We start from the raw sequence: 115,431 nt of genomic DNA on the forward strand, positions 1-115,431 counted from the left end.
GGGTAGGTGTGCTAATTGATGTGCCATCTCTCCATCTCCATCTGCATCTCCATCGTCATTGCCAGAGACAGGAACGGTAACAGGAAGAGTGAAGAAAGACGGGTATGGGCAGGGGTTGGGGAAGGGGCAGGGGAAGGGGCTGGGGTAGGGGAAGGGGAGCTTGGCGCACGTCATCGTCATCGGACAGAGCTCCTCGACGCGTGGGCTTATCGCGCCCAAAGTTCGGGGCGTCATAAAGTTGCACGTTGTCAAGAGGCAGAGACAGAGACCCCTCGGGACCGACACCGTGCGCTCCCTGCTCTATCTTTCTGTGCTGCGTGCTGGGGGTCGGGGGGCTGGGGCTGGGGCTGGGGCTGGGGCTGGGGCTGGGGCTGAGCATGTTAATGCATCAATCTGCAGACGAAGACGAAAAGCGTGGACAAAGGCAAAGAGCGACTGAAGAACTATTTGATTTATGTAGATGGCCTGTAAATGAAGTTGAATGGAAGCTGAGGAATGTCGGATGTGTACACGACAGTTCCAGATATCCGTGGCACTCTCGCTCGCAGGGATCTGAAGGTTTCCCCCTTTTGGATGGTAAACTACTCCCTTGATTCGATGGAAGCGAGTGAGCCGGGGGTTGCCCCCTAGTATATATCACCTATAATTATTAAACACTCTTTCATTGGCATGGTATTGGCTAGAAACCATAAATTCTCGTTCAAAGTCTGTTGCCATTCACAGATGTCATGAGTCGCTCTTTCCATAACAAAGAGGAGATCGGAAGAAAAATTGATTTGAACAATGCGCACACGAGATCCATAACCATAACCATAGCCATAACCAGACTCGTATAAAATATCAGAGATACATGAGCAAACAACATACAATATTTATTTTTGTACACACATCTACGGATACACGTATCCGATGAGCACAAAAGACTGAAGCGAATGGCGGATAACGAATGTCGAATAATGAGATTCGAAAATAAATAATTTAGCACTTATCTTTAAGCAAAATGTTAACTTAATTAGATAATTACTTTAACGTCATTTTAAACAAAAACAAATGCGCTGTCGTCGCACTCCGCCGAATGCCCGAATGCCTAAGAGATTCCAGATCCGAAATCGAATCAAAGCATTATTGAACAATGGGCCAGCGGGCGGATTGTGTGGAGAGATGAAACGAAAATCGAATCGAATCGAATCGAACTCGGACTCGGACTCGAATCGCTCTGAAAACAAAACGTGTCGCCATCATCGGCCACGGCATCGTCATCATCATCATCATCATCATCATCGTCGTCGCATCGTTCTCCAAAACTTAATTAATGCACAATCTTTTATATTGTTGGAAATTGACTTAAATTATTTATTAGCGAATAAAATTAAAAACTTAACGCCATAAAAGTGTTAAAACCACTTAGCAAGCCATTTGCCAAAGCAAAACCCCTTCGTCTTCATCGGCTCCATCGCCTCCCCGGGCCAACGAGCCACTGCCCCCAGGCCGCAGCCACAATACGGAGCATCCCCGAGTCGAGAGTTGAGAGTCGATAGTCGAGGGCAAAATCATTTATATGCGTACAGCCTTTGTCAGAAATCGCTTCATTTGACAAAAAATAAAACCAAAATATATAATACACAGTGCGTTTCATAGCCGTAAAAATCCGCCTTAAAATGTATTTATAAATTTTAGAAGTATTTTTAAAAATATCCAATTATTCCTAGAATTCCATACGAGTTTATTACCTAATTATTCGTGGATGCATGTGTCGCAATAATCGATTTATTTTACTAATTTATTAAAGACGAAGACTTCTAGAGATTCATCAGTTCTCCTAGAATACTATTTTTTTTTTATATATATAATTTTAATATTGGACAGAATTTTTGGCACAGCTCAGTTGAAAGATTATTCTGAATTAATTTCCTATAGACATACAGCAGCGAAACACACTGTACTCGTATTGCCGTCAATACGTTTGACTTTGGAGGAAAGTCTTCGATTTGAACTGCGAGTCGGTTGTGATTTAATAAATTAACCCCACAGACCCGGCACATCGCTTTTGGGCCCCGTCAGCGGCGTCTGCGAGTTGGCTCCGATCTTGGGCCACTCGATTGCTTCACCTTTAACGTTTTGCGTTTTGCGTTTTGATTTTGTCATTTTTCTTGTTGATATAAATATGCCTGCGATTAGCATAAAAAAGCAGTTAACAATTTGTACAACATTTATCTAGTTTTTCATTTAACTCTATTCACTCCCCTCCCCTCCCCACCCATCCTCTCTGTTCGCCTTTGGCGTGTCTCTAGCTTTTAAGTGGTCTTTTGTATAATGTGTAGGATATGAATGGCAGACCATATACGAGTATGTATGCTTTTGTCTTAGGCCTTTGGTGGGGGGGGACTGTGCCTCGGGTTCATTCATGCTTTGCGGGCAGAAGAATGAGTGCTGCTGGTGGCAGTCATAAACATTCAATATTAAGACCTTTTTTGATCGGACCGATTCCATTTGCCCTAAACTGGCGATGGGAACTCGTCTTAAAGGTGCATGGAATTCTTCGTTATACTACTGAAAACGTAAGTGAGTCAAAGATATATATCCATAATGGTTATTTACATATTGTGGATCTAACGACGAACAGAAGATCTTCTATGTGAGTAGCTTAATTTTAACATGAGTTTATTGTTTATTTATTTCGAAAATATATCGTTTTCTCTCTGGTACATAGCTCGAGTTCCGATTAATATTTCTAAAAAATATATATAAATAATAAAAAATATCAAATCATTTATAATATATACAGAATAGCTATAGGAATTAAGCATGAATGAAACTACATACTATATCAACTCAAGCTCTGCTCAAAGAATGGGACTACATTTGACAACATTAAAGACCAAACTTTAATAAAATATGAAAGAATTTCTAGCTTCAAGGGCCGTAGATTTGATATAAGTAGTGCCTCTTTTCAAGTGGTTCACCCGAAAGGCCGATCGGTCCTTTGTACTTATAAACGTGGTATAGTAAACCGATTTTGATTAGTTTTTGGTGAGTTATGTATACAATTTAATATCCAGCGATATGTTGAATTACCTCGTGAAACCACAATTTGTTTGACCTTTTTTTCGACGGACTGTTCTTAGGAGAATTTACTATTAGAACTATTAGGTTCCAGTAGAATTAATTGAAGAAAACATGGCCTCATTTGAGGCATTCAAGTGCTCTATTGATCGTTCTTGCTTCGAATAAATTTACAGAAAATGTCCCTATCAAATGGAAAATGAAAATGCTAATATTCATTATAAATTGTTATCAAGTCATTGTAATCAAATATCGGGATTGGTCTGGAGTGTAGAGCAATTCATTTGGTAATTCGAAACGCTTACAAAGTTACAGCAGCAGCTACCCCAGACCTCAGGAGGCAGAGCCCAAAGCCCAGAGCCCAGACCCCAGAGTCGTCCGCGGTGGGAATTCAGTGAAATGTTGAATTGAAAATGAAATGTACATCAAAATAATAATCAAAAGTAATTTGCAACAGCAACAACAAGCAGCCATGGGCGACAGGCGGCGGCACTTGAACCAGGAGAGGCATTAGAGCCGCATCCTTCAGCCGGGCCGGGACGGGCCGCATCCCGCCGGGGTCCGGATGGCCGTATTACGGGTTTGGTCACATACCGTATGCTACACGACGACGGGGTGCTTTCCCCTGCCACGACGGCCACGACGGCCATGGCTGGCATGCCTGCTATTGCTCCTTGGGTCCCCTTCACCTTCCACTTGGTTTACCGCGCACATCAACACCCTCGGCTAATTGATGACAAATTATTATGAGCTGCGGCCTCGCACCCAAAGCCAATTTTGATGAATGGAAATGGAAATGGAAATCGACAGTGAGACAGCGCAATGGAAATGGATGTGGAAATGGATGTTGAAATGGAAATGAAAATGAAAATGGGAATGAAAACTCTGTACAGCAGGAGGCAGGGGCCGTATGCCAACTGACGGCTGACAACTGTCAAATTAGCAAATGAGCAAACGAGCAGCCAAACACAAAGGAAATTAAGGCCAGAAATTACAATTTTGCATACAGGACGAAACAGCAGCGGCAGCAGCACGAGCCAAGGACGAGCTCAAACAATGCCCAGCGGGGGTTGATAGTTCTATTTGTGGATTACCTTATGGCCTCATAAATGGGATTGAAGTGTTTCCCTAATGAGACTTTGAATTTAGACGAATTTGATTCGATTACATTCAGTTCAAGCTTTCACAAAACCATTTACAGACCTGCAGCAGGATCTAAGCCCTTCTCTCGAGGACTCTCTAATTTAGTACAAAAATCGACAGGTGAAAGTGTGGATGCATTTGATTCTCATCGGTGCACAGGCTTCTTTTCCTGCTAGGTCCATTCTTTTACCACTCGCTGAGCAACCCTCGCCAGCCCATCCCCCACCCTCCATCCCCCGCCGTACCTTTCGCCTTTGGCCTTGCGTGTTCAGGCCCGGGCCCAGGCATTCATCGCCTGCCTGCTGTTGCCTTTTTTTTTGTTGTTTGGGCCTTGGCACAATTGTAATTGTAAATTGGCTCAAGTCGAGTCGCAGTCAATGTTGATGTCGTCTCCGGGTAATTGGATACCAATGTGGCAACTGTTTGCTTTCCTTAGCCCACTGCTGGCCTTTGTTTCCAGCCGAAAATGCATTTGCGCCCAGCGTGAGGTCCATTCAGGACTCCGGACTCCGGACTCTGGTCTGGCCTGCACTGAGTGACTGACTTGATGGACATGCCGGGGGCAGTTCTGTTCAGAAACTAGCACGAACAATTTACATAGCCGCGGGCACAGTTTAGTCACACTTCAGTTGTCCCCATCCCCCCTGGACCCGGATTCTGGACCAAAAGCCACACCCAGACCCGTAGCCATTCCGCTACGAGTGTGCACCACGTGCCGGTGCCGCACTCTCGTCAAAGGCAAACAAAAGCTTGACTTTTGGCGCCTTGAACCCAATCCTGGGGACCACACACGGTCAACAAAAGCTAACGGCACTTGGCCTCCCGACCAGGCCGACCAAAAAAAAAACGCCAGAAAGTATCGCCTTACTGCGATACACGAGTCCGAGTATATCGTATCGTATCGCATCGCATCGCAGCGCATCGTATCGTTCTCTCACTCATCGCATCATCAGCAAACATCATCTTTGGTCGGTCGGCTGTGAGAACCTTTTGACATTGGCGTGTGCCCTGCGAAGGCTGCGAAGTGAAGCCCTTGGCCACCCTGTAGGTGGGATATATAAGGCATGAAATGGTTGAGTAAAGCGTTCGACAGAGATATGAGTACAGAGTAGAGGTGTAATCTATATGCATCCCCCTATAGATGCTCGATAACTACAAATAGGTTTATGTTCTGCGTAGGACAGTGATCGGGCATGTAAGCACATAAAAAGAGTTCCCAAAATATATATATTATCAATAGATTCTGTTCCATATATAAATACGTATGTCTCACAGGGATTCCAAGTGGAATTTCAGTCTTCTTTGAGAAGAAAGACGGTATGACCGGAAAAATGCTTGGGTCTATGTTTTTTTATTTATTTGGTGTACTTAAGAAACAAGTCACCAAATTATTATAATCTTATATATACCTTTAAATTGATTTTATATGATAAAAATATTCTTAATCGTCAGTCAGATTTTTCTAAATTTCTATCAGTAATCCCAACAGGACATCTATGGTACCTATATGTCTTTTATACTATCCCTTCGTGTCCCTATCGCTATCCCTAGTACGATTATCGTTTTTCCAGGGTAACAGCGCAGTCGAGCACGAATGGGTGCGGGTAGATTTCATGCCCCGTCTGATTGCCTTTTGCAGTTTGCACAGTTAGAATTGATTGAAAAACCGAAAACCGAAAACCGCAAATGCAATTGCAGAGCGAATTGCAAATCGAACGCATGCAAATTGGGCCGACTGTCCGCGGTGCCGCTTCGGAGGCAGGTTCAAAACCAGTAGCCGCCACCGCCGCCGAACGATGCCACCGATGCTCATGCCACAGCGGGGCCAGTAAGACCAGTTACGGTGCAGTGCAGTGTACAGTGCAGTGCCGTGCGGCAATTTGGCAGCGTTTAACTGGCGGCGACGACCGACAAATCGATTTTTCTGATCCCTGGCGCCACAAGGCCCATTTACAATAATTTAAAGGCAGCCGTCAGATGGGATCCGCTGGGCGAGAGCACGCCGAACAAAGGGGCTGGTGGGGTGGACTGGGTATTGATATAACCTTGTGTCCAGCATCAAAAGTATCCCCTTTGACCCGCTTGGCACACACATAAATTTCCTGTATGTCAACTTCCTGTACTTGGGCCTGGACCCATCCTCCTTCCGGCAAAGTCTAATTCGATAAACACACGCATTTAAGCGCACAAATTTATTGGTATCGGAAGCTCCAAACTCTCCCATTAGACCCCATTAGCCACCCCGACAGCGTGCCCGTTCCCGTTCCACATTCCATATTACACATTTCGAATTCCGTTCAATTCCATTCGATTCCGTTCGGAGCAGTGCGGCGCTTTGTGCGCAACAAATTGCCTGTGTAATGAAGCAGCATCTCTCATCCCGACTGCTCCTGATCCTTGCAGTCCCCCGCAATCGCCTGAATCCTGTGACAAATTAGCCTCACAAAGAAGTCGATAGCAGCATAAAAAAAGCCAAGTCAATGGCTGCGGACCCTGAGCAGAAAGTTGTCAATTAGCTGGAAAAGATTGCGACAACAATTCGGAAGGGAAAGCCCCAGGAACGAGAGAGGGCAAAGGCAATGTGGGTGCGGGATGTGGGTGTGGGGTGATGTGGGACGACGGCGAACGCATTGCAATTGCTTCCGGTGTGAAAGCACTTTGTCAGCTCGGATGCACAAAAGAAGCCACTGGCTCGGCAAACTTGGAGGGGAAACGTGGCCAAGGAATTACTTACGCGTACAATAGACGCAATCATTCAAACGAGTGATAAAAAAACGATGGCAATTGTCTGTCTAGCCCATGGGGATGATGGCGAAAGACAAAAAAGGAGGAGTTCTGAAATACAGAAATGCTGAGATTCTACCATAAATAGTCAATGCGTAACTTTGGGTTATATTTGGCTAAAACTTGGGACATTCCCATACGATGTTCATTTTCTGGATATTTCTAAAGTTCGATTTTCACACATAAATTTCCCCTAAAGCCATTTAATATGGATTTCTCATATTTTAAAATTGTACAGTCACAAAAATTCTTCTTCCATTATTTTTTAAGTAGAATTTTTTAGAATTCTTTAAAAAAAAACAATTTATTTCGAACAATTTTCCAAGAAAAAAAGTACAAAGTACAGTTTACAAGTTCTATTAATTAGGCTTTACAATTATTTACTTGGAGGACTGCCGGGCGACCGACTGAGGGCTGAGCCCCGGCACTCCTTTAGGAATCTAAGGAGATCAGAACTGAAGAGGTGTATCGCATGGTATAACGATATTATACCATTGGGATAGCTTGTTGCCTTATAAGAAACCGATCTTAGGGCAGTTGATAATAATTATCATTAGGGATTCGGTTGTCTGTTAAATTCTAAATGACACAATTTCTTTCGACATAAATACCAATATAAATATAATAATATTGCCATAAATTGTGCTTGCATAACACCCACATTTGACCCCAATTTAGCCGTCTTTTCAGCCCCCTTTGTTTGGGGGAATCAGGTTGGGTCGGGTCCGCTGTGAGGGTGGTTCGGGGGGGTAGCACCCCCACTGACACTTTGTTTGCCCAATCATCTGTGAGATGAAAACAATAATATGCAAATTTGAAGCTTAACCGCCGTACCACCGCACCATTACACCATCTCCCACAACCCACAACCCACGACCCACAGACCACGGCCCACAACCCACAACCCACACCTAAGCTGCCCGTTGGGCCCGTCCATTGTGGCTGCGTTCTCAGTGAAAACTTTCGCACGGTCGGACGATTTGACGGGCCACTCATAAATTTATAAGTACTCCACTCCTCTCACTCGAGGCACTCATAAAAATTTCAAATCGATGCGAAAAAAAAGAACAAAATTGTAGATACTCGTCGTATATCGAGAAAGAATAACTGAAACCGAAGAAAAACCGCACCGAATAATCAATTTGTTACAGAGGCGTTATGCAGACGACGTCGTCGACGTCGTCGATGACTCCCAGGAAACTCTACGCACAAATCGCGGAACCCTCCGACACTTGACTTGGATGACGACGCAGGCACTTCACGCAGAGTCCCAAAGTCGACATTGATTCGGATTTGGATTTGGATGAGGCTGAGGATGAGGAAACGGTCCTGGGTTCGGTATTGTAGGGGTTGTGCGGCTGCGGCCCGCCACTCGAAGGCAACGCAAATTGAATTCGCTTAGCCGCAACCCCATAAATTAGAACATTAACATTGGCAACGGCCCAGGCCCAGGCCCAGACCCAGGCCCAGTGACTGTGGCAGAGAGGGAAGGCAGAATGCAAAAATTGAAATTGTCATAAAAGTAGCGAAAATGGCAAGCGGCATGTAAACAGGCAAAACAAACAGCAACGGGGTAGGTACTCGTAGCACTACGAGCTAGAGATGGGAGCGTGATGGGAACCCATCACTCACGGCTGATCCGATCGGAGAAGTCAAAAGTTTGCCCCGAAAACAACAGACAAAGAGGCTTTGCTCTGGTACTGTGATAGTAACGAGTTGTGCGTGTGAGTCGGTGGTTGGTTTCCTTAAAAGAAAATTGTCACACAATACAAAGCCTCACTCATTAGTTCCATGAATATCTACATGTATCAGTACAGGCTACAAAAGAACCCCTACCAGATGGGCAAGGGAGGATGGGGTTCTTAAACAGAGTGAGAAGAGGGAGATTCCTGGCTTTCCTTGTCCTTGGCCAAATCATGGTGACTCTTCCCACTATACGTGCCCGTTACACGTTCATTCCTTGGCAGTGATCACGTTCCCATCGCCAGGGCGATGTCGCCCTTCATCGACAGGGCAGAGGGTTGTTCTGGGCGAGGAGTCAATTAAAAGCGTTTCGGCGTCCGGCACTCGAACGGAAAGCGAGCGGCGTCTTGGGTCTGGAGTGGCCCGAGTCTTTCCGACTCTCTCTCGAGCTTCTCTCACTTGGCTCTCGGCACTTGGCTGTCGGCTCTTGGCAAATGTTAACAATTTCTAAGTGAGCAGTTTAATGGACCACAGACGCTTCCCAGGCCAAAAATGCAACAGTTTTTCGAGTTTCGAGTGCCCCTATCGAGTTCCCCTTGGGCTGTTTCCCTTTGTGGCTGGTTGCTTGGCTGCTCGGCGGCCTGCTCGTGTGTCAGCTCGCATTAGACTCAGGCTCGGGCTTGGACTCGGGGAAAGTCCTTCAGCCCGAGAGAACAGTTGGAAAACAAAGGCCAGCTCGCTCATTCTCTTTTGGATTGCTCTTTTTTCTTTGCTTTATTATTACTACACACAATAGACGTCTTAAGACTAGGCACAAAAAAAGTTTTAAAAAATTATTGTTTGGAAAAAAAAAATTTTTCTTTTTTTTTTTCTTTTTGTTGCTGCTGCTGCTGCTGCCGCTGCGCTGTTGTTGGTCTGCTTCGTATGTACAAAAATCATTTACAAAAATTTACAACATTTTCACTAGTCTAAGTTAATTTAAGTATACAATATATATGTATGTAAAAAAAAAGTATTCTGTTTTCTCTTCACAATTACTGGGGCTGTTCCAAAAGACAGACGAAATCGGCAGATCGGGAAATCGGTTAATACTGAAAACTCTTCAATCGATTTCTGTTTGGAGTCAAAGAATCGACAGTTTTTATATCCTTGAATTTCAAGCAAATACCAACAAAAATCGACAAAGATACTCCCATTCCTCTCTGGATTCCTCTGTAGATATATTTTTTAGTATTTTATGAACATTTTAACACTCCATTGAAACAAATTTAAAGACCATCTCGTTCCGAACCAAAAAAAAAAGAAAACAAAACATTCCGTAACATTTCGAAGGTCTTACTATAGATATCCCCCATGATGTTTAGACAGTTTGTGAGATCCAGCTTAGAGAGGAGCCCTTGGCTAGCTCATCAGACCTCCAGGGCCAGTTCTTCGTCGTCCTCGTCGTTCTCGTCGTGCTCCCGCTCCTGCTCGGCGCCGCTCCTGTGCCTGTGCTCCTCGTCGGCGGGAAGGGGAGAGCATCTAAGCAGCTTGAGGGGGGCTCCCCCCGGGAGATCCTCGACCTCGTTCAGCCGCTCCCGCTCCCGGTCGCGGCGGGGCGGACTGCCCGGATTGAGGGGCGGACTGGGCGTGAGCAGGCGCTGGCGACTGCTGCTGCTGCCCCGCTCGCAGTCCGCCTCGCTGTTGGCGCTCTGGCTGGTGGCCGGCGAGCGGTCGCGCGGCGGTATCAGCTGCTGCGGCGCCGGCTGAACGGTGGCCGCTGCTGCCGCGGCGGCCGCGTAGTAGCCGCTCAGCATGGGAGCAGCGCCGGGGGGCGGCGGGGGCATCCCGGGCAGCGACATGCCCGGCGGCATACTGGTGGGGTACATGCGGTAGGAGGCGGGCATTGTGGGCTTCTGCAGGGCGGCGGCGGCTGCCGCCTGGCGGTAGTAGATATCGATGGCCGAGGGGGGGGCGCCGTGCGGGGACTGGGCGGCAGCGGCCGCCGCATATGGCCAGGCACTCAGATAGGGCGTGGCGCCTCCGTACAGCCGCTGGAAGGCCGCGTAGTTGCCAGCCTCCGCCAGCAGTTCCAGGCCCACGGCCGTCTGGCGCTTCCACTTGGTTCTGCAAAGAGAAGAGAACGATGAAAATGGCGATAAAGAAGAGTGGACAGAAAAAGAGAGGAGGCAAGCAAAGAGCAAGATGGAGAGGCAAGTCCTCTCCATTAATCATCATGGCCGGAGTACTGCCGAGTCACGGCTCGGAGCACGGAGTCCCGCTCGCATCTCCCGGCGGGGCGCCCGGGCCGCTCGGTCCTCCCCGACTGTTTATATTTCGCACTTAATTGTTTTGTCATTAATCTTGTGCCAGCCCACCAAAATGGTCCAACAAAAAATAATATCCAAAACTCTAAACCCAAAACGGAAAACGGAAAGCCGAGCCCTAATTGACAGCGTCCCGCCCCGCCCCGCGGCAGAGCTGTTTTCCTTATTTTTCTTCTCTTTTTTTGCAAATCCTTTAATTGTTCAAAGGCGCCAGGGCCCTTGACTGCAACTGAAACTAGAATTAGAACCAGGTCGAGAGCCAGGGCCTTCTTTACACTTTTTGCGCATTCATCGCCCAAAGAAAGGAGCGGGAGAGGGAGAGAGCAGCTGTGAAGTGTTCTATCCGGAAAGGGACAGAAGGAGGAGCAGCAGAGGATGTGTTGACTTTGGGATTAGGTAATGGGAAGACGTTTGTTTTCCTTAACACCATGCAAAATCACAAAAAATATTAGAAATCTCCCTAAAGCTGTGGTACAGCCAGATCTAAACCTTCTTCAACACTTTTCAACGAATGAGAATATATTCTTTTGGTGGAACCTCTGAAGAAACCTCCCAGACAGCAGCACTCACATCCGGTTGCGTTTGGCTCCGTCAGGTGCTGTTTGGCTGCTCTCCATCTACGTCTAAGTATTGCACTAGCCCCTTACCCCCCACCCCCCCCCCCCCCACGCAGATGTTGTTGTTGTTCATTGAAATAGTGACAAGTCATTGGGCAATAATTAAAACCGAAAATAAAATGCCAAAGCAGACAGAACGTTCGGGTAATAAGGCAGGCCAGCAGCCACTGAGAATCGAAAGACTTGGGCAACAAACTTGCACTGAGAGAAAAACGGCAAACGACGGTCGAGAATCGACACTATATCGATGATGGCAAAAAAGTAAACAACTCATTTAATAAACAGCCGACGAGATTTAACGACTTGCAGCGCAAAATGCAGCAAATTAAGTAATCAGCATAAAAACACTCCGCACAAAATGGATACCCGACTACTTGAAAACGGGAGGATGGGTATGGGGAAGATGAAGATGGGGATGCCGGCTGGATGGGCAGGGGGCTAGGGGTGGACAGACGCCATTAAAATGATTTTTATTGGAAAAGTGCGCGAAGAAATGGGCGCAACCCATTAAAGGCGCTGATTAGCGACCAGTCGGCCTGAGTGCCGCACTGGCGGCAATCAAGCGGCCGGACAAAGCCTCAAAGGGAGGCCGCTTCTACAGAGACAGACATAGAGAGAGAGAGGGGGAGAGAGAGAGAGAGACCCACCTGCGATTCTGATACCAGGTTTTCACCTGGCAGTCGCTAAGCTCCAGTTTGTTGGCCAGCTCCATGCGGTCCTGGACGCTGAGGTATTTCTGCCGCTCGAAGGACTTCTCCAGCGTCTGCAGCTGGTGGTCTGTGAAGGCGGTGCGTGCCTTGCGCTGCTTCTTGCTCAGACTGAGGCTCAGGTGGGACGAGGAGTCGCCGTTGGCGGAGCTGCCGTTCTTCAGGCTGTCCTCCCCATCATCGTCTTTGCCACCTAAATGGGTAAAGGAATAATTATTAATAGGTAATGTCTTGGATTAGCTCTGAATGTTCCAAAAACAAAAGATATATACATCATTTGTGGGATCTATGGGCGCAACGTACCCTGCAATTGGTATCTTTTTCCCTCCTGCTTCCCCCACCCTGATCCCATACTAGTACAAAAAATAGCCCACTCTCGGATCGGACATCTCGGATCCACATATTTGCAATTTTCTGCAACATTTAAGCGCTTTTGAGTTCCTTTTATGACCAACTCACATGCAACAAGAGCAACTGCCACTGGCACTGGCACTGCCACTGCCACGCTGCCACAGACCATGTTCGGATGTGGCAACATTGTTGTTGCCGCTCCGGCTGTTCGAATGCCTTTTGCTAATTTGCAATTAAACAGTTTATGAGCACAAATTACAACAACAACAACAACAACAGCCACAGACAATTATCAGCATTACTTTGATGGATGGGATAGTGTACAGTGAACACTGGCGCTGGCAACAGGGGTACATACCCAGGGGGTAGACTCCTGCTGGAGGCTCCTTCAACGGAGCGGAAGCCTTGCTAAGGGGATGGCTTGATCTACCGAATAAGTCCTCTTTATGGCATGGATCTCCAAAGGGTAGGTGTATTCCCATCCAGACATTTCTCTCAGTGTACGTTTTGGAGTTAGTTCAACTTGAAAATCTGTTGAAATCTTTTATACTTTGTTGAATGTTTCTCTAATAACCTCTCTCCGACACACCCCATCTCTGCTCCAGTGGATACTCTGTACTTATCCATCCCCCCCATCCCATGGCATGTCTCTCCTCTCCCTCTCTCCCCCTCTCTCTCTCTCTCTCTCTGTCTCTATCTATCTGTATCTCTTGCTGTGTTTGGAGTACTCCTCCATTAACGTCCATTCTCAGGTCTTGGAGAAAAGTCGGAGCTGCAAAGCATTTCCGCAATTTCTGTTCCACACTTTGCTGTTGAATGTGGTACTCATATGTTGATAGATAGCGCTTGTGGTGCTCCCTCTACCGGGTGCCTCTCCCCCCCCTTTCGTCGTTCGCATTTGTAATTAAGTGCTTGTGGCTAAACTGTATTAAACATGCTTAAGTGTGCAGCGACGACTTCCTTTTGCGCTATCTGCGCTCTCACTGTCTGCCGCTTCGCTCTCCTTTCGCCCTGGCCTGTGCAATTTTTTATTTTATTTATGCTTGCATTTTAATTGCGCAACATCAGCAGCAGCAGCAGCAGCAACAACTATGAGAAGCGGCAAAAGAGCGTGTAGGAGAGCCGCAGAGAGGGGGGGAGAGGGGGAGAGAAACACAGTTGCAATTGGCCTTTTTGCATTTTAATTAAAGGCGATGCACCCTCGTGCTGGCCCTGGCCCTGCCTCTGGCTCCACCGCCTTGGCAGAACTATCGCTCTGCCTTTTGCCTCTCTGCCGTTTTCCTTTCTTTGTTGTTTCGTGGCTAAACGTTTATCAACATTTTGATAATGTTGGCGTTTAGTGCACTGAACAGAGTTGGACAGAGACAGAGGGGGTGAGAGAGGGAGAGGCAGCGTCAGAGCTAACCTTATATAACGGTTGCTTGGCTCTCGTGTTGGCTGCATTATAATTTATAACCATAATTTATAGTTATAATGTTGTTATAATGCAGTTGGGTCTATGATTTAACATTTCCTTTCCAGCGCACAGAAAACCCAACGAAAATTGAATGCCCTGCCGCAGAGAGAAGGCCGCATGGGTCTATAAATGAAGTCTGCCCAGATCGAGAAGAGAGTTTCTTAAAACGATAATTATACAAGCCCAGATGTGAAGAACAATTTGTATATATTCAATGAATCTATTAAATACTTGTTACTCAAACAGAATAGTCGAAGATAGGATGGAAATAGGATGGAATAGGTTAGGATGGCCCCTCGAAAAGGTTCTTCCATCTCCCGCCTGCAACAGAGACCATTTTCCTAGGGTATCCAACACCCACTGAGGACAGGGCGATGCAAGTCTTTGTATCCCAAGGGAAGAATGCGAGGCAAAAACAAAAGACTTGGGCAACGAACTTGGTTCGTACGTGGCGCACGTGAGCATTTATTTATTAATTTTCTGTTGCTTTCCATTATGTGAATTAAGTGGATTTGCTTTTGTCTTTATCTTTATCTCGGTCTGCTGCTTCTTCTTGTCCGCCTTCAGGGGCTTGGAAGCCAAACAAAGAGTGGCATTCTTGAAATGCCTACAAATTCGGCCATACGAGTATACTCGCATGAAAGATGATTCCCCAAAATATCAATTTCAATTTGAAATCAATTTTTCCCTTTTTTTGCTGTTGCTGATCCTTGGCACTTGATGGTGGGGCACGGAGGCATTGAGGCGGTAAAAGAAATGTGATTCAAGTGATTTCGCCTGCCCCTCGCCTGTCCGCCTGTTGGCCAGATCGATCAGTGAACAGTTCAGTGGGCAGCCGAGGGAACGGGAAAGGGAACGGGCACCAGCTTTTGGGTCAATTTCAAACGCGGCTATAAGCCAGTGACAACGATCCTTTTGGGCCATACAGAAGACTGAGAACGAGAGCCCGAAGAGCCGAAAGAGCCAGCAGAACAACAGCAACAACTGTCGCTCGCACGCGTCTCAAGTGACACGCGAGTGTTGTGTGGAGAGCTCTGATACCCCCAGACTCAAACACAGGCCCAGAGACACACTCGTACCCTCTCTCCCCCTCTCTCTCTCTCTGGTGGGCTTCGATTAAGCCGTTAAAAGCTGCGTTTTGGTTTTGTTTTTGAACGTAGGAAAACAAAGGCATGATGTGGATGAGTATCCCATTTATAAGACACCCTCTTAGGCACAAGAAGAACGAACAAAACCCTAGAATTGGCACATCGAAAAAGTTTGTAGATTCCTCTAGTATTCGAGATTTTGTTGTAAAATGAATAATCGGAACTTCCGATTCGAACACTCAATATTTCTTCTTGAACTTTAATCATTAGTCCCTAAGTTTTCCGTAATGCTTTATTCCGGATGTTCGAAACTCATGGGGTATTAAAAGGTTGGGGCTTTCTTTCATATTTTGTTCCAAAGTCGAAGTCGCTCCGCGTGGGCCCTCCACCTCTGTGAGAAAGAGACAGAATCAGAGCCTAACCTAACTGTCAATGGGAGTGTGTGTATGTGTGTGTGTGCGTGTGTGTGTGTGTGTGTGGGTTGTGCTGTTGTCGTCCCGCCAGCAGATTAAAGTTAATTTTTATTTCTCGATTTTTATTTGTATTTATTCGAGGGATTTTCGTTTGTTTTCTTATTTTCTTTTTCGTTTGGCTTGTGTCTCAAATCAAAGCAATTTCGTTTTCGGAAAAATTGACAGCGGGATGTCAAAACAGAAGGGGGTCGGTCCGGTCCGGTCGGGTCGTTGGTCTGCGTTGCAGGTCTTGATTAACCCGCCGATTCTTTGATTTAAGCTGCGCTTTCTGGCTATAATTTAATTTGTTAATTGATTTTGGCACAAGTCAAACAGACACACACGCAGACCGCAACACAACTGTGAAAATTGTCCATGAAATTGCAGCAAATTATTGAGTATGAAAGCACAGATGGAAGAGATACTGAAACAAATCAAGGAACTAGATACAACTTAACCTACATACCTACTGCATACAAGACAATTACTATATATTAAGCCAAAGAAGCACTTAATTGAACTCGAGGTTTCGAGGGTTTTCCTCTGATAAAATTGGTTATTCTTTTGGGAAAAGATGTGCAAGTACTTTTGAGCAAAACTACGGATAAGGGGATGCTGAAAATATAGAGGCCTGAAGACAAGGCCTCTCAAGTCGACTATCATTAGAAAGAAAGACCATCTGTTCATATAGATATGTGTGTCGGCATTATCTCAACATTCGAGGTCTACACAAACATATTTTAGGGCATACTTCTTAAAGACTTGCTTAGTTCCTTTCAGAAACATTCACGCCTTGAGAATATCTCAATATATTTTATGTAGGATCTACAAAATGTCTCCGTTCATAGCCCCAACAGACTCTCTCTCTCTATCTCTTGGCAGTGAGTATTCTGAATTATATAGCCCCACAGAATCAATGGAAAAAAAAATCAATTGCAAACGCACGATTACGACTATTTAATAGTAATTTGTCATAATTTGCATAACGTTTAAAAGCACTTAACAAGTAAACAAATAAAAGCGAGAATACTAAATAAAAACAAAACCGAAACTAGCAACAAAATCAATTAAATTTTTGCATGCAATGGGGAAAAATCAGGGGAGGAGAAGAGGGTATTGCCGTTGACAGTTTTGACTGGGAAATTATACGGGTATATACGAAACGAAAAGTGTGCACTTTGTTAATCTGTTCGAGAGACCTGGCCGGCCGTCGACTCGCGGGCCACAGACACCTGCTTGTGCCTCTGCCCCAGCCACAGCCCCTGCCCCAGCCCCTGGCCCAGCCTCAGCTCTATATTTATATCTATCCCCCCCTCTAGCCCCTGCACTCCACTTCTCGGCTGCCACTTGACTGGGCTGAGCGAGAGGCTTCCACTATCGGGCCAACATTTTCCCATTTCGATTCAGGCCCGGAGCTGCTGCCGCCGCTAACCGCATGCCACACAGTTCACAGTGGTTTCTGTGGCAGTTGTTGTTGTTGCAGTTATCTTACTTATTAGCCAACAACAGCCAGAACTGTTAGCGGCTTCACGCTGCACTCAATAGTAGGTCTCAGGCACTTGAAAATGCATCCACACACACAAAATCTCGACTGGATGGCATGAATTGTTTTCGAAAAACATTGGGAACCTATTGGGTACTTTCCTAATCATCTACCATTGTTGGATATGATCAATGGCAGGTAGATGGCTAAAACATCATTGCTGTTGAGGACATTTTCTCTCAAAAGATTCCCTTGGGAGATATGAATAATTTTCTTTTTCTTGAACATTAAAACTTAGGAGATCTGAAGTTCTGAATTCCCCATTCATTTATTACGTACGATCCATCGCTAAATATTCAATTTCAATTAGTGATTGGTCACCTACTTTTTGCTTTTGATTCCTAAACAAGTTCCTAGTTTTCCTAGTTTCTAAAAATGTGCATAATCCCTGCATAATTTCACAATTCCAATGCTATGATATTTTTTTGTTATCCTCACATCATCGTATCCTATTCAAATATGTACAACACCAGCATTTACTGCTGACCAAATATTGTATATAGGATATTTTTCGAATATTTCCTCAATATCCCCTACTTATTCCTATTCCGTCCCTCAATCCGGTTCGGTTCGGTTTCCCAGTTCGATTTCTTTGATTAAGAATATAGTAATTATATTAAATGTATGGGTAAACTTCACTTGAACTCTATAAATATACAAAATATTAACCAAGTAAATGAATCCACTTTATAGATCTGAAATATGTAATCTTTTCTAATCTATAATTACTAAAAATTGCACGGACTGCAAATAAATAAATCCTTTCCTTCCTCAGAACTCTATCAGAAGTATATCTACAGCTAAATTCTCTATCGCCACAGATGTATCTCTATTGACCTGTATCCCTATTGTCTTGGATTATGAATTCCGATTTCGATTTCGATACCGATCCCGATTCCGATTCTCACTTACCACAATCGTCGCTGTCGCTGTCGTCGATGGTGCTGGCCTGGTCGCCGCTGATGCTGCTTCCCGCTCCTCCAAGCATCATTCCGCTTCCACTCCCATTATTATTATTATTATTATTGTTGTTGTTGTTGCTGTTAGAACTATTGTTGTTGTTGTTGTTATTGTTGTTGGAGCTGCTGTTGTTATTGTTGTTGTTTCCAATTTGTTGCAACATCAACGGGGACCGTGATCGCTCGTCGTGATGGGGATGAGCCGCATGGTGGAGATGCTGATTGTGATGAGGCTCCAGATGGACTCCCGCTCCCACTGCCACTCCATGCCGGTGCAGGGCCTCCAGTCGTTCCCGCTCTAGCTGCTGCTGGAGATGGTGCGGATGCGGATGTTGCTGCTGCTGCTGTTGCTGCTGCTGCTGTTGCTGTTGCTGCTGTTGGAGCACGGCGTAGTGGGAGGGCGGAAAGTGGGCCAGCAGATGGGGCGCCATCTGATGGTGGTAGCCCAGTGCGGGATTCGCCGGCGGGGAGTGGCGCTCCCTGAAGTGTTCTCGCTCCCGCTCCCTCTCCCGCTCCCGTTCCCTTTCCCGCTCGAAGCGCAGGAGCTGCTGCTGTTGCACGATGTACTGCTGGAGGGCGGCTTGCTGATGCTGTTGCTGCTGCTGCTGGTGATGATGATGGGCGGCCACCGCTGCAGCAGCCTGCTCTCGCTCCCGGTCCCGGTCCCGCTCCCGCTCCCTCTCCCTGCCGTAGCAATCGGTGTCGTGCCCCGAGGAGGCCGCTGCCATCGCAGCTGCCGCCGCCGCCGCTGCAGCAGCCGCGGCAGCCGCACTCCCAGCCAGAATGTCCGTGATCATGAAGCGGGAGCGCGTCGCCTGCGTGGTGGTGGTGCTGGTGGCATTGGGGCTAGTGGTGGCAATGGCCACGGCGCCACCTCCGGGCGGTGAATCGCGCGGCATGCCGCCGCCGACGGCAATGGCCGGACTGGGTGCTGTGCCAACGGGAGCTGCCGTTGCTGCGGACATTTCCGGTGGCATTGTGGTCATGTGTGTGTCTGCTCGCCCTGCTCCCTGTTCCCTGCTGCCTGCTGCCTGCTCTCCCCGCGCGCGCACACACTGCTCACTTTGTGGGGCACAACAACAAAAAAATACTATATATCACACGCGCGTTTTCTTTCGAGTCAACTTTCAATGATTGTTGGGGCACCAAACTGGGCTTTCGTCTCTGCCACTCGATTACTGTTAATACCGCGAGTGTGTAATTTACTGTTACTGTTGTTGCTGGTGCTGCCTGTGGTGGTGCTGCTGCCACTTCTGAAGTCGTAACTTGTCGTCTGCCTTGTCTGCTTGTCTGCCGCGAACCAGAGCCGGTGTGGACAACCGCTCGCCTGTGGATTTCGACCGAAACTGAAGCACGGACCCGGCTCAGTCACTCCACCAGGCCCGGCCCGGCCCGGACCGGTGGCAGCAGCAGCAGCTGGCTTTCGGCGGCCGGCAGAAACCAGTTGTTGAGCCAGCCTCGGCCGCTCAGCCGCTCGGCCGCTCGCTCGCTCGAGCCACTCAGAGGTGCGCGGCCACCTGTCGTCGTCCCGCTCGCACTTGAGCACTCGAGCACTCGACCACTTGAGCTCTTGAGCACTGGGCCTGGCCAAGCGGGCCAGCTCTTATCGTGGTGAGTTCCGCTGACAGTGCTCTCTGCTCTCTGCTCTCGTTCTCTCTCGCCGACGGTTGTGTGTGGCTGGCTGGGCGCTCTCCTTCCTTCTGTGTCTATTGCCCGCATTTATTGGTCGTAATTGGCGGCAATTGACATTCATTAGGCTTCAATCAGCAGCAGCGTAGTTGTGTCTCTGTCGCCTGTGTCTGTCTCTCTGTCGCTCCATCTTTGTGTCTCTTTCGTGGTGAGTTTTCGCCTGGCAATGGCCGCGGACCACGGACCACGGACCACGGAGCAGATATAACGGTTACTTTTATGGCTACAGGGCGAACGGCGTTTGTTCTCGATCCTAGGACTGGCGCTGGTGGTAATTATCCGCAAAATTATTAATTTATTTTTTAAAAATTATTCTGTCTACTTTCAGAGTTTAACTTTTTGATAATATTTTAATTTGAAATTTGTTTGGTTTTATAAAAGTTTTTTCATGATTTCTTCTCTGTAAAATCCACTTTAGATTGCAGCTGAATACAAAAATAAAAAAGTTCTTTCAGTGTAAAAGTAATTCAGGGGCTGTTTCCCTACAACATCCCCATCTGATGTACAGCTATCGATGGCTTGATCCTCAATCTTCAGCAAATGCATTCTGCCGCCATCCATAAACTTTTTATAGCAGCTGCGTGAACTCAACACTTTTATGGCTGGCGGGGGAACCGTCGCTCTTCTCTAGCTGCTGTTGTTGTTGCTGTCTCTGACGGACAGACAGACAGCAAGATGGATGGATGGATGGATGGATGGGATATGGGATGCTGTCAACCCTATTTCTCCAGGCCACGCCCCCTGAAACTGGTTCACTGTCATGACACACACACACACACACGCACACGCGAAGAGAGAGAGACATGCACACAATCAGAAAGAGATACACGGGACATGGTGGCAGAGCATAAATATATCTGACTCGCTCTTGCCCAAGGCATTGTCTTGCCAAAATCGCCTGCTATTTGGTCTCTCTCTCCCTGTCTCCCTGTCTCTCTCTCTCTCTCTGTCTTTCTAATTGTGGTTGTTGGTGTTTGTCTTTTGTTATTTTAGCGCTTGTTAACACTTTTTGTTTGGCATTTAAACAGTAAATTGGCAGCAGTTAAATGATGCCCGCTCTTCTCGCCCGCTCTCTTTCTATCCCCAGGCCCAGGCTGTCTCCCTCTAAGTGTGATAGTGTGTGTGTGTGTGTGTGTACTGCCTTCCTGCTACTTCTGCTCCTTCGTCCTATGTTGTATCGATGTCAATTTGCTGCCTAATGTGCAAGTGAATGACTCTCAGGCCTGGCAACTAGTTTATGGCTGCTCTGCTGCCCGGGCCAAGTGGTTCGAGGGGGAGGGGGAGGGGGGAGGGGGGGAGGCCAGCCCCTGGCGCCTGGAGGCGGGTGCCTCGACCGCTGCCGCTGCTGCATGTTGCTGCTCTTAAAAATGGCTTCATTACAAAGACAATGACAGCAATTGTCTGAAATTATTTGTTGCTGCTCAAGTCCTGCCTCCCCCTACTCCTCCCCCTCCCCCTCCCTAGTGGTGGCAAGTTCCTGTTTCAATGGCCATCGAAAATAGTTCCTGGAATGATCCGCTAACAATCTATCTACAGCTTTTATGAGCTGGCTAACAATGTGGGAATCGATCAAGGGGGGACGTGACGCAAAGCGGAAGGGTATTCATAAGGAAAAATGTCCCCCTTCATCAGTTCATGTGGAGTGGGATGATCTCTCAGCATTTCAATATCAAGGAGGTGGTAAAAATATTCGCCAAAACGTCCACCATGCCAAAAAAAAAATATATAATTATTAAAAATAAATAAAAACCAATTTCTATAACATAACACTGTCCCGATTTTATTTTTAAATTTATTAAAGGCTAACTTATTAAATCAATGAATTATTTAATCAATCTTAATCAATTTAATCAATCTTATGAAGTGTAATTATTTAATAACATTAATATAATAATAATTATAATAATTGCATTAAATCTGATGTGAAAATCTTTCCAAATCGGCAAGAGTTTTTCTTATAGTAATTATTTTCTCCCATAATAAAAATGATTCTTGATAAATGGTATTCCACAGAGTTTATCCAAGATATCAAACCATATAAAAAATAAATCCAAATAGCCAGAGAAAATCCCCCCGGGGATGGATAATGGAATTACTTGGAATATTGGCACTCAATATTTAATTTGTTCGTATAAACAATTTTATATATATGTATAGTCCTCAATCGATTCACAGAGTTTTTCTTTAATTTTGTTCGGCGAATTTTAATTATTATTTTATCATAAGGCCAGAATGGAAGACATGCATTATTTAAAATTAATATTTATGATGTGAAGGCCGTTCATTAAGTCATAGAATACACATTCAATTATCATTTTTAGATCATATTAAGATCACAATTTTGAGTGCACCTTGCTTATGATATGACAGATGGAACATAAGAGGAAAAAGATCAATCGAAACTCCTTAAATATAAGTATTCCATGAATAAATGGGAGAAACTATGGTTTCCAATGATTTGCAAATTGTATTTTCCTTTTACTTAAGCAAATACGAGTACCTTAGAGGTTTTTAATCTATTTTTGCGATCGATTGATGTTCCAAAAAATTCAAAATAATTTCCTAGTTATTTCAGAAATATTCCATCTTTCCTACACATGTAGTTATGAATGTTTCTGTGGGCTAAAAACACCGCCGGCTTTAGTACATCATTAATTAGATTCCCATAAAAATGTGACAACAATTTGTCTTGCAAGCTCCCGCCTTCCCTCCCGCCTTCCCTCCTTCCTTCCTGCCTTCCAACTGCCAGCTAATGAGGCAGCTTGACTTTCGCCCCTTGGACACGAATTTTCCAGCTGGGGCCGCCATTTTGTTGAAGCGATACCTCCAGTAACTAACGGCACTGGCTGCTCACCCAATGCAGCCCCCCATCCCCAAGGCAAAGCGAGAGATATTACACAGCACAGTGAAAATAAGTTAATTAAAGATGAGATGGAAGCGAGAGAGGAAAAAGAATTGCTATTGAAACGAAACTAAAATGCTCTTATAGGGGAGGAAAATCCATTCATTAAAGACTCAATCCATCTTGAATCGGACGTATTATGATATATGGACTCGTATGTGGTTTATGGAGCAAAATTTCAAAGTGAGACTCGGCTTAAAGACAACAAAGAATGATAGATTAGATAGATAGAGACTCATTTAATCAACTTATAGGAAAATAATATCGCAGATATCTATCTAAAACATCCCCACCATGGAACCGCTTGGGACTTGAACGAAAACAGGAATAAAATCAAAGTCTGGGTGTACTTCAAAGATTTCCATGCTGAAAGAGTAACCAAAAACCCATATATAGGAATCATGGGAATCATGGGAGTACCACATTTTGAAGGCAATTACTCAAGTGAAAGCATAGTTCGGTTGGAACAGACAGCTACGATAGATCAAGAGACCCATTAAACCCATTCGTATTTCGTAGAGTGTATTTCACCTTTCTCGCCACTCGACGGCCCGTTCATCAGCCACACGAAATTATTTAAAAAGACATTAAAAATGACAAATACACAGTTGGCTGGAGCTGTGGCTGGGGGGGGGGGGGGAGCTGGAGGGGGGTAGCTGGAGGGGGAGAGCTGGAGGGGGGGAGCTGGAGGGGTAGCTGGAGCGGTAAGGTGCGAGTGTTTTTCCCAAGCAATGAATGGCTTTGGGAGCAGCAACTTGCGACCTGGGACCTGCGACTCTCATTAAAAGTGGCTACAAAATGACCAACTGACCATTAATGTGGCACTCTCTACCCCCTACCCACACCGCCACCCCCGACCCCCGTCCACCTTTGTGAGGTCTCAGCACCCTCGAATGGGAGCTGCGTGTAAATTTCAGAGTGACGCCCTGGAAAGTAATTTTAATTAGCCATTGCCACTCGCCAAAACAGACAATCGTGCCACCAGCCACCACCAACCAACCAACCACCCACTGGCCTCGACGGGGATGAGTGGGTGGGTGGGTGGGTGGGTGGGTGGATGGGTGTCACAGTGTGGTGGGAGGCGAGCAAACAACCCCCTGGGGATGAGCTTAAGTGCCTGAGGATGAGAGTCTCTCGCTCTTTCCCTCTCCGTCCGACCTATCTCCCTGTGTGCGTATCCTGTGTTTGGCTTTTTGAAGGTGTCGTAATTGCACTCAGCTCACTTGATTCTCGATAAAAGCGGAACACAGGGAATTCAGATTCAGATTCGGATTCCGAATGCAAACAAATTAAAAAGCACTTAACGATGGAACGAGGGGAGTCGCCAGAACAGAGGCAGGAGGCAAGGGCATAGCCTGAGGAAAAGGAACGGATGGAGCAGGAGGAGGAGTAGGAAAGGCACAGCCAAGATCTTCCCTGGACTGGACTCCTTCTAGGCGCCATTCCTTGCCACTGTCTGTGTGAGATCATTTAGCAGTGGCAGTGGCAGTGGCAGGGGCAGGCGCGGTGGAGCACCCTGTTGGATCGTCGGATCGTCGGATCAGCGGATCAGTCGTAAATTCTCAAATCTGACCCTGGCGTGTGGCGTCAGTCAAAGCGGATTCAAATTGCCCAAAAGAGTTTAACATCCTGTTGGCGGCTCTCGGCTCTCGGCTCTTGGCTCTTGGCTCTCCTCTACCTGGATTTCCTCGGTCTTAATTGAGGTTTAACACAACATTTACCGCTTTTCGCTAATCGCCTTGAAGCTGCCGACTGCCGACTGTCGATGCACACTGGTTCGAAGGCAATACAAATTCAAGCTCCAGTCTCTGTTTTCGATCACAAAAGGACAACCAGACTTCAGCGAAAGGTGTCGGAAGGCATTTCAGAGACTGATCGGACAAGTACTCAGATATATTCTGGGCTAAAGACTCGAATATATCTGAAGAGACACCCAATAAACGGTTGATCCTTGATACCTATCTTTCAGATGGATAGGAAACCGCTCCAGCCTCCTGCAATTCCTTCAATAATTGTAGACTTTTGCGCCAGTGTGCCCCCAATCGGGGTGTGGCCCTCAGGTATGGAATGAGGCATGGGGCATGGGGCATGGGACCTCTCTAGTAGGTACAGACTACGGACGTCCCCTTTTCATTCATAAAAATTGTGTCTGCTTGCGGGGCCTTGTTTTGTTTTTATTTTGATTATGCGGCTTAATAACAACACGTCATGTCATTTCATTTCATTTCATTTCGGGGCCTGCCCGGCCCCCTCCTCCAGATATGGCCGGAGACCGCGGCCCTGATGATTCCACCGATCTCGGATCTCCGATCTCTGATCTCATTGAGAAATGATTCTCGACGTTTGTTCATCACGCAATGTCGCGTCCGCGCTTAAGACACGGACAAAAAAAAACAAAAGAGAACCCACTCGCGGCCCTTTTCATCAGTCATCCTTCGAATTTGTTTGCGGCATTTATATTTAATAATATTGACGATTGACCATAATATCGACCCTCGTTAGGTGCCCCACAAACACATACATACATGTGTGGATATTTTTTAAGAACTGCCTGGAACATAAATTAGGGAAATATTCGAGCGGGAGAGGAGTCCCGGGGATCGTATTGGGATACTTGTTGATACTGGTCTCTTTGAGACGATATTTTTGAGAAGAGATGAGAAGTTTTGATGGAAACCTTACCTACTGAATGGCATTCATAAACATTCAATTCAATGTTGAAATAGTTCATCAATAATTTCCTTGTTGTTGTCTGAAAATATTGGGATTTTAGGATATTTTTGGGATTTAATTTAAACTAAATCAATTAAAAATAACTTTGAGTCTAAGGAAAGTGAATATACATACATGTATTTATGGTGAACCTATCTTAAATATAATATTTATGGAAAGGATATTCTTATCATCAAAATTGTATTCAAATTTCAAGCCCTCGAATCCATCTTTCCATATCCTGGCTATACATAAATATTTCAAAAGAAGCTATTGGCTTTCAGGGAATACTTCCAGCAGATTTGATAGTTTACAAATAATCAAAAGAATTTTAATTGCTAAATATTAATTTCAAAATATTTTAAAAAAATGTTTGAAAACAAGAAAATCAACAATTCAACAATGATGGAGGGACTACACAGAGGAACTACCCCCCGAACCGGATTCCCCTCCGCGGATTCCCCTCTATGCTAATCCTCTTCCGATTTTTGAACTGATTTTCACTGATCTTCTCCTGGCGGCTGGCGGCTGGCGGCTGGCTGCTGGCTGGTTTTGGAATGGCTTTGGTCCGCTCCAGTTTGATTTGAAAATCGAAGGGCCCCCGACCCCAGCAGCAGACCCCAGAGATGGTTAAACCCGTGCTCCGAATGATATATGCTCACATCGAGGCGATTAGGCGTTATCGCCTGTTATATATCATGATGACCGGCCGAACAAAGGCCGCCCAGGCCCGTGACAAAATCGTACAAAAAGAGCCCACAAATAAAATCAAAATCAGAGATCAAGGGCGGAGGAGAGGATAGAGGAGAGACAAAAAACAAAAGCAACAAAAACCGAAACCGAAACAGAAACAGAAAAGTTTTCACCGCATTTCTTATCAGGCGAGGGTGGGGTGGGGGTAAGTTTTATGTTAATTTCTATAGACTATATGCATAAAAGAAGAAGAAAAAAACAAAACCGAACCGAACTGAACTGAAACGAAAATCGAGACACAAATCGAAAGGCAAACGAAAGACCAGCGAAGAGTGAGACTGAAAATCAAATTAAATCAGTTTAAATATGGCATAAAATAAGAGTACAAAATCATGTTTGTTTAAAAGGCCAACACACACACACACACACACGCACACAGAGACAGAGACAGAGAGAGTGGGATAGAGTTAGTATCTAAAATCGAATTTATCTGCCGCACAATTTGTGAAATTAATTTACTCGCCTCTCGAATCGAGCTCCACTTTAGTGCTTGTCAAACTGTGCTAATTATGAGTACCCCTACTACTCCGCAATAGTATTGATATTTTTTTTTGATTGTCAGTTTTTGCAGATAAGTTAAAAGTCCTGGCTGGCTGGCTGCCAGAGAGCACTGCCGTGCATAAATCGCAGCTCTATCAAAATCTTATCGCCAAAACACATCAAAAGTCAAAAGTTTTCCTCTCAACAACCCACAACAACAACAACAACAACAACAACAGAGCAGCCAACAACCACAAACAATCGAGAATCGCCATTTGGCGTTGACAATATTTTTCATGCTAAGAGACTTTTAAGCTGTCAACGCGCGGCGCTCATAAAAATCGACCACCAACTGGGACGGACCAGACGGCCGGACCGACCGCCGGGCGGTGCACCGCGACCAGCGACTAGTGGACCAGTCCATGGACCCATGGACCAGCCAGGGCTCAGACAAACAGAATCGAATCCCATCGAATCGAATCGAATCGAGACTCCGACAGACAGACACTTTGGAGGCCTCTCGCCGTGGAGCTTGCATTTTTAGGTTGCCCAACAGCGTCAAACTGTCTGGCAATTGTTTTATGCATTTAATGGGCTCCGCGATGTGGCAGGAGAAGGGGCACACCGATATATTGCCGAGTGGCAGGGGCCGTGCTGTGGGGTGGGATCAGTCCGAATGGAATGCGGCAGGGAGGGGGACTTGGCCTAAAGGCGGCGTAGCTGTATGCCACATTGTTATAGACATCATTTTTCAACATATTGTACCCGTCCGTCCAATCAACGCAAAACTCAAGACAATTCGTGGCTCAAAACCAAATTGAAAACTTGAAAACTGTTTTCAAAGTTCAAAATTATATACTAGGGTGCTCAATATCGGCGTTACGACTAACCAAATTTTTTTTTTATTTTTTGGCACATCTTTTATATGAACGTATGTGAAGTTTTATATCAATCTGTCAATTAATTCTTTTTTAAAAAATCATTTAGTTCAAAGAACTTTTTTACAATGTTTAAAATCAAATATCGTGCAGTGATTGATTATTTTTTTTTGAAGGTTTAAAAGCAAAGGAAATTTCTGAACGCATATTAAAATTAAATAAGGACTCTTCGCCTTCAATTAATTTAATTAAACTAATTTAAACGTGGTCGTACGAGCCTTGAGGACGATCCACAACAACAGATTTTATAGAAAAAATATATGATATCGTATTGGAAAATCTTCGAGTAACAAAAAGAGATTTAGTAGAAGCTCTAGACATGCCAATAAATGTATATTTTTCAAGTCTATATCCTGTTATAGTGGTCCGACTTATTAATAATTTTTCTGCGTTTTATTCGAATTCGCCAGATCCGAAGTCTGCGAATGTCCCCGCGGTTTCTTTTGCTTTTTTGCAGCTAAACTCCTCCTATTTGTGAGCGTTTTATTTATAAACATTCTGTCTTTATACAGCTAAATGACAGATCCTTGCTCTGTTGAGTAAATCCTGCAAAGTGCGGACTTCAGGACTATCTGCTTTGAAGACTCCATGAGTCAGTCGTAGCAACAGATTTCTGCAAACTCTAATTTGAATAATATATTTTTTTGAATATATCTATTAATTCCTCACTTCAAACGGGAATGATCCTAAGAGAAAATATTATGCTCTATCTGCTCCTGTTCGGCCCCAGCTTTTTAGGCGTGTCCCAAAGGAAGTCGACAATGTTTTCATCTTTATTTGAGCTTCCAATTGACACGCCCACCCAGCTCACTCCATCGCCCGTCGCCCACCCCAAAAGCGAAATGATAAAATCTGGCGGGGAGAGAAAAACAAATGAAACGAAATGAAATGAAACAAGAGAAGAAAAGCCAAGTTTTGGGGACCGAAGTGTTAGATATACTTGCAGCTTCATATATATACTATATATGTACCACTCATATATATATATACTATGTACTATACCCATGTTCCGGTGCGAATTGACATCTGATCTGCGTGCTCCGGTGATCGCCTCCCACTTTTTGGCTATCGATAAGTGTTTCATTTCCAAATTGTTTTCCGATATTTCACTTGATGAAAACAATCTACGTTTTTCTTTTGGAAATTCCAATATTTTAGACACAAATTCCTTCGTTTTGAAACTGATAAATTCGTGAATTAAGGAACAGACGCCAGACGATCTGTAATACCCATGATATCGATATTTGATCTGTCAACGGGCACTCGCTGATTTTTTGTTATTATCTTTTATTTGGTTGAAGTACAATGTGAGGTGTGATTAATAATAAATGTATTAAATATATTCACATTTACGCAAATGAACTGCCAATTATTTAAATATAAACTTAAAGCATTAGCAAATATTCTTATATTTGTTTCCGCCCAGTAAAAATATGTATTTATAAGCGATGTGCAATTTATTTCAACCGATTCTAAATCGTAAGTATCTTTGCGTTTTGCGAAAACCGGAGCTTGTACTAATAGATTTCGGTACACACGTATATCTGCGTTGCGCAGAGCCTTTTGGAAGGGTATAATGAAATGAAATGAACAAACAAATTGGCGTCGTTGGCGCCCTGTTCATGTAACAACTTGACATCAGCACGTGCCTCTCCCTCCCCCGCCCCCTGGCCATGTCCCATCTCGTTTCCCCCTCTGGAGTGTGCGTGTGTGTGAAAAAGACTGTTGACAATTGGCAATGGCTGCTTGTAATTCCCAATCTATGAATATAAAATAGGCTTGGTGCCCATCCAGGACCCAGGACCCATTCACGAGGCTGGAGGGTACGGAGGGGGATGGGGATGGGTGCTAGTGGCACCAGAGTTGTTTGGCAATCAAATCATAATCTGAATTTTAGAACAACAACAACAACGGGCCATGCGATGCGATGCTGGATGGGAACGAGACAGTGGCAGGCCCAGGCCCAGGCCCAGTCCCAGTCCCAGAGTTGGTGAGAGTGAGAGAGAAAATGCAATTTTACAATGTTACATGGAACGAGAAAACGCTCTATTTGCCGAGGCGGAGGTGCGAGCGAGACCTAGCATATGGGAGTGTGCGAAGGAGACACAGATGCAGCGCAGGACTTGTGCTTTGACGCCTTTTTGATTTGATTGTCCGTGACATGACAGTGGAAAGGGGCGCCACCCGACAACCCCCCCCTCCCCCCTCCCACACACACCCACCCCACTCCTCCCCCGGCCCCCGTCGCTCTGCTCATCAGATTCGTTGCATGTGCGCCATTTGTAATTCAAGTCAAAAGGCAGTCCTCGACGGATTATAATTTTCTTTTCCGTTTCAATGCATTTCATTTCCGTCCCAACGCACGAACGACCCCTGATCCCGTCTCTACATCATACATGAGTGCTCATTCATGTACAGTTGCGCCCAAAAGAATAGTATTCGAATTCGGTATGGCAGCAACAAATCGGCCCCAAAAGAAATCAAGTTGAAGTTTTCCTAGATTTCCAATCCTTTGCATGCCAAGGTCTTGTTTTCAGACTTGAGTTCGCCGCAAAATCATAAACTAATCATCAAAATTGACGAAAAGAATGTCGAAGGTATGCATTTTTCTGGTAAATCCACCCCATTCTATATTGTTGCGGTATTACGAGGAGACTTTCAGCCTACGAGCGTCTGTTCGGGATGGTCAAAGGACGCTTCTCGCTGAAAGAAAAGTAGTGGCTACTACATAGGCATGTAAGTCAAGACGTTGAAAAGGATTATACAATTATTGAGAGTCAATATTGCCATGTCTTCATACTTTTGTAGCTCATGGACTTACTTGAGAATCAAAATCGGAAATAAAGTTGCATTCTTGGGTGTGCCTCGCAGCCTATCAAAAGCCTAATTGATAGGTATCGATTTATTGATCGAAGCGGGGTCCTGGGGTCCTGGGTGCCTGGGGAATGGTCGTCAAACCCTGACTTCGGTGCAATGGAGTTAGCCTTCTTCCAGACTAATCCATCAGGCCATTAATCAAAAATATATTCAAATTGTTGTGGCATTTATTCAACTATTTTTGTTGTATATTGTAAGAGCTACATCGTTACAAAAATCCATTTTGGTAGTTTGTTTCTGAATCCTACCCTGCCCTCTTGGACATTTTTTAATGGGTGCTAGAGGTAATGAGCTCGAATCAAAGAAACACAAGCATACGATGCACTTCATAAAAGCCAATAAGATACAACTTTTTGCTGGAGGGTAGGACACCCAGTGGGTGTAGGACAGACCGCGATCTCTCTCAAATTTGACCGCACTTTTGTCATGAGAGATGGGAAAAACATAGAGAGAAAGAGGGGGGCTGCGTTTTTGCCAGGGATCGCAGGGATAGCAGCCTTCTGCAAGGTCACTGCATATCAACGTCCAGCAAAAAAAGGGGGAATTCTCTCCAGCTTATGAGCTATTCGATTCGAGGAGGATTCAGCCGCAGACCATGTGGCATCAAGATTGGCTTCCTGTTCCCCAAATTCGCCGACCTATCAAGACAATGCTTGGGAATGGCGGAACGGAGGATGGACTAGCCTAGGCCGATTACCAGAAGGACAAGATAAGGAAAAGAGCAAGTAGAATCGCATCCCATAGAATCGTAAGCCGACTTCCTGTAGATAGACCAATGCAATTATCTGAATATCAAGGACTCAACGGCATGAATACGGCGGAGATACGTGCAACTTTCAACAGAGCAGAGCCCTGATTTATACCCTTGATACGTATATTATATACAGGTAGATACATACATATAAAGATGGTTAATCAGGTCTGAAGACTGTCTTTCCATCCATCCGTCGGTCCGTCTGTTTGCCTGTTTCTAATCGATCGACGAGGATCAGATCATTGGGGTTCCTCACCTGAGAGTTATCTTGAGGCCAGTTTTCCTGAAATTTTCAAATGATCCAAGCCCAGCTTCACCTCCGATACAATTTGTTGGTGCTCTTTGTTATAAGGGTAAGGGTCTTATCAGAACATAAGCTGTCCGGGCCTGTAGGGGGATGAAGACCAATCTTACTTCCCACCCAACGAAGGGTGGTGTCCTTGAAAGACAGTTTATAGACGCAGGCAGCACCTCTGATCTCATCTGGGGTCCGGGGCATTTCTGGGACTTGAATTGATTCATTTGAATCGCTTATTAATGGCAATGATTTGTTTGTCCAGTGCATCTTTTTCTGGCTATGTTGAACTTTTGGCGTACTTTACCGAAGACAATTGACTGGGGGGTTGGCCAGGTGGATAATGGGTGGACTTTGGACAACATTCGTCGAGGACTGAAGGCCTAAAAGGTCTCTCAGAAGGTCCGATTATTCTGGATCGAGCATCACTGGCACTGCTAATATTTTGGCCCACACTGTAGGAACGCAGGTGTGTGTGTGTTCTGTTTGTTTCTTCTGCAGTTTTGACTCAATTACAGTTTTCATGCAACGGATTCCGGCAAGACGGCGCGCCGCCTGCAGCCAAGTGCAAAGTACAAAGTGCACGCATAAATAATGGCACTCGCAATCGGATTGCATGATTTGATGAACATACCAAAGCTAAGCATATGCTTTTCATAGTTGGAGCAAATTCGTCTGAATTCAATTTAAATAAGATAGATTTCCTGCTGAGCGGCAACTTTTGAAAACAAATCCGCTTCGCTGTGAATGGTCATAGTTCCAGTGCTGCCGTATCACCCAACAAAGACGGAGTGTGCTGCCAGACAACTGGGCTGCCACACCGGTGGAAAAAGATGAAGAAATGAGGACGGCTACAGGGCTGCCATATCTCCAGAGCAAATTCAAATAAAATTATTACGAGTTTTGTTTTCCCCCGTTATATTCCCGCAAAATAAAATCAACGACACTCTCTTTGTTCTTTTTTGCTTTTTCTTAGGCTTAATAAAACACTTAAACACTTATATGTCTAATTTTGTTACAGGGTACAAGTTCTTGAATGCGGGAAGAGCAACAAAAAATTTGAAAATAAACTAGAAAAAAAGAAAGTATTTATGCATTATACAATTTCGCGCTATTACACACATTCTCCGCTTCAACTTAAAACAATTTCACTTTATCTTCATGGATAAAAGCCGATCCTAGACGTCTGGCACCAAAATACAAAAAAATAAAAAGTATATAGATAGGAGAAAAGTAAACTACATATGAACTCAACAACTTTGCTTATACATACATACACGTAGGTATGTGGAGTTGGAGAGGATTTGTTGGATCTGTCTGGTCTGTGGTGTGTGTATATGGAGGTAGGTTCCCGCGAGGTAGGAGGGGAAACTGCTACATGGTTACATACACCTAATGGCTGCGGCTACATAATCGCATATGTATTTATGGGGAGCGGGTGTAGGGGAGGGGAGGGGGCTGCTTAAAAAAGTTAGATCTTCTTGTGAACAAAATTTGTTCAACAAATCCACTACTTGAGAACAATATTATGCTAGTCGAAAAGTATAGGCTTGCTGGATAATATAGGATAGGGGACAGACCTAAATCTTATAATAGAAGTCGCTCAATTTGAAACATCTGAAATGCCTGTGTCTGCCTTCACGAGGGGGGATACCCGCGCTTGGGTTGGATTTTGTTGTGGGAGGAGTTACTCCAATATGTATATGTATCCGATCCTCCCTCTGAGCCCGGGGGGAAGTACTCTGCTCTTTCTAAATTATTTTGTCTGTTGTTTCGTTTTTCTGAAAACTTCTTATGAAAATAATGCTGGAGCTGCTGAGGTTGCAGCTGCGGCTGCGGCTGCGGCTGCGGACGATTCACGCTGCTCAGTGTGTGTGCGCCGTTATCACGATGTTGATTTGCGGATAGACCTCCGGCTTGGCCTCCGACGTGATCAGCTGCACCATGCGCTGCTGCAGTTCGTCCTGGCTGGCCTGCGTCCCCGGCGGTATCATCCAAATGGCATCTATATGTGTGTGTGTGTGTGTGTGTGTGTTATTGGGGAAAGGGGGGGGAAAATAATCAATTAGAAATTTGTGCAACAATGGTGGGAATGCAACAAGTCTCAACGCCCCGGGGCAACCGGGTGTTCGGGCTGCCACGTCGCTCACCGCCGAAATACCAGCCATTTGGTGTGCAGAGGCGCCACATGATCGGCGGCTGTGTGGGCATCAGATCAGCCAGTATATCACAAGTTTCCCCCGGTCGCAGGGATGGTATATTGATGCGCTGCGTCTGGATGGGCGACGTCAGATAGCAGTTGTTGGGCCACCGCTCGGTGCCGTCGTTCTGCAGCTGGAACGCCTGCTGCTGGGCATTCACATGCTGCCCCTGGACGATCTTCATCGATGGCAGCGACTGCAGGCTGCAAAAGTCCAAGTAGCAGCCGACGGCTGTTTGCAGACTCCTTTGGGAATCAGGAAAATGAGTTCAGACCTATGTAACTGTATGACGGTTGCCTTACCAATTGCTCATCTCCAGATAAAAGCGCGCCGACTCCCGATTCATCTGGTTGTTCATGAGGCTCTGGAACTGACTAATCAGATCCTCATGGTCTGTGGTGCCCATGCAGCTGAACTGCTGCAGCAGCAGTGAGTCGATGTCAAAGTCGTTCGTGGGCAGGCCCTTCTGCTGGTGCGGCGCCGCTGGCGACGATGCCGGGAGTGAGGCTGGCGCTGACGAGGAGACAACAACGCTGCCCGTTGTACCGGGCGGCGCCGGCAGCGGTATGGCGATGCTGTTCGTCTCCATCATGGGATTTGTGGTGGTTGTTGTGTTCGTCGTCAGGCCAAAGAACGGCTCGCACTGCATCTGTTGTTGTTGCTGCTGGAGATTCAGCTGCAACTGCAGCTGTTGCTGTTGCTGGTGCTGGTGTTGGTGCGGATGCTGGTGCTGGTCCTGGCTCTCTGTGGCATTCTGGGACTCGTAGTTCTCCTCCACATCCATTGCGACAGCGGCGACTGCAGCGGCGTCGGCGGCGTTCACTCTGCTGGTTTCTGCTTCTGCTTCCGCTGCGCCTGTGTGGGTGCGGGGACTTGTTATTGCGGAAAGGCGAGCTCTGCTCCGAGTTTCGTGGGCTGGCGGGGCAGGTCTTTTGTTGCGGCGTACACTGTAGGAAATGTTGAAATGAAAATGCGTTTCAGCGCTTTGCTTTGTTGTTGTTTCACCAATCACATATACACACACATGCCAACACTGGACACACACACACGCACGCACACACACGAGCACACGCACACTAACACTTGCAGGCACGGCCCGGGTACAGGTACACCCACACACGGGCGGCAGGCAAGCACTCACGGAAGCGACCTACCTATGGATGAAGCAGTGTCCTCCGGCGGATTGGTAGCAGACGGACGTGACCTTAACGAAAAGGCAAATATGCTGGTGCGGACGATCTAATGCAATGATCTCGGGAATAAGCTAGAGCTGGGAAAAAATCGATTCAAACATCGATACAATTGATTCTTTGGTTTTTGGTGTAAACATCGGCTCTCTTTTGAGGAATCGATGTTTTTTGTGACCACTTGGACAAAAATTTGTATCACAACTTCCCACAGTGACGTGCCTCTTTCAAGGCAAATAATGTTAATAAATTGTTAATTTCAGGCAGGGACCAGTGACCATGGATCTCAATAGCAAAAAATTATGTTGCTTTCGATTTAATCGATTGAGTAGATTTTTTCTTAAATATCAATATATCGGCAAATAAAAACAAAAAATTTGTTGTTACTTTAAGACTTTAAGAACGGCAGATACGACACGCTGCAACGATGCCGAGCAGGCTGGTGGATCAAATATTTTAGGACCTTTTTGTACCATACTAGTATGTTTCGCGCAGTGTAGAGCAGTAAGTACATCGAACCAATATTATCGCAAGAACATAAAATATCGTCCATACGGGTATATCGATGTAGTATCGAAATACCAACGAAATCCGTGTCCGAGGGGGAGCTCTCCCAGCAAATTCTGATGGGATGTTTTCGATTTTGTTGTAACTGTGGGGCTAGTGACTCATCGATATATCGATAGCACTGCTTCGCGCACAGCGGAGCCCCCACAGACACAAACAATTCACTCAAACGCCGAGAGCGGATCGTGTACTGCGCTGCCCAAGCCCCACCAATTGTTAAGTATTGTTAACAAAAGTGTGTTGTGTACCCCGCACAGTAGCCGGCAAACGCAGAAAGCAGTGAAAAATATACAAATCCAGCCTCAGAAATAAATGATTCCCGGTAGTTGCTTGTAGATTCATTCTACAATCGATTTTTTTATACATTTTTTTTGTTATTTGGGAAAACAGTTACTGAAGTGCAAATATCAGGAACAACAACAATTACGAAAATTGTCTGCATGAGTGTGTGTGTGTGTGCTAAAGAGAGAGAGAGAGAGGGCATTTAGCGAAAATAACTTAAAGTGTAATTATAAAAAAGCAGAAGGTGCATCGTAGCGTGTGTAAGAGATTTAACAACACAATAATTAATAAAGAAAAAAACGTCGCCGACGCCACCCAAAAGAAAGTGTCGCCGCAGTCGCGTCGCTGCTACCACTCCAATATACACGCACACAGGCGCTTGCACAGACGTACACGTACGTAGCCGTAAAGAAGAAAAAGGAGCGCGGCAAAACAAGATTGTAAAGAGTGCGAGAGGGAGAAGGAGAAACGAACAAAACGCCGACAGGCGACAAAGTGAAATTAACAATAAACGCATAATTTATTTAAAATAACAACCAATCAAACAATCAGTAGAAATAATTAAGAAAGCGCGTCTATCGGCCAGCGAAGCATCCAAAGCAGCAACAAAATGGCAACATTAAATAAATTCACCAAAACCCTCTCCATTGATGAAAAGACAGAGATCAAAGAGAAATTTACAGAGGTAAGTGTAACGGTAAATCAATAAGAACTGTTCGTTCGACCGCTCAGTGCGTTTTGGGGGTGGCCCCTTCATCAATGTGGGAGGTGGGGCAATGGCTATTACCATTAAATGCCAATTGCATGACTCACACAAGCACACACACAGACACACACATATGCGGAGCTACAGAAGCGACAAACAAGAATATGTGGAAGAAGTGGTAAAGGCAGAAGAAGCTGCCGTTAACCCGGTGCATGTGGGCGTCGTCGCCGGCGAACAGCGAACGCCAGCGCAGTGGATACCATACCCCCGCCGCCGCAGCGGCTGCGACTTCAGAGCTGGCCTTGGAAAGCAACCCCCCATGAAGAGAAGAAAAGAGATGAGACGCATCACACACACACACACACACACACAGATGGGAGGTAACGGGGCATGTGGTGCTGCTGCTGCTGCTGCTGTGTGTACATATGTGGGGGTTGAGAGGAAGCAGCAGAGTAAATATCTCTCTTTCTCTTTGTCTCAAATTACGAATAGAATATGCAAATTTATAAAAGTTGCACTCATCTTACGCATAAAATCCTCTCTGGGTAGTCGGCAGTCGCTGCAACTGCCAACAAACGCATGCGCTCTCTCTGTCAACGCACAAGTTCAATGTCGCTGTTGCTGTCACTGTCGCTGTCGACTGCGCTGCCCGTGCGCCCATCCCACATCCCACTCATCCACTGTGACGCTATGACTAACAACAAACAAACACGCAACGGTAATGGCCCAACTGGACTGTCTTTCACTTGAGGAGTATTTCAAGGGAATTTCGGGAGAATATTATTTGAATACGAGTATTATTCATTTATTTCCATAGTATGACAACATTAAAACGGCACGTAAAAGAGCTGGCTGCCAGCGGTGCTGTTTCTGCTGCTGCCGATGGTGGCTGTAAGAGGCAGGACGGAGCTAGGGAGGGGGGGCCAGCTCTGAAAACCAGTTTCTGCTTAAAATAAAAATCTCAAGCCCCGCACACACACAAACACACAGAGAGACACACATGCAAAGCCACTTGGAGAGCGTGAAAAACTACGTCTCAGCCCTGGCAACGCCAACGTCGCACAGTGGGTGCTGATGGGGTGGATGGGGGTGAGAGCTATCAACCACAGCTAGAAAACAACCCGAACACCAGGCCTCCGAAAATCCCAAAAACCAGGGCGAGTTTTCATACAAAATATTGAATTCCCGAAGAAAAGACTTACCTTTTGGGGCGAACTTCAAATAAGAAAATCACAGCAGAAAAAATTTACATTTAAAAATACGTTTTGATTTCAATTTTGAAATATTACAGTTGACTAGCTTCGATCTTGTGATAAAAAGCCAAATAATAATACAAATGTCACTTCCGAAAAATCTTGAATGTATCCAATCGAATCGGCCCACTGTGCGATCGCTTACGGGTACCTTGGTTCAAGGGGCACACCAGCAGTCAAGCTGGCAGCAGTTTCTGTTCAATTATTATGCACAAATTTAATAGTTTGCAATTGTTTCTGTTCTTTGTTCCAACCCCACCCCCTCTGACCACAGTTTGGATGCATGTGACCGGGCAGTAATATTATTTTACAGCTTTTGCTTAGCTCGTGATTCTTGGCTGTTCCAACAAAACGAAACACGCCCACGCTGCACTTGCCCGGGGGGCTGGGCCGCGCTGCCAGCACAGTGCCCGCCATTCAGTCGAGTTGATCGCTCGATTGCAAGAGTCTGTGCCAGCAAGTTGGCAGCTCCTTCTGCACGCGCGACCCGTTAATCAGAAGCACAATGCGGGGGCATTGTATGCGTTATGGGGCCAACGAGTGTGCGTGGCCAGCGAAACGATTAATACTCGCCACTCAAGAATCGTAAAATGAAAACAGGATAAAGAGAAACACACACACACAGGCACACACACACACGCGCCAGAGCATTGTCTGATACGGGGGCGAGGTCAGTGCGGGGGCAGCGCTGCACTGATTGACACTTGAGAGCTCGGAATCTGTTTTCGTTTCGTTTCGTTTCGTTCTTCGGAGAGAAGCGAGGAGGCGCGCGCGCCTAACGATGACTAATGCAAAGAGGAGGGAGTGGCGGCGGCGGGAGAGCAGCAGATAAATCCAGTTCCGCATTCAATTGCTGTGTAACGGTTCTTGGCTTTATTGTTTTCTTGCTCTCGAGTGTGCATGTGTGTGTGTGTGTGTGTTTTGATATCCTAAATGAAGGTTGTGCGAGTAGTCGGAGGAAAGCCACCCACCCCCCCTCCCCTCCTGCATATATACTTGTACACTTTTCGTGTCAGATCTGTTAATCCTGCTTTGCCATCGAAGGCAAGCAGTGCATCGCTATTTGGGCAGGATTAGCACATACACACCCACACACAGGGATGTATGCGCTATGTGTGGGTGTTGTATGTCCAAAAACAGTGAGAACAATGTTGCCACACTCCACAGCAACACACCCACTCACAAAGCACTGCTTTTGTTGTTTTGTGGCTCCGTCTTCGTCTTCGTCTTTGGCTTTTTTTGCGTGGGAGTGTCAGTGTTAATTGCCGCAAAGCCGCGCATGTTGAGTGGCAGTGGCAGTGGCAGTGCCCCAATGGGGATGAGATATGCAATGTGTTTTTATGGGGTTTATCGGGGCTGAATAATGCTCTTTGTGGAGTGTTGTGTTGCATGTTGTTCCCGCTCTCGCTCTCTCACTCCCTACCGGCGGCACATAATTCATTTGGCTGCGCGTTTATTAGGTCTGTCGGTTGTTGTTGTTTCTCCGATCTTACTGTTCCCATTCACACACACACAAACACACACACACGACAGCACTCTGTTGCTGCAGCTTGGCTTTTATCAACATTGCGGATACTGCCTCCTCACTCAAGTGCATTTTGAGTGGTGCCCCCGAGGGGTAAGGCGGGGGCGGGGGCTACTTAGGCACTTAAGCATACTTTTCATTTCCATACGGCTGTTTCCCCTGTCCGCTTTTAATTTCTTTGTCATTTGGATGCACATGCCAAAGATTTTTGAATACACTGTCACTCAAAAGTCGTCGTGCCACACCACTCCACACTGGCATGTATGTACAGTGGGTCGTGATGTACAGTGGACACTGGACACTGGACAGTGGACAGTGGAGGATGATATCATTTCTTCATAGAAAGACAGTCACGTAAATGATACGTGTTTGAAGATTCTTTCAATAACAAAAAAGAAAAATACAAAAAACACTGCCATTATTTATTGTACGAAGCAATCCCATATCGATCCATTTAATCGATTGAGATCCTGGAATTTTCTAGTTCGTTCGTTCCAGTGTGCACCTTGGGGGTGGGGTGGGGGGCACTAGTGAAAGTGCCCCCATAATGCGTTGATTGCGTTGCATGTGCGGCGGATCGGTTGCAGCTGCATCCTTTCTTTCCCCCTTTCTCTCTCTCTCTCTCTCTCTCTCTCTTGCCACCGTCTGTCCTTATGCAAAAGTCGTTTGGTCTTTTTGTCGAAGCTTTTTATTTCCCTCTGCCTTTTGTGTTTTGTGTTTTGCTTTTGCTGCTTTTTTTCTTCTTTCTTTTTTTTCAGCTGCTTTTGCGTGCAGAGTTGCTTGAACTCTGGCCAGCGCTTTACCTTTTTGGGGGCACCTTGGAGTGGCGTGGAGCGGAGTGTCTGCGCCCCTGCCGCCCCTGTACACCCTTCCAAGAGGGTATTTCTTTTATTTCCGATCCTCTGCGGTATGGAAACCCCTAGATATCGGATCTCTCTCTCGATCTATCTATTAGTGGAGCACAGCTAAAGCTAAAGGGTATCCAAGAGGCCACACCCCGAAGTTTGATCTCTTTTCGGGCTTCACTTGACTCGAGAGGGAGAGAGAGACAAAGAGTGACAGAGAGAGCGAGATAGGATGAGGGACTAAATGGTTATATGGTTAAACGAAGAGACATGGATGAATTAGTGGCTCATTTTCAATATTTACCCGAGTGTAACGGCCCCCGACTTCCCTGTCGCTGTCGCTGTCTCTGTCTCTGTCCATTCTCCCTCTTCCTCTTCCTCTCTCTGTTTTTGTTTGTTTGTGTGTGTGTTTTTTTTGTCATCGCACTCGTTGATTAACTGTAAATTTGTCATAATGAACTGCAGAGCCGCAACAGTAGCAGCGACGTTGACGCTGACGTCGACGCCGACTTTCACAGCGTTTTGGTCGCGTGCGCCGCCTGGAACTGGAAGCAGCGGCAGCGGCAGCGGCGTCGTCGGCGTCGGCGGCTGTTGGAATGCTTTGTTGGAATCCATTCAGGCATATCCAATGCAATTAACACCCGCCTTTGGCTGTGCCTTTACCTGTGCCTTGGGCTCTTCTCCGCTGCGGTGGAACCAGCGGTTCATTAGTGAAACTAAACGATCTCTTAGTTCCACAATTGAACCCGCTTGTGCTACCACTTGACACTGACACCACTGCCCCGTCCCCGGGGCAATTAGCAGCAGCACCCCCAGTGGGTGGCAAGTGGCAGCTCCATGAGTCACGTTTTTTGTAATTTATATCCTTGTGACTAATATGTATGCGTATAATCAGTCTCAGTCCGCCCCTAGGGACACGGAGCCACACAGGAGCCACTCCCTGGCCAGCACACAAAAAAAAACCAAAAACTAATAACGATTATGTATCTTAGAATGCTTACAATATATGTATTCCTGCACTCCACCCAATGAAAAATATTCTAACTGTGGCCCGGCCCTCTCTCTCTCTCCCTCTCTTTCCACCAACGAAGTACCACTCCACCTTAAAGGAACTCAACTTTACAAGAAAAAGAAGACATATATTCGATTCTGTTCAGTTTAGATGACAGATTAGCTCTCTCGAGGGAGCTTTCGTTTGGAGAATACCATAACTATATTAAAACCCCTAAAATATATCGAGAGTTACCTCGAAAGTGTATACAAATTTATGGATTCGATTGTGATTCAAACAGTATATGCCCAGCATTGGAATATATCGAATATTAAGGTCCTCATGATCTGTAAACTCTCTGGCAATGGTCGTAGTCTTGTAATACCACACAGATCCATTAGCAAGACATTCGCAGTCGCAGAGGATGTGGCATGAAAGGACAGTGTAAGTGCATTACTGGCTTGTCCGTGTCCGTGTCCGTGTGTCCGGTCCGGCACTGTGGGGGGCTTGTTGGCGGAAATGTGTCACTGCTGATTATACAATTGACTTAACTTTTTACATGATGATTCGCGCTGTCTTGAGTTTCGCAGCGGATTTCTACATAAAAATTGATTACGCTCAAAGCCTGCCAGCGAGTAATAGCAGCAGAGCGACAAAGACAGCAGACAACAGACGAAAGACGGCAGACAGAAATTGCTTTACGTGTTACAAATTTCAATTGACAACGCCAACAAATATGTGTGTGCCTATTATATGTGTGTGTGTGTGTGTGTGTGTGTACGCAAAATAAATAATACGAACACAAGTGAATGCGAATGCGAACGACGACCGACCGACCGACCGACCGACCGGCAAACAACAACAGAAAAAGAAACGAAGAGTAACGCCGTGTCGTGTGACACCGTTTGACGGGGCCAGGCGACAAAAGTGGCGCAAGGGAAGTGATCAGAGCATAGGATATAACGCCCAGCGATCTTGCGGCTTTCAGGCTTTCGGTTTAAGTCCCAAAAGGATCAGTTTATATGCCCTAATCAATCAGTTATTTGGCTTCCTCTCGACATACATTTTTGATTCATTTTTGGGCCTCAAAAAACTGAGTATGCCTAAAATCCATAAGCAACCTGCGGAATATAGAAATTGATTGTTAATATAATTATTTTGCCATGTACTTAGATTAATAATCAGTAAAATAGATAATGACAATAAATAAAAATATAAAATGTTTAATACAAATAAAAATATAAATAATAAAAATGTAATATATAAATAATAATAATAAAAATAATACAAATATGAAATATAATTAATAAAAATATAAATGATGAAAATATATATTTTTTTTATTATAATTAGGATTGTATTTTGTACTTGTGATTATAAAATAGTATCACTGATACAATTTATTTTGTTTGCTGTTACTGTTAGAGCTTATAAAACGGTAACAGACAAAAATACAATGATTAAAAAAAAAACCCGTGTCGTCATAAACGAAGAATTTGGTGGGGGGATATTATTTGGTTCAATTATCTGTCGAGGGATAAAAATATGAAAACAATAATACAAATATAAAATATATGTAAATATAAACAATAAAAATAAAATACATTAAAATAATATAATAATAATAAAATAAAAAATGAATAATAAAAACAAATTATAAATTAAATAAATAAAAAACAAATAGTAATAATAGTAGATAATACATCAACAAACTGGAGTTGTAGTGTTAGAAGGGAATCAAAAGCTAAAGGCTACAGCTACCGTCCAGTGTTGTGCTGAAAGGGCATCGAATACCATGGATAATTATCAGCTAGTACCGCTCGTAATACAGAATGCAACCCAGGGGTGATGGGAGGGGGGTAATGGCCTCCCATTTTACTCCGCTCTTGTGTGTAGGGTGTACCTCTGTAGGCTGCCTCTCTCTGCTGGGTGGTCTTTTGTCAGTCACAGTCGTGCAACGGTAAGCGACTATCTATCTATCTATGTATCTTTGTATCTATGTAAATATGTGTGCAGCATGTAGCATATCATCATCAGCATAGTCGTGGGCTCATTATTAATTTTTGTTCAATTGATTTCCTTTGACTATATTTGAAAAGCACTTGGCTGGGGGATCGGAGGATCGGCGGATCGGAGGTGCTGCGAGTACGAGTCTATCTATCGTTCAATGTTGATTAACATGTTTCGGGCCCATGTTGTTGACTCACGTTCAATCAGTCGTGTTGCATGGTGTATGGTGTGTGCTGTGGGGGGCCTAGTGGTTGATGTAATGCTGCCATTGTTGTCGAGGTCGCGACACACTGAAACACTAAAGAGGCAACGAGTGAGCGAGGGGGTTACGGGGCCATAGAGCATACAGCATACGGAATACGGCATACGGCATATAGGATATGTAAACGAAGCGGGGGATACGTAGGTTTAATGCCTTCGTGCCAGGCATTTTGAATGGAATTTCAACTCCGTTCCACTCGTAGAAAACCGGTTCGGTTCAACGAAAGCGAAAAAATAGCGCACGAAAATAAACAAAGTATTTTCTTGTTTTGTGTGTTTGTTTGTGTTTCTCCTAATTTGCTTTATTACGTGTTCATGGGACCAGGTGACATTGCAATGTGGGTTGCCATTACCTCACCCCAGAACCCTGGTCGTACTTTGTCTTTGGCGGCTTTCCCCCTAAAAGCTGAGCAAACAAGCCAACAAACAAAACAATCTTCAAGTCGGTTAGCATCTATCTTCCCCTACCCCCCAGCCCCCCACTCCCGTCTTGCTGCTAATGAACTTCATTTGCTGTAAATTGACTTTAAGTGACAATGACTAAGCCTCGTCGAAGGCAACACAACGATACAGTAGATACTCGAAGCTTGGAATACCCTTTGGAAGATACCCAATAAAGACGAAACGATGAACACCATCTACAGATCCCATATGCTCCCATAAGACCTCATCGCTTACTTCTCTACTGAAATAGAGGGTATTACTCCCGACTCACACGCACCGAAAGAGGGCCGCTCATTAACAAATATTTCGCGAGTTTTTTTGGTCATAATTATCATTAGGCAGAGTTCTCTCGTTCAGGCAAATGATGTGAAGAGACACTGACTGAAAAACTGGACTCGTAGAAAGTTTGTTCTTTTTTGTTTTGCCACAAAACCCAAAAATCAAATACATTTTGGCAATTCCACGGGGGTCACGTGTGATCTGCGATGGCGTCTAGCAAACGGAAATCAATTAACGATTATTGTGCGGCACCTTATCGACGGTGGGCTCCACAGTCTCTAGGGGGAGTGCAGGTCCACCTATTCCACCTTCCAACTGCGTTTATTGGCTGTATAAGACTTCCAAAAACACCCAAACAGAGACGATTATGGAATCTTAATGGAAAATCAGCTGTTTCTTACATATTTCTTTGCAATTAAACGGCATATTGCCAATCACGCGTGAACGTAACATCTGTAAATGGGAATGCCCATTTTTGTTTGAATGGCAGATCATTTCCACTGATAGCTTGTGCTCGAGGAGTGGCTCCATTGCGATCGGACACAGTGACTGGAATGACTGGCCCCAGGGCGGGGAGGGGGCGCCTCTGTGTATCGAGGGGGAGCGATAACGTGTAAATTACGGTGTAAAGAAGTCGCCCCATAAATGTGACACAACAATTCTGGGATCATTCCGCTGGATCTGGTGCTGTAACTCTTTTTCGATTATGTTCTTCCCACGTCCCCTCATACCCCCCGCACCTGCTGATTCCCTGCCCGTTGGGTCTTATCATGGAACGACTTTTCATTATCTTTGTGGAATTTGATATACTATTTGTTGTACAAGTTATTACTTAAATGGCAATTGCCACATAATTCCCGGCGCTGATACAATGCCTATTAAAAAACCAATTACGTTTAAATATCATGTCTCTGTCTCTCTATCGGAGGGGTACAACAGGGTACTATCCTCTCTGCCACACACATACATATATACCTCTCTCGACAGCCCTCTCTCGGTGTCGCCGTCTCTCTTTTTGCATTTGGCCAAATATTATCGATGCGTAAGCAATTCCCCAAAATGGTTCTTAACACTTGAGCAGAATGTTCGTGGGTTGGCAAGGGTTGCCCTGCCGCCTGGGAGGGGAAACCCTAAACCCAGCATGACTCAGGCGAAAACATAAAAGCTTACATAATGCTTTCATTTTTGAAACGTTTCAACATGAGTCACAAAAACTATTGGTAGTCCATTGAATATCCCATATCTGATGCGCCCTGGCCACCCTGTTGCAGAGAGCAGCACCACCACCTGAAACTGAAACTCGGCTGTAATCACATACGCTCCCATTGGTATTGAGGTAATACACATATATGCTCCTACAGTTATTGATATGGGCTGACGAATGGACTCGATTCAGGCCACAGCAAGGTGTCGCTCACTCGCTCACTCGCCGCTCGCCTCTCGCCGCTCACCTCTCGCCGCTCGCCTTATCAGTCTCCCAGCGAAATACCAAAAATGTTTGCGCACACATGCACACACAATAAAATGTGTATAACAGGTACTATGTATCACAGAGTATCTGATTAATTGGGTGAAACATCGAAATGGAAATGCATTTCGAGAAAACCCACTAAAGCCCCGCAAGTTTTAAGTTTCTTTCTTTTAGTTGGGATCGCTTTGAGTAGAGTGAGTAATCCGGTGTATTGGCAGGGTGCACTCTCTCATGATTCAGGATGGGCATGACGCCGCGTCATTCTTCTATTGAATGGTATAGGCTCTCTCTATAGGTTCTCTCTCTCTCTCTCTCTCTCTCTCTAGCGCCCGCTCTCGCTCTTTCTGTGCTCCGATAAAGCTGTAAAAAGCGCTGTGCGATTTACACAAGGCTCTGGGCTCTGGGCTGTGGCTCTGATAAAAGAAAAGGCATAAATAGTCCATGGCACTCCAGTACTCCAGTTAGTACTCAGTTCCAGCTTGTCCCGGGTGTATGCACGACCGTACGTAGCGGTATTTAGCGAACAAATCCTTGGCTCTCTCTCTCTCTCACGCGCTCGCTCTCTCGTTGCCGTATCACTCGTTCGTTTCGTACGATCTCTCGCTGCGATACCTAAATAACGGTTAACCCGACTGTCCGCCTGGGTGCCTGTGTGCCTGTGTGCCATTCCATTCCGTTCGTAGTTCTTGCCGGTGCTCCAACCACAGCGATCGTGTCGTGCGCGCCTCCACCTGATCTCCGATCCACTTTGACCCTTCCTTCGTGTGTGTGCGTGCGAATCAATTAACTCAATTTTTTTGTTGTTGTTTATCTTTGCTGAACCATTAGGCAAATCGGGCCAAACAAATACAGTAATTCCCAGTGCAAATCCATCGCATCGCAGAAATGGCCGATATCCAGACCACCGAGGAGTACAGGCAGCACCTGGAGGAGATTCTGCCCGATGTAGGTGTCCCCGTAGGAGCATATCTTTGCGAGTTTTATTACTCACGATTTGGGGACTCACGTAATCACAGACTTTGTTGCCTCTCGCTCTCGCTCTCTCTATCGGTGCTTCTTGGCGCACTTTATGGCATTTTAATCGATAACACAGACACACACCACCGTACGGTGAACACCCCTACAGTGAACACCTGCGATAAAGTGCACGCGCTTCCACTCCAGAAATCAAAATCACTTCCGTTGGATGTCAGTCATAGAATTATGTGTACCCATTCCTCGATTTTGCCTATCAATATGTGGCATGTGTTGAACCCCCTCCCCGCACCCCTCCGCCCTGCCCCGCCCACTGGAGGCACCACCAGCCACCCCCTGATATCATTACCATATACGTAATCGAGTGCTGTTTTCGATTTTATGTTCCCTCATCTTTTTTTTTTGGTTTTCGGCGCACACAAACATTTATCTTATCGGCAAACAGCAAAAGCGGAGCAATCAGCGAGCCACCCCACACCCCACCACCCCAACACCCCATCCGATCCCACACAATTTGGCAAAGCACCACCCAAAAGCCCCATAAATTCCAGAGTCCACCGAAAAGCATTTCACACCAAAGCCAAACCCTGACCGGCCTTGCCGGGCCCTGCCCAAATGTTTGGTTTTCCCCCGGAATAAGGCGATTAGGAGGCCATTGGGTTCGGGATATTCGCACAATCTGGTCACATTACCATGTGTTCAACCTCTGGCCATTATAGGCCACACTTTCGACTGAAAGGCCCTGCTGTATGACGCGCGTAAAAGCTCAAAAGATTACAGATTTCATAACTAAAGAAGGATTGTTGGGAAACTATGAATGAATAAAAGAATATTGAGGGTTTGTGTGAGGAGTGAGGAGTGGATTGATGGGTTTACGGACTAATTGCTGATAGAAAAACCGACTTTTCTTAGTCATCGAAGACATTGTATTGTGCATCCCATAGAGGGGATTATACACATAAACAGATATCCGTTGGGGCACTCGAGTGACTGCTGTTTCTCGAGTGATTCATTGGATAATTTACAGAGAAAAATGTGTGTTGTGGCTTTCACTTTTTGGGGTATCTGTGGCCTGGCCAAGAGCCATGATTGCACACTCTCGATCCACTCTGGGCTCCACCTCCACCTCCACACACGACCCAGCACCCACCTCTGCACCATATAATTTCGAATGAACAGTTTCCAATGATATGCCAGTCAGTCAGGTGAAAGATACTTCGCCACACGGGGACGGGACGGGGAGATCTGAAGGAAAAAAATGGAAATTAAATTCGATAAGGCGGCAGCAGTGGAGCACACAGAGACGCAGGCTGATAGATAAGAGTGGGGGCCGGCCATGGTGGGGCTGGGGCAGAGGAAGGGGGTGTTCAGATAGAACAAAACAAATTTTTCATACCTGTGCTGCATGGTTGAAAAATGGCAAAAGATAAACCAGCAGGCGCCCCAATGGATATGGGAATGGGAATGGGGGTATGGGAATGGGAATGGTAGCTAGCAAAACAGCAGCACATTGGCGGAGCGGCATCTGCTTAGCATTTCGATTCGATTGATGAGTCAGAGAGATGGTCAGAGCGTCGATCGATCCAGTGACCCAACCAGCAGCAAGCAAACGTCAAGTGCCCGACGGGTGTTAGTCATCGGAATGGATTACTCATTGATTTGTTTGGTTTTCGCTTTGGTCATTTGCAGCTGGACGCCAACAAGGACGGCTTCATCGACCTGCACGAGCTGAAGGATGCCCTCAATCAGGTGGGATTCAAGCTGGCCGGCTATCAGGTGCGCGAGATGATCGATGAGTTCAAGAGCAAACAGAGGACGGCGCACCAGGGCAAGCTGAATCTGGAGGAGTTCGAGACGCTGTGCCTGGACCTGAAGAGCAAGGACGTGGCCAGCACGTTCAAGACGGTGGTGTCCAAGAAGGAGAACCTGGAGACGCTCGGCGGCATGTCGAGCAGCTCGTCCGAGGGCACAACGCACTCGGTGCGGCTCGAGGAGCAGCTGGCCTTCTCCGACTGGATCAACTCGAATCTGGGACACGACAAGGACCTGCAGCATCTGCTGCCCATCGACAGCGAGGGCAAGCGGCTGTATCTGAGCATCAAGGACGGCATCTTGCTGTGCAAGATCATCAACCACTCCTGCCCCGACACCATCGACGAGCGCGCCATCAACAAGAAGAACCTGACCGTCTACAGGGAGTTCGAGAACCTGACGCTGGCCCTCGTCTCCTCGCAGGCCATCGGCTGCAACATCGTGAACATCGATGCCCACGACCTGGCCAAGGGCAAGCCCCATCTGGTGCTGGGTCTGCTCTGGCAGATCATCCGCATCGGCCTCTTCAGCCACATCACGCTGGACAGCTGTCCCGGCCTGGCCGGCCTCCTCTTCGACAACGAGCGGCTCGAGGACCTCATGAAGATGTCCCCGGAGGCCATTCTTCTCCGCTGGGTCAACCACCATCTGGAGCGTGCTGGCATCCGGCGCCGGTGCACCAACTTCCAGTCGGACATCGTCGACTCGGAGATCTACTCGCATCTGCTCAAGCAGATCGCCGGCAACGACGCCGACGTCAATCTGGATGCTCTCCGCGAGGCCGATCTGCAGTCGCGCGCCGAGATCATGCTCCAGCAGGCGGGCAAGCTCAACTGCCGCAGCTTCCTCACGCCCCAGGACGTCGTGAACGGCGTCTACAAGCTGAACCTGGCCTTTGTCGCCAATCTGTTCAACAACCATCCCGGCCTGGACAAGCCCGAGCAGATCGAGGGACTCGAGTCCATCGAGGAGACGCGCGAGGAGAAGAGTAAGTGCAGTCGAGTGCGACCGCATGGCGTCGGCATGCAGTTTGATTTAACGCCTTTTTGTCCTCCTTTCGATCAGCTTACCGCAACTGGATGAACTCGATGGGCGTGTCTCCGCACGTGAACTGGCTGTACTCGGATCTGGCCGATGGCCTGGTCATCTTCCAGCTGTTCGACGTCATTAAGCCGGGCATCGTCAACTGGAGCCGCGTCCACAAGCGCTTCACGCCGCTGCGCAAGTTCATGGAGAAGCTGGAGAACTGCAACTATGCCGTCGATCTGGGCAAGCAGCTGAAGTTCTCTCTGGTCGGCATTGCTGGCCAGGACTTGAACGATGGCAATGCCACACTGACACTGGGTAAGTGTCGCTCTCTCTCGCTGTCTGTGGAGCTTTGATTTTGATTTCTCGTTGTTGTGTAGCCCTCATCTGGCAGCTGATGCGCGCCTACACCCTGTCGATTCTGTCGCGACTGGCCAACACCGGCAATCCGATCATCGAGAAGGAGATCGTCCAGTGGGTGAACAACCGCCTGGCGGAGGCCGGCAAGCAGTCGCAGCTGCGGAACTTCAACGATCATGCCATTGCCGACGGTAAGATCGTGATCGATCTGATCGACGCGATCAAGGAGGGCAGCATCAACTACGAGCTGGTGCGCACCAGCGGCACGCAGGAGGTGAGTGCTCTCGTACGGCCACCAGGTCGCAAATGATACTCATTATTGGTTATTCCTGCAGGACAATCTGGCCAATGCCAAGTACGCCATCTCCATGGCCCGCAAGATCGGTGCCCGCGTGTACGCCCTGCCCGAGGACATCACCGAGGTGAAGCCAAAGATGGTTATGACCGTCTTTGCCTGCATGATGGCCCTGGACTATGTGCCCAACATGGACAGTGTCGACCAGAACAACCACAACAACAGCACCCCCGTCGTTGCCACCAACAACAGCAATTAGCAAACGTCGAACGGCAAACCGCAAAAACAACTCAATTACAAAATATATAAAACAAAATGAAGGAATTATGGATAAGAACGAGATTGAGAATTAGAAAGAAGGGAAGACTAAACCAGGCGTTTCGTATTTGCTAATTTACTCTAAAGCTATAAAATTGTAAACAATTGCACCCCGCGTCCTCCCCCCCTCAAGCTCCCACCCCCCCCCCAGATTGTTCTTCTAACGTTAATTTTTTTTTATTATTCATCGCTTTCGATTATTTGTTTTATTATGTATTTATATATATGCGAGGGCCCCCAATTGTAATTAAGCGAACCATTTTGAGAGAATGCCGCGCATCTTTTTTGGGTGCCTGCGGCGGCGGCGGCGGCGAGTTGAATGTTTCTTTATTAGATTTGTTTAACAATCGTTTAAGTTATTCAGCCACATAGCAAACAGCAACTGCAACCCCCACGGTAACCTTATTTTATAAATAAAGGTACTACTGCGTATCTGTGCCTGCTATAAACACGAGGCAAAGATTTACGTGCAAGATTAAGGAGAAATGAAAGATGTAATATTAGCAAACGAAATGAAGAGAAAACAATTAACTTTGTAATATATATACAAAAATATATTTATATAAACGATAACGATATGCGCCTATATACATACATACATTCATACATACATAAATAGCATATATAAAGATATATATTTTTGCATAAACACGTTGCCAGATCGGAGAGACAAGGGAAGCACGGAAACACGGAAACACGGGAAAGGAATTCAAATCGGAGAACGAACGAGGGAATATGATATGATACGATGGAGGAATAATTAACTTTGTATTTAGCTTTTTTTTGCAAGTAATTGTAAGCCGCTTTTGTTTATGTTTTTTTTCTACATTTGTTTAACTCTATTTCTATATAATTAAATACTTGTTTAACTTTGCGTTTAAGTGCGTTAGAGCGAGATGGCAGCAGGCAAGCGCTTCCATGGCATAGAAAGAGCAAGCTATACACGGCGAAAGCGAAAGAAAAAAAAAACAAAAACGGGGCAAAGAAGGCAGAGAAGTGGAAGCCAACAAATTCTTAGTGCAATGAGGCGACAAACAAAAGATTAAAGAACCCAGAAACAGATATAGTAATAACCTATGCATAATGAAAGTAAAACAATAAAGTAAATATATAAAAAACAAACACCATAACTGTGTACATTACATTCTAGTTAGCCGCAATGGACGCCATCCAAGAAGTACAGACTCCGCGGATAACCATGACCCTCAAATGTATGCATATTGAACGATAGCCATCATATTCTACCCGTCTGTTGGGTGGGTGAATTAGAGCTCTGCTTGGATTCAGGGTATTCATAAGATCATAGCTCATACTCATGCGCCTTCGATGCGTTCGATCAATACGAGTCCTACCCTTCAGTCGGATTCGAATCAATCCAAATCTATAATCCCTAAGAACGAAGAGGGCGAAGCAAGTTTGTGTGTTGCTCTCTCGTTCTCTCTACCAGAAAATCAAGTGTAGAGTGAGCGAGAAAGAAAACCGAAATCGATTGGGAACTGACACAGTAAAAATTATGGGATTCACCACATTCGCTCCGCGTTGGGCGAGTGATTCGAAGATATGAGAAAACTGAATCAATTCGTTGGCCCGTTCAGACAGGGCTCTAGAGGGAATATACATACAATGTTTAACGGCTTCAAAGGGTTTCTTCATTCTATAATTTTCCCTGCTTCAACGGAAATACAATTTATAAACTATGTTTTATGAAGGACTAAAGAAGACTGTATATTATATTCTTTTTAAAGACCGTTTAGGTCCGGCACTGACGAACAGAGCGGGATAGAAAGTGATGGCCAGAAAAGATAATTGAAGTACCAGTACCACGAAGCGTCGAACGAAAACTGATGCCATTTCTTGTTACTTTTATAGTCGTTTGGTATTATTCATACATCTGAGATCATTCATGCGCAAATTCCTCAACGTAAGAACATCGTATGTACCTGTGCCCATGACTCAAATATGTATTTTGTGCGTACTCGTATGCCTTCAGCGTTTTCCACGGAAAGAGCGGTCTACAAGTATTCGCTATGGTTACTGATCCAAGATATGAAAAACGAAAATATTTATGGGTATGCGGCCAAGTTCCGTCATAAAACCATGCCGATAAGGAGAGTCGACCCATAATCGACTGGCAATCCACTGGGGATTCGCATTCTAGGTATACGGTGTTTCGGACCCTCCATGCTATTATCGGAAAGCTTATCTGATAAGACAGTTCTCACGTGGCCGGTGACAACACGACTATGCCGCTTCCATTGAAGGGCAACGATAGAAATCACATTGGCACGGACACCTGCAGAAAGCAGAAAGCATTAGGGGAGTATGTGTGTTCTCTTTAAAGAAAATAATACATTTTAATCAAAACCAAACTGCTAAATTCTAATCCATTGGGAAGAGAGGGAGAGAGGTCATTCTCTGGCCAGAGAAGTGTACAGGTGTCGCATGGAAGTGTTTTGGATGTCAGCGTTATACTTGATATTTTAAGTGCTATTAGGACCTATATCCTATATCCATTAACAAGCTAACAACTTGTTCTTTCAAGTACAAAAGTACGTGAAACTTCTTCCTAGACTATCGCTATTTTTCAAATTCGTCAAGGGTTATCAAGTTAGGAACTTAGATCGTCGATTAGCTTGCTTCGGTTTTTCGACATATCATGGAAGAGTTCTGTATTTATAAAAAGATAAGACTTAAGCCAGAAGCTTGCAATTTTGTCAAACCCATGTGCCTGCATTCTAATCGTGTTGTAAAATGGGTCGCAAGCAAAATCTATTGAGCTAATGATCCCTGAAGAATATCCTTAAAACTGAAACTAAATTTATATTGTCCCAGAAAATTTTACCTTTTAAATAAACAAAAATGCATCGCCAAAAGCTTCTAGATATCGGTGCACCAATAAAGAAAGATTTTTCATTTAATAACCATTTTTTAATGATATCTGAATTTTTAATTATAAATTTTCGAAGTAGAAATGCCCGAAGGCCCTACTCATTTTTTGGTATTATAAAAATGACCTTTTATGAAAGCCCTGCATGAATCGATTGCCCCCGACTAGGGTCTTGATTGTTTTTGTCTGATCCTCCAGAGGTCAGAAGTTCATCCTCTCAAAGAAATAGACAATTTCACCATCACAGCCCCCAACTCGGGGAGTCTTTAGGAGTCTACGACAAAGGACGATCTTCGGGATCATCATTTTTGGCCATTTGAATAGGACTTATGTGACAGATATGTATATATTTTTGGTTTAGGTAAATGTCGGAATGGCATTGGTCGGTCATTGGACATAACTTCGATGGGAGAAACATAGAGAGAGCGAGCTCGAGCGCTAGTTGTGCTATACTGTTAATTCCTGCACTTCGATAAAACGGAAATAAGTTAATTCCTGTGTGTTCCTTAAGCATTTTATTTGCGGGAAAAACCATCACTCAAGTCAAGGCCAAGCTTCATAAATAATATGAGAACTATGCTTCATCAATTCTTAATAATTGGACCGCCCAACCGACCGAGGGGCGCTGCCGCATGACGCGTGGCGCATAGCCGAACCGAACGCCAACATGCAGGAATGATAGCTGTTGGACTAATATACGAGGAAAATTGTAACTAAACTTATTAAGAGAACTAAGCATACCAATACAATTACTTATAACTAGTAAGGTATGTGAGTATTATGTATTGGTAAAAAAGTTGGTTTCCTGAATCGAGTTGTGGCCGTGAAGGCAGTACCGATGCCGAACGTCCTTCACGCCCAGACGTTGAGGTCCCTACACCCGAAACAATGAAATAATTTCTCGATGATGTGTTGGCTGAATGGAGATCGAATGAGCGAGCGATTGTGGAAGCCACAGGCTTATCTGTTGGATGTGACAATACATCTGACAACTAAATAAGAAATACCCCTGATACAAATGTACCACATATCTACTTGCCATGAACACCCTGTGTTATGAAGACCTTTACTATAAAATTAATAGTCTGTTCGGTTCTGTTACAACCTTCTTATACTAATACTATCGTGTTATTCTTTCCACCTATATCATAGGCCCCAACAATATCAATGAGATGGGTGCGCATAATCGACAGGAAACCTGAAAATATATCCTTTTGAAATTTTTGCAATGATCTATATGATTGTAGTTATGAATATTGTATTGAAAATACACTCAATTTGCATTGGCATCAAAGAAATCTTTGAGACCATGCTTGAGATCTCTCCTCAGATACTAAAGTATCTTGAAATACATACACTTTACCATTATGATGAATGGATAGACACACATCCGACTGCCGCCGAAAAGAATGCTGCATTATAAAGGCCGAGACCTGGAGGGCTGCGATTTGCTCAGCTTTGGCTCTTTCGAACAGCCTAGTGTTATGCTGTGCCCCGAAGTATCTGAGTATCGGGTGCGCACATCCGCTAGCCGTTGGTCATCGGTGCCTGATAGATAGGACAGTTACGGACAGACACGCGGATATACTGATACGACGTATCTCCAGCTCTTTGTTTTTGTGCACCTTAACTATTTCGGCTCTATAAATGAGGGGATAGATCAATTAGCGTTCTACGCCCAATACGGTTAAGATCAAATGGTAGCGATTTGGCTTATCAACGCCCCATATGGCATATATTATAGCCGTATAAAAAGACCGGTAGCGGAGGCAGTCGGCATAGTTTGTTCGACGCACCGAAACCAGCATGAAGTTCACCATTTTTTTCCTGGGCCTGGGCCTGTGCCTGCTCGGCGTAAGTGAGACTGTGGGAGGAGAGTGATCAAAGTATTTAATTGTGGGGCGGGGTCCAACCTGTACAGGTCAATGCCTTGGTGCTGCCATACCCCAATGAGAACATGTCGCCGGAGCTGTACGACGTGACCGAAGATGGTTTGGTCGATATCGAGCCCTTTGGGGTCCTGAGGATCCTGTTGAAGAGCATCGAACTGTCTCTGCGCACTGTCAAGGGCTTCAACTGCATCGTCAAGTGGGTGACGGGCATCAAGGGCAGCGCCACTCAGTTCAACAGCGACGTCGTCCTCTGCGGCACCACGGCCAGCAAGGACGTGACCAACCTGATCAACGCCAATCTCAACATCATCAAGACCGCCAACAACATTATCAACTACAAGTCGACTGTCTGTGCCTCGGCCGAAGACGCTGACCAGAAGATTACACACAACTGCTTCCTGAAGACCCTGCACCAGGTGTGGCTGCTCAGGCGACAGGTCCAGAATGTGATCACTTTGGCCAGCAAACTGCCCCAGACTGCCCCCAATGCTGGTGCCTGCGTCAAGGAAGCGGTGACGACCCTCACCAACTACTACACCCTGTTCCCCCAGAACATCTCCAACTGTTCCAAGCTGACCTCCTAGACAGGCAGTGCCTACCCGTACCAATCCTGAAGCAATAATAAAATCCGTGTTGACCACAGAGCCACCTTGGGTACTTACTGATACGTGGTGCTTGGCTTTCCCAAACAAACAAACAATACATTCGGCATTTCTTTGTGCAGGTATTGCCTATATGTACTCGGTATAATCACCGGCAGAAGCTCCCTTTGTTTGTATTGTCTTTAATATTATCTGTCGGTGGGCATCAAAAATTTGCTGCGATTTGGTGCTTAAATCAATATCTTTTCTTATCTGGTCGACTGTCCACCTGGCATTCCATTCCATTCCCTCAGAGCTTTATTAAAAGTGCATTTTGCACTATAGAAATTTTAAAGAAGCATCTTTTATTGAACGACTCAAGGGAGCTCATGTAAAACACACTAAAAACAGCATATATGAGGAAAAATGGGATAGAGTATCTTTTAGATAGAGTATACTTTTCCGCTAATGGGAATGGGAATTTTTACTCTGATTTCTTTTGCTACACTGAGAGAAAACAACAATCAAATTTTATCATTAATGTAAATATATTTGCTCCGAGAGTGTAACGCGTTTTCACAGAACAGAGAACAGAACGAGAGGGAACGTTGTGAGCTGCTGCGGCGACCGCAGCTCTACATTTATACCCGATACGTTGGCAGTATGGCTACATTGAGCGACAATTTGGAAATATACGTTTTAGAGTGAGATCTAACAGAAGTGTGGATACCAAATTTAGTTACTCTAGCTTTAATAGTCTCTGCGATTTGTGGGGGCGGAAGGGGGTGTGGCGAAATTTTGACACGAAACGGTCAACGTCCGATATCACAGGAGTGTCGCTGAGATCCTTGAGCTCAGGAAGAAATCTGTAAGCAGACGACGGTTCCTACAAATGGGCTCATTAAAGCCATAATTGTTCCGGTGGAGATCAGCCACAAAGGGTGCATGGATGCAATCCTACTAAGCAGGTCAGGGCAATCGATGCTACCCACTAGAAGGTCAAAGATAAAGATCAGAGCCGCAATGGACCTTCGATCCTCGAGAGAAGAGACATCTTCACTTATAAGACGGCAAAGGAATGGAACAGCGCAAAGGCGGAAGTGCAAACTTCAGAAACTTCCTTTGCAGTCTCTCGGTACGGTCTCTCGGTCTCTCGGTTCCAGACAGAGCGCACACGGAATGAGTACAGACGTAGCCTCGTAGATGGGTCCCTTCAAGATCAGGGACACCGTATATGTATCTAAGACGAACTTGGATTTGCTCTGAATATATATATTTATTTTTCGTGTTTTATTCAAAATGTTTACATGGAATCAATGCAGACATCGATGTTGGGCAAGAAGGCGTTGCAGGCGTCCTTCACGGTGTTGGTGGCACCCACGAAGCAGGAGCTGGTGTCGGAGGGCAGCTTGCTGGCCAGCTTCAGGGTGGTGTTGATCTTCCTGACCAGCGACATGGTGGCCCTGAACAGCTTGAGGAAGCACTTGGTGGCGGTTTTGCCGGTGCCGGTGGTGGTGGTGTCCTCGGTGGCGCACAGCTGCGAGTGCAGGTGGATGATGCTGTTGCAGATGGTGATCATGGACTTGACGGTCTTCAAAATGTTAGCCACATCCTTGGGCACGGCCACGCCGCAGCTATCGATGGCGTCGACGTAGGTGGTGCAGGCAGTCAGCACGGCCAAGGTCTCCTTCAGGATGCAGTTGGTGCCGCGGATACCCTTCAGAGCTTTGCGTAGGATGCCACGGCAGCTGCGGATGAAGCCCTGCTCGGCCACTCCCATGTAGTCGAGGTCGCCTTCGAGGTCGGCCAGCAGCTGTTCAATCTCGAGGTCATAGTCGAAGTTCTCGCTCGAGCCAACAGCATTGGCCTGCAAAGGATTCAATGTTCTAAAGTTCAGCCCAGCTCGGATAGGTTTGGAGACTTACATGAGTGGTCAGCAGGCAGCTGGCCGAGACCAGAACCAGAAGGCAGAGGGTGATGGCTTTCATATTGCTTGGCGATTCACTGACGAATGTTGGTTTCCAGCACCGTGGGGTTTGCTTATATAGACGCCTGAGTACGGCTGAACTGGCAAAACGTCAAAACCCTCCCGTATCAGGCCTATCACCAGCGGAGCCGGCAGAGTGTCCACGCGTGGAGTGTCGTTGCTGTTTGCGCCGATTTATCTATGCCCATTTGTACAGATATTTTCGTAAATTAATATGCGATTGATATGTACACAGTTAGGAGGTCCGAAAACGTTTAATTAAGCCACCCAAAGTCCGAAACTCACTTCGCACTATCTATGCAGCGTGGAGACAAAGGCGGGAACACAGAACACAGAAGCCTCTCAGCCACCTCTCAGTGGTGGTGGGCCAGTGTAATCTCCTCTTCAGATAGTACCGAACATTGTGCCAAATTCTGTTTGCGGTTCGATCTTTTTCAGCTCCAGATCGATTCCAACTGATACAAACACTTCGCCCTCGCACATAATGAGTGGATCTGGTCTTATCACGCGTGTCGGGCCCATGCTGCACCTGCACTTTGTTCGTTGGACTTGGGGTAGCTCCCGGGCCGATCGATAACTATCCTACGACACTCTACTCAATATAATTTCGTTTAATTTTAGAACCATAAGAGTTTTTGACAAACAAAACCCTTGGAAAAGTCTCCATCGAAATATTCATTGAGCGATCGATGCATTGACAGCTATACATTATCGAAGAATACTACTAGTAGAATGCTTTCGATCTCATTTAGGAATAGGAATTCATAAAGGTCATCCAGTCGAATCAATTCTTCAGTTGGATGTATAAAATCTGAACGACAAAAGCACCAAGCTATTATTATTGAATAACATCAATTGCCGAGTCGGCATAGCCATGTATATATGTCCGTCTTAGGGTATAAGAGGCAGAGCAACCTGTGATAGACTCCTGTGATATCACACTACTACAAGTGCTACAATTTTAACCATACAAGATAACAGAATCATCGTCAATTCAGAAACATAGAGAATAACCGTATCTACAATATTACTAAATCTGGACCAGATCGGATAATTATTATAGCCAAAATGAGGAAAGGAAATTGCAGTGGCTACGCCTACCCCTTCCAGAAAGAGTAGAGCCGCGGCCCTTGCCGTATATTCTAATCTAGTTCTGAGTGGTAAATCAGGAGAACAGCGCAGAAAAGTAACAGTTACACGCGATGCAGGAACCGAACGACGATCCAGAGGTTGATTCACAGCATCGACCATCCGGCAGGCATCTTATATGCCACAGGTCGACCAATGCTTGGGGTTCACTTCAATCTGAAGTGCTCCAGTTGGGCTTCTGCATGTTTTCTTATTCTTTTTGCTTCTGTTAATGAATCCCTATGTATTTTTGGGGCCCTGAACACGAATGTAAGGTCGCCATCACGTCAGGTTAGTTTTTCCAACCTCGAAAAATCAATATGATTAAAAAATGGTGGAAACGTATTTAAAAAGTTCATCGGATTCGCTTGAAACTTGTCATCCGGATGTTTCGGGGTCAATAATTACGAATTTGAAGTCAGTTTTCAAAAATTCAAAATGGCGACTCCAATTCACTGAAGAATTATAATTTCCCGACCTGGCTACATCTACATCTACATCTTCCTCCTGTAAATAGGTCTTTTAAAGAGAAACGGACTCAATACATCTTGAAAGAAGAAGCCATCAAATTCGTAATCAGCGACCCCAAAAGCCTTCGAGTGACGAGTTTCAAGCAAATCCGTTGAGTTTTTCAAATAAGTTTCGACCATGTTACGATCATAATTGGGGCTGTGTAATGTTAGGTGAGGAAGACTATAAAAAGCAGAAAGAAGATCATTTATTTAGGCGGGGCTTTATGTTTGGGCGGTGTTTCAGCTGTTGGCGACGCAGCTGGTTGGGTCGCTCACGCTACTAGTCTTCCTGGGTCTTAGCCTTCATGGCTTAACCTTGGGCTTGGGCTTGGACTCAGATGTTGACTTGGGTCCTTGATGTTAGTCAGTCCGCAAACATATCGGCAGGCGCACCAGGAATTGTGCCTCGTCGAACCAGGACTTCTGGAGGGTATTGAGCCCTGGGCAGTTCTCTTTCAGGAACTCCTGAAAAATAATACTATCTTCGGCACTTATTGGAGTCTAATTAGCTTTTATTTATCATGGTCAACAGAAAGCATTAGCATTATATCAAAAACGGAATCCATTTTCCAGAGCAGTTGTCATTCAAGATATTTGAATACTTTCTGAGTAATAGATTCTTCAAAGAAACCACGAAAAGATCAAGAACTTGGACCCTATTTAAATTCGACATATATGTATGATTATAAAATATGTTGTGTTTGAATGAAATCAACTAAGAATGGGACATTGCTTTCGGCTTTTTTCTGACTTCGCAAGGAAGAAATCAGAAAGAAAAGCCTGGTCCAGGGAAGAGTCACATATTCCAAAGGCTGTGCCAAGGAGTGGAATACCCAGTATTTATTGAAGAGAACACGCGTTGTTTTTGAGTTTTATTCATATGATATGTATTTATTAATTCAATCATCTGTTTGTATATGTATTTACGAGTATGTACTTGTGTATATGCATGTGTATGTTCAGATATTAATAGGTAAAATTGTTGAGCCGAGTATAAAAACAAATAACAATAAAAAAAAATCTTAACCGAAGCAATTAAATTAATGCCATTATATATTAAATTCAATCCGAGTCAAAGCAAATGGATGTATGCACGATATTTAAAAATAGTTTAAAGAACTCTGAAATTTAATATTAAAAGTACAACACCAAAAATGTAATGCATATACATGTATATATATATGTATGTATGTATGCAGATAAACGATATTCAATTACAATATATATCCGAGCAAATCGGTTCGCTTTCGGCACTGCACAAGTCAGATAGGAATAACAATAGCTTTCTAAAAACATTACATGTATGTATGTATAATAATATTTAAGAGTTAAGAGTAATAAGTAATAATATTGTATGATTATCGTACAAGTTAGGTTTCTATATACTTTTACTTTTACTTTCACATCTTTCGTCTTTTTTCCTCGCGGTTATCCTTTCTTTTTGTTGCCTTTTTGGGTTTAAGCTTGCCTTGGATTTGAAGTTTTGAAACAAAGCCTAGTCTTAAGCTAGAATAATATTATAATATGGTATAGTTATCATTTTATAATTGCACATTTGTTAAGTTAGGAAAAAAAAACAAAAAAAAAATGCACCACTTATAAGACTCAGAGGAGAATCAGATCAGATCAGATCAGATCATATCAGATGAGGCTGAGGCGACTGTTGGTCTTTCGCAGTTGGGCACGCCAGGGGATGATGTTGTCCTCCTCCCGCTCCCGCTCTTCGTGGGCCTCACGGTCTAGGGGCTGGTCCACGGCTTGCTCCAGGGCGGCGTCGGGGGCGACCTGCTCCGGCTCTGAGGCACACTTGGAGTCCTGGCTGTGGCCGTGGCTGTGGTTCTCCTTGTTGCCACCGTTGCCACCGTTGCCACCTTGGGGATGCTGTTGTGGGGGGAGCTGCTGGAACTGGATCTGCTGGTAGTGTTGCTCCATGCCGGCTAGATTGATGTTGATGTTGTCTATGGACATGGCGCGGTTCTTCAGCCGCCAGGTGTCCGCAATGCGGTTGTTCTCCTCCACCTTGGGCGTGTAGATGGCCGCTCTGGAAAATGCCACATACACAGCGGTCAGAGAAGAGTCCGCCCTGCCCTCCGCCCTGCCAGCCCGGCCGTCCTCTCACCCACGCTCACCCAATCCCAACTCAACTTACTTCAGCTTGTTCTCGGTCTCCTCGCGGCGCGCCAGAAGGTCGCGCTTCCACTGGGGGATCTGCGAGAGGCGCCGCGACTCGGCCTCCTGGGCCATGCGCTCCTCGAAGTCCTTCTTGGCCCGCTCGGCAGCCTTCTTGGCCATCATCTGACGCTTCCAGTCGGGTATGGCATTGCCGGCCTGATCTTTTTCGGGTATCTGCAAGTAGATCTTTGCCACGCATCACAAACGCCCTTAGTCCGAGGTCGGGATTCACTGGGGGATCGAGTCGAACTCACCTGGTCCACATAGTTGTTGGCCGTGAACTGCTTGGTTATCTCCACGTAGTGCTCGGAGTCCATGCGGTTGGCCATCTGCTGCTCGACCTTCATCTTCTTGATGCCCGGTATGTCCTTGGAGATCTTCAGCTCCGCGATCAGATCCGATTTCAGATACGTATCCGTGCTGGATGTGAGGCACTGCATGCTCAGACTCCGTGCTGGCATCTGATAGGGCTTGGGCACCTTCTGCGTGTCTGTGCGTCGCAGCTGGAATGGGATTGGATTGGTTATAGGGTATAGGGTATAGGGATATAGGGCAGAGGGAGGGGCTTTACCTGGACGCTGTTCAGATCCTGTATTGAGATGGCCGAGAGTGGCTGGTGCTGCTTCCGTGTGGCAGTGTCCTGACTATTGGGAGTGGCGCCGTGCGGCTTCTTGGCCTTGTGCGACTTGCTGGCCATGGTGGAGTCGCTGCCACCGTTCATCAGGGGCATCATCATGGGCGGCAGCGGCATGTTGTGTGGCAAGGGCGGTGGCGGCGGCGGCAGCGGCGGCTGTTCCCCCATCCCATGATGGGGATGGTGTGGATGCTGGTGATGGTGATGATGCTGCTGCTGTGGGTGCTGGTGCTGCTGCTGGGGATGCTGCTGCTGTTGCTGCTGCTGGTTGGCAATCTGTATCTGCATATAGTCCTCCGTATCCGTGGAGCTGCACAGAAAACAGAAAGAGAACGGGGAGATCGTCGATTAGTGGGGGCTACTTTCCCTGCGGTCTGGTCTGGCTCTCGGACCTGCGCCAGGCGTGGCGTGTGCGCAGTATCATCTTCGGATTGCAACTGAGTTGCAGCTCCAGCCGTGGCAAGCGGCATGCCACATCTACAACTAGCACGCATAAAATTTCATGCACTCTTGAGCGGCGGAGGAAGTGGCTGACTGAGTCGAGTCTCCGTCTCCGTCCCCCTCTCCCTCTCTCTCACACTCTCTCTCTCTCTCTCTCAAGCTGCTAATTGCCAAGATGCAGCCAAGCTGCATCCAAACAGCCAACCAACCAACCATCCATCTTTCTTTGTACGAGTCGCGAGTATCTTTCCATCTTCCTATCCATCTGCTGGCTGGCTGGCTGGCTAATTGAGGCGAGGCAACTGTACCTCTGCCACTGCCACTGCCACTGCCACTGCCACTGCCACTGCACTAATTATGGGTGCCGTTGCACGAGATGTTCAGCCAAATTAAATCGGCTGCCATCTGCTAATTGAAAGTGGTGGCAGTGCCCCAACGGACGTGGGGGGGACGAACCACTAGGCTGGACGGGACTGGACTGGACGGGACTGGACTGGACTACTCACCGGGCCGAGGATGGACACGAACGCTTATCGCTGATGCTCTTCAGATACTCGGACGGCTTGATGAGGTGCGTGACGCCGTCTTGTGATTTATTGGGAAAACTGGGGGGCACAAACGGCAGCACCAGCTGCTTGTTGACCAGGTTGGGTCCGCCGGTGCGGCCGCCACCCGATCCGGGCACCCCGCTCCCGGCCTCGCCATAGATGCCCGCGTACTGGGCCTGCTGCTGGGTGAGCTCGTAGTGATCCTCTGCCGAGGAGCCGCCCCCGTACAGGCTGGGCGTGTAGGTGTGATGGTGGTTCTGCTGCTGCTGGGCCTGCTGCGGGTAGTGGGGCGATGTCGTCTGCTGGTAGTTGCCGCCCCTCTGCGACTTGGGAGCATCCGCATAGCCATAGATGCTGCCGTTCGGATTACGCGACTGGGAGCCAGTTCCCCCTCCACCACCTCCACCACCGCCGCCGCCGCCGCCGCCCCCGTTGGCATCTCCATTCGTCTGGGCGGCTGCTGGATTGTTGGCCGGATTGGCGTTACCATTGAGCAGCTTGGCTTTCTTGTTCGCTGAAATTGAACAAATTTATTTATGAGCTTCGTTCGTCGCTAGTTTTTTGTGGGTTAGCAGTCATCACGGCTCTTTCCTCTCTCCTCCGGCCCCGGTCATGCTCGCTTGAGCAGCCAACAACATCCACTCCCTCAGCGGCAACAACAGTAGTTCATTGCGTATGCAGAGACGCGGCGCCTTTCACCAGACAGAGCGCCACAAGAACACACTGCCAGTGGACTTGGAGCTCTAGTTGCATACACAAATACGTTTCATTTAGCCCGATTCAAATATGGCCAAAACGGCCCCGCGGGAAGGAGGCCAACGGAGCAACAAGTACTTCAACGTACGATATATATAATGAACCCAGAGTCTGATCTCGGCCAAGAGGAGGCAGATTTTGTATGGGACAACCCCCTGCTCACTCGCTTTGCTTGCCTTCGCCAACCCCTGCTCACTCGCTTCGCTAGCTTGAGCCGATATGAGCAAAGCATCGGGAGGACTACGACGACGACCCAACACTTTTTTATGCAGTAGAGTCGACGAGTCTCTCTCATCATAAAATACATTTTCTCCCCATAGATCCTACCTTCTTCCTCCTGATGGACTATTTCCTGATGGACTATACACTGCCTACACGACACTATATGCTGATTGATAATGAACATTAATCTGTACAATTCATAAAAGCAGTTCTGGCTGGAAATGGCTCATGTTAGATAAGTGTCTGATTACTAGTCCCAAAGTTACCATGGAATATGCCTGCCGTTGTCTGAGGTTCTAGAAAAAAGTCGACCTTAGTCAAAGATAAGACGGAGGTACGTCTGCACCCACATATATGAATATGTATATACATAAGTGCCGCCTGATAAGCCCCAAACGTGTTTCAGACTCAATTATGCTCAGACAAAACATCTTAGAAAAACGACTGATTGGCATCCACGCTATACATAATAATAATTTTCAAATTTATAAATTGTATAGAAATCCAGGTCGTGTTTGAGAGAAATTTTCTGAAGAAGGGGAAAGCCAATTGTTCAAAGAGTTGGTACAAAGGCACTGAGTTTCTGCGAGTGTAGTCACAGTCTATTGTACACTTCAATTTGCCCATCGTAGGTCACCAATCAATTGGAAAAAGTACCAATCGGTTAAAGGTAAGACTTTAACGTAATATCCTTAAACGGCTAGACTTATGTACGTAATGATTATTCCCAGATAAGAAGTCTTCAATCAATAAGGTTGACCTTTCCATCGGGATATCTCTTAATTGAAATGCTGCTTAGCTTCCTACTTCCTTTAAGACACATAAGACCCACCCAACATTGTCTTTTTTTATGCCTTTACGGCCAACGATACACACGGAAGTGCCCAGTTCTTTGCTCTCGTTGAAGTTGTCGTGGGAGTATCGCTTTGAAAAAGAAATGTAATCTACCACCGATTTTCATGGAAACCATTTGTGTTTGCTGATTCAATTTCCATGCCACAAGCAACTTAATTGGGCAAAAACAATCTCCGCTGTGGCAGGCTCTCCAGCTCCAGCTAAACCCGATCGCGGCGAGTCCTCGCCAACGTCTTGCTCCAACTTTCACGGCTCTGCGGCGCACAACTCGTTTCGTCTGGAGATCATGGCCATTACGTGGATGTGGATGTGGATTTTCATATGGCGGTGACGGTCATGGCTGCACTCTGGTGGCACTACCCCTACCCCTGCTCCTAGCCAGCCATTGTCTATGGGCAAACCACTTAAAATCGAGTCGAGCCAGTTTGGTTTGAATTTATGCATTGCATCGCAATCGAGCTGCGTTTTTTTGGCGACATGAAAAACGAGCAAACAAAATGCGAATGTTTCGAACATGTCTCAACATTTTATCTATCAATTTGAGCAAAGCGGTTTGTACCTGTCAACTCCTGCAACTCTGCCGATCAGCCAGCAACGGGTCCATGTCACGGTGAAACTCGAAATTGCAATTGCTATTCGATTTGGGCTTCGATTAATTTGCTTCATGAGTGCAATGTCTGCTGAGGATTGGCGATATGCCCCCAAATATTTACAACACTAACAACTAAAGACAGGGGGAGAGTCGGGGGAGAGTCGGAGGCCTGGAGATGCTAACCAAAGGGTACGGATCGGGATAGAATGGCAAAATATTTAAACCTATATTTGTATACGACTCTTGGTAATATTTAGCAAAAGAAGTGAGAGAAAACTGAGCCAGCACTAGCTTGAATTTAATTTTTAAAGTACAACCATACACAATGGGAGTAGCATCCTTTCAAAGTCCCATGATCATCCCATGATAGTAACTGATAAAACACTGAGACATTTAGATCAGTCTTTTCTTATCCTTTTGTTGCGGTCTGGGTTTCCTTTCATTTCAAAACACACATTTGTTGCACTTACACCTAAAGATATCGAAACGTTGAAAGCTCAGGGTGAAGTAGTTCCGGCGCGAGTTCTTGTGGATCTTCACCGAGCCGAGCATGTTCATATTGAGGATGGGTCCAGGGTCAGTGTGATTTGCGGATGCACAGAAATATATGTCGATAGATAATCACATTCTCAACAATTGATTGAGACACTAAATAAAAAGGAGATTGATTGCACACAGTTTTCGGCGAATTAGAGAATAGTAGAGACTCGACGATGTTGCCTGGGCGAACGTCGCTGGCAGCCTGATGCAAGTTCAGGCGATCGACAAAGTTATTCACCCAAGACAGTGGATCGGAACAGCTCCGAACGGCAGCCACAGCCACAGCCACAGCGACGACAACGACAACGACGATGTGGAGGTTGCCACCAACTCCAAGTGCAACTGCAACGATCGTCTGTCTCTTTTTGCGGCAAACACGTTCACTTTCATTGGTAAAAGTTTTGCAGAGCCCGAACTACCGCCCCAACAGCCGCCCAGGCTATGAGGAGGCGGTGCGGGTGGTGAGTGAACCATCGTCGGGGCCAATTATGGGGAAATGTGTGGGACATGATACAGGCCTCGGGTCTGGGGGTCTTCGGCTTCAAACCTCACGACTCGCGACTTGCGACTCGCGACTGGCGAATGGCAAATAGCTTCCTCATCGGATCCCAGGGATTCACTCTCCCATGTCCAGTGTCTGGCTGTCGGACTGTCTGCTGGCATGCCCATCGCTTTTCTGGTTTCCCTCAATTTGGTATCGGGAATCGGGGATCGGGGATCTGGGGGTCGGTGTCGGGGTCTGGGCCATCCAACCGCTTCAATAGCGATCGACAAAAAACCTTGTCGTAGCTCCTGCCCCCATACGGCACCGGCAGTCAAGTGGCTTCGATTGTTTTCAACGGCTGCCATTTCCACTTTTCAACTTTGTTCACTTCCACTTCTTTGTTTTCGCGAACATTTTCCACGGATCTTTGCCGCCTTATCGTGTGAACGGCGCCTCAATTATATATCGCAGGCATTTCCAGTTCTCCTCCGACTCGGGCATAATAGGCAATTAGCGAATGGAAAATCGAGCCAACACATGTCAGACATGGCAGCTATCACTCACATTTCTTCTCTGTCACCGTCTTATTTTCAGTTTCAGCTTCAGTTACGTTTTGCTCTGCTAATATTGCAGCAATTAAGTCAAAGCCCGATATTTATTGTGTGATAATGAGGCAGCAAATATGGCCCAGGGGAACTACTGGTTGGCTGGCAAAAGCCAAATGCGGCGTGAAGGATAGTTGGGCGGGTGCCGAGCTACCACTGGAACCTTATCCCCACTTTTTAGTCTTCAGTCATTTGATCTGACTTTACTTAAACTGTGCTCAACCAATACTAGCTTTCATTCGAATGCACTCGATCCGGTGGGATTCGAATCGTACGCCCAAAATGGACTGAACAAAACGGGTATCGTCAGGCAGATTCAAAAATTTCGGTTTTTTTTCTCGCTCACTCTCCATATGATTTTCTGTTAAAGAGAACGAGAAAGCAACACACCCATTTTCTGTGATTAGGGATGATCCGAATTCGACTGAAGGAAGAATTCGTGCTGGTCGAAAGAAGAATTCAAGAGGCATGAGTATGGCTGTGATTTTATGAACTAAACCTCAGCCAACAGCGTCCAACTTCAACCAATATACACAGCAAACACTTTCATTGAGTCCATTGAGACATTTAACAGAGACATCCTCTCCTATGCAAACCTCCAAAGTCACTGCCTGTCTACCTTTTCAGCTGGTTCTCATTGGTGCAAACTTGTTTGCAGACTGCAGGGCATTCATCCTGTCCAATCGACCTACATGACTGGCAAATTTCCCCTAATTGATCAATCAATGCAGACTGACAGTCACAAGCCACTGGTCTCTGACGCCGATGTCCGAGCCAGACCAGACCCCAACGGCTCTTGACGACTGTCTGTTGACTGAGGTGAAAGACCTCGGAAATGACAGAAAAAGATGTTTATGTTGATGTTCGAAGCTTTGTTTATTCGTCTAATGGGGGGCAGCGGTGTTCTGTTAGTGTTTCTTCTGGAAGTCCTTCCAAATGGGAGGTTTTTGAGGTTCCTTGCGGTTGAAATTGACCTCTGGAATGTGCTTCGAGTTACTGGCAGTGGGCGTTTTCAGAGGTTGCTTAATGTTGAAATTGGCCTCTGGAATGTGTTTCGAGCTGGCAGCCGCCTGGGGAAAATCCCAACGCGAGGGCTTGCGTCCTTGCTCGTCCTTCGTGGCCTGGCCACTGGTGTTAATGGTTCTGGAGCGGCTGCGGGACGGCTTTGGATTCGAAGCCAGGCCCCGACTGGTACTGGGAATGGAGTCAGTGTCCACGTTCGGCCCAGCCTTGTTACGAACGCCATCGTGCTTGGGATAGATCCTGACATCGCCACATGGGGCCCTGTATCTGCCTTTATATACGCCCTTGGCCAGCTTGCCACGGTTGCTAGTGCCCTTGAAGGTCTTCTGTTGGACACCTTCGCGTCTCATGCCCTCAATTAATACATTGGGATCGGGGCGCATCGGCGAATGTGGTGGGACCCTCTTGACATCCGTCAAGTGCTTGTCGAGCAGCTCTGCCTCATCATCGTTGAGCTGTTGCGGGTCGAGGGACTTGAGGAAGAGCGTGGGATTGCCAACACTGTAGATAATGTACTTGTCCTTGTTGGACGGTGTATTGGTTAGCCCCTCCCTAAGGGAATCCATATCGAAAGACCACTGATCGGAATGATACTTTGGCAGCCTCTTCCGGCGAGGGTCCCTGCCCAGTGTGGATGAGCTTACAGTCCCAATATCGATTAGGTCCACTTCATCGCTTGACTCGGAAGTATTCATTTCCATTGCAACAGCAGCAACGTTATTTTATAAAATTTTGAAATTTTCCAACGTATCCAAAGAGATATGTGATTCGAATGGAGAGAACCCAATTTGATAGATGATTTCTAGGTCATGAACGACATGATAAAATATATTGGGCATATACATATATATATATACGGCATCTGGCAAAAACTGATACACTTTACTACTGATGCATTACTAATTCAAATGGGGGCTCCCAGATCAAATCGCACATATATATATACTATAAAAACAGCCACAGGATATTTCCCTGAATTTCCAAGGTCTATTTCCAGTACTGATCAGATATTCGAGACATTCATATTCAAGATTCGCTGGATAACCCAACTGCAGCTCACCTGAAATGGTGGACATAGTGCGATTGTGATTGCCCCGCACTAGTTCAGATGGCCGCAGACTCGGCTCCTCGATCACCTCCAGGCCAGAGTCGGAGTCGGCGGCTTCGCTGGCAGCATTCGCATTGCCACCGACAATGGGACCAGGAGCTGGCACTGCACCGCTGCCACTGCCACTGCCACTGCCAGTGGTGGAGACCGGGGAGCTTACTCCGTACACATTCTTCTTGTAGATGTTGCTGTTGCTGCTGCTGATATTGTTGCTCGGTTGCTCGGCATTCAAGTTGTTGCGCTGCTGCTGCTGTGTCGGAGCTCGCAGCGGTGGTGGCAGAGGCGGTGGCGGAGGTCCATTCACTGGAGAAAGGATAAGAAATGGGATTTATTAAACCTTGCAATGGTAGCTTAATAATTATGCGATCTAGGTATCAAGTATGCATCAGTCTACCAAATCTATAGGTGGCTATCATAGGACTGTGCGCACAGAATGTTGTTGCTATCCGGAAGGACTTTGCACCTTAATTCTAGCCCGATCTACTGCAAAAGTATCTTGTGTGAACTAACCCAAAGCCACGTTCTGCATGGGGGGAGCCGAGGATACCCGTTTCAGGTTCCTGCTGCCCAGGTTGTTGTTGCTGTTGTTCTGATGGTTGTTGCTGTTGCTGCCGCTTCCGTTGCCATTGCCAGTGCCATTCTGGGCAATATTGGGGCTGCTGCTGCCGAGCATCGCTGGCATGGAGGCATCCACCAGATTGTTGCGGATCATGGAGTTCTTGTGGGTCTGCTTGGTGCGTTCGGCCACATCCTCCGGCGGACAGACGCTCTCGTAGGTGTCGCTCTTGATGCCGCCATTGAGCAGCTGGTTCTTGAGATTCACGTTCTTCGAGCTGTAGTTGTCCTTCAGCGAGGACTCGTATTTGCTGCTGTGCAGCCCGATGATTGAATGCGATTTGTTGCGATTGAGCACACTGTTGTTGTTGTTGTTGCTTATGTTGTTGGTACTGCTGTTGTTGTTGTTGCTGCTAGAGATGCTGTTGTTCCGCTTGTTGTTCAAGTGCTACAAAATAATGGAAAATAATTGGTCAATGGGGGGGGTTTTAAGGGGATTTTGTTGACGGGATATACGCACATGATTGCTGTACTGCAGGACAATGTCCGTGCTGCGTGTGGAGCTGGCGCTGGCCGAACGGGAATGGGAGCCACTGTCCCTCGACCGAGATCGTCCCACATTGTATTTATGTTGCTGTTGCTGCTGCTGCTGTTGCAGCTGATGTTGCTGCTGCTGCTGCTGTTGCAGCTGATGTTGCTGCTGCTGTTGTTGCTGCTGCTGCAGCTGTATCTGGTGCTGCTGCTGGTGCTGGTGCTGCTTGCGCGACTCTTCCCGCACCAGATAGATGTCCTCGTAATCGTGATCCCCGCCACCATTCTGACTGCCATTGCTGGCCATGTTCTTGTGCTGTTTGTAGTTGTTGTTGTTCTTGGCGCCACTGATGTTGCCGTTGCCGTTGCTGTTGCTGATATTGCTGCTGCTGCCATGCCGGTTGAAGCTCTGGCTGCGCATCTGCTGATGATGGTGATTGCTGCTCTTCGGCGAATTGAAGCTGGACGAGATGGAGACGGACTCGTCGGAGCCGCTGCCAGCACCGCTGGAACTGGAGTGGACATCCGCCTGGATGGTCATAGCATTGCCAGCCTTCGACTGCATTATCTGCTGCTGATGATGGTGGCTGTGATGGCTGTGGTGGTTGTTGTGCTGCTTCACGCTGCTGCAGTCCGAGTCCACGAACAGATCTCTCACCCGGTTGTAGATTATGTCCTGGGGGTCGTGCAGGAAGAACGACTCGCCCGAGATGCTGCCGTTTGGCGAGGGCGTGGCATACATGCCGCCGTTCCTCATGGGATTCACGTAGAGCCCATCGTTGGGCAGCAGCGCTCCCCCGCCGACCGTGGAGCTGCTTCCGCCCCCGCCTCCATTGCCTCCCATGGAGGAGCTGCCGTTGTAGAGCTTTTCTGAGGAACTCCGCGACTGCTGCGAGTACAGGGCATCGCTGTTCTTTCGCGAGATTCCCATACCGATGCCCATGCCCAGGCCCATGGCCGATCCTCCAGCGCCCCCACTCACTGCCGGCGGATGCAAGTAGAAGGGCTCCACATCGGAGCTCAGTGTGGACGATGACTTGGACTTGATTGTGTTGCTGCGGCTCGTCTGCTTCGAGGAGTTCGAGTTCGAGTTGCAGCTGCTGCTAAAATGTTGCTGCTGTTGATGGTGCTGCTGCTGCTGTTGCTGCTGCTGCTGCTGATGTTGCAGTTGCTGCTGTGTTTTGTGTCGCTGCACGCTGTTCTTGCTGTTGTAGTCCACAGATGTCCCGTGCTGGACCAGCACATTCAGGCACTGCAGGCGATGAGGGAGGTCAGAGAGTTAGCTTGTGGCAGGTAGCAGGTAGCAGGTTGCAAGCTCGTACTCACCTCAACCTGCTGGTTCTCGGCCGCATCGTTGATGGGGGACTTGCCATACTTGTCCAGCGACAGCTTGGCTCCGTGATTGAGCAGCCAACGCACCACGGACAGATGACCGCGCGAGGCGGCAAAATGCAGTGGTGTGGCCCCATCGCCATCGCGCAGATTTGGGTCGACTCCTTGGTCTTGAACCTGTGGATTGTTGCATGGAGAAATGTCAAACAATAAACGAAATGCATTAGTGATTAGCCACACAAAAGAGTGTCCCTAACAGCCATGTCCTAGACCGGTACCCCGTTGGAGATCTCAGTGCCCAGTGTCCAAAGACGATGCAATTACCAAGATGTTGCCTGAGGCACCAAGAAGATGTTTTATGGCGGTGTTTTTCATGGTTTTTCGTGTGAAAGAATCGAGCAGCACTTTACTGTGTCATGCCCAAACAATGTATATTGTTTTTGGTTTTTTGGGACGGACTTGAGCGCGTGACAAAGACTGAGGGATTGAGAAACAGACGAAGCCAAAATGGGCAGTGGACAGCGGTCATAGTTGAAGGATAGCCCACGTATGTACCACGGAGCATCGAACGATAGTTGGTATTTTATAGTCTCTGATGCAACGCATGGGACCGTTTATTCGGTGTTTCCGATTCTTGAAAGTAACTCTCTGTTTCTACAGTCCCACATAAAATACCCCCGACTTTTAGCGTCCTATCCTACATAGATAGACCCAGTATTTGCCCATCTTCTCTTCGCTTAAGTACTCGCACTCTAGTGATCTTTTATGGCGAATACTTTCCCACTCACTGCAGTGTCTCACGTACTGAATCACTGTCTGTCGAGTGCTGCACTGACCGTTCAACCTGCTGTCCACTCAGTGTCTCACTATTCGTTCAGCATCTCATTGTCCTGTTTGATACGATATTTGCTTGTTTGTTCAGTGTCTGTTGACGGCTACTTGGTTGAGTATCTCACTGTCCACTCAGCGTCTCGCTGTACACGCTCACTGTGTCACTGTCCGGCGAGAGCCTGCCTTTTGGCTGTGTTGTGGAAAGTGGTTTTCCACCCGTCGGGTCTTACGGCAAATGAAAACTATTTAGTTCAGTTTAGAAAGGTGATTTTCTACTGCCAGCGAGCCTTCACCGATGATCTTGAAAAATTCATTCTGGTTCTTGGTGGGAGGGAGCGAGACAGGGAGAGCACACAGGAGGATACAATGCATGGGCCATTGTCAGCGGGTATCTGCAAGATACTCCTGCATGAAGTGTGGCTTTGCATAAGCCACTCTCTACCTCTCTCTCTCTCTCGTTGCTTGGTCTCCCCTGACTCTCTCGTCGGACACATTCCCCAATTGATAAATTGAATAGGCCAGGCGACAAACTAGTCAAGACGCCAGAACCCCGTTACCCCAAACAGGACCGAAAAAAGAGCGGACTACGGACTGCGGACAGCGGACAAAACGAGTTCGCGGCCAAGCCGAGTCGAATGTTCCAATTGACCCCCATTGGCTGCTGCTACAGTTTGCTAACTACATGGCAGCCAAATTTTATGTGTTGCACAGGCACTTGGCCGCAGCCAGCTTACCATCCATTTGAGGCAATCCAAGCAGCCCATTTGTGAAGCGGCATGGATCGGTGCCATGCCGTCGCGTGCACGAACATAAAGCGAGCCGCCGGCTTCAAGCACCAGAAACTTGAGCACCTCCAAGTGGCCCTCCTGTGCTGCCAAATAGACGGGCGTGACATCATTGTCCATTTGCGTATTGGCGCTGCAATCGGCAAGGAAAAGCGTGCCACAGAAAAAGAAACGAAAAAAAAACAAACAAAAAAGACAAAAAAGACGTTCATATAAATTGGCATTCAATTAGTCGGCTTAAGAGAGGAAAAATCAAGTGTTTAATGAGCAAAAAGTCTGGCATGATCGCCAGATTTGAGCCTTACAAAAATAGCTAAATCTCCTAAAGTATTCACATGGCAGTCACCAGCCATTCACACGGCATTCACAAACCATTCAGGCTACAAAAAAAATAAACGCCATCGCAATACAGTGATATCACAACGGGCAACATTATCAGAAGAAGTGGACAGATTGAACTCGGGCTTGCATGGGTTCATCATCTTTCCCCTTCGACGCTCTTCTAGCTGTTCATTTGCCAGCTCTTTCTTCTCTTTTTTGTGGAATATCATTAATCGATCGATCGAAAGCTCTGATATTCATATTATGGAATGTGGATCTGTGGTTTTGTGGGAAAAAAACATTTGAAACGGGTCGAAGTCTATACAATTTGTAACAAACTATATCTAATGTATTATTATTACAATAATGGGTATTCCGCTCATTCGAAAGTGCTGATTCCTGCTATTAACAAAGAAGTGAGTATGAGACATCATCAGAACCATTGTTCAATCGGCACGGATCTAGATCAAAACCTATTCCTTTGAACTGAAGTAAGGTTTGAATCTGGATCGCACATTACATCTGTACTACTCTTATATGTTTATGATCAATTGGTAATATTTATATTTAGTTTCATTACTCGTATTCTTTGAGGTTTGAGAACATTTGAAAATATTTCTAAAGAGTCCATTAAAGGAGCATTTGGGTGCCAGGAAAATGTTATTAAGATCTCTTATGAGTACCCCCTTCGAACCTCACAACACTACGGCGATTGTTCTGCTCCTTCCGGCCCACACCGCTTAGCATGGGCGTGGCCTCGTCGTCATCATTGGAGTCGGGTTCATCCTCCACATCCAGACGATCCCTGACAGCCTCCACAGCGGCTTTCCTCTGCTGATGCTGGTGCTGGTGCGGATGCTGATGCTGGTGCTTGTGTGCCTCCATCATGAGCTCACTTAGGTCGTGCAGATCACTGGGATTGGGGGTCTCCTGTCCGCGGCTATGGCTGTGGCTGTCCCGTTCCAGATCCTGGCCTCCTGGCTCCGCGGGGCCCTGCTCGATCTCCGAGTTGCTGCTGTGGGTGCTGCTGCTGAGGATGGCGGCCGTTACCTCTGTGGCGATGATCGTGTGGATGTCATTGTTCGATTTGCTCTTCTGTTTACTGCGGCGGTAGGAGGTCAGACTTGTGGTCATGCGGCCCAGCAGGCCCTTCTTAACGTTGATGGTGGAGAAGTAGCTAGAGGGATGGGATTGCAAGGAGGGTTGTACGGATGGCCAGTGTTGGTAAGGTTCAAGAACAATTTGCTGTGGCAGGGGCTGTGGGCTGGGGTGGTGTGTGTGTGTTCGAGTGTGTGCGATAGTCTCAGTTTGGATTGGATTGATTGCTTGATTGATTGTTTGATTGGTAAAGTGCTTGGTGCTTGTGTTGAATTGGACTTGCAGGAATCTCTTGATCGCTTCATGGCCTTGGCTTACCTACTCAAAAAAACAGTCAACACTTTCGTTTTTGGCACCACTCGTGCCTTGAGGTTTTCTTCTGCCTTGCCTTCTGGTTTTCCGTTTATTTCACTCTGGTTTTCCCAATACCGTTAAACTTAACACTGAATCAAGAGCAAACATAAAAAAATATGAAACTGGTTTAGGAAAAATCACTTGATTTAGATGTTTTTCGGTTTTCTTTTCGGTTTCGTGGATTTGCATATCGAGTTTTTCGGTCTGCGTCCTAGATCGTATACAGATTTATCGTATCGTTTCGTATCGTATCCCGGTTTATATGGAACACACTTTACGAGTATCGCATCTCTCTGCTGAAACCGAAAGTCTGTTTCGGCCCGGCTCTGGATCCGTTGTCTGGCTTCCGATGTGGCTGCTTCGAGATTAAACCCTCGATGCTCGATCTGCTCGACAAACTTCTAGTAAAACACTATTTCTCTGCCGCCTCTGCCGCTGCCCCTCCTCCGATCTGGCACTTATCTTTTTTTTTGTATTTTGGTGAAATTAACGCTTAAAAGCGAGAAAAAAAACTGCACTGGGATGAAGATAGAGGTGGAGGTGGACACGTTGGAGGAGGGGAGGGGGCGGTGCACCAGACTGTGTTTCTCTGTGTTACGCCTGACTCCCAGTAGATGCCGCGGGCCGTGTGGCGTCTGCTGCTGCTGCTGTTACCATTTAGCTGGCAACGCGAGCACAGCACTGCTTTCCACATGCCACACAGTGGGGCAAACGTGCAAGCGGTCATTTATGGTATACTGGATTACTATTAGACATATCTGTATATTCCCTTCCATACAGGTATCTTCTTTGCAACTATCTTAGGTTCTTTTCCATGTATCTTTTTGAGTTTCTATAATCTATATCCTACCCTATCCTATATCCTATAGAAAGCCTTTATTAGTTCTTCCGCTTGAATCGGCTAAAGTTTTCATTCTACTATATTCTGCTCCTCCGAACTATTCTATTAGTAATGTATTCCACTAGCCCTATAGATGTCTATCATCGCTACCTCTTACTTTTTTATACTAAAAGATTCTTTAAAGCTAATACTTGGATATTTCCGCTGCCATCAGGCAATCTGTCAAGCTTCTCTCATTTGATCTGTATGTTATCTACTATATCTCCTTTGGAAATTATACCTCCCTTCTCATAGCCATTGTCCCACTGTGCTTTCGCCCCTCGCCAATGATGCTGGCGCTGCCAAGCGGTGGCGACGATGATGGGTAATGTGCAGATATACATATACTCGTACTCGTAGTCGTACTCGTACTCGTACTCGCACTCGCATCTGTACTGTTCACTTAGTCAACTGGCTTACGACTTCATGGGTATTGCACACACACGGCATAGCCGAGACCGACACCGGGCACTGTGAGATACACCGCAGACAGAGAGAGGGAGAGAGCCAGAGAGACAGAGGGTGAGAGGGAGAGAGAGCGTGGAAGAAGGCGCTTCAAGTGGCTTTCTTCGTCCGACTTCGGACGACTTGTTACATTTTCCAGCTTTTCTCGCTTTAGAAATGAATTGTAAACCAATTAAAGTTGATTTTTCATCTTTATCCCCCCCCTCCCCCCCCTCCGACGTCTCCCCCACCCGCCTATACCATGACGTGCTCTCCTCTGTTTCAGCTTCTGTTTGGTTTTTCTTCTGCTGTGGCTTCTTTGGTGAAATAGGTGAAAATACAGTAAGAAATATATATCTATATATATATATATTCCCAATTTGATATCTTCTCCTTTCTGCACTGCTCTGCTCTGCTCTGTTGTTTTTTGTTTTGTGTGTGTTTTTCTTTTCTAATTGCAATTTAATAATTATTTTTTAATTTATTTAATGTGTCTTGCCATATAGAAAACCAAATTGAAGCCCCGACAAATGAAAGGCGGAATAATTGACGTGCAGACGAAAGCAGGAGGATGGGTATGGGGATGGGTATGGGGATGGGGCGGAGAGGCCTCACACGCACCTCGTTAGATGTGCCAGTTGACAGTTAGATGAATACTCGTTTATGACGCGGCAGCCCCAACATACAGCAGTGTTTAATTGAACATTTGCGTGCACAAGTGTGGCTGGCCGCTGCCAATCGCCGATCACTGAGTGAATGCAGAATGAAAGCAACTCGGACTCGGATGACACAAATATACCACTGGGAGATACAGATACAGATACAGACACAGACAGAGACAGATAAAGAGCGACAATGAGACAATCTTACAAATCGATTGATAGAAAACTTTAAATGATATTCAGGCATTTGTGGGAACCGACAGCGACTCAATATTCTCCCATTTGTGGGTTTCAAGTGATCATTTGATCATTCCAGAACCATTTGTCCCACCACTGAGTGTAGTTCAAGGCAGTTCAAGGGCATTCAACCACTTAACGGGCTTTCCAGCATACATTTTCGAGCTTCATTTACGAATTGAGTCTCATCGCATTATCCATTTCAATCTATCTACCTAAATATATGCTAGACCATCTCCGAATACATTTATTCTTACATCTTTCGATGCATCTTTTTAAATTGTCCAGAGTTCTGTCTGTGTTCCATCTTTTGTAGCTTAAAAAGTGTGTCTTTCGGTCTGAACCATAGAAATAAAAGTAAATATCTAACTATCTGTCTGTCTATCTTTTTCTTTGTCTATAAGTATCTTTCGATACTTAAATTCAATCGAGTAAGGCAGTAGAACTAGCTTAAACATGGCTAGTTGTGGGTAATCTTTCTAGAAAGCCATGTCCCATTTCTGATCCATCTAATGATTCTATCAATCTATTCTATCTATTCCACGGGTACATCCCATGTAATCTTTGACTATTTCCCTCTATTAATCAATATATCACTCATCTTTCGATCTCTTTTTATACTGAAGCCCTATCAGAGCCTGGCCGATGCAGATCTTTATCGTATTTACAGGTTTCCAGCATTATCGATAGGCCATTACAGAGTCCATTAGCACAGTTTGCTGTCCATTTAGGTGACTGGCAGTTGCAGTCTCAATATGGATTATTTTGTATTAGATTAGGTTTAGTTTTCCTTCCAGGTTCCACAAGCACAGAGCACTCACAGTATATTTTCGTTGTTGGAATTTTGTATAACTTGTATAACACACACACACACTCACACACCACCAAGCCGCGCAAAACGAAACAAAAAACGATCACAGTTTTATTGAGATACGGATTGGTGGGGAGTCCTATCCGATTCGGCTTGTTCTTGGGGCAGTCTTTCGAGGCATCCTCCTCGCTGCCTGGCCAATTGATTATTTGAAACTGAATGGCTGGAAGATGCGGCCGAGGCTACCTTTTCATGGTTGCGGTTACTGGATCTCGAGCTGGCTTCAGCATTGAGCTCAATCTTGTTGCTACTGTTTGATGAGTGTTGTTGCCGATGTTGCCGATGTTGCTGTTGTTGCTGTTGTTTCTGTTGTATCTTGCAGTTCTTTGGTACACTGAAACTGTTAATTAATTCGCGTTCCGATTCGTTAACTGCATTCGAAATACTTTGAAGCGCGAAATTTTGTCGGCTTCTTCTGGCTGACCAGCGCGTTGCAAGCTCTCTGAGGTGGCACTGGCAGGGGCTGCTGGGCAGGAGGCGACTGGCAGGCGGAGGCGGTGGCGGTGGCGGAGGCGTGGCCGCAGCTTTCAGGCCCGAGCTGCTGCATCGAGCATCAGAGTCCGAAGAAGCGAGACGAAACCGTGCCAGATCCCACATTTGGAATCAAAATTCAAATTCATTCTTTGGCCGCATGTTGCTGCCACTGCCACTGCCACAGACACTGCCGCTGCTGCTGCTGCTGCTGCTGCTGCTTGTAACGGTGCGATGCGATGTGGGTAAACGGTAACAGCACCACCAGTGCAGCAGAGCAGAGTCAAGACGGAACGGAACGGAACGAAATGAAATGAAAGCACCGTTCGCTTCGACTGGCCAAACGCGAATAGCCAGCGCCAACATCGAGTGGCCAACGCTGGCAGTGCCACTGCCACCGCCACTGCCGCTTCCAACGCTGCCCCAACCAGCTCAACCCAAGCTCAGCTGGGGCAGCCATCAGCCACCAGCAGCCGACTCGCCGAGCGGGGCAAACCAGCTTTCTGCCCCAAGAAGCGCTGCCTCGGGCCGCTGCCTCTCCACGCAATATTATCAAATGGTCTACGCCGAAGGCTGGCGTAAGAGTTATCCGGCTGAATAGACAAGCGGATCAGATCAGATCAGATCAGTCTTCGTTCTTCTCTATCCATCAGAGCTGTGCTTCATTGCATCAAAATATACACAAACCACCTTCAATCTATACCACGGACAGGAAATAGTGATCTTTTTTGTAGGTATATCCTATGCATATCCAGCCAAAAACACAACATAGAACTTATATATAATAATTAGGGTACCATGATATATCCTAGATTACTATTAAAACATATTATTAAAAATATATACAAAAATTATTACACAAATCTGGATAATGACTCGCCAAAGCCGAACCACTGTCTAGTTCTATGTATCCCAAGCTAGAACTCATCGAGCAGGCCTCGTTCTTTAGCTGCAATCCCTGGGTAAAGGATTCAACAGCATCTCCAGCGTTCCGCATCGTCTTTGCATACAAAATTATCGAATAGTTTAAGGCGGGGGTTGCTTCGAAAGTTATTGACCATAAAGCGAATAGGTTTCGTGCTGGCAAGGTTATATCGGTTAATCGGTTAGAACCAGTGAAATCTATCCGCTGGCCAGAACTGATCGAACAGCCGGCATCGCAGCCAGCTTTTGTTGCTTTCTGTGTCGCTGTGTCAGCTGTCATGTCAATTGATCTGGCTCGGCGCGATATAAATATGAATTTCAGCTAGCATCTGACCAGATCGGACCAGATCCAGGGTGCCAGGAGAGCGGGGAGATGGCAATTGGAGAGAACAGAATGGGAATGGAGTGGAGTGGAGTGGGGTGGAGATCAGGCTTTGGCATTGATTCTGATTCCTTGACTGGTCCGAGGTTGCTCCACTTCGATTCGAATGAAAGAAACTTGTTGCAACGGTGCTTTTGTGGTGCACAGTGGCGGTGCCGCCACAGCTCCACCGGCTCACCTGCTCACCTGCTCACCGCTCACCGCTCGCCTGCCGACATCCAGTTTGACTCCAATTGAAAATAGCACAAGATAGAACCAAACTTGGCTTCAAAGCCGGCTGGAAGCTGCAACGCGCTTCGCTGGCTTGCCTTGCCTCAGTCATGTGGCCATGTGGCTCCCATTCGGAGCTGGAACAATTAAATGAATCTTCTTTGGACGCGTGCTCTTCGGGGCGATAGGAATTTGGGGTGAATCGAGTAGCCGGGCGGGGATCGTTGGCCCACTTGCTGGATCGCAGAGCACCTTCTGGCACGCCCTCCCCAGCTCCACATCATTCTTTCCTCATTGTCGGATGAGCTAATAAGCTTCAATTAGCGCATTTAATTGACTGTTTGGAGATCTCAAAATGTTCGATGGGGCCAAGGTAATCGTTTCTCCGCTCAAAATCATTCGGGAAACTAAACTCTGAAGGGGTTTGCCTTATGATAATCAGATCGTTGCTCTACTGAGCATTAAATATAGAAAACTGTTGAAATTATATTCTAGAAAATGCCTAGCATCATTGGAAAACAGTAATCGTAGAACACAGTGACCCATTCTTGAGAGCTTACTATATTTATCCAGCGCAGAGTTTCCTTTCCAATATACATACAATATAAGTGGAGTGGAAGTAATTGCTTAATCGAAAGATAACTCCATCGAATGGGAGCTTGGACAAATCAAGGAAATAATAAAATACAAATGGGGCGACTACGACAATCGATCGTCGAGCTCCCCCACCATTTAGCATCGGATATTGCATATTTGATGCTGGATAAAACACATAAAGAACGACAGCAGAGCTTTCACTCCATACGACATTTGGCAGGTTTTGGCTGCGATTTGACTTACCAAATATCCACAGATGCTGCCACCAGCAGTTGCACACAATCGAGGCAGCCGCGCGCGGCGGCATAGTGCAGGGCCAGCGCCCCTCCGTTGGGCCTTTCGTTCGCCGAAACATTCCCCGGATGGTGCAGTTGGCTGATGTTGCTCATGTTCATCATCTGGAGGGGTCCTGGTCCTCCGCCCAGGTACGAATCCAGCTGGTGAGCGTGCATTCTGTTAAGGTTGCTGTTGCTGTTGCTGTTGTTGCCGTTGCCGATGACCTTGTTGTTGCTGTGCAGATTATTCAACTTCTGGCTTTTAGCGTTGTTGTTGTTGTTGTTGTTGTTGATGCGGTTGTGCTTCAAGTGCAGATTCGAGCTTAGAGCATAGTCGTTTATGGTTCTGGGTAAATGAGAAAAACAATTGGATTATAGTAATATAAATATTAAAGAAGGTGTTTTTCTTAAACTTTTTTTAAAGAGATCTATCAATTTATCGCGAACAATTTTTGTGAGGCCTTATTAATTTCAGAAAATTATATTTGTGCTTTAAATAATAATGTCTCTTAGAATGGCTATAGCGAATCGGCCATAGATACTGATTCAAACAAAGTCAGATTAGTAGCAGCCAAAAGTAAGGCTGTTACACATCTCATCTAAATATGTCCTTAATCTTAGTTAAAGATTTTTTTGGCAGATACTTTGGCTGATAAAATAAAATACAAAAAAGGAAAGGTTTTACATATAAAAGTGCATATGTTAATACAAGAAATTGTATACAGAAAGTCTAGCCCGATTCGCAGAGTTTTGCCATTTTGTAACCCAACTCCGAAATCGAATTCTGCTTTTTTTGTGGCATATTTTGGCTTATATCCTTGAATCCCTTTTGATAGTTGACATTTCTATTACTGAGGAGTTGCTTAATCTTATATTATGTGTGATATTTTTGTACAATTTACTGCTGTTCTTCAATGGATGTCTTAGAGCTGGGGCTTTGCGATGCTGAGAGAGCAGTTGAATCGCCAAGAGACCATCATATCACGGAAAAATCGCTAATGGCTGCCCAGATTGGGGAAAACAGTAAGAATTATAGTCAAGACCCGCCATATACATATCTGCAATCGCTTAGGAAATTAAACTGATTCAAACGGAAGTGCCTTGAAGCTTTCAAAAAAGTGTTGCCTACTTTTGCGCATGCGCTTGAAAATAAATTGCAGCCGACTTTGCTGCGGGAAAACAAAAGACTTGGGACACGAACTTGCGGGGCAACATGGCAGTATCAGCCATAAACCAGATAATGATCTCTCTTGTCTTTTATGTGTGATGAACAATTGAAAAGCTTAAATGTGGAACTTATGGGCCACAATTCCCATTGATTTGAGCACTGAAGAGTACATTTTCAGTGCAATAAAACAGGAAAATGTACGTCATATCGGTATAATGAAGGTGGGGAGTATGGAAGATGGGACAAATCGTTAAAGTTATTGAATAATTGGTTGCTATCTAACGAAGCACCTAAGCTATGTTACATTTGCATTACTTAAACAATGCAAAAAGACAGAAACAGTCCAATTATTTACACCGAAACAGCGGCTTACATTCGGCAAAACAAAATGATTAGATGCTCCTCTTAATTATTAAAGGAAGCACTGGCAATTAACGTTGATGGCATCTCCTTCGACTGCATTGGCTGACTTCAGCTGGTGCCCTTTTCCAAATCACTAAACCGGGTCAAGTCTACTGCCTCCGCTCGCTCCAGTCGTATTTATGGCATTGCTGACTCACTTGATCGTTTGTCTCCTCCTCGTCGTCGTCCCCTGCCGTTTCCGCTGCGGAGCCCCAATCATAATGATACTCTCGTAATGATAAAACCAACAAAGCGGCCTGCCCCTGCCCCTGCACCTGCTCAACGAGAAAAACTAAGCACACACGACCGAAAATTAATTGCTAGCAGCGAAGCTGGATAGGGGCTCGAGGCACAAGATACCCCTTGCTTTCATAATTGTGCCTTCTATTTAATAATAATATATTGTGTTTATATTCACGCATAATGCTTCTATATTCGGATATACCTTTCGCTGTTTGAGGAAAATGGGAAAATGCTTTTCCGTTGTTGCTTTTGGTCTGCTTGCTCTGTGTGTGCGTGTGTTTGTGTTTGCTTTCCCAGTTTGGCGAATGATAAAGAAACAGAAAGCCGAGAAGACGACACTTTCTTCCAGTTTATTGCATCAACGGTAGCAAAATGGAAACGGGCCGGTAGCAGGTGTCAACGAAGCAGGGCGGCAGGTGCCACAAGCCGCCGGCAAAGCCAACAAACACCGGGCATAAACGCCGCACAGAAAAGTGAGGAAAAAGTGAAATAAACTATTTGGCAAGAGCATTGGGGGCCAGTTGGTCAACCAAACTGGCGAACAGGGTTAGGGAACATCAAGATCTGTTACGAGTCCCACAGATAAGACGAGAGTGCTAAGGGGTCAACATTTGATGCACGCAGCCGGACAGAGGGTCAGAGCAGGCTACTCTTTGGAAAAGACTTCTCTCCTCTGATCTTCTCGTGATTTGTATGACATTTAGCACATTCATGGCAAATGGAGGGCAGATACCAGAATGCCAAGAGGAGTATATGCTTCACAGTGGAGCAGTTCTACATCAAGGACTATTTTATTGCCTGTGGCTGGCAGAAACTACTCAGCAAAATCATTTTCAGCAGACCAATACTCGTATGTGTCCATCATTTCTCCACTCATTAGCGTTATATCTAGTATAAGAAGAAATCATTGGGAAGGTGTCCAAGGGAAGAGGTAATAACTGAGAACGGAAGATGATAATCAATTTTTGAATACCCACTCTGCCATTGGAAGTTATGGCAGCATGGGAAATTTGCACCATCCATTTGTAAGCCAAAAGATTTATATGGGAACAATCACTAGAGAGATGCTGCTCTGCCGAGCATAAGCAACATAAGAACACTTAATAGTGCGAAACACTTGAATCACTCGGCAAAAAATGAACAAACTTTGAGCTGATTTGGCTCGGTATTCCTTAGTCACACTTCACTGTACTGCAGATCAATTAAGTTTTGGAGTAGAGTTATTTTAAAAGTGTTTTTTTCTTTCTTTTTTTGTGTTCTCGTTTACCGTTCGAATTTCTGTCTGAACAGAAGATTGGAGGAGATTTCACTGCGTCCGAGGTTTACCTTAATTTGATGGCAATGTCGCGACACTTGACGCATGGCACCTGACCTGCCGAAGGAGTTACGCTGGCAGCTGCAGTGGCAGTGGCAGCTGCTCTCTTGGTCCCTGGACTGGCGATCGTGGCATACAGGGCCTCCTCTGGCTCTGGTTTTTCGGCCTCCGTTTCGGCCTCCGTTTCACTGGCAAAATCGACCACTAGCTGCTCCTCCTGTGGTCCCTGCTGCTGCTGCTGCTGCCGTCTGCTGAAGTAACCCACATGCTGGTCGACACCAGCGTTGGCGTCCAGGAGCACCCGCTCGTAGGCGGCGCTCTCGTTCTCACTGAGAGCGAAACGCTGCTCGAACACCCGCACGGGCAGCGAGCTCTTGCGCAGCACCTCCATCCGCTTGTGGCGCAGCTCGATGGAGAAGATGAGGCGGACCCGGACGAGGCGCCGCAGGCCTTGCTGCGTGGATTGGGCCCGCTGCAGGCGGCGCCGTTGCTGCCGCAACTCGAGCTTCTCTAGGCCGCGCAGCGACTTGGCATCCACCACCAGGCTGTTGCTGTGGCTCTGGCTGTGGCTCTGGTTGTAGTCCGCCACCGAGGTGAGGTCCAAGGCGGAGCGGGTGCGTCGCCACGGCACCAGATCGAAGTGGGTGCCCGGCCAGGGATGGAAGTTGACCTGGCTGACGGTCTTGTCCTTGTCCTGGCGCAGGATCCAGTCGGAGCTGGAGCTGGGGCTGGGGCTGGGCTTGCCTGCTCCTGGCTGTAGCTTAACGTGCTCGTTGCGGGCACTGGCCTCCGGCTTGTGGCGTTTGTAGCGCGGCACGAGAGTCGCCTCCAGCATGCGTGCATCCAGGCCGTAGTCGCGACGCAGCTGCTCGAGCTCTTTACTGCTGGCCGTGTACTGAGCACCGTTCCACACGATCACCGGCGAACTACTGGGCATGGTCCCGTCCCGTTCCCAGTTCTCCCAGTTCTCCCAGTTCCCCCGATTCACCCAATTCCCGATTCCCGCTTGGCGTTCTCGTTAGCGTTCTCTGCTCTTTCTCTTGTTTTGTCGCAATCCGCTGATGGCTTTTAATTTGTTTTTTACTATGGTTTTTCTTTTTTCTTTCGTTTTCCGGTTTCCGTTCGATGTCGCGTTGTCGCGTTTGTCGCGTCTGCCTTCCGTGACGACGTCGACGCAAATGTTGTTTGGCCAAAAATAAAACTCCGACTCCGACTACGACTCCGACTACGAGTCTGAATCTGAATCTGAAACAAAACACACAAAATCCTATGCAAAAGTTCCGCCAACTGCGCAGCTGGCGTCGCTGCCAGCGCCAGTGTATGATTAAGAGTTTTTTTTGTTTGTGTTTTTGTTTTTATTTTTGTATGTTGTACGTTGTATTATTGTTATTGTTATTGTTATTGTTGGTGGCGGTGGCTGTGGCTGTGGCGGTGTTTACTCAACATTGAAGAGTCAGTCGAGAGCTGAAGAGCTCTCTGAATGAGCAACGCAACCCCCCATTTCATTGTACAATATTACAGTCGTATTTATTTATTTTTCACGCTCACTGCCATGTCAACTCTGCCTCCTGTTGCTGCCACTGCCGCTGCTGCTAGAGGGGCAGTCATCGCTTCCAAATGTTTCACTTGGCTGCGCACGCGCCAACACCAACAACAACAACAACCAGAATACACCCCACCCCCCCACCATCGGGGCCGATCAAAAATTTGTTGTTAATAATGTACTCGAATAGTCGTACACTGCAGGGGCATTCAGCAATTTCAACTGCGAGTTGAGTTCTGTTCTCGGCTAATTGACAGCCGCCGTTGTCCAGGCCAATTGGCCAACAATGACGGCCACAACAATACAGATAAATGTACAGATGATCGCACTAAACAGATGTACATACAAGTATCTGGAGAGCATCCTCCACTCCACAGTGTGGGGTCTTTCCTCGAGCTTAGCTGGTGGCTTGCACTGGGATCCTTTACGTCGAAGATTATATGTCCTCAACCATATATTGAATACATAAATAAATACAAATCTGTACAAATGTACACTTGAATGCATTTGAAATCCAAAGAAAGACTGAAGTGAAAAAATTCCAATAAATTCGGGTAGAATTCTTAAGGAACATCTGGGTTTTGCATTCACTAGCTGCCATATAAAGGGTCTCTTAGATCCGTTAAGGCAGCTACAAATGCATGTGCCTGACATGTATCTCGTATATGGAATACTATTTATAAGAAACTGTGGATTTATGCATCGTAGTATAGCAGGAAATCTTCTCATAAGTAGAATAGAATTATCTTGTCTGTATTTGGATGAAAATATATGGCAGTCAAAATCAAGAGAGATCCTACCGGTTTGTTTAGGTCTCTTAGGATAAAACTGGATATTTTGTGCGGAATAAAATATTATCCACTTGGAATGGTACAGATTTTCGATTGTAAGTCCATTTTTTAATATTTATTTAAGTGGGTTTAGGTGGGCGGAGCTCTTGTCTACATCAATCCATCGAGTTATATGGAAAATATCGTTAGTCAGCTATTCAGGCAATTGATGGGGCTAGGTAAAGATAGATTGAATCAATCTTTGGTTGTATTTAGCTAGTTTGAAAAGGGATTTAATGAGATATTTTTGCCAACTCTCTACAGCTTCTGTTGGTAGCCAGTTAACGGTTCTGTCCCCTCATGGTGCATTGTAATCTGCATGCAAATATCCATCTCAATGGAGACATCAGACCTGAAAATGCCTTGCGCAATCCCTCCCCAGTAGAGCCCGCGGGCAAAGTGTGCCAAGAGCTGTACAATACCTATATATTAATCGAATATCTATATACAATATTATTGATATTGCTTTGAATGTATGTCAGATGGTTTTGATGGACAGTGTCTGGCATGTGAATGCGATTTCTGCAAGCGACATTTGTCAACCTTCGGCAGATGAGCAGCCAGGCCAAGCCAGGCCAAGCCAAGCCAAGCCAAGCCAAGCGAATTCATTTCAAATTTCAAATTTGAATTTGAATGGAATGAATGCTCGTACGTGAAATGCGGATGGAGGCGCAGTCAAAACAGCCAAGGCAGAGATCTATTATAACGTGCTCTGTTATATTTGCATTATGAGTGCTGGATGCTTTATGGCCCAGGCGAGCCCTCAATGACAACCTTTCTAAGCGGCATCTGCAAGTTGTGTTGTTGTGTTGGACACTTGCCCCATTGCAGCGCCCCCAAGGGTTACTTGGAGCCCACTTAATGGGCCTTAATCTCTGACGTTTTCATTTTCATTTTCATTGGCCTTTGTGGGTCACATTGCCAAAGCAGAGATTGGACAGAGCTGGACAAGCCAGCGCGATTATGCAAAATGGAGCTGCAGCCGAAAGCGAAGGTTGAGAATGCTTCCAGGCCCGAAATCCCAAAATCCCAAAAGCCAGCTCCGGGGGAGAGAGAGGCAGTGGGTGTCAAAGGCCGTCGGAACACCATTCAACCAGAAATCATGACACTCTTCACGCCTTTTGCACATGACTCTGCCGTGACTCACGCTCGAACCAGTGGCAGGGGTGCCAACAGGAACCCAAGGGTGCACTGTGGGCAAAAACTGTCATTTTTTGCTACTACTACCACCCGTAATATTGTGAAATCATATTGAACTTTTGCCCATAGTGGGCTGGCCCAATAACGAGTCCGAAGAAGATCCGACTCAGTCAATGGGAACACCCCAACCAGCCGCCCAACTGCAATTACGAGTACCCCTCTCCATCCATCCCCCAGAGACTCGAGCCCTCCAGTTCCTTCCATCACCCAGCAAATCGCTGCCACGCTTGAGTTGATCAACGTCAAGAACCTTCGAGAACTTGTATCTGTGTAGGGTAGTACTACTATGCATGCTTTTAAGATACATAATTGATAGATGGGAGGCCCCAGCGATGGTCGAGCCAGGTACAAAGTACTCTGCATGTCTAAATTGAAAAACTTAATAAAGAATAACAAAAACATTATTCCGCTTGATGCAACCCAATGAAATGTATCATTATATATCATTTTATTAAGGCATAAAGATGGCATTCAAACGACACTACTTACGAGTACCCAAGAGAACCCATTCCGATTATACTTTTTGAAGAATTATTTTTGGTTCCCTTGAACTGTGGCTATTATCTAGGAAAATGCTAGATGCTTAAATAATTTAACAAAGAACCACTAAAACTTAGAATTTAAAATTGAATATCAGCTAAACGGCGAAATGCTAATAAGTACTGGAGCGCGATCAAATATTTATATAAATAAGTACGTACTAGCTTTAGAGGACTTTTTTCATGGGAAGAGACAAATATACACTATTTTTTGAATTATTACAAATAATATTAATATTAATCAACTAAATAAATCCTTAAAATGTATGTTTTCTAACTTAAAAAAGACTTTAAACATGCAAAATGGATCCAAAAAAATAAGCTAAACAATTAGAAAACTGACAAAAAAATGACACCAATTGTTGTTTGATTTCTTGTTTGTTTAATTTATTTTTTAAGAATTCTTAATAAATCATACCTCTGATATTTTCCTTAAAATAAAACGGAATATTTTCTTATCTGTCCGGAGCCAGAATAAATATTTTGTAATGGGAAAAGTGTGGAGTTTTCCCTCTCAGCTTTCACGTCAAGAACTCCATCTAACGCTAAATGTATGTGCAACTTTTGGAGCAAAGTATCTGGCGGATAAGTTGGTTAAATAGTATTCAAAAACCGAAAACAAACAAACCAAAACACCCGAAATCACCTCAAACAAATGCTTCAGTGATTTTGAGGGGTAAAACCATAAAATGAGGAATAATTTCTTCATGCAGGTGAGTTGGAAAATAGTGTACGTCGTATTTGGTGGGTAACGGGGCCGGTGCCCCATTCGGCGGATGGGAAATGATCGTAAAACAGCCAAAGCCCCAGCCCCAGCCCCAGCCCCAAGACCCAACCCCAACCCCAGCCCAAAACCGCAACCCAACAATAATACCATTAATAGTGGAGCAATAAAATAAAAGTAGAAAACGAAACTGTTGCTGCTTTTTAATTATGAATTTTTAGGCAATTCTGCAAAGCGAATGGGGTTAGGTGGGAGAGAACCAGATGGAGAGAAGAATTGCAACAGCTCCATAGAGTTTCCATTGGTTTAGCCTAGGAATAAGGGCCAAAGTCTCTGTAAGTTCTTCCTCAGCCGAGTTTTACTGTACTGCTAGAATTTTCGTGGGTAGAAAGACTCAGAGAGAGGTGACAAACAGAGAGGGGATCCTCAAAGGTTTCTTCAATGGAATAGGTTATGGTTTATTTGGATGTTTCCAAATCAATGACTGTTTCATTCAAGTGGCGATGCCATTGCTCTACCCTCAAGTGGCCCGTGTGACACCATCAGAAGGCTGTTACGCGCGGATCCCTCCCGCCCAACCGACCGAGGGGCGCTGCCGCATGACGCGCGACACCTTAAAAATTGTATTTTTATACTCGATACTCAAAATGAGTATTGGGGTATATTAGATTTGTGGTGAAAGTGGATGTGTGTAACGTCCAGAAGGAGTCGTTTCCGACCCCATAAAGTATATATATTCTTGATCAGTATCAATAGCCGAGTCGATTGAGTCATGTTTGTCTGTCCGTCCGTCCGTCTGTCCGTCCGTCCGTCCGTCTGTCCGTCCGTCTGTCCGTCCCCTTCAGCGCCTAATGCTCAAAGACTATAAGAGTTCTGTATTCCCTCAGAATAAAGTGTTTTATTTACTGTACATCCTGTACATATATTAGATTACTCAATTATTTTTGTATTTAATACCTTTCCGAAAACATTTCTTAAAGAAAAAATTATACTGTTTGGGAAGAATGTTCTAGCATCTTTTCCAAGTGTCAAATCGGGGACTTTCTTTGGCTCAGATTAGCAGAATCTCAGATCTGAGTACCATTATCCACAATGATGATCTCCCCCTAGTGATTCAGTGAGGAAGTGAGTCAAGATTGCTTGCGGATGCTTGTCGGAGGGTCCATTGGTTGGGGGCCACTGTTCGAATACTTTTACTTTTCGCTTTGTTTTATTTCATTATGGATTTCTATTGTTTTTTTGCCTGCCTGCCGGCCCGCCTGCTGCCCATCAAAAGCAGAACAAACCGCTAGTATTCGATCTAACGGTTAGGGGCAGCGATCGGTGGCTTCGTTTTCGTCTCTCGTCGCCATCCATCCATCTCGTCGTCAATTGGCAATTCAAATTCAAATTCAAATTCGAATTTCGAACGGCCAAGAATGGAGATGCGGGAAGTTTTCACTTTCGTGTGTGTTTTCAAAGGCCGAAAGAAAAAAAAAGAAAGCAAAAGTAAATGTGTGCAACAAATTGTTCAACTTTAAACTTTTCATCTGAAGAGAGCGGAGAGCAAAGAGAGCACGGAGATCAAGAATTTCAGGCAACTTCCTCCAAAAGCTCGGCAAAAGCTCGCCTAGCGCAGCGCATCTTCCACCCTCTCTCCGTCTCTCTCACTCCCCAGCTGTTTGTCTTTCCATTCATATGCAAAGCGCATACATTCATTCAATCATTCAGCGATTCAGACGAAGTGAGTCTGTGAAAGTAAGCCATGGCAGGCCAGAGCCAGCCAAACATTTGTCTAACAATCAGCCATCAGAAAAGGGGGCAAACAAAGGCCTCTGTGTCTGCCTCTGCATTTGCACCTGAAGACTCACTCGAGTTGTGACAGGTCGCGGTTCCTCTCATCCTCTCCCTCTCGCTCCATTCCGCGGCGAAAAGCAAAATGAAATCTGCCTCGAGAGACCCAGAGACCCAGAGTCTCAGGGACTAGTGAATGTGTGGCGAATGTCCCCCAAAGGTCCCTAGACCTAGAATGCAAATGAGTCAACCACCGGCATGTAAATATAACTAACTATGAATATGAATGTGCTGGAATACCCTTAACCCTTCAAAAAGCTCCACCAAACAGTTCTAGAGCAATGGAAATTATGGTTTGAAACAAATCGAATTACATGTGAGTCCAATCAATTGCTTTGAACTCGTAAACCTTTTTGATTTGATTCGATTTGAAAGCTCTTCTAATTAGCCTCTCGGACACTATTCGAATCGATTCGAACACCGATGAACTTTGCGACTCTCTTTTCGCTGCCGCTGCCGCTGCTGCTGCTGCTGTTGGCAGCGGCGGCGGCTAATGACCAAATGTGTGGAGTGGATTAACCAAACCGAGTGGGGAGGCTGCTTCGAGGCGAACACTTGGACAAATGACCAATTATGATGGGCGACACAACATTGAGGAGACTCGCGGGAGGCAGAGAGAGAGAGAGAGAGAGATGTGAGTCGGGGAAACCCGTTTGGCGTCAATGGAAAGAAAACATGAAAATCCATCGCCGCGCCGCAGATAAGTCCGAGGAGTCCGTGGCGATATGTTTTGTAGTTCGTTTTTGTGTGTCTGCGGATTGCTTGGAAAATGTCGTATGTAAACGGTTTGGTTTGCCTTAATAATTGACATTGGTGGTGGAAAGCTGTGGCCTGGGCCGGTTGTTGACCGCCTTGAGAGATTGGCTAACAGCTCGCCTCTGCCGGGCCAGCCCCGGCTAAATGGCCATCGCCCGCGCCTGCAGGTCTGCGGCATCGAAAGCAAAAGGATGATGACTGAAGAGTAGGATGATGGGGATAAGGCTGATGGCAAGGAGGAGCAGCAGGCATATCAGAGCAGAGCAGAGCGAAGCAAACGAGTTTCCCGAACAGCTTTACCCAGCGTCCTCTCTGATAAACGAAATTTCACTTTTTCTTTTGCAGTTTCTTGGCTTTTCTTTTCTTGGCTGTGGCTGTGGCGGTGGCTTGGCTTAGCCTGGCCTCAGATTGAAATTCGTTTGTTTGTCAGCAAAAGCGTTGCTAATTAACAAAGCCGAGCAAAGAAACAAAAACAATCACAAATTGCAGAAATGCACTTTTAAAAATCCTACAATTATAATTGTCTGGCGATCTATTCAAGTGTTGCCAGCGATTGCCCGGCAATCATTCGATTGCCCCATCAAAGCAATAACGGTAAATAGCTACGGTGGGCGTGTGTATCTGTGTGTCTGTGTTGGAGGCGAGGGCAGACGCGGGTTGAACGAACCCATGTGGACAAAGAGCTCAAGAGGCAGAGTTTGCCCCTTGCTCCATCCGAAATTAGTCACAGAATTTCTCAAATTAAACCCAAATTAATCCGAAAATGTTTCAGCGTAAAAACAAATACCAAAAGAAATAGATAATTGTAAATAAAAACAAAACAAAAGGAAAAAGTCGATGGATAGGGTCGACCACTCCAATACCCTACCATCCAGAGAGAGAAAAGCCTCTAGATTTGAATTGGTTTTGTGCCAAGAATGTGCTAAAAATATTTCATATTTAGATTGAATTTATTTCGTACATATCAAAATATATTTTATTTATTTCTTTAATATTTTAGTATTTACATTTTTGTGTACAATTTTTTCTCTGAGTGCAATACACAGATTATTGCAAAACTTGGCAGGATTTGTCCAGAGAAATGTTAAAAAATATTTGAAAATATTTCCTTTTCCCCAAAAGGAATTTCTTATTCAACCGATCGTTCCTTAGCAAAAAAAATTAAGGCTATTCAGATGAAGAATTATTAATTAATAATTAGCTATAATTCACAAAGTATTCAGACGCCATGATGACGGCTTGGAGTGCCGAAACAAGCCTCAGGTCAAAACTGGAATACCCTCTTGCAAGAGCATTAAATACAATGCAAGAAACGTTATTAAGCTCTGCGATTGCCGTGTCACAATGAGCGAGTTTTTCCAGGGAAATAAAGAGAATGGGGAACGGAGAACGGGGAAGGGGCGTGTGTGCAACTCCGAAACAAAATACAATTTTATGCGGTTTTATTATTAGTTTTTCGTTCGTTTTTGGTTTTGGATTCTACTGTCTGCTGTGTACTGTGCATCGTGGGGATCGTGGATCGTGGATCGTGGATCACGTCAGTGAGCATGGATATGGATATGGATAGCTGGCCCGTTCATTTATCACGGCACACGCTTTAGAGATGGTATGAACACACACTCTGGAGTGTGGCATGGTGTGGCATGCGATATGGAGTGTTGCATACAAACGCATTCAGTCCATTACAAAACACTGAAACCCCCACCACACCATCAGGGGGGGGGGGGGGGGAAGTGGAGTGGAATTGGAATCGTAATTATCGCAGCAAGTCGTATAATCAGTCGCAGCCCCAAAGGGTTGTATAACTTAGGCAAATCGAATCGTGATATGACCAGCTTTATAGAGAAAGCCATCTCCATCTGTGCGCTGTGTCTCCCCACTTTGAAGTTTAAACACATTTTCCATTGGCCTGGGGCATGGAAGAATTTCGAGGCTGCAAAAAGTTCTCCAAAATAGGAATACGTATTTCTGAATACACTTTCAAGGTGGATGATGGATCCATCTTTCAGAGTAATTAGGGTCCTGCTTTAATGGCAGACTTCTTTATAATAAGATACCATTCCCCATCCTATCATCTTTGTCTGTTTTATTAACCAAAATCTTAGTGATAGGATCGATTAAGCCACATGTTCTTCATGAAAAGAGGCTCGGCAGTGCACTGCCTTTAAGCAATTGAGCAATAATTCAGATTTAAATGCAATATCCTAGTCTCCAGAGGGAACTTACCGCACACCATTTCCAAGTGGAGTTTCCAGTTGGAAATGGAATAGTCGCAGCTTCTCTCCAGTTATATTACTCTCTCAAATAGTCACTAACAGTCACACCCAAAAGCACTGGCACAGTCTTTGAAGTGGAAGAATCATATTATATGACCAGAGTTTCACAAACAACTCCAAGCAAACAAACAAACAAACAAACAAGCAAACAAATATGTAGGTAAACAAAAAAATAAACAAATAGTGCAGTTCTTATCGGAGATGGTGCTGCATTTTGTTCTTTCTCTAGCTATAGAGATGAGTTTTATATCTGGCGATACCGAGCGAGCGGTGAGCGGCGCCGGCGGTGGCGGTGACGGTGGCGGCGGTTTGTGGAGCGCGGCACGTGCTAGGCGGACAATGGTCGCGGCTTGTTTGAGGCCGGTGGTTGGCTTGGTGTTGCAGACCAGCGCGGCCAGCGGTCGCCAAAGAAATGTAAGAGCCAAAAGCAGCGGACCCCAAAGAAGTGCCGATCGAGAAAGCTCTCCGGACTTGTTGTTGTTTCTGTTGGATGTAAACACAAGCTCAGTCGGGTATGCAGCCGCAGCGGCAGCCGCAGCAGCAGCAGCAGCAGGCGCGTGTGTGTGCTCGTGTGAGTGCTCGTGTGTGTGCTCGTGTGTGTGCTCGTGTGTGGCTGCGGCTGCGGCTGTGGCTGTGGTTTGTCTTCAGTTGATTTTCGATGCGCTTTTTGCACATTGCTAGACTTTTTTCTTGCTCGCCTTTTTGTATTTTAAGTGTGCTGGAATTTCTATATACACTTCCCCCCAAGGCTATGCTGGTTACGATGCCATTTTCGAAGTCCAAATTTATCTTTACTTTTAAAGCTTTCATTGAAACCCAATTTCTTTGCCGTTTCTATTATTTTTTCCATGACTGTATGGAGGATGGGCATAGAATGATTCTGGGAGACATAAAAGGTACTCATGCTCGAAACTATCCCATAATTCATATAAAAAAATATATATATATAAGACAGAAAGGAAGCCAAAGAAGATATATACATTGTACCCCCAAAATATAAAACACCCTATAAAACACTTTCGAATTACCATTAAATACTATAATTTGTATAATAACTACGCATTATTCTTAACTGCGAACGAGAGCCACAATGGTACTATTCCCGACTTGAAATCCCTAGGAAAAACCCGAACTGGAAGGGCATTCCCACTTCGACAAGACTCTGGCATCGTGGACGGATTGAATCCATCTTTTTGTTGTTTTACTTCGTTGTATTCAATAGAATTTATGCTTTTTTATGGTCAAGCTGGCGGCGTCATGCGCGTTAGCAGCGTTAGATGGGGCCTCATCTTCCCATCTGCTAACGGTTGTTTATGGCCAGTTTAAGGTTTTATGCATAATTGTTTGAGCCGTTGCTCTCTACCTCTCTCTCTATCTCTCTCTCTGTCGGTCCACCCCTCCGAAGAGTCTCCACAGAGACTCCTCTGCAGAGGCGGCATTGCAAAAGCCCATTTAAATGCAATCAATCAAAAGTTTACAGCTAATTAGCCGCAACGACAATGGACAATGCAATTTAATAGAATTATGAAAACAAACTTCGTCAGCGAGTGGTGCCCCCCCCGATCGGTCGATCGTTCGATCGTTCGATTGCTTTGCCACTAATGAGGCAAGAGCTGATTGGCGGCCAACTGCATTTGACCGCCGATTGATTAGCTGCCGTTTTACGATGTGCCACGCGAACTTTGACCCTGCTCTTTGGCCGCTCGATTAGCAGGGGGGGACACTTAATTATCGCAATGGACTCACCTGAGAGCGGTCGGCTGATAGCTGGAGAGCATCCTCGAGCTGCCCCCAAATCGATGCTGCTGGAGAAGCTGATGCTGCTGCTGTTGCTGTTGCTGCTGCTGCTGCTGATGGTGCTGCTCGAGATCCGTCTCCGCCTCGGCCTGGGGGTAGCCACCATTCCGACTGATCCGGCTTGCATGGGAGCCCCGCTCCGAGTTGCATTTGGAGCCGCAGAGGGAGTTCTCGCAGAAGCGACAGCACTTGTTGTAGCTGAAGGTCGAGGTGCAGAGCGTGCAGAAGGAGTCCAACTGGGACTCGGCCCGGTCGTCCTCAACGTCCACATCCCCATCCGCTTCCACATCTCCATCGGCGTCCAAGTCCATGTCGTGGCTGTGACGAATCTTGAGGGTTTGCGTGTTGCTACTCTGGTCCTCATCCGAACAGAAGTTGTACCTCTCGCTCTCCGTGTCCTCCTCCTCTTCCTCCTCCTCCTCGCCTAGGCTGCTGCCGGCGCTGCCCTGATGGCCTTCAAGACCTGCATGGCCTTCACGGCCCTCATGGCCGTCATGGGGGGAGGGCGGAAGACCAAAGCTGCTCAGGGGACAGGAGGGGTATCGGGTCAGGGGAAACTGACGCACATTGTACTTGCTGGCCATCGACAGGTTCTCATTGAAATAGATCACATTGGCTCCTCCGTGGGGCAGCTGTCGCTCCCTCTCCCTCTCCCACTCCAGCTCCCTCTCTCTGTCCCTGTCTTTTTCGCGTCCTCTATCTCTCGCGCCCCTCTCCCGTTCCCTTCCGTTCAGCTCCAGACCCATACCCCTGCTAATGCTGAGGTCATGGTACTTGCGCAGAAAGGCCGCATTGCAGTCAGCGGCCGTGTACTCATGAAGCTTCTTCGGTTTTTGGGCGGCCGGCAGCTGCTGAATGGTGTGCTGAATGTGGGGAATGCCATTTTGGTTGTTTTGGTTGCAGCCAACGCTGTTGTTGTTGTGGCTATTGTTGTTGCTATTGTTGTTGTTATTGTTGCCGCCGGAGCGTAGAAGGTCGAAGAGCCGCTGTTTGAGGTCGCGCATGGCAACATGGGACAAGTCGGTTCACTCAAATCTGCAATGAAAGAGTGCCAGAATGCATTATTAGTGATTTAATCAAGCAATGTATCAAGCGTAAGTATTTATAATTAATTTCCATAGCAATGCGAGAAATAAAACGTAAACAAAAAAACAAATTTCGATAAGTTAACCGCCAATTGACTATCGGTGAGCAAGGTGAGTTCCACAGCGATGAGGACTGACCACCCTGAAATAAAACGCGTTGCTAAGTTTCATATCACTCAGCTCATCACAGTGAGCTTGCAAATTTCCGTTTGAGTAGCCCTTTTGGTATGTAGGATATCCGCGGTCACACTGCCACCATGTTTAGCTTACATACCCTGCAAATTTTCTACTTTTCACAGTATTTTCCAGTATATTTTAAGACGCGTTATGGACTCTTGTCCAATGCACTAATTTAGAAATCGCGTAGAATTTGAATTCTCCGCTTTGGAGAGCATGGGAAATATTCGGTATTTTCCGGTATTTTAAAACATGAAAATTTCGTGGCGAATTCACAGCAAAATCATTTTTGTCCATTTTCTTCAATTTATTAATTTAATTTTCAATTTTATATAAAAATCCAATAAATGCAAGTATTTCGAATAGGCCAATCATGTATAGAATTGATTCATCAATCGTACAAAATTGAGTGGGCATGGCTAAATGTTCTATATAGATAGTATTATTCAACGGAACAAAGAATATGAGGAATTGGTCGTTTTTTTGAATCGAATTTGAATTCGCCGCAGTTCGCTTTAGCAACAATGAGTCCCATTCCATACACAAACATGTTGCTAACATACCCTGGGGGAAATGGATGTTATAGAATTGAGGAAAAAGGGTGTACAAAGGCCTATATAAGCGTTATGTCTTCAAATTCCAGCGACATTGCAACTGTTTTTTTGTTGAACTATTTTGCTTGAACCTTGTTTAGTCAAAATACAATAAAAGCAAGGACTAAAAACTGGCCAGTTAAGTAGAAAATTTATTCATTAGTAGTATAAAATTATGTGGGCATAGATAAAGGCCCGGTTGAAAACATTTAAATCCTTGTCGCTCACATTCAAAAAAGTTCGATTTGGCGCGCACCACTCGGTATATTTTTCAAGTGAGACCGTATATACTGTAGAAACTGGTTTTCGCCGCGATCCCATGAGGTGTTTTTTAGTGCTAAATGGTATTTTTGTCATTTATTAATTTAATTTTCAATGTTATATAGAAATCCAATTAATGCAAGTATTTCGAACAGGCCAATCATGTATAGAATTGATTCATCAATCGTACAAAATTGAGTGGGCATGGCTAAATGTTCTATATAGATAGTATTATTCAACGGAACAAAGAATATGAGAAATTGGTCGTTTTTTTGAATTCGCCGCAGTTCGCCGCATTTCGCCCCAATTCGCTTTGGCAACAATGAGTCTCATTCCATACACAAATGTTGCGCATTCCATACACAAAAGTTGCGGCAACATTTACTTGAAAACCGTTTTTCGGTCAAAATAAAATACATAAAGGTAATTAAAAGAAGCAATCTTGTAGAAAATGCATTTATCTATGGAATAATCCTTAGTGGGCAAATCTATATAGCTTGAAATATAGGCAATACCCGATTCGCCGTAGTTTCGCTATTGCAACAATGAGTCCCATTCCATACAAAAACATGTTGCTAATTCCATGCACACATACCCTGGGGCAAATGGATGTTATAGAATTGTGAATACGTTTGTCTTCCAAGACTCCGTAGGTATCAGGATCGAGATGAATATACACAAGATACTAATAATGTACTCGAATATGTTTAAAGAATATCAATTTGAGAAAAAGTCTTCATAAATTAAGTATGATCTTTGTATAAAATTAACGAAATAGGGTGCACAAAGGCCTATACACGCATCATGTCTTTAAATACCAACAACATTGCGACTGTTTTTTTTGTGGAACTACTTTGTTATTGCCTTGTTTCTGCCAAAATACAATAAAAGCAAGTGTTTAAAATAAGCCAGTTAAGTAGAAAATTGATTCATCAATGGGCTAAAATTATGTGGGCACGGCTAAATGTTCTATATAGCTAGTAATATTCAACGGAAGAAAGAAAACGAGGAATATGTATAGTAGAACTTGAGTTCGTCAGTATATTTAAGGTATATTTTGAAAATGAGGCGGTATATTTTGGTATATTTCTGAGGGTCGGACGGCATATTTTATCGATACGTCCGCGGTCACACTGCCCTCCTTTTATTTATTTTGGATTTTCAAGCAAATTTTTTTTTTGGCTGTAACTCATTGAATTGCAATAGTTGTAACAGGTAAAACTAAAACCACCAACCACCGCCGTATACCGTATCTGTTATTATCAACGATACCCCTTTCAGTTGCCTGCAATAGCAGAATGAGTTCCCAACGCGGTAACGTCAACCGCACACGTGCACAGAAACACAAAAATCGTTTTGTATTCAAGAATGATCTGCACGACAAGACGCCGCAACAGATGCGCCTCAACGCCATGCACGTCTCGACGGTCTGCCAGCGCTGCAAGGAGGTGATCGAGTGGAAGATCAAATACAAGAAGTACAAGCCGCTCACCCAGGCGAAGACCTGCAGCCATTGCAAGGAGAGGACGGTGAAGAAGGCCTACCATGTCATCTGTCGGGAGTGCGCCATCAAGGCGCACGCCTGCGCCAAGTGCCTGAAGACCGCCGACGAGGTGGCCATAGAGGCGCCCGAGCCAACGCCACAGGAAGAGCAACAGTTGCAGGTGGAAATGGACCGTTTGGTCAAATCATTCTCAGAGCGCAAACGTCGCGCCTTCGTGCGCTACATGGCCAAGGGCAAAAAGCAAGAGCCCACTGAGAAGGACGAGGAGACGCAGGAGATCGAGGAAAAGGCGAAACGTGTGGCCCACACTCGCGCCGAGCTGCTGGACAAAATTAAGCAACTGAACCTAGCCGAAGAGGACGATGAGGATGATTACGACGATGATGATGACGATGACGAGGACGAGGACGGTGAAGATGAATCAGAGGTTGATTCTAACGAAGAAGACAGCGAGGAAGAGAAACCTGTTAAAGCGAAATAAAGTTTCTATTTTTTTTTAATCAAACTTATTTAAATTTCGCTGTTAAATGTATGTAATTGGATGATAATTGGAAGCGGGAATGCTTCTCTGGATTTGGATAACTAGGGTTTTAAGGCTGAATATCTAAGCTAGTAATATTAGATCGAATATGAAAATCGCGGAATGGACAGATATCTCTTAACCCATTGTGCCCAGTAGGTAGTAAAATATACTCCACGAAAAGAATCAAATTTGAAGAATATTAGCGCAGTTCAGATTAGAGATATGGTATCGTTTTGTATTAAGTAACGAGAAATAATGGATCTACAAGGAGAATTTAAGTACAGCATTATTTTTCGGGGGCTAACTCAAGTTTTAAATAAAGGGGCGTAAAGTGGGTTAAGTTAGTCGGTTTTTATCAGTCAAGTCAAAAATATAGCAAAATAAATATTTGTGACATTCAGTAAGCAGATGGCAGACAACAATAATATTCAAAAATCGAAAAAGCGTAAGAAGAATAAAAATAAAAAAGGAAAAAAGGGACCTACAGCAGCTAGTGGAAAGCGTTCACAGCAACCAGCATCGGGCTTATCTGCAAATAGTATTAAGATTGTTGACCTACCACTCACAAAGATGGATATCTTACAGCATAAGCTTGCAGACTTCCTGGACTCCGACCAAGTGGAGTTCCAGCTAGAGGGCTTGACCGAGGAACAGCGCAGCCACATTGCCGGCTGTGCCCAGGCTTTGGGACTGAACTACATCAGCTATGGGCCAGCTCACAGCCGAGTTCTTTGCATCAGTCGGGCTCCGGGCTCGTGTCTACACCTTTGCCTCGACGCCCCCGTGCTGATGGTTAGCTCTAGAGTAACCCGAATCCTATCATCGTCAGTGGCCAAAATTGAGCGTGCGATGTGTTTGGCGGCAATCATAGGAAATGGTCCGCGGGCAAAGCAAGACGGGGACCGAGAAAGCTTCGGATTAGTGGGCCTCCGAAAAATACCCCCACACCCGGCATACACAAACAATCCGATGATTCAAGAACGCATGAATCTACCTATTTATGGCTACCGCTCAATAATTCAGGACACTCTGCAGCGTTTCCAGGTGAGTCTGAAGCCAAGTCTTGAACACACAGGGGTAACGCCTGACGCTTGTCCTCCACTTGTCCAAAGGTTCTCATTATCAAGGGTGCCACCGGCTCCGGCAAGTCAACGCAGGTGCCACAATATGTGCTTGAGTCGGCTGCATACCATAACTACCCCGTGCGTGTCGTGGTGAGCCAGCCGCGTCGTATCGCGGCCATCAGCGTCTCGGAGAGAATCTCGAGGGAGCGGGGCGAGATGCCAGGCATCATAGTTGGCTATCAGATCCGCATGAACAGTAAGTGCAACGACTACTGTGATAGATGCCGATGATGTTAATGCCGTTCGATTGTTTGCAGGCAATTGCACCAGCCACACTGTTCTCACGCTGACCACCAGCGGCTGCCTGTTGCGGGCCCTGACCATGGATACCCAGGCCTTCTTTCAGAGCGTCACACACTTGATTATCGATGAGGTGCACGAGCGTGACCTGGACACGGACTTTCTGCTGCTAGTCATCAAGCTGGAGCTCAGACGAAATCCCTATCTTAGGGTGATTCTAATGTCGGCCACCATGGACCTAAATGCGTTGTCCGCATACTTTGGCAATGTGCCCGTCCTGGATGTAGAGGGACGCAGCTTCGGAGTGCGCATCTTTCAGATGGAGCACATTCTCCGCGAGACTGGCTATATGACCGAAGGCATGAAAGACGTATTGGGCAACAAGGTTGATACCGCGACAGAGCACGAACTGCTGCATGCCTACAGCCTCACGCGACACGTGGAGGGTGAAATTGACAACAACCTGATTCTCTCCTTGCTGGAACTCCTTGTGAATACGGGCGTGAGGGGAGCGGTAATTGTGTACCTTCCCGGCTACAATGATATTACCACGTTGATGGAGTGCCTGTGCTACTCACTTCCGATGGACAAAGTACAAGTACTTCTGTTGCACAGCCAGGTGGAGAGCCATGAGCAGAATAAGATATTCCGTCATTACCCGAATATCCAGCTGACGATCATTCTGAGCACCAACATCGGCCAGACGTCCATCACCATACCGGAGCTGGTCTATGTTATCGATTTGGGTAAATCCAAGATGAAGATCTATGACGCCAAAACGAACGCTTCGCAGCTGACCACAGTGTCGATCTCCCAGGCGGATGCCCAGCAGAGAGCTGGCCGAGCTGGTCGAACCCGCGAAGGCATCTGCTATCGTCTGTACTCTTGCGACACATTCGCCAAGATGAGCTGGTATCCTGTTCCGGAGATACAGCGGCGCACGCTGGACGAGATCTGTCTGCTGGCCAAGATTGCTGCTCCTGAGCAGTCCATACCAAAGTTTCTGTCGCAGGCACTGGATGCACCGCAGCCGGAGGCCGTCAATCAGGCCTGTTCGCGGCTCAAGTTGTTGGGCGTGCTGCACGACGGGGACGAGTCGATCACCATGCTTGGCCGGATCATTGCGGAGCTGCCATTGAGCGTGCAGATGGCTAAGTGCGTGGTATACGCGGCATACTATCGCTGTCTGGGCAGCATGATCATCATTGCTGCCTACCACTCCATCCGTGATCCCTTCTTTCTGCCCGTTGATCGAAGGAGGAGCTTTCAAACTCAAGAGGCGCGCCTCAAATTCACCGAGGGCATCAACAGCGATTTGATCGGAATGATAAGTCTCTTCCAGCAATACACGGAAGCTTCCCGAAACAGCCACAGGGACGTGGTCCAGTTCTGTGAGCGCAACTATCTTTGTTCCAAATCCATGGCCATGTTTTTTTCGGCCGTGCTAACGCTTCGGGACTCTGTTACCAGAATTTTTAAGCTAGATCAGACCACCAGGCGCCAAGCCAGCGCCAATGACAGAAACAACAACATGCTTCGGCTGGCCCTCACAGCTGGACTCTACCCCAATCTGGCCTATTATGACCGCAACAAGAACGAGCTTGTGTCCGAGTGCGATCCCAACGTACTTGTCTCCCGCACCTCCTGCTTGCTGGGCAAAAAGAAGACGAGGACCCTGGCCACCGAGTGGGTACTGTACGTGGAGAAGTCACGTGTCTCCGACTCCAAATCGTCGCTGGAGCAAACCAGCTTGGTCAGCACCCTTCATGTGGCCATCGCCGGTGGAAAGGTGCTCAAGATGGCACAGAGACCAAGCAGCAGCCTCGGCTTGCTGGACACCGCCCCCAAGGGGCAACTTTGTATTGACCACTGGGTACGCATCTCTATGCACCCGATGTTTGCAGAGCAACTGATCAATTTGCGCATGCTAATGAAGCGCGAGCTGGACAAAATGTTGATGATGCGTCGTGTGGATCTATATGTTGGCCCAGACATAGCCCTTTCTTTGTTGAGTGTCGATGAGGGCACCATGGCCCTCAACTAAGTCACGTATGTTCAGTTTCTGTGATATTTTTTTTTCGATTAAGACTGACTCGTTCTATTATTTGTACACTTAATTGCAAAACTATCGTTCATTTTGTCTGCAATTTCACGTCCCACACACATTTGATTTGATAACATTCTGCATTGCATGAATATCTAAATATGTTAGTATCTTCTTGTTTGTCCCAAAAAGAGTCAAAGAGACCTTAATTATTAATTCAGTTAAATCAGTTATAAATCATTTTTTTTTCGATTATACACATTACGAGATGACTGTGCTCTCTCAAAAAACGTCCGATTTAAATTACGGAATTGATTTAATCAATTTCCAAGTACATATAACATAATTATACATGTAGTAGAACATTTTCGCTTCATTAATTGAAGCTGAGGCTATTTTAAACTCCAAATGTACACCAAGTAAACAAGCAGACATTAGAGCATTCCAACAACTGTCTTTCCCGAAAAGAACTTTTTAAATTATGCAAATTTTGCAAGTATTAATGTTGTAACGTAACTGAAACCAAACTGGATAAACAGGGACACTACCATGTGAAATATCTGTGAGTTTATTAATGTATTATTGAATTGAAAATAAAGCAAAAAAATATGTGCTCGTTATTGATTGCACCGTTCATGGAGTGGGGCATGGGGCAACAGCCTAATTGCTGGGTGAAAATATGTGTGCCACAAGTGGCTCGAGACGCCTCCTTAGAGTCAGTCCCAGTCTCAGTGTCAGTGTCAGTGCCAATGTCAGACATGGGTGTTGCTGCCCTCCGGTGCATTGGGCCATGCCATGCCAGCTGGCAGCTGCCTCTGCAAAGCTCAGCCTATAAAAAATTGTTCAGGCAGCTGATGCTTATGTTTCGGTTCAGTCAGTCTCCGTCACACCTGCCCCACCTGCCACACCTGCCCCACCTGGCTGCCCCTGGTCGGTCGGACCGACTGCGGCCCATTGAGGCGCAAACAAGAGAAGGAAAAAAAAACTTTAAGTTAATTGCATAGACGACGCGCAGTCAATAAACCTGAGGCAGCCGCCCAGCTTTGGATCTTGTCTTGTCGCTGCCACAACAATGGGGGGGTACAAAGACACCGGAGCGTGCAGCAGTGGCAGCAACAACAGCAATTACAACAACGCTTCAACTTGCTGCAAAGAAAGTGAAATTAATGTTATATTTTGGTGTTTTTTGTTGTTTGCTGCTGCTATTTAGATTCGTCTGCCTGCCAATGGGCCCCGCCAGGGAGAGCATTACCAATCCCATACCAATCAGCCCTGCCCTCGACCCTCGTCGGATTCTGCTATACAAAGCGTTCAATGGAGACTTATTCCATTCCGTCTGCTTGCTATTCATCTACGAATTCATTGGACACCGCAGAGAAAATAGTGAGGCATTCTTTCCAATAGAATAGATTCCATTGTTCAAGTTCCAAATGACGAAAGCGAAAGTCAGCCTCGATACGAGTATTGGTTGGGTATTGTGTGTTGATTTGTTCTGATTGTACATAAACCAAACTTTTATCTGGCCAATTAAATCATAAGGTCTCCAGAGCGGTGCCACGGCCCTCACATACCCATATCCAGTCTCATTGGTACCGATATATGATACGCACATACGTCCTAAAATACTCTCTAAAAGCCTCCAGTTCTTGGGTGTTTTTCAACCTAAGAATGTCTATGGTAGGTTGGCACGGACTAGAATCAATTAACCATTTCTCCATGGCTATTGCTATGCGCCATACACCCAGTATATAAGTTGCACGTAAGGCCAAAATATCCGACTGTTTGACCATATTGCCATGGATGGCTGCGCCAAGACGTGTGGTGGCCAACGTGTCCTCGACAAAAGACAAAGTGTGCGCATTCCATGCGGACGCGGCAACCGCAAGACTTGCAATTCATCAATGGCTATTGCTGGAAATCACTGTTGCTGCAAGTGGTGGCAGCTTCATTAAGCTAAAAGCAATTTGGGTGCCTGTCCGCGGTCTAACGGAGATGGAGCCTGCAGGAGGAGGAGCAAGAAGCCATTGAAAATGAATGCCACCAAGGTGGTGCCTGATGCCTGGCAATCAAGCAAACTGCAAATCAATTTTCCAAGATGAGTTCGCCTTTGTAGCCATTGAACTTTTATTTGGCTGGGGCTTTGAATGGGGATCGGGGCTGCCGATTGGCATTTGCTCTCGAAATCAAATGGAATGGCTCGCAGCAATGCAACGCTAATGGATCGACAATAAACTTGGCTAACAAGTGGAAATGGAAATGGAAGTGGCACCGGCAGGCATTGCCAGCTGTAGCCAGCTGTAGGTTGAACGTACTCGCTCGCCATCAATTTCAGCTCAAATTGTTATCCATTTGGTTGGTGACTTGCTCTGCAGGTGTCCACAACAGGAAGGCATGGTCGGAGTGCGATCTTCGCGTCTGCTATTGTGGGTTAACAGCAGCCTTTGATCTAAATTAATAACTGAAGAAGCTCTGATATTATACGTGTATTCGCCAATTAACGTAAGGTAACGTAATAATAAATACCCTCAGTCGAACAGATAAAGTACGGTTCCGACATCACATTGTACTTCTTTGGAACAAGTTTATCCTTAACTATATCCAGTCGAAGATCTAGATCATCATTGTCTTAACATCCCAATCTAGTCCCAAGCAATATTACCCAATAATCCATAGATTATAGCCAGTGGTCCAGCAGGAAAGTAAATCCCTATTAGTGTTTGTTCTTTGCACGGCACTGTTTGCACTAGACCACATTACATATATCCAGGACCACAGGTGGTCCGCTAACTCTCTTTCGGGTCTTATTTTACGCTTAGCACCACTAAGAGCGCTTTGACGCCATATTTGATGAGAGAGAGCAGAACGAAGCTTTCTGCCGTACTGAAAAAAATAAGACCCGAAAAGAGAGCGCGTTGCGGGAGCGGACCACCCTATGCAGCCGTTCTCTGGCGTCTTTCTTTCTTTCCATCGCTGTCTCGTTGTGACGCGCTCTCGCTTCCATTAGGGCCGCCATGCCCTTGAATTTAGTCTGGACATAGCACTCTCTTATTGCTTTTGCATTCCGAATAGTTCTAAGATCGAGCTTATTAGCCAAGAGACTCGCCATCCTCTCGTCGTAAACCTAGCGCGAACCTTTCGATATCCCTTCGGCTTTGTAGATCTCAAACAAAGCTCAGTAGCTCAACAGCGCTATTAATGCGACAAAACCAGACATTTCGATTTTAGTGTCGCTTATGTGCGGGATACTCCCTTTTATTGTACTATAAATGTTGCATACCGCCACCCTTCCATGCTGCAAACTCATTTCTGGAGCTTTTCTGTGGGTCCCTATTAATACTTCGGCCTTGTCCAGCCATCACTCACCTCACCACTGTGAGTATCTTTTGGATATTTGATCGCATCTCCGTTTCGTGTGTGACGTTTCGTTGAGATGTGAGCTAATGATGAGCCCTCCAACTGATTGATGATCAGAGTCGGCGTCCGTCTTTGGGACCGACAGCAACAGTTACATAATTACATAAAATTGATTTCGTTGCTCGCCTCCGGATCTGTGCTGCTCCCAAAGCTCCCGAATTGGCCATCCGTGCCTGGGAACGGATGACATCACCCAGCATCATATCGTACAAAAAAAAAAAGAGAAACAAACAACCGAATGCAATCATGATATCTCAGGCAGTGCAGCACGGAATGCGTCGTCTCGGTAATTCCAAATTAGGAATTAAAATAAACACTGTATATGTGTATGGATCTACGTACCTGTGTACATGCTATGCGATCAGACATGCCTGCTCTCAGGCATGCCCAGGAGTGCGAATCACGACAAACATGAACGACTCTGACTACGACTCCGACTCCAACTCCGACTCCGATTGCGGTTGCATTGAGTGAAAGTCTGCGCCTCGGTCGGGTCAAATCAATAAGCCTGGGCGGTGACCCGGTCTTTTTTTTTGGTTTTGGTTTTGGTTTTGGTTTTTCTGTCTGTCTGAGTGGCAGTTAAATGATTTAGTGGAGCGCAGCTCCCTCGTTTAGCGCCCTTCTCGAGGTCTGTTAAGAGCAACACCTTTCGAAACAACGCCTAATTATGTCATTAAAAAAGCATACATACGTCTTTTTTTAGAAATGATTACGACTGCGAACGAATCCGAATATGATCTACTAGTTGCTGGGCTGGGGCCAGCCTTCGACCCAATCTTCCCCATTTCCATGCCGAATATGCTGGCTGCTGCTGACCGCTCAAGTGGTTTTTATTATGGCCATTGCTATTGTTATTGTTATTGCTATTGTTGATTTGCAGTTTGCTTTCGTTTGGGAAGCCGAGCCATCCGGGAGGTAAAAGTGAAGACCGAAAAGTAAAAGCCAAAACGAGAGTGAACTGCGGGCAAAACAAGCTCGAATTGTGATTCGCATTTGGCCATGGCGGCCAACAGGCGGCAGGAGCCGGAAACTTGCGCAAGCTGTGACCCGATCGGAGAGCACGGAAGTGACCGGAGTCTCAGCCAGATGCTGATGCTGCCGCTACCCCACAGTCCATCAATGCTACGAGTATGGATCCCCACATATACCACTATATCATATCATATAAATATGTAATGTATGCACGAATCAAAGGCAAAGGTGGTGTAACAATTTCGTTTTGTTTCGTTGTCACAACGTCTTAATGACAGTCACAACTTTTTTGTTCGCCTCTCGATCGGATTCAGTCATTAAAGTGCCACAAAGCTGCCAACAAAAATGTGTGTTTCGGCAGTTCCCGAAAAATGATAATCTTTCTTTTTTGATGTTTTTTGTTGATTTTTATGTAAGCAAAACCAGAAATTGCAACAGAGACCACTGGCCAGCCGGAGGCGTGGCAACGGCACCAACAACATTGGCGATAACATGACCAGCAGCAGCAGAGGCAGCAGCAGCAGCAGCAGAGACACAGGCAGCATCATCGGCAGTAATCTGCAACAATCTGCAACATCAGCCGGTATCCAGCAACACCAGAAACATGAGCACCATCAAAAACATGAGCATCAGCTTTGTACAACTTGTTGCAGAGACTGTGGCTGTGGCTGGTGTCAAGAGCCTCCTCTCTCCTCGTGTTTTGCCATTTCTCTGGTCAAGCGCCAATTGAGATGTGACAGGCTGTCTGTCTGGTCTGGTCAAGCAATGCCACTACCTGAATACTCTTCAAGCCACAAAAGGTCAGCAGATTCCAGTGCACGAACCCGAAACCCCAGCTGGATTAGTCTTAGCCCCAAGCCCCGTGCCCCTTGCCCCAAGCCCCGTGCCTCATGAGCATCGTGATGAGGCTTGGGAGCGAATAAGTTAGTTGAATTGCCTGTCGTGATTATGCGATTGTAGCCATGATATATAGCCCCTTTAATCTCTTAAGTTTTAATTTGGCTGTCTGGCTTATACAGTTGCCATTTTTGGTTTTTCAGTTTTTCAATTTCTGCTGTACTGCCATGTACCTGCACAAATAATGGGAAAGATATAGGATAAACATGGAATTATGGAGTCTTTGGCACTGCCAGAGGGTCTCCGCATATTCGTGGCTAAGTTGGTAACGGGAATTTAGATTTGTCCGCCCGACACCTGACACTGATGCATCATGACAAGAATGAAGATGCTGCGATGCATCTCTAGCAGAGAAACGGAATAGCAACGGGCGTGGCCTCAGGTCGAAAAGGGGCAAAAGATTACAGGATTATTGGAACTCTCATTCGGAAGAGATAACACAATTCGGAATTCAGTTGCCAAAGCCAAAAGCTGCACATCTAGCACAGCTTCTACTTTGCATAGTATATGTATAGATTATAGGAAGACAGCTCTGAAAAGTTGTTTCATTTGGGCCCAAATAAGCAATTTGTTAGCCAGAAAGTTAAAGCCATTTCTTTAGATACTTTTCCAATGATGTATGTTTGATCACAATGGAAGTCCCAGACAAGTGTTATATAAATCACAAGATCTTCGATAACCGTTCGTTCCATCACAGCATTTGATCGCCTTCTTCGCCTAATCGCATTATATGTCATATCGCATTGGATCGGATCATGTCGCATCGAAATGCGTTTGAAAGTTACTAGTTTTCCAGTTCAAACAGAAACATTTGTCTGCCCTTTATTGATTGGGGGGCAGCTGTTGGCATTGTGCTGAGTTATTGGGAGGCCGATTATGAACGATGCCCGTCTGAGGTTTCACTTTCCAGCCACACAATTACAATAAATGTCTGGGAGTAGGGTACAAATTTGTTTATAAATGTCGGATGGTATTTATTTGTTGACTCCGTCATCGATTTGTCATTGTTCGGCTGGTGCCAAGCTCCCAAATTTACGATACTTGTGACAATTTAGCTTTCCTCTCCCCAAATCTCTCGCCGGGCCGAAGGTGAAGGGTTGACAATGGGCCACAGAATGGCCTGGTATGGCAACAAAAGATCAAAAGACAACATCAAAACTAAGCGATTCCAATTCGAAAGCGAGCAGAAAGATACCGAAGGAAAAAACCCCGCACGCACACAAAATTTATGCATAATTTCTGTGACAAATGCCACAAAGGCCGCGAAGAGACAACAAATTGTGAACCAGAAAGCGCCGCATGGAAAGTGTGAAAAGTGCAGTCGACGGACGCTGCTGCTCAAATGGAAGTCCGACACCATTGATAATTATGTTAATTGTTTGCTGAAGAGACCCCAATCCCAAGAAAAGGGTATGGGGACTGGCGACTAGGGACTGAGGACTGGCACTGGCATTGGCACTGAGAAATGAAAAATATGATGTGTTCGGCAATAAATAAATTTTCACATTGACAAAAGACCCAGAAAAAGGGGCGCTGATGGGGGCCTCTAGCCATCTCAGTTTTGTATTGTTCAAGTACTCGTACTCCCCACAACAGAAGCAACAGCAGTCACAGTAGTAACAGTAACTTTCATTCTTAGACTGTTGATTTGATACAACCGAAAGATACCCATTTGTTGCGCTATACGCCCCCCTCTCTGCCCCTCTCTGCCCCAGTGTGCCTTTCCTTTTCCACTGCACTGTGGGGCCGCGCCATTTGTTATTTTCTGGCACTTATTTTCAGTGTTTTTGGGTTGCCAGAGAGCGCTTCTTGATTATATGGTACCAGCTATTGCAGCTATTGCTGACAGATACAAGCCACAAAGATGCACAACTGCCAACCGCAAGGCAACAAAACAACAAAACAACCAACGACACCCCAAGGGGGAGGGCGTTGACAGAGCAGCACCGAACAAGTGAATACTCTAGAATACGCTTTAATGATTAAAACCTAAGTTGGCCCCTCGATAGCTAGCAGGGTTCCATCGATAGTCTATTGATTCTTTTAACCACGGCATCAGCCCGATAGGTTCTGCTCCATTTTAAAAGAGAGCTAGTATCTTTGGCAAGATTTTATCAAGAGTTTGATAGTTCAGTTTAATATATAAATATTTAAATATGTGAATATGTACTAGGATAAGTACACCTCCACTAAACTGATTTTAATACAACACCAATGAGGAATACTGGTTAAGCAGTAACTGAAAAATGCAACAGCATCCAAGAATATTTACTTAATTCTACCATCCTTCATTCTATCTATCTTATTCTGTTACATAGATAATATGAATGTAGTTCCATAGCAGTCTTGGGCATCAAAAAAGCTGGATAAATTATAGTTTAAGAATCTTTTAATTAAGGTCTCAGTAGTAAACTTTAAATAAAGCAGTAGGAAACATTTTGTGAGATGTTTTCGCAATCTTTATATAGGCCATAGTTTCCATAGTCCAGAGCCTTATATCTTTGTATTGTATTCCAAATATTTATATATTATAATTGACAACTTTGAACATACTTTTATACCTATTCGAAGCCCACAAATCTATCGTTATCTTCTGACTTCTTTCTGCTACTTTTGCCAGACAAGGTTCTCGAGCAAGTGAAAATACCCGCACATCATCAACAGACCCAACTTGATCATGATCATGGACCTGAGCTCGACTGCGTTGCTGGTTACACGATAGCTTCTGCTGCCCCTCCATCCTCGCCTGCTGCTGCTGGGTCTTCTGTAGCCTACCCTCCAGTACCAGTACCAGAGTACCTGTACTCTGTCGTAGCTCTGGCGGAGCAATTATGATCCGCTAGCTTAACTTTACTCTCAGTTAGCTTGTTCAGAGGCATGTCAACGCCTAGGACAGCGATGGGTGGCACCCAGCACTCAACAACCAGCGACCCGCCAATCCATTCCGGAATTCTTGGAAGTACTTCTCGGGCAGCGATCCCGAAGCGAAGATTTCCCATCGGCGAATGTTGGGAAAAAGTCCCCACTTATGCAAAATGAACGGGCGAGATTTATTTTAATCATTGTTGCCACCGATGTGCCGATGTGTAAAAGTGAAAATGCCCCGGCCCGGCTGAAATGTATGCAGCCGGTGCGGTGCGGTGCGGTGCGGTGCGGTGCTCGTGGTGTTGGTGGTGCTGTTGGCGGTGGTGGTGCGTTGGGCGGTGCAAATTATGAAATTAGTATTATGTGAAACGGAGTTAAAAGTGTGATTAAACTGGAGCTGCAGTCAAAGTCAGGGCAGAAAACATACGAGTACGAGTACGAGTACCAGTACCAGTACCAGTATGTATATGAAGCATAAAAATACTCGTACTCGTACGCTTGACGCATAATAAGACCCCCACAAACCCCACCGTCAAGACAATGAAAGTCAACTAAGTACCCAAGTGTATGGGTATGGGTATGGGTGTGTGAGGGGCAATTAATATCATTTGGAGCTTGGATACGAGAGTCTCTGAAACGGAGACGCTGACGGAGTCGGAGTTGGAGTTGGAGACTGTTTTCCATGTGAGCGAGTCGCCCAAATTGAGATACGTTCGCCAAAGGTTAGACCCTTTGATGCTCAGTTTTTAAATGAAACTACCTAAAGACTATGAATATGTTTCGTTGAGATCGGTTGGAACATTTCTAGGTTGGTTCTGGAATATTTAATTCCTGTTTTTCCTAAACCCTGTTTCTGTGTTTGTAAGAGTATCCAGGCAAATCAAAATATATATAGACAGACAGGCAGATCGGGGATGCCTGGGAGCCAAAGAATTTTGTACATTTTCCCGAGCTTCCACAGTGGAATTTTGTGCCTGCAGCGAGTGCTATCATCGAATCTGCATGTCCCTGGCTACCCTCGAGTGAGCGACAACAAAAAACCAAACAACAATCCCCGCGGCTTATTAGCAATGGCACTTAGAACCAGAGTCTGCAGCTGGAGCCACTGGGGCTCGGTACGAAACGGCACGAAACGGCAGGGAGAAAGTCATCCATCTGAATGCACATAGAGACGTTGCGTTGTCACCTGTCGCCCCCGCCACGGCCACCGCCCCCGCCCCCATCGCAAAGCCAACAAAACCGCAAGCGCAGTCAAGTTTGTTGCCCAAGTCTTTTGTTCTGCAAATGCAACAGCAGCAGCGAAAAAAAACCCGTAGCTAGACTCGGTTTAATGGAAAATTGCGTACGGCTCCAATCGTAATCAAAGCAATTTCTAAGTGCCCCGGGCCATGGGGCATTGCCCAAAGCTGACTGAAAATGATTTTGATTTTGATTTTCGATATGCTCGTACATGAAGTGTGGGCCCCACATGAGACCGTAAAAAATAAAAGCCAAATATATGTGCATATATGGTTAATTCATATGTATAAAAGAAAATGAGCTGCTCCGGCAATTAATAGACCATGAACATTTTGCTAGACGAAAGAAAATTGCACAAAGCAAAATCAAGCCGATGCGCACTTATCCACAAATTAAAAAATAAAAAAAATAAAAATAAAAATAGAAAAAAGAAGGCTTGCCAAAGACTTTCAGTGGTAAAGTATCTTTGAATGTGAATCTATAAATATGAAAGAGCACCTTGGACAATGAGTTTTTGACAATTAATTTGACAATTGTACTTATTCGTATGTGAAATATCTATTGAGTTTGTTGTGCATTTTGATGATGTATGTATTTTGTAAGGAATGGAGATTAAGTAGTAGTAGATTATACTAGAATTATCCAGTCTTGGCTCGAACAAAACGTTAGTAAAACCGCCAGAAAATACAGTCTCCCTGCTTTCATGTTCTCAACCAGGAAAATACGAACTGTATGAACTTAATAACTGATCACAGAATTGTGATTAAAACACACAAAATGGAACAAGCGGATTTTAGGCATGGCTGGTTTTGCAAGCCCTAAGACGGGATCATGATTTTTGCGATTTTATTGAGCCTTTTTTGAGGCTAAAACATCGGAGTCCTTTTCAATATTTCGCCTGTTCAGTTGAGACGATTATAGGCCTAGTCACTTGTAGAGTTTGCAATCGATAGCAAATATTTTGACTGCGAAAAATACTACCGGACTACGAGGTTTGTTTCTAGGAGCGTAATAATAGTACTCCTAATAGTGTTCCTTGTTTTTTTTAATTACTTTTAGATATATTTATGCACATTCCGATGGTTTTCTTAAGCTTACCTGTCAATTCTTGTCGAATATTAATAACCACTCTCGATCTATTGGCTGTGTATTCCTCTTGGCACCCAAAAGTTATGATTCAGCAAACACTTATCATATTTATCTCGTATTTTTTCTGTATTTCGTAGCTTGGTAATGAAATTTTTTCAATTTCAAACATTTATAAATAGTTGCCGACAATGATTAACGATTATGAAAAGCAACACCAAAAAAATAAACAAAAACTCGGCAAAAACCTAAGGTGTCACGCACTTTAAGTCCGAGGATAGTGTTCACTTCTGAGGGGCACACCGGAGGGGGGAGGACACGGGCGGTGGCAGTGGCAGTGGCGATAAATCATCCGGAAAATGCACCACTCGCGACAGAGACGATATGACGACAGCGCGACGTACGGCAGGTGCTACAGCGATCCGTTCGAACACGTTTTCCAGTTACAACGTTGGCAACGGAATGATTTGGCCAAATCTGCAGCGGCTGAAATGAAGCCCGGCTCGGCTCCAAAAATTAACCGAAAGAGCGAAAGGCAAGGCAGAGAGTCCGTAGCAGAGACTTCGAGCTGGAGACTCAGACACTGAGGCCGAAGAAAGACGAAGAGCGGGAGAGATAGAGAGAGGCTTTCTCTTGCACTTGCACTGGGACAGCCGGAGAAAAACGCAGATTGGGAGAGCAGCTTTAAGAGCTGGCTGCCACTTTGAATACCCTATATCTGATTTATTTGATCTGTGTATGAACAAAACTGTTTAGCTGTTTAGTTGTCATCTTGCCGCAGCTTCTGTTCGGTGGAGTGGAGTGGCAGCCCCCAGCTCGCATAAATTTCCATCTCTTAGTGCCATCTTCAATTTTCCAGCACTATATATCACGGCTAATTTTGGATGATTTGGTTGGCCTAATTGATGTGTTAAATAGGATTGGGGAACAAGGAAGAGAAGGTATGAAAAGAATGGGGATTCCGGTGAAGATATACCAGTCGGAAGTGACTAAAATTGTTCATTATTGCATTATTTGATAAGTTGGAATTATTAGAAAAAATTGTATATAAAATTTAGCACAGCACATTGATATCATTAGCATAATTCTTGTATTCCAAAAAGATTTACATACGTAGTACAAAAAATTATCGAATATCTTGGATAGTTTATTTCATTTGGGTAATGGGTAATCTATTAAGTTAAACTTCAATCTGAGACACAGAATGACTTGAACATTGACAGATTTGAAAAATTAATAACATATCCCTAAGCCGGGAGAGGGATAGGCGGGATAGGAGAGGGCTTCTCTTAAGGATAATGTACCTATGAATCCAACGAAGAAGAATCTCAATGTGGAATGTCTCTGGTGCTGGTTCTGTTTTTGATTCAAAGGTTCACCAACACTGTACATATTTCATAAATTACACTGAAACTAGTGGGGAGGGGACTATGGGGAATGGAGTTTAATCGCCTCTCGGAGAAAAACACTGTGTTTGCTATCTAGAAATTGTAAACATCATTGGACTTGAGTTTGAGTGTGTTTGTTGAGATTTCCATCTCTGGATGTTTGTCCGGTTTATGAGTTGCGTTTCTGCACTTTCGGTTGCATAAACAAATTTGCTCACTTTCAAAAAAGAAAAAAAATTAATAAACCAACTGGAAAGAAAGGAAGACAAGCAGTGGGTGGGTCGCCCACGCAGTGGAGTTGGGCAG

General features: G+C 45.8%; 8 protein-coding genes across 14 annotated transcripts; 4 read left to right on the top strand and 4 right to left on the bottom strand.

Annotated features, from left to right (window-relative positions):
- Nucleotides 1-9,416: 9,416 nt before the first annotated feature.
- On the bottom strand, nt 9,417-20,002 carry B-H2 (homeobox protein BarH2). Its single transcript, XM_002133897.3, has 3 exons — nt 18,106-20,002; nt 12,244-12,496; nt 9,417-10,779 (listed from the first exon to the last, which is right to left on the bottom strand). Exons 1-3 carry the CDS (start codon nt 19,136-19,138, stop codon nt 10,083-10,085), a joined length of 1,983 nt encoding a protein of 660 aa, XP_002133933.3. The 5' UTR covers nt 19,139-20,002; the 3' UTR covers nt 9,417-10,082.
- Nucleotides 20,003-32,499: 12,497 nt separating this feature from the next.
- On the bottom strand, nt 32,500-35,074 carry LOC4814511 (protein ILRUN). The gene is made up of 4 exons (XM_001354582.4): nt 34,908-35,074; nt 34,056-34,700; nt 33,703-33,998; nt 32,500-33,557 (listed from the first exon to the last, which is right to left on the bottom strand). Exons 2-4 carry the CDS (start codon nt 34,535-34,537, stop codon nt 33,418-33,420), a joined length of 918 nt encoding a protein of 305 aa, XP_001354618.3. The 5' UTR covers nt 34,538-34,700; nt 34,908-35,074; the 3' UTR covers nt 32,500-33,417.
- A 543-nt stretch (nt 35,075-35,617) lies between these two features.
- Nucleotides 35,618-51,472, top strand: Fim (plastin-2 Fim). 2 transcript variants are annotated; one of them, XM_001354581.4, is made up of 5 exons: nt 35,618-36,474; nt 48,239-49,349; nt 49,427-49,705; nt 49,768-50,021; nt 50,083-51,472. In XM_001354581.4, exons 1-5 carry the CDS (start codon nt 36,400-36,402, stop codon nt 50,299-50,301), a joined length of 1,938 nt encoding a protein of 645 aa, XP_001354617.2. In that variant the 5' UTR covers nt 35,618-36,399; the 3' UTR covers nt 50,302-51,472. The 2 variants fall into 2 exon arrangements, with proteins under 2 accessions (XP_001354617.2, XP_015041512.2); XM_015186026.2 differs by lacking the exon at nt 35,618-36,474 and adding an exon at nt 46,041-46,519.
- A 3,495-nt stretch (nt 51,473-54,967) lies between these two features.
- Nucleotides 54,968-55,836, top strand: LOC4815216 (uncharacterized). The gene is made up of 2 exons (XM_001354580.4): nt 54,968-55,101; nt 55,169-55,836. The coding sequence occupies exons 1-2, from the start codon at nt 55,054-55,056 to the stop codon at nt 55,721-55,723; spliced, it is 603 nt and encodes a 200-aa protein (XP_001354616.3). The 5' UTR covers nt 54,968-55,053; the 3' UTR covers nt 55,724-55,836.
- Nucleotides 55,837-56,976: 1,140 nt separating this feature from the next.
- Nucleotides 56,977-57,792, bottom strand: LOC6901231 (uncharacterized). The gene is made up of 2 exons (XM_002133896.3): nt 57,646-57,792; nt 56,977-57,587 (listed from the first exon to the last, which is right to left on the bottom strand). Exons 1-2 carry the CDS (start codon nt 57,706-57,708, stop codon nt 57,024-57,026), a joined length of 627 nt encoding a protein of 208 aa, XP_002133932.2. The 5' UTR covers nt 57,709-57,792; the 3' UTR covers nt 56,977-57,023.
- A 2,938-nt stretch (nt 57,793-60,730) lies between these two features.
- Nucleotides 60,731-113,965, bottom strand: f (espin protein forked). Of its 5 annotated transcripts, XM_033382402.1 has the most exons (13): nt 113,750-113,965; nt 95,663-96,748; nt 81,056-81,433; nt 73,311-73,494; nt 71,740-71,922; nt 70,403-71,665; nt 69,838-70,330; nt 69,280-69,630; nt 63,101-63,656; nt 62,091-62,463; nt 61,774-62,022; nt 61,497-61,705; nt 60,731-61,388 (listed from the first exon to the last, which is right to left on the bottom strand). In XM_033382402.1, exons 2-13 carry the CDS (start codon nt 96,715-96,717, stop codon nt 60,989-60,991), a joined length of 5,694 nt encoding a protein of 1,897 aa, XP_033238293.1. In that variant the 5' UTR covers nt 96,718-96,748; nt 113,750-113,965; the 3' UTR covers nt 60,731-60,988. The 5 variants fall into 5 exon arrangements, with proteins under 5 accessions (XP_033238293.1, XP_001354615.4, XP_033238294.1 ...); XM_001354579.4 differs by lacking the exons at nt 95,663-96,748; nt 113,750-113,965 and adding an exon at nt 84,227-85,167; XM_033382403.1 differs by lacking the exons at nt 81,056-81,433; nt 95,663-96,748; nt 113,750-113,965 and adding exons at nt 74,377-74,859; nt 78,415-78,746.
- On the top strand, nt 98,955-99,842 carry LOC4815023 (uncharacterized protein C9orf85 homolog). The gene is made up of 2 exons (XM_001354577.4): nt 98,955-99,044; nt 99,111-99,842. The coding sequence occupies exon 2, from the start codon at nt 99,128-99,130 to the stop codon at nt 99,812-99,814; it is 687 nt and encodes a 228-aa protein (XP_001354613.3). The 5' UTR covers nt 98,955-99,044; nt 99,111-99,127; the 3' UTR covers nt 99,815-99,842.
- LOC4814507 (3'-5' RNA helicase YTHDC2) lies at nt 100,188-103,884 on the top strand. 2 transcript variants are annotated; one of them, XM_033382406.1, is made up of 4 exons: nt 100,190-100,301; nt 100,442-100,900; nt 100,969-101,176; nt 101,238-103,884. In XM_033382406.1, exons 2-4 carry the CDS (start codon nt 100,646-100,648, stop codon nt 103,262-103,264), a joined length of 2,490 nt encoding a protein of 829 aa, XP_033238297.1. In that variant the 5' UTR covers nt 100,190-100,301; nt 100,442-100,645; the 3' UTR covers nt 103,265-103,884. The 2 variants fall into 2 exon arrangements, with proteins under 2 accessions (XP_001354612.4, XP_033238297.1); XM_001354576.4 differs by having other exon boundaries at nt 100,188-100,900.
- Nucleotides 113,966-115,431: the final 1,466 nt, after the last annotated feature.

This window comes from Drosophila pseudoobscura, chromosome X, assembly GCF_009870125.1.
Source record: "Drosophila pseudoobscura strain MV-25-SWS-2005 chromosome X, UCI_Dpse_MV25, whole genome shotgun sequence".
NCBI lineage: Eukaryota > Metazoa > Arthropoda > Insecta > Diptera > Drosophilidae > Drosophila > Drosophila pseudoobscura.

Coding starts and splice junctions, on each gene's coding strand:
- B-H2 (XM_002133897.3), bottom strand. CDS start 19,138: ATGACCACAATGCCACCGGAAATGTCCGCAGCAACGGCAGCTCCCGTT. Junction 12,497..18,105: donor CAGCGACAGCGACGATTGTG/GTAAGTGAGAAT, acceptor TTACCCATTTAG/GTGGCAAAGACGATGATGGG. Junction 10,780..12,243: donor ACCTGGTATCAGAATCGCAG/GTGGGTCTCTCT, acceptor TTCTCTTTGCAG/AACCAAGTGGAAGCGCCAGA.
- LOC4814511 (XM_001354582.4), bottom strand. CDS start 34,537: ATGGATGTGGAGGAGAACTACGAGTCCCAGAATGCCACAGAGAGCCAG. Junction 33,999..34,055: donor TATCTGGAGATGAGCAATTG/GTAAGGCAACCG, acceptor TGATTCCCAAAG/GAGTCTGCAAACAGCCGTCG. Junction 33,558..33,702: donor AAATGGCTGGTATTTCGGCG/GTGAGCGACGTG, acceptor ACACACATATAG/ATGCCATTTGGATGATACCG.
- Fim (XM_001354581.4), top strand. CDS start 36,400: ATGGCAACATTAAATAAATTCACCAAAACCCTCTCCATTGATGAAAAG. Junction 49,350..49,426: donor GGAGACGCGCGAGGAGAAGA/GTAAGTGCAGTC, acceptor CCTTTCGATCAG/CTTACCGCAACTGGATGAAC. Junction 50,022..50,082: donor GCACCAGCGGCACGCAGGAG/GTGAGTGCTCTC, acceptor TTATTCCTGCAG/GACAATCTGGCCAATGCCAA.
- LOC4815216 (XM_001354580.4), top strand. CDS start 55,054: ATGAAGTTCACCATTTTTTTCCTGGGCCTGGGCCTGTGCCTGCTCGGC. Junction 55,102..55,168: donor TGGGCCTGTGCCTGCTCGGC/GTAAGTGAGACT, acceptor CAACCTGTACAG/GTCAATGCCTTGGTGCTGCC.
- LOC6901231 (XM_002133896.3), bottom strand. CDS start 57,708: ATGAAAGCCATCACCCTCTGCCTTCTGGTTCTGGTCTCGGCCAGCTGC. Junction 57,588..57,645: donor GCTGCCTGCTGACCACTCAT/GTAAGTCTCCAA, acceptor AATCCTTTGCAG/GCCAATGCTGTTGGCTCGAG.
- f (XM_033382402.1), bottom strand. CDS start 96,717: ATGCGCGACCTCAAACAGCGGCTCTTCGACCTTCTACGCTCCGGCGGC. Junction 70,331..70,402: donor TCCTGCAGTACAGCAATCAT/GTGCGTATATCC, acceptor ATTATTTTGTAG/CACTTGAACAACAAGCGGAA. Junction 62,464..63,100: donor TCGTGTCCATCCTCGGCCCG/GTGAGTAGTCCA, acceptor TTTTCTGTGCAG/CTCCACGGATACGGAGGACT.
- LOC4815023 (XM_001354577.4), top strand. CDS start 99,128: ATGAGTTCCCAACGCGGTAACGTCAACCGCACACGTGCACAGAAACAC.
- LOC4814507 (XM_001354576.4), top strand. CDS start 100,265: ATGGCAGACAACAATAATATTCAAAAATCGAAAAAGCGTAAGAAGAAT. Junction 100,901..100,968: donor ACACTCTGCAGCGTTTCCAG/GTGAGTCTGAAG, acceptor ACTTGTCCAAAG/GTTCTCATTATCAAGGGTGC. Junction 101,177..101,237: donor CTATCAGATCCGCATGAACA/GTAAGTGCAACG, acceptor GATTGTTTGCAG/GCAATTGCACCAGCCACACT.